The following is a 134450-nucleotide window of genomic DNA, read 5'->3' as shown; positions in this document are numbered from 1 at the left end:
TGCCCTAATGTATCATTATTTGCAATACTGTCCCATAGACAGATGATTATAGTGTATCCACCCTGTCAATTTAAGATGATTGAAAATGTTGGTATAAAACAGGTCTCTGTCTGTGCTAGCAGAGAAATGTAAGACGATAGGCCTCTACAACCGTGATTTGGAGTGATCCGATGTTGCCATTAGAGGGCGACATCTACTAATTTGTTGTGTTGGGAGTGCTTGCCATTGTGGCCATTTCCCCACATCTAATTAGTCGACTCTACCCAATGATGCACCCCGTGATTAGAGGTTGTTGTCGAATCTATAAAATATGGGCTGGACAAGGCCTATTTGTCTTAACGTCAATCTACTAAATTCCAGACATTACGGTGGCATTTTAATTAAATTAAATACATAGGCTACCATTTTATGTTATCAACGCCGCCGAATTCAACCCTGTAGCGCCGTGTTGTCTACCTGGTAATATAACCATAGGGTATAACCAGAGAGGCTTTTTACTTTTCTATTTTCTTTCCATTTTGGTATTTTGGTCATTCAGGCGAGTGGGCCCATTAGTATACACTAGATGTCGCTGTTGTCATATCGAAATAACTTTCAATGCGATGCAACAAGTTGCATTACAATTCCCATTTAGCTTGGTATTTGAAATGTTTCTATTGGCCTACTCTTTAATTTAATTTAAGCCTGTAGGTTACAACTGAAAATGTAAAAGTATTAAGGGGCTATATTAATATTTGAACATAAAACTATAAATGTACAATAAAAAGCCATGTCGACAACTGTTGCTTTCCTGCATGTAGAAACTTTGCGGAGAGTCTATCTGGAGGTCAGTGGTGGAAAAAGAACTCAAATATTTTACTTGAACTTGAGTAAAGTAATATTGTAGAAATACAAGTAAAAGCCGAGGAATTACAAAGTTACAGGTAAAAGTACAAAGGTAAAGGCCTCAAAATGAACTTAAAGTACCAAAAGTAAAAGTAGGCTCCTGTCCCATTTCAAGTTTTCAAATGCAAATCTTTTGAAAATAGTGAAAATCATTATAGTAGGCCTAGATCTACTATTTTAAAATGCCCAAAATGTAGGGTTAAGTGGTTACTGTACGTTTTCATTGGCCTAATCAAAATCTACAAAGTAACCAACTAAAGTTTCAAATAGGCCTATAATTGAAGTAAAATAACATTTAATTGCCTCTGAGATAGTGGAGCTTAGAAGTAAAAGTATGCTACATAAAATTGGAAATAAGCCTACACCAGAAAAGTAAAAAGTACCTCAAAATTGTACTTAAGTACATAATACATTACTGGAGTAAATTTAGCTACTTAGTTACTTTTAATAGACCAATGGATAGGCTACTACGTCACATCAGACATGATGCTGGTATAAAAAGCTCCGTCAATTGCCGCGACCACATTGGAGAGAAGCAGCAGCGTTCAGTGGGCATTGTGCTCTATCTAGCCAAATCCGTAGAAAATATGTCAAAAATGATGTTTGTTCAACTGGGAGTGGTTATTTTCGCCATATGTTTATCGACACAGGTATGTTACTCTATTCACATGTGTATAATTTCTTAGCAATTTAGGGTAATTTCGTATGGTGCTGTTTTTTTGTGTGGTGGTGGGTTCTCTTTAGAACGTTGCTGCAATACAAGTGGATTTAATGAACCATCACAAATCAGTCTACAGTTGATGGCCAAGACCCAGACGCAGCTGCTTTCTTATCGCTGTTTATTGATTTTTTTCCCCCCCGCGAAAATGCCTGGCCCCTTGTCATAATTTTTTAACACGAATTTAGCCTACTGTTAGATTACATGCAAGTGAATAAATGATTTAAAGGTAATGTAATAGTCTACCTGTACAAGGGGATGGCTAAAGTTTCTCTCGCCGGCGTGCCCGAACGAAACCTGAACCGCAGCAGCAGGCTGTTTAGTTTGGGCTTCTCCTCTCCTGCATGGTGGGGCTATCATCATCCACCAACACCGATTGATTACATCATTTAGTGAATTATTGTCAGAATCAACCCGATTTTGCTCTGGGGGTTTTATTTTGCAGTTTATTTTTGTATTGTTTACAGAACAATAGAATGTAAAATAGAATTCACGTGTAGTGGTTCAATTCACAATGTTCATGTAATGTTTAGTTTGCACACATCAAACTCTTATGTTAAAGCTCTACACTGTCTACAGTATATGTTATAGGCCTATATATGCTCTTTTCAGAAAATCTGACATCTTTATTTTAAGGCTAGCCTATTTCATTTATTGTATTTCTTCACAAGCTTGTTTCCTCAAAGCTCAGTTTTTGGCAGAAAAGCAAGTTTTAGTTTTGTTTAAAAGGGAAAGGGAAAAAAAGAACAGTTTTTGACAAGTGTGGAGTTCTAATCCTCTTGCCCCCTCCCTCCGTTCTTGCCCACAGATGGTCTCCCAGGCGCAGAACACCACAGGCACGGCGGGGGGCAACTCCACCAGCAACATGACCACTACCATGGCGACAGACACCTACAGCAGCTCGGCCAACTCCACCTCCCCTACTGGAGCGGGCGTGTCACTGCAAGCCGGAACCTTCTCCCTTCTGCTCCCCACCATCATGGCCACCTCTCTCCTGCAACGCTACTGTTGAAAAATCCACCACCGGACCCGGCCGCTATGCCCCCGCGCCACCCACTCCCCCCACCAAACCACAACCACACCCTGCCCCACCCTAGTACTCCCTGTGCACCACCGTACGTCCGTACCCCCTCGGTCCCCTCTGCGCCGCACTGAAACAGAGACCACAAGACTAACATCCAGTCGCCACGATGGACTCTACAAACCCTCACCCTCTTCCTTCCCCCGTTAAAAAGAAAGATGAAAGTTCATGAGGCTGGCATTTTTTTTTCTCTCTCAAAACAGGGGTGTAATATTCACTGGAGGCCATCCCCCAAAACCCCTCTCCCCTCCCCCAGCCCATCAGATGGGAGTGGAAAAGGAAGGGCACTGCCGGTACGGCCAACTCCCGTTTGGCCAGCATTTCCATGGTCACGTCATCACATTTTGGAGATGCTCAGGGCTGTGGTTGTCATGTCGTCACATGTCTCGCTTAAAGAAAAAAAGATAATGTGGACCACTTGAGTGTACAGAAGTACTTCTTGTAGTTTTAATTTCACTTGGAAATGAATATCAGAATGGTTTTGTATGTGAAGTGAAGGTTGGCACATAGGAGATTAAAAGAAAAAGATAAAGCAACTACTGGGAGTCTGATGACATTTCGGTCGGGTTTGCATAATTTGGCTCATGGTTTTTTATTATTGGACATGTCAAAAAGATGTATGTTACCAATAAGTTGCCACAGGACTTCTGTCAGTTTTGCCTTGTGATTTTTAAAGTTGTGGTCCTTTACAAGGAGGGTATGACTGGCACCTTTCCCCCTTTGATGCATGGGTTAGCCCCAGGAAATGACTGTATGTAAACCTATGGGACGGTTTGATGTTAGATTTATATTGCCCCCTTATAGTTTATATTTTGTATAAATGGAAATGTTATAATGTTTGTTAGTTTGAATAATGGAAGAAATGACAATGTACAATAAATTATAAAACAAAGATTATTGTACTTGTTTTTGTGACTCTTGTTTTGGCCCGTAAATAAAAAGAAAACACTAGAAAAACAGACTTAAGTTGCATAAGTACGTTACCTCATGATTTGTCTATCTAATGGTGCATCACACACCATCCAACTAAAATAAAGACAAATTTGTATTTGTCGTACGATTGTGTCAGTCTGAAAATGAGTGATGTGATTGCCTCATGTTCTAATGTTGAAAATCGTGTTATTTTTCAATCAGCGACACTGCTTTATAAATGTAACTACAACTCTAGTTGTTGTCTGCCCCAAAGCCACGTGGATCTCGGTCCACTAAGTCTTTCTAATACTGTTGGCTTTAGGGGGGCAGTGATGGTGTATTCATTGATACTGAGCTGCCAGAGGGTCTAGACAAGCAGCTGCTGAGCTGGCTGGGGTTGGAGCTGGACTCAGCATTCCATGATGCCCCCTAGATCTCCTCTGGCCTAAAGCCAAAGCAACACACACAAACAGGCAGGGGATAAAATGGCACTAGCCATCATAGCATTCTAGCAAGGGACATAAATTGGCCCCTGATTTTTTTTTAAATGATCGTACAGTAAAGAGGACCCATGTTCAGAAGGAAGCGGTTTCTTTATGTCATTCAATAAACACCATGCAATTGCCCCTGCTCTGACTTAAGAGTTGCATGACTTTTCAGCTTTTTACCAACGTTTTGGAGGAGTGCAATTTGAGTATCCCTGCTGTTGAATAATTTCCCATACGATTAGGAGTGGAAATACATTTGCCTTCTCTCAGTCTTCCCGCAGTCTCCTGGGAACAGCAGCATAGGAAGAGAAGGCACCTCATGTATTTGTATGTGTGTGGTGCACAGTGCAATTTAACTTAAGTTATTCCTCACTATTCTGATTAACCAGCACCCTTCAGGAAAGGAAATGAGTCACTCATTTATAATGATGAATAATATCTCCCCACCTAGTCAAGCTCTTTAAAAAAGAAAACGGAACAAAACAACAACATATTTGCAATTAACCACAGCAAATGCAATAATTCTTCAAATTTGGCTTTGTTTTTTCTTTCTCTTTTTTCTTTTCCATGAAGTCATTAACTAAAACACAAGAGGGAATTAAAAAAGAAAGCTGGCCAGGAAATATCGCTGCTGTGAGGTCTGAGAGAGCACAGTGACGCCAGCGTGAATAGAGTGCCGTTCGGAACTGCCTCAGCACCAGTAAAGCCGGCCTCACGTCTCATTAGACCAGACTATTGTCTCTCTATCCTCTCTGCACTATTAACCTCCCTCTGGCCAGCAGCACCACTCCATTTCCCCACCATTCTCCCTTCCCTTTCGTTTCCTTTTTCCGGCTCTATCTGTGCTCTGCCAATTTAGTCCCTTAGTGCTGTACATATTGTAAATTAGGCTTCTCAGGAACTATCCAAGATGCTAAGTGAAAAATAAAAATCTCAGCCATGATGATAATGGATGTGAGTTAGACTTTAGGGCTGAAGAGGTAACTCAAGAGATGTCTGTCTCACTTGTTAATTGAGAACCACTAATGAGTTTAATTGGCCAATAATATAATGAATGATTCAGGTGCAGGTCATGTTTGTTGTCATCCCAACCCTAACTGCATTTCCTCCAAGGTACAAGTAGACATTTGGTCATTACAAACAATGCTCAAGACAGGACACATTTGTATTACAAGACAAGACACATATCAATACAATGAAAGCAAGAAGGCACGCAAATAATGGCATACAAAGCTAAGAATCATAGATTACATGTCAATGTTAAATGGAAAATGTCTTAGATGGAAGAGAGAGACACCGCTAGACTCTCTGTAGAGCTTTGCAATCTGCGGCATGGCATGTCCCGTAAGGCAGTGGTTCTCAACCTGTGGGTCCGGGCCCCCAGGGGGGTCCCCAAATTATTTTGGGGGTCCCCAGACGATTAACTTAATGTGCAACATTGTTTTCTCGCTCAAACAGTAAACAAACCAACATAAAGTTTAAGTGTATTTCAAACTGAAAATTGCAGGACTTTTTAATACCTCTAAAATGACAAATTAAACATTGGCCAAATTGTCAAGTATTAGAGGCAGACATTGTGAAAATAGCTGATCTACATGCTCACAACGCCTCGCAACATGTAGATCTGCTATTTTCACAATAGAACCGTGTTATACAAAAAGTTATGCCTCAACTCTTTGTGCTTGTAGTTAAAATATGATTATTTTGGGGGTTGCGGCCTGAAAAGGTTGAGAACCACTGTCGTAAGGTGAGAGGATGAGGATGCTTTCAATGGCTTTTCTGTAGAAGGTGATGAGGATGAGTAGCTGGTAATAGAAGTCCAGGAGAGGTTTGTGTGTACACTGTACACCAAGAAATTTGGTGCACTTGATGCTTTCCACTGTGGAGCCATTGATGTTCCATGGGCAGCGGTTATAGATGATAACATACTGTAAATATTGTGTCATGTTTTGTCTAGTTTTTGCTCTACATTTCCCCCAGTGCAACCAATGTTTAAGAAATTAAGTGTGAACCATACACGGTCAAATCCTTAGAGTTAGGTCCCAGTTAAATTAACATTAAGAATCTCATTGTATAACATATCACTGGTTCTACAGTATTTCAATACGGCAAGAAAAGTGTCAAGATAAATTATGTCCTGCCTCTCTTTTCTACTCAAGTATGAAGCTAATGAACTAATGGTTGAAGATAATAACATGAACTTGCATTCATTATCCATTATTCTGAGACTTTTCTCACAGCTGCTCCATTGTGAGAAATTCTCAAACTGAAAAGGTTTCATTAATGTGGACCCAGAAGATCCGGGGTCAAAGCTGCTAATAAAATGACCTACACAATTATTCAACGTTTCAAAGAAAATCTGAGCTGAGATAATTATCCCGGTTGATAGCAAACTTAATTCATCTGTAATATTATTCCACTCACAGACAGTCAATCACACTGTAGATTTGCTTAGCACGAATTATCTTTTTCAGCAACACTGTGCGTCACCCTCAACCAATTACTCACTTTCTCACCATATTAACCCTATACCAGGTTGACTGGAGTCCCCCAGGGGTTTATCCTTTTCCCCCCTCTACATCAAATCTCTTCGCCGGAAAAATACCATATATCAGTGGTCTTCAACAGGGTCTAGGGGGTCCTCAGAGTTACTACTGGGGGGGGCGCCAAATCTTTGTGTGATTGGAACCTTTTTTCTTTATTTTCTTACATTAACCATAGCATCCCTATTCGGAAAACTTTAGCCAAAAATAGCAGATCTACAACCTCACAATGCCTCGCAGAGCTTGTAGATCGGCTATTTTCGGCAAAGAGGTTTGATGTGGAGGGGGGGGGGGGGGCAGAGTAAAGAGTGAAAGGTCAAGTTTACTAAGTACTGACAGTTTACTGTAAGTGGTTAAATGTCACATTACAGTAACATGAATACAATATGATAGTGCTGTCAAACACGTCTATGAAACTATCTATGGAATCTATGTAAAAGTTAATTTAATCGGTAAATATGGTGGTCTCTGCTTCATTCCTCTGTCATTTTCGGGGTCCTTGGCTGAAAAACTTTGAAGACCTCTGCCATACACGGTACAAGCTCACAAGCTTGTAGATCTGCTATTTTTGCTGCAAGTTCAATCACCACAGAATAGGGATGCTAGGGTTAATGTGGTTAAATGGCTGGCAATTGAGCTGTTGCACTGGAGCTGTTGGGGGTCAAGTTCCTTGCTCGAGACAAGCTCTTCAACAGTAGGTGTTGAGGGAGGGGTGAGTTGTCCTCATTCACCGTTTCCCATCCGGACTTCTCCTGCCGGTCCCAGAGATCCAACTAGAAACTTTCCAGCCACATATATTTAGGCCACTGCTGCCCCCAGATATACTGATACTTATCCTGTCATCTGTCATGTGTGCATATTTATTATCATCCTTGAGTTCAAGCAAGGATGTAGATATAGCACCGTCTAGTCTTGTCTTTTTCCAGAACTTTCCTGGGAAACGCAGCATAGAGAAGGCACCTTGAGTATTCGTATGCAGTGCACAATGCAATTTAATTACGTAATTCCACACTCTTCTGATGCAGCACCCTTCAGTGTGTGTGTCTGTGTCCGTCTGTGTCCGTCTGTGTGTGTGTGTGTGTGTGTGTGTGTGTGTGTGTGTGTGTGTGTGTGTGTGTGCGCGCGCGCGTGCGTGCGTGTGTGTGCGTGTGTGTGCATGCGTAAGGAGAGATAGTTATGCATATTCCTTTCATTATAGGCAGAGGCCCCGTGTCAAGTTTCTAAGAGGTTGCTTAGGAGCCACCTCTTGAGGAGACATAATAGTAGTTGGTTGAATATTATGTCCCCAGATTAATTTAACATCACAGCATCTGTGGCAAACTTTGCTGATTCAAGAGAAGAAAAAGAAAAACAGTAAAAATGACTTGGCCGATACATTTCAGCGTTGGACAGTTTTTCTGTGACCAGGTGTGTAGGAGAGAGAGACAGAACATGGCTTCCACTTTATTCAAGGGATTGTGGCCTCATGAATTATCCAGCTCACACTTTAGACCAGGACAGGTGTGTCACACCTGTCTGTCCAGCACATGGGCTTGTTGCCTAGCACCAGGAAGCCCCTCTGTTTTGAGATGGATGAAGTGCACTGATGGCTGAGGCCTTTGACACAGTGTTCCTACAAAACCTGTGCACAGCATTTGATTTCCAATAAGTTTACCTTCCTCCTGCCAAGAGATAAACAAGTGTCTAAATGCCTGACTAGCACCCCTAGATGCGGTGCTGCTTCTTACACTCCACATGACCTATAGGGGTTGGATGGATCAACTTGACCACCATTAGATCCCTGCTATCCTTAGATATTGCTAGCAGGACTAAAACACTTAACATTAGAAAGTGTGCACAATGCGGACCAGACTTCTCCCAAGACCGCATCTTGTCTGTAAAGTGTTGAGGTCTGATGACACCCCAAAAGGCTCCTTTTGGAAACAATCAACCATAGTCCTTGGAGGCATGACTTTTGAAGAAAGGCCCCAGTTGGGTTTTGAACCAGGGCTTTCCTGCTGGGAGGAAACAGTGCCCACGAACCACTGTGCCACCATACTTCTTTCTTGCACCATGACAAATATTTTCTCAAATGTTTTTGTTAATCTGTTTGTGTTTTGCGGTGTTACGTGAATCTGTTTGGAAGACAAACAGAAGTCTTCATTTTGCCGCTGCTGAATTGCCAAAATCAGTAGCTCTGTGTCTTTTGTTCATTCATTCGCTTCAAAAATAACTATTTCTAATGATTCTTCCCTCAGGGCCAGTCATACAGTATGTGGGACAGGTGTTGTAGTGGAGAAAAGACAATAAGTACTACAGTATAATAGAAGCACGTAAATAAATACAAGCCTAAATACAGAATGTTGGGATGTGGAGAATCATTCTGTTAAATTGCACACCAAAATCCTGTTGTGCTAATTAACAATGTAGGCATTTAGGCAGTCCAAATCAGAAGGTGTAAAATGTTAAAGTTAGACTCACTTAAGGATGGAACTGTGTATCTGAATATGGCACATTTACACGGTGGAGTTACAGCATGTCAGAGATGCGTGCTGTTCAAGTATCACAAAAAAACAACAACAAAGTCATTCAAATCCTCCTGCAGGGAAACCAAATTTACAATACTGCAGTCTGAAGCAGCCAGGTGACATCTGTGCTTCTCTCTGCTTATTCAGCACGGAGACTGCAGGTATAGCACGGCATTTGCATGAATTTACAAATCTTCAAAAAAGTTCCATTGTAAATTTGCAAACTTTCCTTCTCTGGGAAATTTACTTATAGTCTTAACCAGCTTAAACCCTATATCGTCACTGTTGGGAAGACATCTTCAAGTTTCAAATTTGTATGTTTTTTTCATAAAGTATGTCCCTGCTTCATCATACAAGATTGTCGCACAAGATAGTGAAAATAGCTGATCTACAAGCACACAACGCCTCGCACTGTGATTTTAAATTATTTTTAAAATGATAAATACAAAATGAACAGTTTTGGACATACAAGGTTTCCACCTGACAACAACGATATACTACATTGACCGGTTTCCCCATGGGTCTATCCACGAGTTTCCAACGCCCCATAGTGCATTGCGCAGACGTCTGTACCGAGCTTCCGGCGCCGATTTACAAGCTCACAACGGGTTGCATCTGCGACGTGACATGAGCTTGTATGTCTGCTGTTAAACCCGGAAGTTTGGTCCCGATAGTCTCCAGTAAACTCCCGCGGAAACTTGTGGATACTAATAAGACCCCTCCTTTTTTCCCTCTTCAACAAATATCACCAATCTACAAGCTTGCAACTGTAGCTAGTACAGCCATGAATCAGCCCACAACAGCCCTGCCATTCGGGCTCATCCCTATTGGCACGACGGGTTGTGTGTTGGTCTGGCAAGTGGGACCCCCAGGTTCAATCCCTGCTTCCGCGCATCACAACAATCTGGCGTAGTCGGAAGGACGAGGAGCGTGATATCCTCGTGTGAGCGACATAAGGGACGAAGACAGATGGCCAAGACATGGCGCAACCTTGCCCTTTAGGGTGATTTTTTTTTTTTCATCAGTTTTTGTTTCATCAGTTGGTGACCATGTTTCACCCTCCTCCCCTATAACGTGTGGATTGCCCAAAGAAAAAATATAGATCCAGTCCTTTTTACTGTGTGGCACTGGCACTGAAGCGGCCTAACTGTCTAGATAGAACAGGCCTTATCTGTATACCGGTATCTGTTTCTATATCTCTGTCCCTAGACTCCCTACAAAGGTAGACCAATCACAGCTCAGCTCACACTGCTTCGTGCACACAGCGACCCACACAGTTTAGCTCCTGTTGGTACACTAACCATACCGCTAACAGTGGACCACAAGGCCAAGCTCCGTAGGCAGCGTTATCATCCTTAGCACACAAAGCTCACATTGTCATGTTACCACATCATTGGTTATGTGTAGGGTAGGCATTGCTCAAGATATGCATTGCACTGTTGGCCCAATGTAAAAGGATGAAGATAAGCAATTCTCCCACTAGAGTAAGACTGAAGAAATATTTTCTATTTACATTTACAAGATATGGGGCCATTATAGGGGGACTCAAGCCAGTTAGATAGTCAGATAACTAGGTCTTGTTTCCTTATACTGTATACAGTATACTGTATATGTTTCGACTTGGCAACCTCCTAGGCATAACATTCTCAACTTAACTCAACTGAACTAAAAAAATCACACCTGTGTGAACTGAGCGGTGGTCGTGGAGGCTGTGCAACAGCACTACTGGGTGGGTGCAGCGGGGTTAGTGTGCTTTACAATGCTGTAGTTTCTTCACACACTCTAATTTATTTGACCCTAAAACATTCAGTTTGTTAATAATAATAATAATACTTGACCACACATGCTGACCCACCCTTCTCCCCTGTGTGTGTGTGTGTGTGTGTGTGTGTGTGTGTGTGTGTGTGTGTGTGTGTGTGTGTGTGTGTGTGTGTGTGAGAACAACAGCGCCCCTCCCTTAACATGTGTGGTCAGAAAAGGTACTGCAGGCTTGAGGCTACATACACGGACGGCCGGACGGACGCATACACACACGGCCACGTATAGGAGACGGTGTGACCACCGCTCAAAAACACAACTTTATTGTCACATCACAGGTTTACAGGTATAAAACAATGTGTGATGTATAAGCTCCAATCATTACAGTTTAAACGCAGGGTGACCAGATCCAAACTGTTCATTTGAGGGACAGAAGTACAGTTTGTGTGGGACAACGTGGGACGGGCAGGTGGGGGGAGGGGGACTTGAGGTCATTGTTTTGTAACCTGCTGTAACCTGGGAGCCTTGGAGCCTTGCAGGAAAAGAGACAATGAGAAAATTGAAAGCCAACTATTAGGAAGATATCCCAATCCCACCCTATAATCTATTCACCTGCTGCTAGAGCTAGTGCTGTACGTGTCCAGTGTCCAGTGTGGTCAAGTCTAGCTTGCTCACCAATCAACACCCACGCATTGATTATTACTGGAGCCTGGCAGTCAAAATGTGGGACAGTGTCTTAATTTGTGGGACGCATGAAATGTCATGGAAATGTGGCACTGTCCCACGCAAAGGGGGACATCTGGTCACCCTATTTAAACGTGGAAACAGGTAGAAAAAACTGACAAACATAATATGGTAGATACGTTTGTGGTTAAAAATAGCAGTGGAATGAGGCAGTTCAATTGCAGAAGATGGAATCCGGTATGTACATAATTTGCATAGTTTAAGGAAGAAAAATATCAATACAATGAGGAAATCATATACACATCCTGTGTGGCGATCTTCTTCCATTGTTATGCAGACAATACGTGAAGCCCAACATCCCTAAAACCATAAATTTAAAAAGGAATGGCAAATCATTTCCTTCAGTTGTCAATCATTATTGGCCCTGAATGGCCCACAGCCACATCACTTACATTCTCAAATTCAGTCATCTCGAAGTCCTTTTGCCAACAATGACACTGACAGGTCTGTTGTCAAACACCTTGGTGTCTGATTGCGACCGTCAGGGAGCAGTTTACTATGAAAACCTCCACCGGCCGTCCGTCTGTCCGTCCGTCCGTCCGTCACACGTCACACCTTTGTTTGTGTACGGTGTGATGTCATATATCTTCAGTATGACATCACACCACATGTGTACACAAACCTTTGTGTACGTTGCTGTGGCAACAGTCTGTTGTTGCTGGTCTGTTAGTGTACGTTAGCAACCACCTTAGCAACCATGGTTTTACCTTAGCAACCAACTGTTTACCCTAGCAACCAACTGTTTGCCATAGCAACCATGTTTTTTTACCCTAGCAACCAACTGGGCATAAAAGGGATTCTGTTAGGGATCTCCATATATGGGCATAAAAGGGATTCTGTTAGGGATCTCCATATATGGGCATAAAAGGGATTCTGTTAGGGATCTCCATATATGGGCATAAAAGGGATTCTGTTAGGGATCTCCATATATGGGCATAAAAGGGATTCTGTTAGCTGTTAGTGATCTCCATATATGGGCATAAAAGGGATGCTGTTAGGGATCTCCATATATGGGCATAAAAGGGATTCTGTTAGGGATCTCCATATATGGGCATGAAAGGGATTCTGTTAGGGATCTCCATATATGGGCATAAAAGGGATTGTATCCCAGATGATGCCCTGTTAGGAGATCCACACTAACAGAATCCATATATGGTCCTACCGACAGCTGCTATAAGCCAACCCTGGCGATAAGGTCTGAGTCGAAGAAATGCTTCTTTCCTGGCAAGAATTGCCCCTTTATACTGTAGGGCTCGTTTGTGTATTGTATGACATCACGCCACATCATCGGCTGAGGACTGTGTGATGTCATCATATCTCCATATATGGAGACATAAGGGTGTTTTTAATGAATCTATCATGGTTAAAATGGAGTTTGAAGTTACAATGAGTGTGTGTGGGGAGAGACAACAAAAAGCAGCAAGAACACAAGGCCCTGCAGAAAATGCATGACACGCTGCTGCGCCACACTCAGCACCCCTAAAAACCAGTACTTGGGATTTGTTGATGTAAATGTTCACATAGAGTGTAATAATTGGTAAAACAAACTTTTGGCCTATTTGTGGAGATAAGCGACCAACGGTCGCTTATCTCCCGATTAGGGAGTCTTACTGGTAATATTCATACTAGCTTTTATTTCTTCACACATTGACTATGCACGATGCGATATCGGATACTTCATAGACAACACAGAACACCTGAAATCTTGTAATTGTTTTGTAAAAGGAGCAGCTGGAACCTATATCCATTGCTTTTGTGAATGTCCCAAAATGACCATAATAGTTGATGTAAAGGGCAGTTTTTTGTAGGGCTGCCATCTAAGGTAGGTGTACAGATGGAGGTTTTATTTTTTTATTATGCAGTTTCTAGCTAAACAAAGAAGTTTATTAAGCAACTTAGATTAGACTCTCAAAGATCTAATTTGCTTAATAAACTTCTGTTTAGCTAGAAACTGCATAATAAAATAAAAATAAATCAATCTGTAACACAGTGGGCTCTTCAGAGTACTTCCTATAAAGACTCGAAGAGAGAAAGAAAACAGCTGTATAAAGATACACATTATGGTGGTTTGATAAATTACCAGCTCATTATGGATTGAAGTTACTTGACAAAGAGACGATTCTTTAAACTGGAAAGCTCCCAAGGCCTTTCCAAAATGTACCCTATTATTTCAAATCCATTTATTTATTTATTTTATTATTATTAATAATAATAATCTTCTGTTTTTAGGTGTGCAACACCGATGCGCAACTAAGAATAAATCAGGCTTTTCAATATCGAAAGACAGCCTTGGTGAATCAATTAGTGTAGACGGCTCAGTCCATTGTGGGCCTGTCTGCATCCTAGCTCTGTTTGCTAATCACTTTAAGCTTGTGAATTAGGACCGCATATGGCTCCCCTGTTCCTCTGTGCAGTTTCCCTGATTCATATCAAGTGGCTGCTGTCACCATGGAAACCAAAGAAAGGAGAGATATTCCGCGGCACTGCTGGGAAAAAAGAACTATCCTGTCGGGCACATGTGTCCTTGTTGGTTTAGACCTCAGATATTTTCAGAATGTGTTGGGGAACCAAAACACATTGTCCTCTCGGACAACTGCATGGGGGCAACTCATTTTCAGCTGCTTGTAAAGATTGGTAAACAACACATATGATGCTTTCGTTCCGCTATAATGAAAAGCCCTTCTTTGTGAGCCACAGTAGTGTAGTGTGACCTGTTTAACATGACAGCAAAGGGGGCCCACTCGACTAACCTGATTTCATAAGCAAATCAGGTTCTATCCCAGATTTTACAGCACTGCTGTCCCTGTGTTGGTGGCACTGGCCAACGTGCTGAGCGTCCTCAGAGACCCGCCTTTGATCTAGCTAACTGCATATCTAGGACGAGCTCCATCCCGCGCTGTCTCCCTTCTAACCTTTTGGAAGGACACCTGATGCCACCCGATGCCACCTGTTCGCTGGGAACAGCTCCCGTCCAGTCTGCCTACAGCGGAGTGTGTCGAAAGAAGAGGCTTTATGCCACAAAGGCCCGGCCAGGAAACTACAGTGTACATGAATTAAGCACGGCTACACAATAACTGCTGAATACATGGATGTGTGAGAGAGAGGTCTGTTTGCCCCTGCACCATCTGTTCTGTGATTATATGTGGGGGCAAAAACAGGAAGGATGCCGGTTCCTCCATGTTCTAATACCTGTCAAAAACACCTGACAGATTTAAAGCCTGCCAACATAAGCCTAGCACACGTAACAGGCTTACAAGACATCTCGGAGCAGATTGCTCTAAATTTAGAAATAACATTCAGTAATATAACAATTGCCGTCAGCACAGAATGTCAGATTCCATCGCCTATCCTGTACATGGTCCGTACTTTAAGCGCCCAACTGTGCGTGACCAAATGATAGATAATGATGATGATGGCTCACCAGGTACCATGACATAAAGTTGTACCATGACGTTTAATATAGACTATAAATGTCAGGGAAAGTATTCAAAAAGATTGTGTGTTCAGCAATAAATACTGATGTTTATTAGGGATGTCCCTAATTGGATCGGGAGATCGGAAATCGGGGAGATCGGGACAATTTCAAAAGATCGGAATCGGGAGAAAAAGATCGGGAAACACCTTGTCTTTATATATTTAAAAAATATATAAGCTGATGAGCTTTATTTTTATACAATGCTACAATGCTGATACAATGCTGCACTAAGTGAAAAAAGAAGCTTGGATAGAATGGATACTGTTATTTAAATTTAAAAACAACCTTAACGGACAACATAAAAGCATTTTTTCTTTTCTTTTTCCTTAATGCATTGCCGAAAGATCGGATCTGTTTATTTTCCTTTTGTACTGTTTATTTGTATTAATGATTTGTGATTCAGCCCACTGATTTGTCAGAGTAAAACTGACAAAACATTAATGTTTGACCTTTTGTATTATCAGAAATGTCAGCGTTAAATGCTTCACTCAAGACTATAGTATATTACTGTAGGACAGGTGCATTCCACTAAAACAAATATCACAACAATGAAGACCCTTTGCTTTTACTATTTCCCCAATTTAGCCAATTCCCATCATGCCACTAATGCTGCTAACCCAGATACCCCTCAACTAATTGCCTTTTCAGTGCAAGAACACTGTGTGCAACATGAGGAACTCAACAGACACATCAGTGTCAAGCTTTCATCAGCGCCCATTTATATCTGGCACACAGGGCTGATAAACACACTAATCCTAGCTAATGAAATCTTAGTGTGAAATTGCACAGACAACGGCTTTTAGAGACGACATGGCCCTATTACCACAACGAGCCAATCAGTCTCCATAGTCTTGCTAAAACAATGCTTGTCAGCAGTTCTAAGAAACACACCATGGGAGCACAACAGAGAAGTCCATTCAAGTGACATACTGTAGCAGACTAGAGTGTTTCTCGATTCCAACTCCCTGCAGTGTTAGAAACAGAGACCAGTTGGCAATATTGCACACTGAAGTACCTCTCTGACTGATACACAGCCAAGGGAATTCTCTCTCGTACTTTGCTCAAGGATTAGGTTGACTACTGCACTTTAAGACTCTCCACGCACTGCTATAGTTTAATCACTACCTCCCACGCCCTCCTCTCAGCCCGTTTTCTTTTCAGACATCAGATCTGCATCATTGTGTGCTCCTTGTGACATTCTGCAGGGCCCTGCTGTGTATGTGGGGGCCACTGTCATCCGTATGCTGTGTATGTGGGGGCCACTGTCATCCGTATGCTGTGTATGTGGGGGCCACTGTCATCCGTAACTGTACTTTAAGCCAGTGTTTCTCAACCTTTTTTCTGCATGGGCACACCAACATAATAGGTTGCGGTAAATATCGTCACTGTCGGGAAGAAACCTTGTATCTCCAAGTTTCAAATTTGAACGTTTCTTCGCAAAGTAAAGCCCTGCTTCATCATACAAGGCTGTCGCACAACAGTAGTGAAAACAGCAGATCTACAAGCACACAACGCCTCGCACCACGAGGCGTTGTGTGCTTGTTGATCGGCTGTTTTCACTAGTTCAAATCATTTTTAAAATGATAAATACAATACTGGCTTTCAAGCAGTTTCAAGGGGCACACTTGACCCTTCTCAGGGGCACACCAAAGGTCCCCAGGCACAGTGGTTGAGAAACACTGCTTTAAGCAATGTTTTGGTCTGGAAGTAAAAGCATGTTGGCTTGCTAGTGGGTTCTTCTGCTTATTCTTTTCTACGAGTGGTCAGAAGACTATGTATAGTCCTAATAAATGAAGTCTGCTTATACCATTCCAAGTCATTATGACAGATCATACAGAATCTGTAGGCGGAAGCAGTGTTGCATTGGTCACGTCACGCAGTACCACTTCTTCTTTTAGAGCAGAAGCACACACACGCAAGTATCGCTTAAAAACAACCCTTAAGTTCACACGTCAACAACGTTTACAAAAGCTGTAGTGTCACACCAGGGTAAATTAACATAGGAACGAGCCTGGATGCATAGTAATATAGTTTAGTAGCCAGAAAGTGAACCCGGACATTTTGAGTACCCTAAAGTTTTATGTTAGAAATGTTGAGTATGGGTCCCCAGCAGTTAAAAACTGCCGGATGCTAACTTGCATATGTTGGGCAATTTTCATAATTAGCATAATTAGCTTTAATTAGCATAATCACCTATAATAATGAAAAATATGTCAAAAACTGATTGGCCGATTTGAACAATATTGGAGTGGTTTTGGGGGTTATTGAGGATGCTGAATCCATTTCTGACATTTTCTAAATTCAAAATGGCCGTTTTAAACCGGAAATGGCCATATACCAACTTAAATTGGGATGATTTTGATACTTTTTTGTTGATTTTCCAAATGAAGTGACTATTTTTGATAGGCTGGCTATATATTGTGGCAGTCATTGTTCTAATAATTTCTGTGGATTGTCTATATTTTGCTTTTGAAATGCAGATAATCTATAAGCATATAAATAACCACATTTATAATTTAATTCATAATCAAAATCAACAAAAAAGTATCAAAATCATCCCAATTTAAGTTGAACCATTTCTGGTTTAAAACGGCCATTTTGAATTTAGAAAATGTCAGAAATGGATTCAGCATCCTCAATAACGCCCAAAACCACTCCAATATTGTTCAAATCGTCCAATCAGTTTTTGACATATTTTCCATTATTATAGGTGATTATGCTAATTTAATCTAATTATGCTAATTATGAAAATTGCCCAACATATACAAGTTAGCATCCGGCAGTTTCTAACTGCTGGGGACCCATACTCAACATTTCTAACATAAAACTTTAGGGTACTCAAAATGTCCGGGTTCACAATGGGGCTCTATGGGCTGGCTACTGGACTAATAGTCCATCGTCTGACCTGCTAACTCCAGTAGTGTAGGTGTTAAGCGACGTGCGTGTGGCGTCATTAAAATAGCGTCTCCCAAAGGGTAAATTCATGAGTGCAACACTGGGGCAGAAGGCTCTGTCATAGTGTCATATGTATGCAGTGGTACAGAATCAGATCACCTACCATCTTCAAAACAGGAAGTGAGTATGTGAGATTTGAATGGTAAATCAGATACCTGATTGGCAGAGGAAACGTTGGAGCATTCTGAAACAGGCTGTGGGGTGTGGAGTATGTGAAACTGGCTCCATTTGAGTGGCTCCGGGTGAAACTCTGCTATCTGCACATGACAATCAGGCTAGCAACTTACTCATCACGATGGTCCACTCATCATGTCCTTGTTTAGGGTTGTCTCTGAAGGTGATTGACCTGATGCACACTGGAGGTCAGAGGAGGCATTCGTCTCGACAGAATCAGCAGTAGGTTGCCTGCTCCGCTGACCACCTTGTGTGTCCTTCCCTCCACCTGTAAGGCAGTGAAGTGACATTTGTGTAATGAAGATGTTTTACTTGCAGACGTGTCCAAAAAAGTGTCATACACTGTGGCCTGTGGCAAAGGTTTTCCGGAGTGTGTGTGCCATGTGCAAGTGGTTGCATAAGATTCTGTAGACAGTCTGGAAGGTGTGGGTAAGGAATAAGGACCCAACATATAATTACTGGTGTGTGTGTGTGTGTGTGTGTGTGTGTGTGTGTGTGTGTGTGTGTGTGTGTGTGTGTGTGTGTGTGTTTCCCAGGCTCTGGGTCGGGACCCATTGGCTACAAAAAATGCTACAAAAGATTTTCCCCTCCCCAAGAAAATCTATATATTTTAAGAAGACTTTTATACATTTTAAATCAAATTCCATAAATTAAAAAATATATAATTAAAATCACAGCGGGAGTATCAATTCACTGTGTGGAGATAAAGGTAACGTCAGGGACGCAGCCAGTTACGTTAACACTTGCTCAAAACTGGATCCATTCCACTTCCACTGCCCTCCTCCATTCCTCATGACCAAATGATATGGACCCTTTGTCCTGCAGCCAAGCAGAGAAGAGTGCACGCATTAAAACTCAGCCTCCCGACTGGCCCACATTGCATATAGTGGCCCAGAAAAAGGTACCAAAGAAAGGTACAGTACATGAGGGAAGAAAACTAGACCTTACACTCACATCATGTCACATGTAGTTTGGGAGGGGGTGCCGTGCACATGTTTTGTGTGGGTTTGTGACCTCAAAGCATGTACAGCATGCTTAATGAGTTTGGGAGCAGGTTATCAAAGCTGGAAGTTCCCTCTGCCTCTGGACCTTTCAAATTGAGAGCCATAACTCAGCCGTCAGCATATACTGTGCTCCATAATCCCCAGGATAAACAGAGACTGGGCTGTGTGTTGTATATCTGATGCTGCCTTTGCAGTATGGAGGAAGCCAGTAGATAAGATGCTATCGGTGGCGTGAATGACAGAATGCACTGCGCTTCCTGTGTCACAGACTCCATCTGTGCGGTGACCGTGACGCGCTCGCATGTGTGTGTGTGTGTGTGTGTGTGTGTGTGTGTGTGTGTGTGTGTGTGTGTGTGTGTGTGTGTGTGTGTGTGTGTGTGTGCAGTTATGACAAGACTGCACCAGGCAGGCAGTATAGCCTATGGTACATTCCACTATGTTTTATTTGGAAATACATTAATAATGTCAAACCCCCCTTAGATGGGTAGAATAAAAGGCTGACAGACATGAGAAAGGTGGATGCCCTAAGCCAAGTAGCCAACTTTCCACCGCGCCGATATCGGCCCAACTCGGCCGCAGAAGAAGTCAGAACCCGTTGATGAAGAACTGAGCATGTTCGGTCGTTTGGAGACCTCCATATCGACCTCCAATATCCGTGTGGTAGCGATGAGGGGGGTTATAAGACACTCTAGGCTGGACCTTTAGTCTCCTACATGGTGTAGCCATGGACCACACAACGCTTGTCATGTTTCAGGGCTGACTGCTGGTGCAGAAGCAAGCCTAACTATGCCAGAGACATTTCCGCGTCGCACTTTTGAACTAGATACCATATTCTCAATTACTATACCAATAGATCAACTCCAAAGCAAAGCTAGTGTAAAAAATGTATGTTTGTTTTTGGTGCGACACTGTTGCAGACCAGCGCTGCAGACTACTTCCAACTAAATGCCACAGACTGCAAGTCTGAAGGAGTCTGAAGAACTTGGTGGAGAGTCACCTTAACCACAGATAACCACAGGGGATCTGGAATCACATCCCTATTTTTCCTGGAGTAATTTATCTGAGCCATGTCAGAGACTTTATAGCAACTAAAAGGTCTCATCGTGTTTGTTACTTGCAGCAGCGACTGAATACACTCTGGCTCGCTGGTAAAGTGTCCTTGAGCATTGACTGAACCCCTACCTTCTCTGAGTGCTGCACTCAGGTGTCTGTTAACTCTGACCTCTCTGGTGCAGTGAAAACATGCATTATGTTGGTGTAGAGAGCAGAGACATTTCTTGAAATGGAGTCTGAGGTGCCCTGAAACGAAACTCTTTGGATGTGGCTGTTTGTCGAGCAACGGAGGGACTCTCCGTAGACGAACAGAGGAAACAATGTGCTTCCTCTGTGTGATCAGCCAGGCACGGCTAGCAAAACAACAGGTCTGTTAACGCAGAGTTCTCTGCCAGAACAAAACGGTGCTGTGTTGGAGTCACAGTGACAATTCATTGGCCTGTGAGTGCTCTATATGCAGAGCTCTCTAACCCTTTGGATATCCTTCCTCCAGTCATCCAGATAAGCTGTTGGTGAGTTAAGTATCCAAGGCACTGGACCATAGTGTCGGTCTGACCTAATCAAGAACAAGTGGGGCAGTTTCCAAGGAGAGCAACCACTCGTTCATTCTAAAAAATATCCGCCCAGAGCCCAACCAGCGAGAGGTAGCGCTGTGCTGCCATCCTTTCCTTTCTGTCTCGGCTCAGAAGAAGCCATTCAGTCACATTGTAAACAAGATTTCGGCTCATTATCCTCCCCTGCTCAGGGAGCAGTGAGAGGCTAGCCATGCCCAACCTTATTGCAGACTCATTATATAGCTGTGGTCTGGCAGGCATCTAGAGACTTGATTGATAATTGGTTTGCCTGATTTCAGAGAGAGAGAGAGAGAGAGAGAGAGAGAGAGAGAGAGAGAGAGAGAGAGCTGTTAAAGGAAGGAGAGGGGTGAACGAAAAAAGGGTGGGGAAGAAAAACAGAAGATAGACAGACATTTATGATACAGTACTATATGCAATGCAGATCATATCAAAGACACTGTAGGATAGAGGGGAAATAATGATAGATGGACTGCCAGAGAGAGAGAGAGAGAGAGCGAGAGCGAGAGAGAGAGAGAGAGAGAGAGAGATAGAGAGAGGGAGGGATGGAGGGAGGGAGAGAGAACTATTGCTTGCACAGGAGAGATGTGGCCAGATGCCCTGAGGGGAGGATTAATCCATACTCCCTAAACGTCAGGTTTAGTGAGTATACAGTAGGAGTCATTACGGCAGCTCCCATATTGGTCAGATGGTGACGGCGCACATTTGCAGTCTTTTCTGCCTGACCGTTAATTTAGTCAAATTAAGAGCCTTGCTTTATTAAGAGCAATTATGGGATCGGGGCCACTGGTCCCAAGATGGCGAGGAGGCCCAGATAAGCAGCTATAGAGAGACTTTCCAGGAAACGGGGGCGATTCTCCACACAAACACACTTTTTAGATAAAGCATCCTGTGTGTCATAGGACAATGTCACTAGCTAGGCTGCAACAAAAAAAAAAAATAGTAAAACTACGGTAAACTAAAGAACGCAAAAAGTCAATATATATAGGCTATTGTTGAAAAAAACGAAAGAACATGCAATGCATTTAATGAGTTGAAAATCTGTTATTTTCGGTGAGCATCACTGTCATATGACTAAAGTGTCAGGTGTGTCTGACCCATTCTTTCTGGTGGGGGGAAAATCTATGCTGGCTGGCTATGGTTGTCAGACTACTTACAGACTGCACCCCAATTCAGAGAAGCAACATCAAACCGAGGGCTTGTTTTGTGGGATTTGCCCGCATACTTCATTAGGCAGGCCCACTGTAATGAGGCTGCAAAGACAAAGCACACAATAAGTGGTGTGTCCTCTGGGTGCTGTGATAATAGTGGAAGTTCTGTCTGTTGCCCAGTGTTATGCTGAATCATGATTATTGGCTAATGCTACAGGGTCCTCAAGCCAAGGAGTCTCTCTCTCTCTCTCGCTCGCTCTTATTCTTTCTTTCAGCAACCAGCCAAATTCATTGCAGTGTCACTACAAAGAGCTTTGACAAGCCAATGTTGCTAATGTCGACTGATATGAGAATATGATCAAGAGAGTGATTATATACAGTACGAATATATTTTCCTCCACATTTAATTATGATGGGTGAACATAATCTACAGATCTTCTTGCACAAGCATTATTAGGGGTTCACGCCCAAAGCGCTGAAACCCTATAGTTTTTGTGCTTTTGTGTTTTTCAGTTTTCCAAATTCCTGTGAGATAGTAAGACGGTAGAGTTGAAACCGAAATCTGCACACCAAATAGCTCCTGTTAAAACTAAAGGATTCTTTTGTGTGTGTGTCAGGCTCTACATACAGAGTCACTATCTTACATTCCCACAGTTCCCATTACAAAACAATACACATTACAATAAGACATCGTTATATAAGACGTGTTAATGTAATGTTAGTATACTTTTTGTACATCAAATAACAAAATCACACCCAGTGTGAAGTGAGCGGTGCCTTTGGTGGCCACTTGTTATAGTTATATAGCCTCGTAAACAATCAGAATCATAGACTGTAAAAAATATGGACGGTGGGAAGTGGGAACCCATTGGTTTCTATGCTGTGAAAAGGACGCTTTTTTGCCCTTGTATGGGTGTCACCATCATTACTACCCAAGGAATGCTATTGGCTTTTTGAGCGGTGGTAAACCGCTCCATAGAGTGGCTGTGTATGTGTCTGTAGCCATTTTGGCAGCTATTTTTGCCATAGCAATGTGTGTGTGTGTCTGTAGCCTGTACATCCTAGACTTATATCCTAGTCTGAAGACGTTATCCAAGCACGACCATCGCTCACTTCACATTGGGTGTGATTCTTTTTTTTATTCATTTTAAATCCGGACAACTGGCCCCCTGATCAGAATGCAGGAGGAGGAATCTGGTTTACAAGGCTAATAGTTATAGTGCTTGCTCAGTGTGAATGGCTCTTTAGGCTGCTCAACAGCGCCACTTGAAGGTAGGTCACCCAGCAGTATTGCAGCTGTTGAGACCATACTTACAGCTGTTGAGACCATACTTAGATAAATAGATAGATAGATAGATAGATAGATAGATAGATAGATAGATAGATAGATAGATCTAGACAGACAAAGGCCCAATTCCAATCCGCTCCCTTACTGACTCACTGACTTAGGTGCGCGACTGCGCGTTCACGTGAAGTCAGTGAGGGCTTGAGGGCTGTTCCAATTGAAATTCAGTGAGGGCTTGGGACCGCCCCTTTACGCACCCTTTCCATAAGTCAGTATCGATGCAGACTTTGGCAAAGGAATTACCCACAGTTCATAGCGTTCCTCTGAATCCTCAAATGTCAATTGTTTAAATATGCAGATGAGTCATAAATCGTGGCTACGTCAACAAACAGCAGTGCTTTCTCACTGTTCTCAAAGGGAGACGGAATGGAAGATATATATTTAGTAAAAAATAAGGGGACACATGATAAGAAATTAGCAAAGTAAATACAGAATATGGAAATACATTTTAAATCGATTAACAGTATAACCCCTAATCTAAACAGAAATTAAAACAAACAGATTAATGTAAATATTACAAGTGTCATGAATGAAACACTCATCTAAAGTGCTGTTAAATTCCTTTTATACAATTTTGGAGCCCTTGCAGCCTGCACCTTCAAGCACTTACCAGCTGACGTCACTCACGTCAATCAGTGAGTGCTTGAGGGCTTAGGGCAAACATTGGAATAGAAGCCATTTTTTAGAGTAGTTGGGTCTCTTCTCGCTTCCATCACAGGTGTTACCACTAATTAAGGCTCTGTTCCATTCTGGTCAAACAGAATCGGGATGCTGATATTGTGCATGTTGGTCTCAAAAGTGTGGTCCAGGCAACCTCATGGTTCCTTGGGGGTTCCAAATGACCCCTTAAAATGTGTGTAACTCTGAGTGTGTACATTCGTACACTCTCAGAGTTATGGGGCCCTTGAAATAAAAGGTTTGAGAACCACTGTGCTATATGAAATGTAAAGCCCCTATCATAGTCCAAGGTGAAGAGCTATCCACCGCAAATTTTAGGTGGAAATTGCTTTCCACCTGAAGTCAGAAAATAAGTGGAGGCCATCATAGTCAGTCACGGTGAAGTCCTATTCACTGTGACTAACTGGTATAGATCAACCAATCAGTGAACGGGGTGAAGAGCCTATCTGTCTGAAAGTAAAAACAGAGAGATGTGTCGGGACTCGCGGTGGAAAGCTCTTCACCGCGAGGAATGACGTAACGTTGTAGTTTTATGACTCAAAAAGACTACACTGCGGTGGATAGCTCTTCACCGCGGTACCGACTCTGATAGGGGCTTTAGCCTTATTTAGTATCATTGGTAACACCTTTGAAGGAAGTGGGAACTGGGAAGAGACCCAACTTCCCTCCAAAATGGCCTCTGTGCATAGGCATATAGCGGCAGCCTATTGGGCCATAGAGATACACACTCGGTCAAACATTGGAGCCCTGAGGCACCGCTCAAAATAGCCCATGTAAGCCTACAAGCTCACAACACACAGTGTTTGGATGCATAATGAGTAGATCTGCTATTTAAAAAAAGTGCCTATAATGGCATAATAGATTATTAATTGGTTATTGTATTGAATATTAATTGTTGCACTCCTAACAATATCTCTTTAAAAACAAACAATTATGAAATACTATTTATTTATTTTGTTGAAGCAAACAAACCTTGGTCCATTGGATGACTGGCTGCACGGCGACGGCGTGCCTCTTCTTTGAAGAGTGCATGTTTTGTTTTGCTGTCCTATTGGGTAAAAGAGTCGAGCCCGAGCACTCCTATTGGCTGCTGCGGTGAGGTCAAAGTGTACACACGGCTAGTATCAGGCTGTATGGATTTATTGACAAGAGTATCATGCTAATTGCTAATTAATGGCACTCGTTTGTTTGTGTGACGGATAGGGAGGAGGCTTTAGCCTAATTTAGCGGCTCTACATACATCATATTTGCGCTTGCCATGCATATCTGTAATGTCCTATCTTGACTTGCATAACATCCAGAGCAGCCAACCTTGACATGCTAACATTAGCTGGATAGCTCGCTAAGCTGGCTAGTGTCCTGTCTGCTTTCCAAATGTCTGTGTGTGTACGTTAGGCATTACAACATCACTTTATCGACCAGACCAAAAGTATAGTGTTTAAATGGGGTCTGTCAGGCTGTTGACATCGATCAGGCTCTTGTGTCCTTCCTACAGGACAGCAGTAAGCTCGACCAAAACATTAGCAGCCCGTGCAACAACAAGATGCAGTGTGCACGGCAGAAGACATTTCTGCAGGTCTTCTCCAAGACAGCAGGACTGCATGCCAGCCTGGGTTATTGACGACTATGGTACCAATGCCGTCTTGAGGTTCACAGACGAAGCCACGATCCCCACTGTCACTGACAGTGATGTGTTGATCAAGGTCCATGCTGCTAGCCTTAATCCCATCGACATATCTATGAGGGGTAAGTGTGTGGCAGATACTGTACCAAGTTATGCATGCATGCTTTAATGTTGAATGTTTAGTATCAACACATATGGTGTTCACTGGTCAGGGTTGGTTCATTTTGTACACTAGGACTATACTAATTGCAAAAAAAAAGTGCAAACGAATTGTATCAATTGTAAAAACTGTAACAATAAGAGGAACTATTAAAAGGAACTATTGAAGTTGTGACAAAGGTCAAATGTTGAACCAGTCAACTGGTGTGTTCTGAGTATGGAGCCAGATCAGTCTCAATAATCATGAATGTGTGTCTCCAGTTTTGTAATTTGTGTGCCCACATTTTGAACTCACATGCCCAGATTTGAAACCCACAATGTCAGATTCGTGTGTGTTTTGTGTTTGTGTTTTGTATTTGTGATTTGTATCTGTGATTTTGTATCTGTGATTTGTATCTGTGATTTGTATCTGGGATTTGTATCTGGGATTTGTATCTGTGATTTGTATCTGTGTTTTGTGTCTGTGTTTTGTGTTTGTGTTTTGTATCTGTGATTTGTATCTGTGTTTTGTATCTGTGTTTTGTATCTGTGTTTTGTATTTGTGTTTTGTATTTGTGATTTGTATCTGTGATTTGTATCTGTGATTTGTATTATTATTTGTTATTTGCATCTCTGATTTTTATCTGTGATTCAAATCCACAAAATACAAACACAAAACACAGATACAAAACACAGATACAAAACACAGATAGAAATCACAGATACAAATACAAAACACAAACACAAAACACAAATCACGGATACAAATCTTTTTGAGACTCTTCTGACTGTGGGCGTAGACAAACGTCATCATTGGCTGAGGAACCCAATTCCTCAGCCAATCACACCTTTTGCCTCCTCCCATTGGCATGGTTGCCATGTTTGCTAAAAGTAAGTTATCTGGACTTTCTTATCTATAAGTTCAGCTATACATGAATATATCCATACCATATCTTGTCTTACACAATCAGTCAATGGTGAATGGACTAATTGCGACCGTCAGGTCGCAGTTACTATCAAAACCTCGACCAGGTGTCCGTCTGTCAGTCTGTCAGTCTGTCAGTCAGTCAGTCACACGTCACACTTTTGCCCTGCTCATATCTCCGCAAACGTTGCACCGATCCATGCCAAATTTTGCACACACTCCTTGCCTGCCAAACCACAACCTCAATTATCACATGGCCCTCTTTTAGCGCCACTATGAGGCCGATTCCTGCAGAACCCATATTTTGGACACTGTGCCTACAATTTTTGCCCTAAAATCACGCAAGTCGGTACACAGTATGTCTACACTCATCTCATCAACATGGATCTGTCCCATTTAGCGCCACCTTCAGGCCGATTTTTTTTAACTTATTTTTGGACACTACTCCTACAGATTTTGCCCTAAAATCACGCAAATCGCTACACAGTATGTCTACACTCATGTCATCAACATGGATCTGTCCCATATAGCGCCACCATCAGGCCGATTTTTTCAAACACATTTTTGGACACTGCTCCTACAAATTTTGCCCTAAAATCACACAAATCGGTACACACTTGCTCTACACTCACGTCATCAACATGGATCTGTCCCATTTAGCGCCACCTTCAGGACGATTTTTTAAAACACATTTTTGGACACTACTCCTACAGATTTTGCCATAAAATCACGCAAATCGCTACACAGTATGTCTACACTCATGTCATCAACATGGATCTGTCCCATATAGCGCCACCATCAGGCCGATTTTTTCAAACACATTTTTGGACACTGCTCCTACAAATTTTGCCCTAAAATCACACAAATCGGTACACACTTGCTCTACACTCACGTCATCAACATGGATCTGTCCCATTTAGCGCCACCTTCAGGACGATTTTTTAAAACACATTTTTGGACACTGCTCCTACAAATTTTGCCCTAAAATCACACAAATCGGTATACACTTGCTCTACACTCATGTCATCAACATGGATCTGTCCCATTTAGCGCCACCTTCAGGACGATTTTTTAAAACACATTTTTGGACACTGCTCCTACACATTTTGCCCTAAAATCACACAAATCACTACACACTTGCTCTAAACTCATGTCATCAACATGGATCTGTCCCATTTAGCGCCACCTTCAGGCCGATTTTTTCAAACACATTTTTGGACACTACTCCTACAGATTTTGCCCTAAAATCATGCAAATCGCTACACAGTATATCTACACTCATATCATCAACATGGATCTGTCCCATATAGCGCCACCATCTGGCCGTTTTTTTCAAACACATTTTTGGACACTGCTCCTACAGATTTTGCCCTAAAATCATGCAAATCGGTACACAGTATGTCTACACTCATCTCATCAACATGGATCTGTCCCATATAGTGCCACTATCAGGCCGTTTTTTTTCAAACACATTTTTGGACACTGAGCTCCTACACATTTTGGCCTAAAATCACGCTGCGACCTGACGGTCGCTTATTTTCCGATTAGGGAGTCTTACTGGTACATTATTTTTATGTACTAAATACATATGCACACAGACGTTGTAGAGGCTCTATGCAGATAACTCTTATGGGCCGCTGCTGCACTCCCGTTTCGGTGGCAGCAATGATAGTGGCTATACAGTATTCATTATTTGATTTGTTTTTCAAGGGGCCCCACCATGTTTTTCAAAATATATATCTTATATAAATATTGGTCCATAATACGGTTTTATACAGGTTTTAGCCTTAAAACAACCACTCGGATATTTAAATGTCATGTTCTGTCTGTCTGTAATTCCATGCCGTTTCAAATGCACTATCAAAATGCCCTTTGTTGGCAACGGGGCACTGTCTTTGGGCTAAAATTGGAACGATACAGAGAAGATTAGCATAATGAAGGCACAATGCTAATCTTCTCTGTATCGTTCCAATTGTATCACCACTTTACCCAAAAAGTGTCCAAAAATGTGTTTGAAAAAAACGGCCAGATGGTGGCGCTATATGGGACAGATCCATGTTGATGACATGAGTGTAGACGTGTAGCGATTTGCGTGATTTTTAGGGCAAAATCTGTAGGAGTAGTGTCCAAAAATGTGTTTTAAAAAATCGGCCTAAAGGTGGCGCTAAATGGGGCAGATCCATGTTGATGACATGAGTTTAGAGCAAGTGTGTACCGATTTGTGCGATTTCAGGGCAAAATTTGTAGGAGCAGTGTCCAAAAATGTGTTTGAAAAAATCGGCCTGATGGTGGCGCTATATGGGACAGATCCATGTTGATGACATTAGTGTAGACATACTGTGTAGCGATTTGCGTGATTTTAGGGCAAAATCTGTAGGAGCAGTGTCCAAAAATGTGTTTGAAAAAATCGGCCTGAAGGTGGCGCTAAATGGGACAGATCCATGTTGATAACATGAGTTTAGAGCAAGTGCGTAGTGATTTGTGTGATTTTAGGGCAAAATGTGTAGGAGCAGTGTCCAAAAATGTGTTTGAAAAAATCGGCCTGATGGTGGCGCTATATGGGACGGATCCATGTTGATGACATGAGTGTAGACATACTGTGTAGCGATTTGCGTGATTTTAGGGCAAAATCTGTAGGAGTAGTGTCCAAAAATGTGTTTGAAAAAATCGGCCAGATGGTGGCGCTATATGGGACAGATCCATGTTGATGATATGAGTGTAGACATACTGTGTAGCGATTTGCGTGATTTTAGGGCAAAATGTGTAGGAGCAGTGTCCAAAAATGTGTTTTAAAAAATCGTCCTGAAGGTGGCGCTAAATGGGACAGATCCATGTTGATGACATGAGTGTAGAGCAAGTGTGTACCAATTTGTGTGATTTTAGGGCAAAGTTTGTAGGAGCAGTGTCCAAAAATGTGTTTGAAAAAATCGGCCTGATGGTGGCGCTATATGGGACAGATCCATGTTGATGATATGAGTGTAGACATACTGTGTAGCGATTTGCGTGATTTTAGGGCAAAATCTGTAGGAGTAGTGTCCAAAAATGTGTTTGAAAAAATCGGCCTGATGGTGGCGCTATATGGGACAGATCCATGTTGATGACATGAGTGTAGACATACTGTGTAGCGATTTGTGTGATTTTAGGGCAAAATCTGTAGGAGTAGTGTCCAAAAATGTGTTTTAAAAAATCGGCCTGAAGGTGGCGCTAAATGGGACAGATCCATGTTGATGAGATGAGTGTAGACATACTGTGTACCGACTTGCGTGATTTTAGGGCAAAAATTGTAGGCGCAGTGTCCAAAATATGGGTTCTGCAGGAATCGGCCTCATAGTGGCGCTAAAAGAGGGCCATGTGATAATTGAGGTTGTGGTTTGGCAGGCAAGGAGTGTGTGCAAAATTTGGCATGGATCGGTGCAACGTTTGCGGAGATATGAGCAGGGCAAAAGTGTGACGTGTGACAGACTGACGGACTGACTGACAGACTGACAGACGGACACCTGGTCGAGGTTTTGATAGTAACTGCGACCTGACGGTCGCAATTAGTCCATTCACCATTGACTGATTGTGTAAGACAAGATATGGTATGGATATATTCATGTATAGCTGAACTTATAGATAAGAAAGTCCAGATAACTTACTTTTAGCAAACATGGCAACCATGCCAATGGGAGGAGGCAAAAGGTGTGATTGGCTGAGGAATTGGGTTCCTCAGCCAATGATGACGTTTGTCTACGCCCACAGTCAGAAGAGTCTCAAAAAGATTTGTATCCGTGATTTGTGTTTTGTGTTTGTGTTTTGTATTTGTGATTTGTATCTGTGATTTGTATCTGTTGTTTTGTATCTGTGTTTTGTAACTGTGTTTTGTGTTTGTATTTTGTGGATTTGAATCACAGATAAAAATCAGAGATGCAAATAACAAATAATAATACAAATCACAGATACAAATCACAGATACAAATCACAAATACAAAACACAAATACAAAACACAGATACAAAACACAGATACAAAACACAGATACAAATCACCAGTGGCGAATTTTCAGGACCTTCAAGGTATTCAGAGAAGCCCCAGGGATCCTCAGAAGAAAGAAACAAATATTTTTAATAATAACTTTTTTAATTACTTTTATTTTTTTTCTGTTAAACTGCACTGTTTCGCTCGCCATACTCATTGTAGTTGTTTCTGCCCCGAGTTCTGTGCATTGGGAGTGTTTTTGTGCTGGGGAAAATAACAGCCAATCAGAGATTGTTTCTACTGAGTCACTGGGCAGAATAGCCTCATACGTAAGTATTCCAGAAGTCCCTCGGCCATTTCAGTCACATACAAGCGTATGCAAGCCTCGGTGTGGAATGTCAGTTTGACCAACCAATCATATTTCAAGCTGTAGTCAATGGGCGTCGTCTTCAGTTGTCAAGGGTATACGGAAGACCCACGACTCAACCACCAATCAAAATGAGTCAAGTGACTACTGGCCAATCATAACACGGCTTTTCCGGGACTTGGAGTGGAACAACAAGCATGCTTCACACTCACTATCCACAACACGTGAAACTTGTAAAGTAAACAGAAGGGACATGGCTGCAGCTGGACTGGAGTGAACGTTGTGGATGTATTATTATCAGTGCCTTTTTCAAGAAGACTGTTTTATGAAAAGATGGACAGAACTTAAAAGGAATGATACGCTTTATGAACCCATCATTGAGAAATTCACCCAAACGGACAGGAGGATGTTTTTCTTTTCTTCAAGTGAACAACTTCATTGGTGAGAGAAACTGAATTAATTTATATTGCTGGATATGCCGCTGTGCATTTAATTTCCATTGATTGATTGAAGAATGTATTAGATGTTTGCAATTGGAAAAGGTACAGTCTCATGACAGTACAAATCACTGGTCAACTAAAAGGAGATCCTAGTAAACTTTACAGCTTATTTACACAGAAACCACGTTATGTATCTCATATAACATTGAAAGACAGACTGATACACTTAGGCCTGTTTTTGTCTATTTAATGTGGGTCTTTCTTGACGTGGTCTTTCTTTGCATTGATAACTGGTGTTGTTACATGATGGTGGACAGTGCGTTTTGCTTTGTAAAGCGCGCTATGTTAAATGGACGTTTCGATTGGTTGCGCTGGTTGTGTCTTGTGTGGCTCTGTCAGCGCACATCTATTTAATCCTTATATTGGCATTGGTTTGGAAGTCTTGGTTTGGAGTATGTGTGTAGTGCTAATTAGGTTTAGCCTACCCAGCGTGCTTGCCTTGTACACAGTCTGCTGTTCATTGTTAACCGGGGGGGGGCGGCGGTGCGTCCCCGAAGGTCCGGTCCCTTGGGGCACGCATCGCCACTGCAAATCACAGATACAAAACACAGACACAAAACACAGACACAAAACACAGACACAAATCCCAGATACAAATCACAGATACAAATCACAGATACAAATCACAGATACAAATCACAGATACAAATCACAGATACAAATCACAGATACAAATCACAAATACAAAACACAGATACAAATCACAGATACAAAACACACAAGAATCTGACCTTGTGAGTTTCAAATCTGGGCATGTGAGTTCAAAATGTGGGCACACAAATTACAAAACTGGAGACACACATTCATGATTATTGAGACTGATCTGGCTCCATATCTGAGTGCCTATGGCAAGGTGACTCGGATATAATAGCCGCAACTTGCAACTCTAGATTTCTTTTCAATATCTTAAATCTAGAGTTGCAACACCAACCATACAGTGCCCATACATCCAAACAAATAAGTGCTATCTTGTGGCTAACCCAGACCACTGTTACATTTTAAACACAATTTGTTGCTTTGATTTTAGGTGGGTATGGGGCTACTCTGCTGAACCTCAGGCGGGATCCAGTGTTGTTGATGCGGAATGACAGTGAGTTTCCTCTGATACTGGGCCGTGATGTCTCTGGCGTGGTGGTGGACTGTGGCTCCGGAGTGACCCATTTCACTCCAGGAGATGAGGTAAGGGCCTGGCCTGTCCTCTTTTTGGATCCGCCCTGCAGTACTTAAAACAAATGTACAGTATTTCACCAAAAAGGAAATGTTGACGTTGCAGCAAAGTGAACAAGTAATTTCTTTCAAATCTAAAATGTTTATCGGACATTATTTATTGCTACCATAGGTCACAAGTATACTATGAAAACAGTCACAGCTTGTCTGTGTGTACATCTCTGTCTGTCACGCCTGACACTGTGGTTCTATGGGTTTGTCGCTCTGACGTCACTGTGATCATGTCAGGGGAACTACTCTTAACAGAATGGGCTTGCCGCTCTGACATCACGCTCTGGCTTGATGTCCCTTTTATGCCCATATATGGAGATCGCTGAGTCACACTTGCAAATTAATTACGTCCTTGTCTGTTTTGTGCCCATATATGGAGATCTCTGTCCCAATGTGATCAATATTAAGCGCATATCTGGGAATGCCCATATTGACATCACATTGTTAACTATCATGCTCTGACATCACTGTGACTCAGACTCATCAGAAGGGATGTGATACACGTCATAGGATATTCAACATAACGAATAACTGAGTAAGCATGTTTGGGGTCTCACAGCAAATCTCCATGGATCTCCTATATGGGTACCAGGGGTCTCCATATATGGGTAACTAGTCCGATATACATCACTGGCCAGATGGCCAAGACATGGCGCAACCTCGCTTGTCGCCCTGAGGCGTCTTACTAGTTTTATTACTTATTTAACACCAAACAACAAAGAGTTAGCATTGTACATTACGGACGTGCTGCCTCCCTATAATCCACCCCGTAACTGGGCCAATGCATACTCCACTTTTAGAAACTTTTCTAGAAGTTTTTATTTTAACCGGTACAGTTCGGGGAGTCACAAAATCTCGGCAGCACCGAACAGCCGAATTAGTGATGGTACCCGCCCCCCCCCCCCCCCGAACCACTGAATGACGCCATATTGTAGTTTGAAAGTGGAGTATCGGCCCTAAGCCTGAGATACTCTGAGGAGGCACTCTTAGAGGTCCCCAAGACACGCCATGGCCTACCCTTGACAATCAGAAAAGCAAATTCTCTTGTCATCTTTTAACCCATTCAGACCGGGAACAGTATGTACACTGTACAGTATTTAGCAACATATTTGTTTTCGTAATCTTTGAATAATATTTGACTTAATTCAGAAAACTTAGGTCAGGCCTAAATGGGTTTAAACACTTCTGAAAATACATCTGTTCAGGAAGATCACCAAGATCTTCCCCAAGATCACCTCATTTGCCATAACTGTGTTGTGTGCGTTTGTATCTGTTGAAGTCTGCTCAGAGACCAAAGTTCTGGTCTCCTTTTAATTTTCTAAAATGTGTTTTGCTGCTTTTCAGAACTGAAATTTCTTGCTAACTATGTTATTTCCGTAGGCTTTTTAAACCTGTATGCTTTATTTTACCATAACAAAATATATATATATATATATATATATATATATATATATATATATATATATATATATATATATATATATGTTCCAACTGCTTTTCAGCACTTTGTAACTCATGTTTTAAAATGTGCTATATAAATACATAATAATATTATTATTATTAGCAGCCAAATAACCTGGTGCACAGCCTGTTGAATGACAAATGTGTGTTTCAGGTGTGGGGTGCTGTGTCTCCATGGAAACAAGGAAGCCTGGCAGAGTTTGTGACTCTTACAGAGTATGAGGTACAATCTGTCTGTCTATCAATCTCTCTCTTTTCTCTCTGTACACACACACACACACACACACACACACACACACACACACACACACACACACACACACACACACACACACACACACACGGTGAATGGTGATGGTGAATTGAATTGGCTACAACAAGACAAGAATAAAAAGTAATGCAATTCCCTTTTTTTTATCCTACTACTGTAATTTTAAATCGTATTATTATTATTTTTTCCTACTGATAAACTGTCCGAAATCCGGCAGGACATTTGTTTATTGTCAGACCTTTCAACCTTGAATGGAATGAAATTCCAAATGTTTTCTCAGTTTTAGAACAAGCAGCAACAAGGGCATGACTGTCAGAACAGTGTGTCAGAATGAACAGTAAAAAGCCTGGTTTGGAGAAGGTATGCCCCGTTTGTTATGTTATCCTGCAGCCGTTTACGGTACATTAATTAATTGGGATTAAGTTATTCTGGTTGCGTGAGCCTCTGAGGCAGCAATTAGGCAGACAGCAGACAAACTGCCCTGTGTTTCCTCTGAACCCCCTGGCTCGTTGGGCGCTTCGTTCACTTTCACTTGGCCAGTTGGAAGCTCCGTTCACTTGGCAGCTTCTAGGAACATGTCGTTCTTGTCACACACAGATCCTCAGAGTTCATTGAACCTGTGAGAGCGTTACCATTTGATTACATTTGGATACTCGCTGAGTTACAAATAATTGTATTCACTTTGACTATGCTTGGATGTTGATGTTGGTCTGGTGTTTGTGTATGCACGTCTGTTTACAGGTCTCCCACAAACCGAAATCGTTGAGTCACGTGGAGGCAGCATCCATTCCCTACGTAGCCTCTACAGCCTTGTCTGCCCTCGTCAATGCAGGTGGCCTTTGCAGAGACAGCTGCTCCAACAAAAGGCAACTATCGCTTCAGCCATGGTTACTTTAGTTTGATGCAGTACCCTCATTTCCAAAGTAATTGGTGTATGGTGTATGTTCCCAAATGTTAACATGCCAAGGGCCCCCAAATAGCCATAGCCTCTGGCTGTGGGAAATAACCATTCTACAATTATAATTTGTTTACAGTAATGACGGGTCCAAAATACCAGGTTTAAAGTGATTAAACTAGAACAATTATCTTATGAATTGAAATTGAGTTGGAAAAACAATAAACATAGCGTTGTACAGTTTATGATGGATATTATTAATAGTCTCCTTTCTATTTGGCAACCTGGCCTATCTGACTGTATTCATCATACTACTGTACTGTAACTGACTCTTTTCCCATTGTTTTTCTTCCAGAGTTTTGATCACTGGAGGATCAGGAGGTGTGGGAACATTTTCTATTCAGGTAAGGTCACTCTCCGCAGTCATTAAGTAGCTGTCCACCACCACGGAGTCGGTTCGAAACCACCGTGGTGCATCCGCCTTTGTCGAGTGTTTATACGAATTGGCCTGTGTTCGGAGGAGGGAAGCAGTTTCCCAAACACTGGGTCGGGACCCATTTGTGAGTCACGGACATATTTTTATGGGTCACAAGTAAATAAATATCCTTTAAATGTTTTAATTATTTATTTATTATTTAAAGATATTTCTTTGGCCTTTTCTGCCTTTATTGATAGTACACAGTGAAGATATAGACAGGAAACGGGGTGTGAGAGAAGGGGATTGACACGCAGCAAAGGTCCGAACCGGCGACGCACTGCCAGGCACCACAGCCCATGTGGCACGTGCCTGGACCACTAGGCCAGCGGGCGCCCCAAATATCCCTTTATTTAATATTCCCTTTTTAAATTATTATTTTTTCAAAACATTTCTTTTTTTATTAGAGGTCCACGACGTGTCAACACTAGGGGTGTCTTCTAAAAATCGACGAATCGACGCGTCGTTTTAAGCCCCGGGAATCGACGCCAATTGTTTGAGTCGAAGCGAAAATATATATTTTTTTATATCACCAGTTATAGCCTACTACTGCCAGTACTGCGGTGCACTGCTGGACTGGTGTGGTGTCATGTACTTCCAATGAGAAGTAGCAATTGGCGAACAGTTATTTATTGTCTCGCACCAGCGTCGGGTTAAAAGTGAGACGGAACGGCCAGAACGGTTCAGAACCGCCGCTTCGTTAAAACATTCAGAGCCGGGACAGTGTTCCGTTAACACATTGACCGCCATTTTAACATACCTCCGTACTCCCACCTGCCATTCGTCTCCATAGACTTCCATGTAATTGGGTGTGCACGGATCATGCACACCCATGCCTAGATAATGCACCACGTGTGTCCACATTGCTCACAGCTTTCAAACAAAAAAATCCGAATGGAAATCCATTCAGGCATTCATGAGATAACAGCCACTATGTTTAACAAAGATGGCTGCCAAAATGGCTGCCATGCTTGAAAGATGGGGTTGCTATGGGGGTTAAACATGCAATTTCGCGATTGCTATCATGCCTACTCCATTTTTTGGGGTCAAAAAATTTTTTTGAAAAATTTTTTTTTTTGATTTTTTTGATATTTTTTTTTTTTTTTTTTATTATTTTTTTTAAAATTCTCGGGACTATCGGGCCTGGCGGGGAAAGACATTGGAATAATCTCGGGACTATCGGGCCTGGCAGGGAATGAGTTAAGAGGAGGAAGCACGCTGTCAAAATCCCATATTAAATAACCTGCCACTGCACAAACGCGCGTCCACGAAGTAGTAAACAATCTTCTAAAGTCAAATTAACATACACAAGTGTAGGCTACAAGTTACATTTTCTAATTAAAGTGCTTCTGAATTGTTCCAGTGTTGTAATCCATGATGAATGATTGTGTTTCGCTGTGTTTGCGTCCATGACATGTCCACACTGCTGGCTCAAGCGGGAGCTGTGCCTCCACCTGTTTATGATCAGTTTCTGAAATGAATCCGTTCTCGACACTGACTCATTACTCTGTCAGTGCTCTGTGTCCCGCGACTGCGGACTGGATCCCATCGTTCATTTAAAAGAGCCGTTCAAGAGAGCGGAATCGTTCGCGAATGTCTCATCTCTACTGCACGCTGCAGACAGTGCAGAGAGACGGGGCAGAGTTGAAACAGCGGAGATGTTTTATTTGTTTTAACGGTGTGTTATAACTCTATGGTTGTACACTGCTATGCAGATAACATTTGTGCTCGCGCACCGATATCACCGAAAACACTGTGTATTCAATTCATCTCTTAATGTATTATTCTATTATGTTGACGTGGTTTAAAGCAACACTTTTTTTTTTCTTTTTTTTTTTACACAAAGTAGACTATAAAACGATTCGTCGACGCGTCGGATTAACCCCCGCGACTCGAATCGACTTCATAAATCCTGTGTCGAAGACAGCCCTAGTCAACACGCCAAACTCTTTGATGTCTCTGTGTGCCCGTTGACGCGTTGTACAGTAAACTATACTGTACTGTAGCTACTGTACCAGACTACCGCAGTGACAAAAAACACTACATTTCCCGAAATGCTGCAGCGCGAGATCACGTGACCGGGAAGTCTGTCTCCCTGATTCACTTCCCTGTAACGCTGCTGCACATACATGCAGTTTTCTCCTAATCCAACTTTTAAATCACCTTCATGTTTAAAACGCAGCCTTCTCTACCGGACGTTATAAAACCACCGTGGCCCGTGATTGTTTAAAAACGGTCCTGACTGAAAGAAAACATTATCGTGAAAATAAACAGGACATACTTGGATTACGTTTACTCTGATTACTTTTTTGCCAGGACCTCAAAGGTAGGTAAAATGGCGTGTTGCCATGGGCACCTGCTGATTACATTTTGAATAATCCTGAGCACCCTATGTGTTAAAAGTTAATATCAAAGAAAATTTGTTGAAATAGCCGATCTACAAGGGTTATCAACGCGTTTGGAGCTTGTTATTTTCACTTCTTTGGGTCCTGGGGAGACGTCAACATTTTCTTTTGGGTCTGGAGCTAAAAAGACAGGGAACCAGTGTGTTACTGTATCAGCAGGGAGTGGGAAGAGTAGGACGGAGGCTCTACGTCCTCCCAGTGGGGGGTCCTCACTCCTCACTGGCAGTAGCGACACAGGAATGTGTGGGGATGAAATAATTGGCACAACAACTACATTGTGGAGAAAAAAGTGTTGAAAATCAAAAACTTGTGCCCACAGATTGACATTGTGTATTTCTTTACCTCTGTGCGCGCTGCCAGCTATTGAAGGCTTGGGGCGCCCACGTCACTGTAACCTGCTCTCACAACGCGGAGGGACTCGTTAGAGGGCTGGGAGCCGACGAGGTGGTGGACTACACTGCAGGGGACCTGGCTGCACAGCTGGAGACAATGGAGAGGTATGTGTGATTATGTCGTGCTTCCTTCAGAGCTTGGGAGAAAGCTGGAGGAACGAGCAGATGGAATAGTGGGAGAAATATGTAACAAAAATAGGCTAATTTGTTCACTTCCGGCAGAAAGCGTGAACATTTGCAACTAGGGTTATTTTTGTGCGCTGAATTCAAAAAATGACGGATCCAAGCACTTTTCCCAAGGGATCTGGTGGCTTTAATTCACTTACTATACAAGGAAAAAAGACCCCCCCCCCCCAAAAAAAAATAGCATGTGAGGGGTCTATCTAGGGGGTTTTCATGATTCTGAATCCATTGCAAGCATTTGTTTTGCACGAAAAACATTCCTTGGGCTAAAAATGGACCCTACAAAACTGTGAAAAGTGATGACTCATCACTAAACCATACTAAACCATAGTTTTGTGGGGTCCATTTCTAGAATGGTATCCTTAGGAAGAGTGAATGAAATGGAGCAGAGAATGTTCTCTTCCAGAAATAGCCCCCCGACTGTTTGTCTTGACCACGGAGTGTGGAGGAAGTTCAAACTAATGAATGAGTAGGGCTGTCACAATTATTACATATCGTCTAATCGCAATCATTTGAGGTAATCACAATTATTTTGCATAATCGTTTCCATATTGAGAAATGTTGATGTAATTTCAAACACTGTCAAAAAGTAGTGGAAATAGCCGATATACAAGCTCACAACGCGTTGCATATTTCCACTATCAATGTTCTTTTTTAAGTATAAAGTTGTCAAATATGTCAGTAATTTATTTGTATATTTAGGTTGTGTCATAACTGCCATGTGCAACTTCAAAACCTACAAGCCAAACAGAAATGTAATTTTCAATGACAAATACACCATTAAATCGTTAATCGCAATTATTTGAGTGACAATTAATCATCTTGTAAAATGTCATAATTGTGACAGCCCTATGAAAGAGTGTCTAATAGCTTTTGGAATAGCTTTTGGAAGCGTGTGTGTGCGTGTGAGTTTTTTCCCCCCCCCTTTTTTCTGCCTTCTCTAAAAAGCAAGGTAAACATCTGATTCATTTCCTGTTGTTACCATGGAGACCTGACTGGATGCTAGGTGCCCCTGTTCTCCACCCTCCCGTCTTTCTCAATTGGGAACTCTCCTCATAGTCCTCAGAATAAAATCATTTAACCATATCCTCCTCTCTGACGCAAACCGAACTAGCACATTAAACAAGAGATTTGTCATACTGAATTCAGTGCACCATCTTGTAACTCCCATCCTCCCGTCAGGGAATGTTCCATTTTATATTCATCCATGCTTAGCGGAGCTGAAACAGATTTTGCCTCCCCGATTCTCGCCCGTTCATAAGGCTTGCCACTTCTGCAGGTTTGATGTGATTCTCGACAACGTGGGCGGTGCAGAGACGGAGCAGTGGGCTCTGGGCCTGCTTAAGTCCTGGGAAGGGGCCAAGTACGTCACCCTGGTATCGCCCTTCCTCCACAACACTGATGCCATGGGCCTGCTGGATGGAACCATCCGCTCGGGGTTCTCCCTACACAACAAGGCCATACAGGTAAACAAGCATTTGAGCGTTACTTAGTCAATTTACTCACACAAAAACACACAGGGCCAGGGGAGCGATGAAGTGAAGTGAGAGGTAGGTAGAGAGTTTTTTTTTCCTTTTTTACTGACTTGTCTAACCACCTGCCAGATGAAATATTAATTAGCACCTTGATTTGGAATGCAATACAGTTCAGTGAAATTTGGGAAAACAACAAGCAAGTTGTAAAATCTCGTATTATCTCGTATTTTAGATACTTTTGATTGTCCTATTGGCATTCATGTAGATTAGAAGATCGGCAGATGTCTTAGAATGTGTAGTACCTATATTTAGGAAATAGAGGTTGGATTGAATAGAATCTTTAAACAATTAATCAGAAATAACTGCCAGTGCCAATGGAAAGGATTTTCTTTTTGGGGTCCACTATTTTGGAATTGGTAATCAACAATCAACACCACACAATGTCGGTGTCAAGAATCACGCAGGAGTACCACACCTCACATCGAAGTTCAATGACCTCAACAACATGAAATGACATCACAGTGAAATGGGTGTCCACCTGTTGCAGCTGGTGGATGTTTTGCTTTGATTAATTCCCAGGCAGGCATTCAGCTCCCACATCAGATGGACTGACGTTCCCTTGCGGGATCAGGCAACAAAGAGGCTTGCAGGAACCTGACTCTGCTTTTGTGATGGATTCTTTATTCAGGAGAGTTTACGCTTGATCGGCTGTAGCATACGCTGCAGGGTGTAATGAACCTGACGTCAATGTGCAGGAAATGGGGATGGGACGATTAGCTGTATTATCGTTTATCGTCGTTAAAAAACACTCACGACAATCGTATCGTGGAGATTTAATTTATCGTGATATCGTCCTCCGTCATGCACTGGGATCAGTTTACCTTTTATTTGCCGTGCTGCATATCCGGTACCATTTAAACCCTCTATTGGTAAAAGGTACTTAAAATATACCTACTTGATACAGTCTTTTTCTCACTCTCAATCAAATGTCTTAGCCAAAAAATAGCAGGTCTACAAGCTCTCAACGCGTTGTGAGCTTGTAGATCTGCTATTCTTTGGCAAATCATGTTCCGCCAAAGGATAATTAATTTTGATTATCGTAAATCGCGATTTCTTTTGTCACAATAATCGTGATATGAAATGTTCATATCGTCCCATCCCTAGCAGGAAACCTCAAGACTAAATCTGTCTTTGTTTGTTTGTTTGTTTGTTTGTAAGCTCCCTGTTTAATTCCCTTTCATTCCAACAGCTCTGTTTGCGGAGCGCGTGTGTAATAGGTGTAGTGAGTCTGGACTGAACTCAGTGCATGAATAGTTTGGAACAGGGTGGGGCTAGCTTTGGGGACTGAGTCAAGTTATCCTTGGGTTGTGCAGGCATGGCTGACGGCAGAGCTGGCGGCATTAGGGGGTGTGTGGATGTGTGTGTGTGTGTGCGTGTCATTTGCTGAAACGGCAGTATTTGGGCAGATTGTGGCTGACACCCTCTCCCCCTGCAAATACCAGTGTTTGTGTGTTTCCCACCAAGCCTCCGGGGCCCATTGTCCCCCCCAGGAGCAGTCGGCTGGTCAGTTTGGCGGAGCTCAGACATATGAGTCAGTCACACCCAGTGCAGTCAACACTGGACAGCAATGCTTTGCAAATGTAGGGGAGTACAGCTTAACTGCACCCTCTGGTGGATCATTTGAGAACATTGTTGAAAGAAGCAGAGAGACAGAGGCTCTTTCTGTTTGGAAAGTGGAAACTGGCCCCTAGTGTTACAAAAGCATAATAGGTGTGGCAAAGTGAGCTCATAATTAGCATGAATTATTAAATAGTATTAACCACTAAAACCCTGTATACTTTGTACATCTAATAAACGGTCGATCTACAAGCTCAAAATGCATCGCAAAATGACGTGTTGTAAGTATGTTGATGGGCTTGAGAGATGTGAGCATGTAGATTGGCTATTTGTGCTGAATGTTCGCCTAGAAGATCTATCACAGAATGCCCGGAACACGTGTACAAACGTATTGTAACGGGCTACATGTGCATGTCTAACTATAGTCACCTGGCTTCTTAATGTCTTTCTAATTCTTTGCACAGCTGTAGCGTCTATGTTAAATGTTTGTTTGTTTTTTCTTTAATTTTCCCCACCCTTTTGCAATTCATTTGTTGTATAGGCCTATCCAATATTGTATCAGTGCTTTGACAAAACATTGTTTTATGTTTGGGTGATATGGGGTCATTACAGTAGATTACTGTAAATGGGAGAGAAAAAAAACCCTCTTATTTAATTCTAATGTTACTACTACAAGTTCTAGCAACATATGGTGTTATTTTCAGTATCCACTACACTGAAACTTGCACCATCACATTAGAATTCAAGGTGCAGTGTGGAAAATCCATACAGAGCAATGCCCAAACGATGGCAGCCATCCAATGATAGCCCTGTTGTTGTGGTGTGTTCAGGGGCGTCACAAGGGGGGGGGGGGGAAGTGGGACTGAGTTACTAGGGCCCAAGGTAGAGGGGCCTGGAATGATTTTATACTTTAGCTATTGAAAAATAGCAGATATACAAGCTCACAGCGTGGCACCGAGTGCCGTGCTGCAAGCTTGTAGCTCTGCTATTTTTGATAAGTTGTGAAAATGTGTGCAAATCTTTGAATATATGTATTTTTTAAGCAAACATTTGCAACTCAAATTTTGCTTCTGGGGGGTCCCTTGAATGGGGGGGGGGGGGGTCCGTGGCTAAATACATGTCATTTTGGGGGTCCTTCACATGAAAAGGTTTGAGCACCTCTGACATAGAAACATAGGTTTTTCAAAAAAAAACCTTAGAAGGATTTGAAATATTCAAAGGCCGCGCTGTGAGCTTGTATACCTGCAATTTTTCAATAGTTAAAGCACAAAATGTTAGTGAATTCTTGTACCCAGGGCCCAGAATTTGGTGCGACACCCCTGGCTGTGTTTCTCAAGTGACGTGACATAATCATTCTTGCATCTTAAGTATGGTCTCCTCCTCTGCTCTCTGATTGCCTCTCAGAACATTATGTCACACGGAGCCTTTTACCGCTGGGGATTCTATGCTCCTGATGGCCCTGCCCTGGACCAGGTCTGCCAGCTGGTGGAAGCAGGAAAGGTACATACTGTATATTATGTATAACTCTTTTTATGTACTGTACATGGGCCTCTCACAATTGTTAGTTTATTACATAATTGCCCAATCATTTCCATGATAAAAATGATCATATCATTTCAATTTTATTCTAAAATAGTGGAAATATCAGATCGGCAGGCTCAACGTGTCGCAATGCGACACGTTTTGAGATTGTAGATCGGCCATTTCCTCTATTATCTTTAAGCATAAGGTAATACATGTATGTTATTATCTTGTATGTCATGTATGTCATATCTGCCCTGTGCAACAAAAACAGAAATTGTATCTGTTTTAGTAGTGTTCCAATGTTCCAAGACACACACGATTAAATTGTTAATCGCAAATTTGAGTGGCAATTTATCGTCAAGTAAAATGTCATAATCATGACAGCCCCATACTGTAGCATGGGTACCTGCCAACATCTTTGCCTCGGACCAACCAACACTGATTGACAGGGGAGAAGAAGTGAAACGTAGTCATTTGCACACCAGTTTCCAGTCAGTCGTGCAAGGCGTGCAAGTATGTAAAATCGATGGCAACGATGGGCGACTGCACAGCAAACTGAATGCGGGAGGGAGCGTGCCGGGCATGCCGTGCATTGCTCCTGTATTCAGATCCTCCCCCCTGCTGCGCTGGTTGGTTGTGGCTGGTCTGCCGGCCCGATGAGTCAGGCGCCGGCAGGCTATGAATGGGTTTTCAAACAGTGCTGAGCAGCCATTCGTTAAGCGCACGGGACCTCAAAACCCTTTGTCCCAGGGCTTACAGCAAGCAGCACGCTCGAACCGGTGTGTGTGTGTGTGTGGTGGCCGGGGTTGGCTTGGGAAGTCATACTGATGACCCTCCCACACACACACACACACACACACACACACACACAAGCACACTAACTCCATATCTCTGGTTCTCATTCAGACGTATGGACGGTCTGCAGTATGATGTTGCTGTGCTCCCCATTCATTGTGCATCACAGGAGATGCTGACAAGAATAACATGTGTGTGTGTGTGTGTGTGTGTGTGTGTGTGTGTGTGTGTGTGTGTGTGTGTGTGTGTGGGGGTGTGTGTGTGTGTGTGTGTGTGTGTGTGTGTGTGTGTGTGGGGTGAAGTTTAGTATTGTCCAGCCTCATCACATTCTAAACCCCTCCCTTCCTTTCTTTTTCTGTTTGGTTGAACACTATGAATGCAACAGTGAATGATTTGCAGGGGGAGGATTTGGCATTGGCAGAAAATGCAGGATTGTGGACATTCTTACCCCCAATATTATAAAGCAGTGGTTCCCAAACGGTGTGCACACTTGTGTGCCATGAGACAAGTCCGGGTGTGCCTATTTGTGACAACCACACAATATTACTGCAATATGCAACTATACTGTACACAAAGTTTACAGTGTACGTCATTAATTTGTGCACAAATCTTTGTTTCCTAATTTTGGGCATGTCATTATAGGAAACACATTTTTAATCTTTAAGATTTATTTTCAAGCTTAGTGTATGAAATATTGTGTTTAAATGTAGGGTAAAAGTGATATATTTATTTGTTAAAATAAGAGTTAAATTGCTTATATTCTTATTGTACTCAGAATATAAGTAATAGGCGTCTCCAGGAAATGTGTTTTCATGTCGGGATACCAATTTTATCCAGTAAGGAACACACCCAAAATATAGATTAAACAAGTTGGAAGTGGTGAGACAAAGAAATTAGCAGACATCAAATCACAGAACTGGCATACTATAACATTTAAACTGGGGTACTTTCTCCTGATTGGCTGATGATTTGCCACCCACCTGAACATTTATTTTCTTTTTTTTTTGTCAAGTTATAGAGGATATTTTGCACGGATATGAATACAGGTGTTCCTTGAGATAATGACTCGGCTAGCAAAGTCAAAAGAGAGGACAAAGTACAGAGCCAACTCGGGTCAGGTTTAGCCTGAGGACCAGACGAATTATCAGTCTGGCCACGCGAGGCTAGGTCAAGTTTACCAAGTATAGAGGGTTCAAGTGGTTAAAGATGGAGCAATGATGATAACGCTTCTCCTGGCCCACCTCAGATTCTGCCGGTGGTGGAGGCCCAGTTTCCATTCGCCCAGGTGCCACAGGCCTTCCAGAAGCTGGAGCAGGGCCACGCCAGGGGGAAGACGGTGGTCAGAGTGGCAGAAGAGGATGAAGGTCTCACGCAGGCCAGAGAGTCGGTCGAGGACCTTCCCAGCGAGGCTGGAGACGCGGAGCATATCATGGAGCGAGCCACACAATAAGTTAAGAGACGGAATGCGGAGCACAGATATTTTTCTTTGCGAGCTCCCAAAGACAACTACTGAATGGGTGTGAACTGTCCAGAGAGACAAAGGCCACGGGGGGATGTGTGGTCAACAGCATGCATGACTTCACCTTACCGTAATGGTACAACTTGTATCCAATGGCTGAGGGTTGTGGACTCTGAGCTGTCATATGTGATGTGACAGCTAGCCGCATACACAGTAAAATCCTCCGTGTTCATTTTACTCGGAGGGTGAATGGAGGATGTTACATTTTTACATGCTCATAGTTTGTAAAATGGATAAATTAGGAAACAACACCTCTCACAACCTTGCTAGCCTCCATCCAAGGTGTTTCAGTGAAGTGAAACTGAACCAAAGTTAAGGATTCAAGCTACACTTGGGGAACAAAATGGTAAAAACATAACTTTGTTGGCTTTACTGTTATGTCTGTTGGGTATAAAAATAAATAAAAATATTGGATTATTATTGGATTTTTGGATTAGGGTTTTTCTTTTACTAAGCGTGGCTGAAATCATCCTTGAAAATGTAAAGTGTTTGAAATATTGGCTGATAATACACATTTTATTTCATTTGAAAACAACAATTTTGCTTGATTTCTTTTTTACAAAGTAAAGAAGCACCTTTTTAACAAATACGTTTTTTTTTTCTTCTTTTTTTTCATCTCTGATGTTATTTACACATAGCAGGAGCAGGAGTAAACAATTACTGTACCAAAAGGAAAAAGAACATCGCATTAATAAGGTTTGACAGAGGCATTTATAACATTACACTTGCAAGCAGCTTAATTCATGGGAAAAGACTATATAGACATCATGGTATATTACTGGATGTGTAAAACAATATACAGTACATGTGCATTTCAAGTTCGAGTCCTTTCTCGTAACAGAGTAATGAATGCCATTTCTTTGTCCTTTTCTTTTGGTGTGTAAAGTGGCAAGTAATACAATCTTATGGATTTTTTCTACAACTCCCCCATGTCGACCTTCTCATTGGAAACGATATGGTCCTCTAGCGGGACATGTCCTGCTGACACCAACATCACATCTCATCCTTGCCCCAGAGCCCGCGGAGCGCTCTCTCAGAGAATATTAGGGCTCCCATAATGCTGCTTCATAGGTCTTCAGAGAATCTCCACTGTCCATCTTTGGGTGAGCTTCTTTGGATCAAATGTGTTAAGAATCACTTGGTTTTTGTCGTAGTTATGACCCCCTGCAGAAGAGAGAGAAGATGGGTCATTGGAGGAGAGTGGGTTTACATGCACATGAATATTGGAGTAGGGTTATTGTTATATTTGTTTGAGTGTAATTTCCTTGAATCAACGTATTAGAAATGTTTATATTACAGACATATGTACATTACAAGTAAGCTATAGCTTGAATGGCTTATTCTTTGTTAATCTTAGTCTTTGGTCTTAGTCTATATATTCTTACTCTTCTATAAAGGAATGATTGAATATTGGGATATGAAGTTTAAACAATATTTACTTAACAAGGAATGATCTAGTGTCTGGAATATAGTGTGAATGTAAACCTACCAATTGGTACTGTAGCTTTTACAATGGCATGGTTTAGTCCACAAGGTGTCACTAATTCACACACAGTGATGCCAATGTAAACTCCTAACAAATACCTAACACCAGTGTACTGTAGCTCCATGTGTAGTCCTGCAACAATGGCTTTGGTTCCTGTGTCCTGATTCTAATTTATCACATAACTGATTTAAGGGTCTAAATTACTTCATCTAAGATTCAGTCTGTAATGTACCACAATTGAATTTTGTGCTGTGTAATTTCATATCAGTGCAAAATACTAATATATTTGGAAATGATTTGTAGATTTTCTTTTAATCAGCATGGAGCATTAGATGAGAGGGATTTGCAACGTTGCAGCATTGCTTATATGTTGATATTAAATGCTGTTTTAAACCTTCAGGCATACATTGTATTATGCTAAGTGACAAACCCGACTTGTCTACTAACCAATAGTACACACACATCGAACATCAGAGAAAGACATGCATCAAAGAAATACATGTGCACATCACACATCAAAGAGAGACATTTGCAAATATATTTAACGACAATAGAGTAGGCGGTCAATATGTCACAATCACTCCAGCCCACCTTTGGCCTCCAGAAGCAGATCAGGGGAGGCAGTGAATCGGATGAGACCGTCGGGCGTGATGCTCCACAGCTGCTGTTTGCTGGGCTCCGGAGAGAGACCCATACGGCTCCCTGCCATGATCACACTCCCACTGGGGCTCAGGCAGCACTCCTCCAGCAGCTACGCACAGTGCAAACACAGGGGTGGAAAGGTTACTGCTAGGGTTTAACCCCCTAAGGCCTATATACTACTCTATGATGAAAAGCGAAAATGGCTTGTAGATCTGCTATCTTCGCTAGCGGTTACATTTCATCAATGAAAAGGCTGAGGCATAGCACATCGTAACATTGTGATAGTGCATAAGTGAAGTGTGGTCTTATCCGGGTTTTAAAGGCTGCACTACAGAAAAGGTGTAATTTTATTTACCTGACTATCTGTTCTATTTATTCTTTTGCCTTGACCCACTTACTTGGATAGTATACAGGTCCTATATAATAACTAAGCCTATCTTCTATGATTTATACATCAATCATTGTGTAAATATTTTGCAAACCCACCAATAGTTACCACCACATCGATATACATATATAAATTATGAAACAAGAATGATGAGAAACAAACAGACAAAATTGTGCACATTTTAAGTCTCTTGACTTAAAACAAAGTTGGTTTTAATGGTGACTTAATCATGTGTTGACTTAAACATTACTCATCTAGAGAGAGCATGTTGTGTTGTTTAGACAGATGCTAGGTTCATTGTTTACCTGGTATCCTAGTTTTTAAGTTTTAAGTTGCTATGGATAAGAGTGTCTGCTGAAAGCCTAAATAGACAGCCAAGAACCCCTGTCACCGTTATTCAGTAGAGGCACCATTGCACCAACCTCTATACTATGGTCTAATGGACCCAGGAACGTTATACTATAAAGTACTGCATGAGCAAACCTCTATATATAAGAAAGACTTTGACTTCTCATTGATTAAAAGGTATATCAATTATGCAAACAGGCCTAGCATTATGTCCTATGACACTTTCCATCACATCAGTGGTTTGAGTTTCTGCCCAAAGAGTTTCAAGATTCAGTCTAAAGCTGAGTCATATATGAAAGAATCTGCGTTGCTCTGTCTGACACTTGACATTGAAGAATGCTGGTAAACAACAATATGAGATAGACTGCAATTTTGTTGAAAGGTCAAGAGCCGAACAACGTCTGTACCGCCTCAGGCACTTTAAGAAATTCAGTATGGGCCCCCACTTCCTCTGGATGTACTGTAGCAGCAACATCAAGAGTGTCCTGACGAGCTGCATACTACCTGGTATGGGAACTGCACAGATATCGACCGTAGATCTCTACAGAGGCTGGGGCAAAAGGCCCAGTACTGTGTCAGAGGTGAGCTTTGCTCCCTACAGCGGTGGTTCTCAAAGTGGCGTCCGGGGACCCCCAGGGGTCCTTGAGAGGGTACTAGGGGGTCCCCAGATAAATGATGGATAGTTGGGAACCAAATGTACACTGAGTGTACAACTCTGAGAATTATGGTGGTCTGTGGTCTAATACAGGGATTCTCAAAGTTTGGGGGTCCCCCAGGGCCCAAAATGCATTTCAAAAGATGACATTCTTTGGAAATCTTGGAATAATTTTGAAATTTTTAACATCACAAATGGGAATATTGGCACAAAATATTTTCAGATGGGGAATATATATCAATTTGGGGGTCCTTGACATGAAAAGGTTTGATACTGTAACTATTGCCATACAGGACATATACATACATCAAGCCAGGCTAAGCAAAAACACTTTATCACCCCAGGCTCAATCTGGCTTGCCATCGTCAAGGAAAAGTTCGGTCGCTCTTTTCACTTTTGCAGCAATGCGGAAGTCTGTAATCGAGAGACTACCCCAGGCTAAACCGTATCAAAGTTATCATGATGGTACTGGTACCTTGCAATGGAGATGTCCTTCACTGTAGAACCAGACCTGCTCAACTCCTCCAGTTTCCTCTGTTTCTTGGATGCGCATGAGTTTCACATCGTCCAACTCCCCGGTCACTGACATCAACATCCCTGTTGCGTTGTTCCTCAAATGGAAGGGCACCTGCTTCTGCTCAGGGGACACGTGCACAATACACACACACGTATCAAGAGGCCTGCCTGAATGAAAATATTACATACACCATTTTCTACACCGTTAATATTTATTGGCGCGTAGACACACATACAGTATTCAAGGTAAATAATGTGCCCATCCAAAGTTACCTGAATGTCAAGTCCCTTGCATTATTGCGACCGTAGGTCGCATTTACTACCAAAACCTCCACAGGCTGTCCGTGGGTGAGTGAGTGAGTGAGTGAGTCAGTCCGTCCGTCACACTTTTGCCCTGCTCATATCTCCACAACCGTTGACCCCATCCATGCCAAATTTTGCACACACACTCCTTGACTGCCAAACTACAACCTCCAAGGACCCCCGGAGCCCCAGGGGACCCCCAGATGTAAAAAATGACCAAATGTGGTCACACGTCACACTTTTTCCCTGCTCATATCTCCGCAACCGTTGACCCGATCCATGCCACATTTTGCACACACACTCCTTGCCTGCCAAACTACAACCCGACCCCCAGCTCCCTGGGGGACCCCCAAGTGTAAAAAATTACCAAATGTGCAAAAATGACCAAATGACCACCCCAACGGGGCTGCTCACGGGGAATTCCCGGGGACCACCCACTCCTCGTGCTCCAGAACGGATGCAAAAGTGGTGACGCCCCCAGTGGAGGACCCCCTCCACTGCAGCTCACATAAAATGCCGATAAGCGACCGCTTATCTCCCGATTAGGGAGTCTTACTGGTGTTAATGCAGTGTTGTGTTGTGTTAAACATCTTAAATTAAATTCAGAGATCATAATTTTAAGCAGGCACACATAAAGGAATGCCTCCATCCTCCATCCCTGTCATAATTTGTAATTACATTACCAGTAAAGCACAGTACAGCTCTCATCTATAGCTTCTCCAGAATCGGTACAATTGCATGAGTGTTCATTTAACTCTGAGCATTAAGAACGTTTTTGAGTATCTGTAGGAAGTGGCGCCTGTCAGCAGGGAGTGTTGGGTGGGAGGAATAAGACGAAGGCTCTAGTCTACAGTATCTCATCCCGGTGAGGGCTCCTCATGACACATTTGTTGTTAAATTATACTGTAGCAGTATAAGTAAATCATCGCTGTCAGGCAGAAACTTATTTCCATATTTAAACTATGTATGGGGGTTTGTTTTTCCATAAATATTCACACAAAAGTTTCAAACTAGCTCACAACATGGCACACGTTGTGAGCTGTTATTTTTGCTATATTGGAAAAGCTTTTGAAGTTAAAGTTAATTTGTGTGTGCCTGTGGATTCTATAAATATTTAACTAACGAGAAGTAGTAACAAGCGCTTGTAAATAAATACTAACTACATTGAATCGATTGGAACACCATTTCCATTTCCTGCAAAGTAACAGTTTTGGACATATGAGGTTTCTTACCGACAGCGACATCATCACATAACATGGATTAGTTATGTTGATTTGAAGATTTAGTTGCCAGAGCAATACTTTCAGTCTTATCTGGTATTTTCTGTTGATTGCTCTTTCATTTGTTTCCATCTGTGGATGTGTGTTGTTTTCCTAAGACTCAGTCTGTACTGATTGTTATTTGGTGTGCTTTAACTGTGCACTCTCCCTCATGCCTCTTGGCACATGTAGAGCTTCATCAAAGTAATTGGATGACCTTTTTGTCTGTCATTGGCGATACTAAATATCCCCTCCAGTTTGATCTGCTGCCATCAGAGTGACACTATAGAGTACCCCAGGTAAACAAAAAGAGCTCTTAGGGATCACAGTTCATCACAACATATTCGGAACTATGAACTACTGTCATCTTGCGACATGTTGTGAGCTTGTATATCTGCTATTTTTGAAGAATGTTGGCTCCATAATAGGGACGCTAAGGTTCATGTGGGTAAATGGCTTGGATCGGGAGCAAAGAAAACTTGACAAGGACAACCTTAGATTATTAATTTGAGGGAATAAGCATAATTTGAAAAAAATGCACAATATACCAGATGTCTGCTTTTTCTGAAATGAGTTTCGGTAGATTCCTTAGCTTAAACAATTCAGATTGGGAGAAAAGAATGACGATTATGCTGCTATTGGCTATCCCACTGCTAGGCCAATTGCGGTAACTTGATCACTCAGTCAGTCAGTAACATGTCCATCTGATGGGCTGGCTCCTTTCATGCTCCAGCCAAAAAACAACCTTGAAGTACACTTGGTGCATGTGACCTCTTACCTGGATAAGAGGGCGCAGGGATCCAATTCGCTGCCAGCTGCAGATCTTGCGCCAATCAGGTACTTCACTGGGCTTCAGCAGAATCTGAGCTCCTCGGTAGTTTATACCCTCGTATAGAACCCACCTGTTAATAAATGAATCATGTCAAAACATAGACATTCAAAGGAGATATTCAGCGGCAGCCCACTTCGCCATATCTAGCATGCCTTCCTTTGCCCTTTGGCACTTGTGCTGACTGAGTAGTCTGACCTGGGTCATAGCATTTGCTAAAAGATGTGTCAATTTGTTTTAACCTACTTAGGTGCTAGATGGGTGGGGTTTTGTCAAATGTGTAATTTAGTGACTGCCAGAAGTAAAGATCAACATTAACTATTGTTTTCAAATTAACATTTCTTTTTTAAATTGACATTTTTGTTTGAATGATGCCATGCAAGTCCTTGCCCACAAAATGTCTCCCACAATGTTTCACACATTTTAGGCAAATGGATATTTCAGTGATGCCTGCATGCACTCAATGGCTCCATTCTCTGGCTGAATCCCCATCTCTCTTGTGGTTGGAATTTGACACTCCACAGTCAGGTCTGGCCCTCTGTGCGTTCTTTATTCCCTCGGGGTGAGCTGACAAGTGCCATCTGAATCTCGCACATCACCCTCATATTTCCACTGGAACTCTCTAAATCTGTCACATTAACAGCATGAGATAATGCTCTCGTGCTGACGTAGCATTCTACACTTTAAAAACTGTCAGGTTCAAGGATATACAGTGGTCCAAAATCTGCTACTGTCATTTCAGAAGAAGCAATTATGTAAATGCATTTCAAACGAAGTTTCTTGGTGGAATTTGTACATAGATAATGCACTTGTCCTCTGTGCCTCTCAGCGCTGATGAATAGCTGAAGGGAGGAGTTCCATGCACTAAAATTCACATAGAAAGGAATTGTAGGCCTGTATCTGTGCCGTAGCACTGACTCCTGAAACCTATTAGCTTTTAATGAAAGAACTTGAGTGACTTGAATTTGTGTTCTCCATTATTCTACTTTGGACTAAACCTCTTCTAATTGCTGATGAATAGCATTCGCTGAGAGCTTCCAAGTCTTTGTTTGAAGGGCATGTGCATGTGCAGGATAATGGATGTTCTGTTTTACACCTAAATGCCAGACAAAAATGGCTTCAACAGCATAGTGAGTTCTGTTCTGGCCACCCCACCCCACACACACATACAAATGTGGCACATTCTTAATAACGTCACGCTGGCATTCTCAAACTAAAGGTCGAGATCGTATCAGCCCGATAGCAAAACATTTATTACATTAGTCAAACAGCCAGGGATGGTACTCACATGCCCCCCTCCACTTGGACAGACTGAACGCGGCCACAGCCCCCAGCCAGCTGGAGGTTGACGGAGCCGGCCGTCAACACCACCCTCTTCCCCCGCAGACCACAGCGCTCAAACAGAGTTATGGACGGAAGTGAGAACTCCTATGAAGAGTGAGAGGGACAGTGAGATAGTGAAAAATCGTAATTTGTAAAAAACGTTGTACATACAAACAGAGTAATTACCTTTAAACACTTAAAAAAACTGTAAGTTGTAGAAACACTGTACATACAAACAGAGCAATTACAGACCTTTAAACAACTGCTAATTGTGGCCAACCTCTCCTATGTTATACAGTATAGGCTGATATGAGTATAAGCAAACTATTCCTGACAGCAAATGCACAATTCTTATGGTTTTGTAAGTTAGATTTGCCTCAGTTGTAGCTCCTTTCGGAACCTCTCCCTCCGCTATACAGCTACGAGATGAGGTTCCTGCTCATTACAAACCCATATGAGTTTTTTTCCACCGACAGTTCGCCACGTTTTTAACATTTATACCTTCACCAAACATCGTATCCAAAAAGTAAAGGTCTCATACCCGTCTCTCAGATGTCTATTTTTTTAGCGGTGGGGGTAATGAAAGCGATGTGTTGAAACAATACTTTTAAAATTGCTCGTTTCGTCAGCCAGTTACGGGAGCAGTAATGTGCACACGTGACTGGCGATTAATCTGCGTGTTTTGCCACCAAGTGGTAGGGGCGAGAAAAATGGCCAGGCTGACAAAAACATGGAACTGGCTGACAAAATGAGCGATTTTAAAAGTATTGTTTCAACACATTGCTTAAATTACCCCCGCCGCTAAAAATCTAAAATCTAAGAGACGGGTAATGAGCAGGAACCTCATCTCGGAGCTGTATAGCAGAGGGAGAGGTTCCAAAAGGAGCTACCTCAGTTGCAATGTACGTAACAGCTCTGAGAACACATCATTTCTATTCCCTTCAATTGTACATACATTATTTTGTTTTGATTGTATTGTTCCATTTTTGCTTTGGCAATTGAAACCCTTTGAATCGAATTGAATTGAGTGAATTTTTGGGAGGAAGATTGGCTGCACCCCATGATGCTGCTGTCATGGCCGGACCTCTCTAGATACAGATTTCTTTTTTTTTTTTCACACCATGTGGTTAGATGGAAGTAAAACTTACAAAGCCAGTCGTCTGCAGGGAGAGGATGGAGGAGGTGGGATGCACACAGCCCACTGATCTCAGATCAGGGTAGTTCCCCACTTCTAAAACGTACATCTTGTCAGTGAAGTCCAGGCCCTCATATGCCAACCAGCTGAAAGTCAGTAGCACGCATACAAGCACAGACGCACAAACAGACAAACATGAGATTACAAAATGTGACATACGTTTTAAAGCAATACAACTTATTGATCTAAATGTTAAATGAAAGTCATCACACATCTGATTAGTTGGCCAGAATGCCACAGGAGAATGTAAGCGATGTATGGATTGGATGCATCAGTTATGCCCCCAATGGACTGTTAATGAAATGACATTTGGAATTGGGATTTGCAATTCATATTTGGCAAATCATATGTAATTAGTGAGTACAGAAATGTCTAGTGCCTCTTATTCTTAATGATCTAGAATATTTGGCTTACGGTTATGTCATTTAGAAGGTTTTAATACAGCACATTTCTCTCATTGACACAGCTTTGCTTCTGCAGAATCTGCTTGTAGATTTCTTTTGACAGTTTTTGTTAAGCACTTATAAGACAACACTTATTATGCCAATGCCATTGAAGTGAGTGACTGTTCCATTCTGTTGAAATGGTGGAGCCGTACTCACTTGCCAGCTAGCACTCTGCAGGATGCCACGGAGAAGCTGTGCTCCAGGGAGGATGCGCTGTCCTCCAGGGTGAAGCCGGAGCCCTGGAAGTTGGGCTCAGAGAACAGCTGAACCTGAGATACACACAGCGACCCACCGCACAACAATTAGCCTTAGTCATCCAGTCTGACTCATCCCAGATCAATAACTCCCCAGATTTAGATCGATTTCCCCCCACGATTTCAGACATATCTGAACAAGATTAAAAGTGAAGCTCTGTGCTTATTTTGTATTACTCACCTTAAACTTGGCAGCATTCTCATAGTCATCCTGAAATAAACCCCAACAAAAACTTAAGTGAATACAAATCCAACCTTTGAATGTGAGCTTTTAGATTAGAATGAAGAATGTTTTGGCACATATTTTTAGAGCCATGGATGATTTTATGTTACTCCAGAGGGGTGATAAAGGGCCTCTCATTGGCAATTTAAAAGTAGGGCAATGTTTCCTTTTTTGTGCTTTATGTATTGTGCTCTATTTGATATCACTTACAGTCAAATGCCTACAACGAATCCTTGATCATACTTTTACTAGTATTAGTCTATTTTTCTCTCACATGAACTCTAGAGGTAGCTGCAAAAACTCGTGTTTTGGTCGCTGTTCATACATACGGTGTACATATATGTTGTGTACAGTGCCTCTGGTTTCCAGCTGGCAGTATGTATTGTTTAATTGGTTGTTATTATTGAATTGGTCACCATTCTGAAGAGTGTGCCGGGGGCTTATTTGTGGTGTATGAGGATAATTGTTCAATGCAATGTCGATTTCTTGCAAGCTGGTTGTGTGGAACAGCATGATATTATAGCCTACACAGTATGACTCGGTTGAAGCATCTGTGTTCAGAGCACTTTATCAGCCAGATATTGCACACAGCTGTGGCACTTTCTAAATGTAAGGCCACCACAGAGGTTCAGTGTCACAAGGATATAACAGGACACACTGATACAACAGAAACCTCAACTGTGACCTTCTGTTTAAGGGCCTCTATTTAATTATCCAAGCCACCTTGCTACCTCAGAAAATTGGTTGTGTGTCGGCTGTCGGGTTACGTGTGAACAGAGGTGGAAAAAGTACTCACATTTTGTACTTAAGTAAAAGTATCAATACTGCACTGTAGATGTACTCCGTTACAAGTAAATGTCCAGAATTCAAAATGTACTTGAGTAAAAGTATGAAAAAGGTATGTAAAAGTATGAAAGTAAAATGTACTTAAAGCACCAAAAGTAAAAGTACTAAATGTTTGAAAATAGCAGATCATCAAATAGCAAGCTCACAACGCGTCGCGATGCGACACGTTGTGAGCTTTATTTCAAATAGCGTAGGTATAAAATAGGGCTAAAGTGGTGTATGTATGTTTTATAATATTATAATTTATATCTGCAAAGTAACTAGTAACTGAAGTTTTAAAAACATATAGTGGAGTAAAAGTACAATATTTGGATCCGAGAAGTAGTGGAGTGGAAGTAAAAATATTTGAAATTGGAAATACTCAAGTAAAATACAAATAACTCAAAACTGTACTTAAGTACATTACTTAAGTAAATGTACTTAGTTACTTTACAACACTGCGTGTGAATCATCGCTCTTACCAACATGACAGGCATCAGAGAGGCAATTCTGGGACGCAGCGCCCCCCAGTCCTCCGGGCTTCCATACAGGCCTTTCTCCAAGACGTAGGGCTCTCCAGAGAAACCTGGCTCTTCAAACACCACCCATCTAGGGAGAGAGAACACAGGAATGAAGATGAATACCGAGATATGAATGACAGCAATTAAAAGCCAAAGACTGTGTTCTCACACTGATCTGCGGTCAGATAGATGGATCAGAAAACAAAGTGTTTACTAGAATACTGCTGTTGGTGTGGACCCACAGTAGTGTCTTTCATGTCTGCACTCTGCATGTGCCCAGACTCGCTTATACAATCAAACGGGCGAAGGAAATTCGTGATGAGGGGCCGAATTTGTAATTTACTTGTTCTCGTGCAATGTTTGGGGCGTGCCCGCTGTTCAGAACGCGCACGTGCCCGTCCGGAGCAGGCCGGTTCTAGAAAACGGCTTCTGATCCAAAGACATAAATACAGAGAGACAGATACTGCAGGAATTTATAGATGGATGCCAGTGGTTTAACAATTCTCTTGAACAGAATCTAGAGTGAGGTTACTCTCCCACATGACAGTGGCTGAATAGCTGTGCACACAGTACAGTACTCTCATGAGAAATGTTATTGCTGTCGGGCGGAAACCTTGTATGTTGAAAAAGTTTAAAAACCTTTTTAAAACAGTGAAAATAGCAGAATCTACAAGTTCACAACATGTCGCATCACTTGTAGGTCTGCTATTTTTAACCCTTTTGTGTGACACTGACATGAGGAAGTAGGGCATTCATCTCATCTGTGAAAGAACATAAAAAGTTGAAATATAGAGATAGAAGGTTTCTGCTCGACAACACAGCAAGGATGTGCAATTTCTTTGGCACTGGAATGTTTGTTTGTGTGTGTTTCCTTCCCATTTCCACTAGAAAGAGAAAAACAGGCAAAGCAAGCACATTTTCGTAAGTGTATGGGTGTGTGTGCAGTGTGCACGTCAGTATGAGGAAAGAAAAAACTGTGAGACAGACTGACAAAGATAATATGTTTGCATTTATTTATACAGTAAGTCTGTGGTGGTTGTGTGTGTGTGTGTGTGTGTGTGTGTGTGTGTGTGTGTGTGTGTGTGTGTGTGTGTGCGCGCATTTGTGCGCAACAAACAAGTCTCTATCTGCAAGGCTGAGTCAACAGACTGAGCCACACAGATTAGTCAAGAGCTCATTGGGGCCATGGCATGAAAGGGCGAGGTTGTATAATGTAATTACAGGCCAACGGCACAGCACAAAATACTTCAAGACTGCTAGAGCCATGCCTCCTAAAGCAGGGACAATGTTACACTCCATGTTATCCACCATTATGAGGGTGTGTGTACAGTATATATACTGTATAAATAATGTCAAAAAATCCCCCCAGGGGAAAATAACTCGTAAGGAAAGCAGAGCCCACTGGTGGTGCTGGGAGCAAACAAGCACATACAACCTTCCTGGCAGAAAAAGGAGGAGCAATTAATGAAGTGCGCTTAAATAGAAGAATTGGACAGCTGCTTGACATTTCAGTTTCTAAAATCATTTAATTTTACTTTTGAACTATTATTCCGCTTCATAAAAAATAGATAGTTTTTTTTTAATTCATTAGTTTTTCTAGATAAATGTATATTAGTGTTGCCAGGGTTTGATGTGTATAATGTATTGTTTTATTGGCAAAACATATAATTTATATTGATTAAACTGTAATTCACTGTATATTAATGCAATTTCATATTGTGTATTGTGTAATGTATACTATGTCAGGTGTCGCACCAGGAAGACTAGCTGACTACCATGGCATTAGCTACTGGTGAACTAGACAAATAAACAAATGCGACTATCGGAGGACTTGAGTTCCTCCATAGATTGATCAGCCCTTGTGGCAGACACATTATGCCAATTTCGATTTGTCTCATTTAGTCCATGTCACTGCAGTGCATCACACACGTGATGTCGCCAGCCACTTCTGTTCGCCTGACAGTGAGGAGTTTCACTGGGACGGTATAACGCATGAGGAGGAAAACGCTATCCTTCCAGTAACGCTCCCTGCTGAACAGGCACCTTGAACATTCTTTAGGAGTCGCTAGTAGTGCAGCAACAGAGATCACCCTCTTTGTGTTAATTGGAGCCGGATACACCGTAGAGAATTTGAACCTCTGTCTCACCAGTGACTTTTAGGTTCTTTATTACATTGCTGTTGTGTGCAAGTGTGCTTTTATTGGCTTTTCTATTTCAAGAGCACATTGTATAGCCTGGAGGGTATACAATGTGTGTCAAAGTCAATACCGTGAGTCAATAAAGTGAACCTATATATTATTGAGCACTTTGGTGTTCCTGTCCTTAAATCATCTTCTATTAGTGCAATAACACTTTGGTAGAGGTTTAGGTTGTGTAGTTACCTTGCCACAGTGTAAGTCAACGACAATCATATTTTGAATTAACAATTTCTAATCAATTATTTTTGTTAGTCTGAAGTCTGATTTTAGTCAATGAAGATATATTAAACATGGGGCTGCATTTAATTTTGTAATTAATTTTGTAACTATCAAGACATTTGCCATATTATCGGATTCTTCCACCATTCTTAGTACAGTACAATACATGATAATACCAAATGCCAGATAAGCTGAGATGTAACCTGCATTTTTTATTGGAGGCTTTACCCAGCTAATACTGGCTTTATCACTGATCTGTGAACGTCTGTTACTCTTGCGCTGATTTTACATACACGCATGGCTGCATGCACGGGGCGTGGTACAGTCACATGGCCAAATGATAGTGGAAGAAGTTGACAGACCAAACAAGGGAGTGGCAAACCGGCAGGTCATTAGCAAACTACACACCTGAGCTGAAAAACAGTTAACACTTGAATGAACTGGTACTATAACTGAATGAAAGGGTCTGGTAGAAAAAAATCAGGAAATATACCACATTTGTGTCTTTTGTCAATATATGTTTTCAGTAGCTACTAGCTGTTGAGCATGAAGAGAAGAAAAGCAGGTCCATACACCGTCTTAATGCTCCCAAAATAATTTATTAACAGAGCGATGACAAAAAGTCAGGTATACCTGAGAAGGCAGTAGAGACTTAAACATTGTATTTTTTGTTACTGCTCTGTTAATAATTATATTGGGAGACAGTGTGCGGACCTGCTTTTCTTCTCTTCAGTATCTCTAATTTGATACAGGCACCCGTGGAAATGTTTGGATGTCCGTGTGTCTTTCGACCACTGGAGAGTTGAACATGCCTTGGCACAAGCAGACAGAACACAAGCAAGCCTCAAGTATGTAGAGGGGGGAAGAGAGCAGGTGCGCCAAACACACAAGCAGAACTGGCGGATAATATGTAAATAACCTCAAACCACAGAAATAATAACAGGTTTTGAAGACGACAGGGGCTTTCAGTTCCAGAGGAACAACCCGGAGGCAAATGCCTGTGTTATCTAATTCCATGGTAGCACACATGAACCCATAAGAGAGAGGTGAGACTTACACGCTCCCCATGACATCGACAGACTGCGTCTTCAGCCCGTAGCCTGTGTCGTCCATGTTGGGAACAGGAACCGCCAGGTCAATGTTGACGCCCAACGCGCTGAAGTCTTTGTCACTGAACAATTTAATACGTGGCACCATGAAATCCTGGAATAGAGTCAAACAAACCAAATAAGCATTATATTATACTGTTAAACTATGTTGCATACTGTACAAATGTGCAATTTACCAGGGTAAAACTATAAATTATTTACTTAAAGATTATTCTATCAATTACTTTTTTGATAATAATCAAATATTAAGCAATTAAGCTTAATAATCAGAAGTTAGCCGCACAACGGTGTCGTGCAAAAATAGTGAAAATTGCAGATCTTCAAGTTCACAACAAGTCACAATGAGATATCCGTTGTGAACTTGTGGACTGGCTATTTTCACTATTTTTGAGCGGTGGTCACACCGTCTCCATAGCGTGGCCGTGTGTGTAGGTATGTGGGTGGGTATGTGGGTGGGTATGTGGGTATGTGGGTGGGTCTGTGGGTCTGTATGTAGCCTCATGTGGTGTAGTACCTTTTATGACCTCACATGTTAAGGGAGGGGCGCTGTTTTCAGGCCAGGCCAGGCACACACACACACACACACGCACACACACACACACACAGGGGGGAAGGGGGGGAGGGGGGAGGGGGGGGGGGGGGGGGTTGGTGGGTAAACCACCGCTCAGTTCACACGGGTGTGATTTTTTACATTCATTTTTGTTAGGCTTTTTCGCTTATTATGACCAAAACAGTGATATATTATGAATCGTGCATTTAATTAACTTATCAATTATCAATATAACTTTATTATAGATCACATTGATTAGTTGATTAACTGCCGCACCCCCAAACCTTAGCAAGAGATGTATTGTGAGTTAGCCCAGAGCGATACCTACAGCCATTACTAGTAAATGGGTGTATTGTGAGTTAGCCCTGTGTGATACCTACCGCCATAACAGGTCGTAGTGACAGCAGAGGCTGCTCTGAGTCCCCTCCCCAGTCCCGCCAGTCGACATATTCTCCTTCCTCCAGGACATGCTGTTGGCCTTCAAAGCCTGGCTGGCTGTAGCCCACCCATCTGAAACAGGGGATTACATCACATGTTTGAGAAATGTAATTACTTTGATTTATCCATGTTTTCGTAGTTGACATTTTGCTTTTGATTACTTAGGGCAGAAACCTTGTATCTCCATAACTCATCAGTCATCTTTCTATGTTGTTTTTTTTCATTAATGAATGCCCTGTTTAATACTTTATCGTAACACGGTATCATGGAAAAGTAGCGGAAATAGCTGATCTACAAGCTCACGATGTGTCACATTACAATGTGAAAGACAACGTTTTGAACATTTTTGAAAGAGTTCTCCTATAATGACATGCCCAAAATAGGGACGCACGGTTAAAGTATGGTACTTAATTCCAATGAAAAGCATTAACAAGAGCAAATAACTACATTGGATCCATTACTGAAGTAATGGTTTTGTACATACAAGGTTTCCTCTCGACAGTGATGATATTCTTTACTGTGTCGTGAAACTTCTGTCAGTGTTTGAATGCACACACGTCCACTGTGTTTGTGCGGTATACTATACGTATGTATATATCTAAAATATGGGCAATTTGTTATGGCATAATTAATCCAAATCGGGAATGGCAATAACTAGAGACATTGTGAGATGTTACAACCATTTCTATGTTGTGGTATTTTCAACTCACGACATTGTGCATTGTGTAACCTCAAAATATCCTGCTAGCATCAAACCCTCTCCTAAATAAACACTATAAGTTCTCCAGCTCTGTGGTTGGCAAAATCTATCCAATACAAGTAATTAGAGGAGAGCGTAGCACGAAGAAACTGTAACAACTCACAGTCCTCCAATGATCTTTAAAGAGCCCACAGATTTCAGTTTGTTTGAGTCGAGGCTTGGTCCATCTGTAACATTGTCCCTTTGATCATCACCAATGCTGAAAACATCACAGTCAGTCTCCAGACAGATGCCCTCAAAGCCAGGCTTCTCATATAGCACAGCCTGGACAGAAAGACAAAACAAGTATTGGAAAACGTCTGTTCTCCCCTGCCAACACTGATAGATATAACCAACATGTTAACAAATGATGGTACTACAATAGTAACAATAACTTAAATGTTTTGTTCACAAATGGACAGCATAGATCAGTATTTAGAATTTTTTTCATATCCTTTTTGTAAAGCATTTTGTAAAGTAAGTGTTCAGAAATAATAACATTATTATCCGGAACAATAGCAGTGATTTAGTTAGCTGCTCTCAGCCCAACTCACTATTTTAATACATTGTAATAAATAGAGTTGATCTGTGGTGTACTTCATCAAAATAGTAGAGCTTATTCATTATTCAGAAATGTACACTGACTGAACATACCTTGACTTCATCAGGATTCTCCACTTTCAAACCACCCTGGAAGGCACAGACTTTATTATTAATTAAGAGCCAACATCCTAATTTAAATTCATATGGTATGAGAATAAGAGACTCATATCTGTGCAGAAGAGCACAATAAGGTAAAGAAGGTTGCTTGATTGTATGAAGTCGGAATAAAATATGAGGCATTATCTTTCTGCTGACCTTAACGTCTGTCCCTGTGTAACATTCATTCTGAATAGCCTTGATGCAGTGTCACATAATTAGTGTGCAATGATACGGTTCTTTTGACATGTAAATGGCTCCACACAATACAAGCGTGTGTGTGTGTGTGTGTGTGTGTGTGTGTGTGTGTGTGTGTGTGTGTGTGTGTGTGTGTGTGTGCGCGCGTGTGCGCGTGTGCGTGTGTGCGTGTGTGTGTGTGTGTGTGTGTGTGTGTGTGTGTGTGTGTGTGTACAGAAAGATACATTGTATGAGTAATATTGAGCATCTAATAGGGATGCATAATTATGTCTAAAATAATAATCCCAATTTTCCCAAACTTCATTTGTCTTGTGCTCATTGTGCTTATCGGTATAATGGTGTGTGTGTGTCTCTGAGCCTGATGGAAGGGAAGATGGGCTGCACAATATTCTGCTTATAATAACCATTGTATAAAAGTGAGGACATGAGGGCAAGGTGCAAACCAAATATAATGTATGAATTACCCATAATTGCAAAACATAAAATCATAAAAACTCTAGATTACTTAATTAACAACTACCCTCGGTATAATGGCCCCAGAAAACGATAGTTTAGTGATGGAAAGTGATGAGCCATCACTTTTCACAGTTTTGTGGGCATTTTCTGGGGCCATTTCTAGCCCAAGGAATGTTTTAATCTAATCAGCAGATTGACACGATCTAGCTGCAATAGTCTGTCAGAATCATAATGCTCTCTCCCATGCAGAACACCTACAATATACACACTATACGCTGTTATACACCTCTGTGTTATTTTAGTTTTGTAATCTTTAAATAAAAGGTTTTTCAAGTTTTCTTTTTTTCCAAAGGATTTAGGTCAGGATTTAGACAGCGTTTTTTTTAATCAGCCTCAGGTCTAAATGGGTTAATGGAGGCTTATCTTATGTTATTAATAATGCTACCCACCATTTTGAGGGGTCTAAGAGATCCAATGAAGGGCGAGGTGAAACCCCAGGATTCGGGAAAGGGGTACTCGCCCTCCTCTAGCACCGCCAGCAGGCCCTGATACCCTGGATCACTGAACACCAGCCACCTGTACGTCGGAGAAAAGCGCAGGCATCACACATACTCTACTGTATGTCCTTTCATGTTTCCAAAGCCCTTTTACCCTTTACAGTTGTATCGTTCATTTTTAGCAAGGGTAGGCCCTGGTGGGGATTGAATCCCTAAAGCTAGTAGTGTAAAGACCAAGCTATAGTCTTTTGAGTTACACAGGATGATGCACAAAGGTTCATCACATACTGTAGGAATGTACCAGTCACCAACAACAGAAGAGAAAATCTACCAGCTCCAAGAGCCGATATAAAATGGACTGCACACATTATAGCACACTGGTTTGAAACTTATGATGACGAACGTGTCATAAACAATGAGGCAATAAAATGCCACAGCGTGGGTAGCTGTCCAGGTACTCAAAACTACATCTGTTGAGAAGACATCACACAGATAGCTCAGTGTAAGCGTTCTAGAGGAGACGTGGCTGATGCTGATTTATTCCTGGACGTACTGATGAATTCAGCTTGGGCATCTGGGAGTAGTTGACTTTCATTTGAGCTTAGAAGCCAAAGATGTGTTCGGCGATGGAGTAGGCTATTAAACAATTCGTGAAATGTGGCTTTTTTTGGCAGAGGTGCCAAGGTAAACCAACCAAAGGCGTGACTGGGTTGTGAGAAGAGGTCTACTGTCATTATAGTTCTGTCAGGGGCAGGGCACAAAATGTCCTGAATACCTCCTGCTCACATGGAAAAACATGCTCTCCTTTGCCAAAACCACCTTTGTCTGAGAGAGCAAGCGAGAGTGGGTGAGAGAGGTGGAGACTGTGGCTCTACCACAGTCTCCACCTCTCAGCCACTCTCTCTTTCTCCCTCTATATCAATGCCTCTCTCTCTCTCTCTCTCTCTCTCTCTCTCTCTCTCTCTCTCTCTCTCTCTTTCGGTCTCTCTCCCTCCCTGGTCTAACATGTAGGAGCAGGAGGAACATTCCTCGGAAGGCAAATGAGTGAGAGTGAACTGAGGCCACAGAAAAGGATCAGCCCTACAAAGGGCAGTAACAGTTATCTGCTTCCTCCGCCTCTCAGTAGCTGCCAGGTGAAGGGAGAAAATAGAAAAAAAGATGTGATCCAGTCAAAACAAAACAAAACAGCATCGATCTGATGTTTTTCGTGTCTCGTTCACTGGATTGGGTCACTGTGCCTTTCCCGCCAGTAGCGTAAAAAAAAGTCACGGCAGAGAGTTGAGATTGTTTCATTTCTTGCCACAGTGAGATTCTGTAACCTGATATACATAACAACACCCACATAAAATCTTTGGGCTAGCTGAAAGGCGAGACCAGTTGTGGGCTCGCTTAAAGACCAGTATATTCTCTCAAATCTTTATAGACCAAGTTTATTCTCCTCAAAATGACCGACAGTAGACAGCCAATGAGGGAGGGAGATATAAATAACAGGTCGCACTTGTTGGTGGTGATGTCACCAAAAACGCTGCTCCCTTCTAGTAAAATGTTGCTGTTTTTAAGAACATGTTAAAGCAGTGGTTCTCAAAGTGGGGTCTGGGAACCCCCAGGTGTCCTTGGGGGGATCCAGGGGGTCCCCACAAACATGCTCACAGCGAAATTATCTCACAGCGCTGTTAGCTATTAGATTCTCTATATTTTCTTCTGGGGGTCCAGGCACAAAATATTTAGAAATTAGGTAATGTGGCCCAATAATAACAATCTGGGGGTCATTGACATGAAAACATTTGAGAACCATTTGTTTAGAGATTGGATACACTTACACTCCTGAGTGGACTTTGATAGAGGCAGTGTTCTGTAGGATGCCGAATGAGCCAGTCTCTTCTGTGTCATCGTGGTATGGTGTTACTCTGCCGTGGCCCTCTGGCTCAGTAAACATGTCAATATGGGGAATGCTATAATCCTGCAAAAGTAGGGGAAAACACCAGGAAAACAATTAACCGTGGTCAAAAAAATTATCCAATTACCCAGTTAACCAATATTCATTCCTTTATCACATGAACCCTAGCGTCCCTATTCTGGAGTAAACATTTGGCAAAAATAGCAGATGTGGGGGCACAGTTGATGGCGCTGTGGCCTCACAGCTAGAAGGTCCTGGGTTCAATTCACGCCGGGGGACGCTATGGGTGCTGGATGCGTGTTTCCTCCTCCGCGTCATCAGCACCCACATCCTAGGTGGGGTTGGCTAAAGGGCCTTTCTGTGTGGCGTTTGCATGTTCTCCCCGTGTCTCATAGGGTAGGTACCCTCACAAAAACATGCAGTAATCCTGGTTGCTATACTGCCTCCGCCTGGCCAGCCGGGGCTCCCCAGGCGTGGCAGAGGGAGAGAAGAAACCAGGATTACAGTTTAGGAAATTGGCACTGGGTGAAAAAATTGGTTACAAAAATGTGGAATAAAAATTATAGAAAGAAAATAGCAGATCTACAAGTGGGAACATGTAGTATGCTTGTATATCGGCTATTTTTGGACAATATATTTAGGCTAGAAGGAAAACAGAAGGGGGATTGTGGAGCCCTGTCAGACTCCGGTCAACTGAGTATATAGGGTTTAACTAAAGGCAGGGCAACAGATGATTTTAAATGCGGGATATTGAAATAATGTGAAAAACACAACACAACACAACAACAACAACTGAATTTATGTTATAATTTAGTTTATAATTTATAAACTAAAGATTTTGGAAATCTTTGTTGAACAGCTAAATCTGCCCCACCCCAACATTCATTAATTATGCAATTGAGCAGCTTTGTGATGTCAGGAGTGGAAGACTCTGGTCACACTGGGCGAGACCTGCTAGACCAGAGTGTCTAACTGGAAGTACAGGAAGTTGAGGTTGGTCCAAAACAGACTGTTCTTCTGACATAGTTTTTACAGACTTTTTCCCTTGTGAGATGTGAAAAGCCTGGGAACAAGGTTAACGATGGTAAACTTGTTCTAAACTCTGTATTGAATGCTAGATGTTTATAATGTACATTTATAGGCCAATGTTGTACCTAAGTACACCAAATACAGTATGCACAACTACCGACTTCCTCCAATTCCATTCTGCTACATGTACAGTCATCTTTTCAGAACTTCTCAGTTGCCCTGAGACTAGAAGATTAGGTTTCAATCCCGGCTGAGTCATACCAATGACAATATAGACATATACAAAATGGTACCCATTAATGCCTCTCTACTTGGCACTCAGCATCAATGGGGTGAGTGAGTCCCTGACGCGTTATTGGAAATCACACCACAGCTCCAGGCAAACCCCGTCCATGGAAGCTTTTGATTGGCTGAACCGGAGCTAGGGAGCGCTTCTTTTGCACCATGCGGAGGTGCCGGGTGGACCGACCACCTAAACCTAACCTTAACCTCAGTAAAACTATGCCTAAACCTAACCCTATCTGTCGACGCTGGTGAAACGAAACGAGCGGCTCCGCCTGGAGCTGTGGTGTGATTTACAATTCCGCGTGCCTGACAGAGACATACGTACTAGCATCATGTCCAGGTGGTATACTTGTTTCATCAAGCTGCCCCATGCAACGGAAACGGGAGATATTAACTCCTGACCTACCGGCCACAAGGCTTGGGAACTTGGTTCCCACGGCTAATTACTATACTAAAAAAGAAACTGATATTGTTGTCTAGATATGGACTAGTAGGTAAATATCATAAGTTGTCCCTTATCTGTTACCCTACCTTTAATAAGTGGTTAAATTCACAACATGGTATTGTATTTACAGCTATCTTTAAAAACAAGTGGATGGTGTTGGTGATATTATAGACAAAGGAGGTGAGAGTATTTGACCAGAACACTAACCCAAACAGCCAGTCGAATGGATCCAATCACCATGGGTGGGTGTGGCTCTCTGCCTGACCCTGGCTCTGCCCACACGTTTGTCAGTTCTATACAACCCTCCTCCAGGGCAATGGAGCGCCCCTGGAAGCCAGGTTTCTCATATAACACCCAGCTGCAATGGAGAGACAGACAGGCCAAATCACATCATGTAAAACATCAAATGAGGAACTGAAGCTGAAAACATGTAGAACACAAAGATGACGCACTGAACAAATATGAAAAGGATGATTGGCATAGAAGCCCCATAAAGTACAGGATTCTGTATGCAAGATGTTTTTGTTTATTCTTTGATGTTACCTTTTGAAGTCAAATGTGGTTTGTCTTATAGGGTAGGCATTATAAGCTGTAGCTTCAGTCTACACAAGTTTCAAACGGGTATTGCGTTGTTTTCAATTGTGGTATTTGATTATCTATCTTGTTTTTATGTATACACCACAGCCTTTTATGTGCTGTATATGAATTTGTATATTTATACACATGACCTCACTTAGATTTCATACATTTTCTTTCACAAGACAAAAAAGAGAACTCATGAAATGTATAAAACAATGAAAGGGATAAAATCAAAAACCATAAAGATGATTTTTTTTAAATTATAGGGCTTTTATCATAAAGGTGACTGTAACAAGGGGTGGACCATGTCACTTACCATCCTCTGACGACCTTCACAGAGACAAGGGGGGAGAAGTGGAGAGAGGTTGCATCTTCCAGGTCCCTGAAGACCTCATAGGCCTGGCCTTCAAACGGAGCTTTCTCAAACAACACCATCTGCATGGAGATATGGAGGCAATAATAAACTTAATAGAGCAGATACTAGCTGCTCTGTCACAACAAGACAAAGAACTTTCACTGAGTGCTGTGACGAATTCGAAGGAGGATATGCTTGTTCTCTTAATTGGCTACCTTGGGGACCACCAGCCAGTGGCCCCCAGAGCAGCCAATTAACTGTTTTGTTTTCATTTCATAGACTTTTTCAGAATTAAGTAGTATTATCTAATCCAGTGCCATGGATCTAACAGTTATTCCTTCCCCCCTGTTTGTAATTATTACCAGTGAAAACAAAAAACAAACTAAACAAAAAACAAAACCCTGCATGTCAGTATCAATGGATCTGTGCATGCTGAAGAGTGCATACTTTAAGTTCTACCAGTGCGAAATATGATTTGAGCACTCTCCACAAATACCTAGGTCTGTCATAATTACATAATCACCTAATCTCAATTACCGGTATTTGAGATAATCGCAATTGTTTGTATGACAATCAATCAAGTAAAGTTTCATGATTGTGACAGTCCTACAAACAACACAGCAATGTATCACAAGGGCTGCTTTCGACTGCCATGTTAATCGTGAACAGCTGATGATCAGTACAGTTCTTTTTCCTGTTATACTCTGTTTACCCCCTAGAAGAGAATATTTAAAACAGATGTTTTAGCAGAACAATACGTTCTCCATTCAGATTCCTCTTTCATTGCTTTCTTTATTCTCTGTGAGGGCAGAGATGTGACTGTATACCTTTCCAGGGCGCCTGTGAAGTCCTTTGACAGCTCTTATCTGAAATGCAAAAACACACAGATATAGTTATTATACCAGTACCACTGAATAATGCTAAGCATGATAAGCATTCTTGAAGTGCTAGAGTAGCTGATGGTGTTTACTACTTTGTGTTTGACGTTTACATTTGCTCATGGTGTTAATATTCTAGTGACAAAATAAATCCTGCTAAATAAAGTCTGCCAAAACACTGTTTCTCTTTCCTACAAATACAGATTTAAACGTACGCACACAAGCACGCACGCACGCACGCCGCACACACACACACACGCACACGCACACACACACACACGCACACACACACACACACACACACACACACACACACACACACACACACACACACACACACAACAATCGAATATACTACAGCTTTACTGTACATGTCTGGCACACATACATATTTTCTATGCATCCGCTGTGGGTCCACCGAATGCTGTTTGAGTCCAGGTAGTGTTGTAGGCTGGGTGGGTAGAGGAACCACAGGCATTCTCGGAAGTTCTCCATCAGACACTAGAAGACCTGTTGTCACCTTTTTGTCTGCTCCAATACCAAGTAAGCTTGGAGTTGCTCCGTCAGACACTAGACGACCTGGCTTCACTTTCTGGTCTGCTCCAATGCCAAGTAAGCTTGGAGGTGCTCCGTCAGACACTAGACGACCTGGCTTCACTTTCTGGTCTGCTCCAATACCAAGTAAGCTTGGAGTTGCTCCATCAGACACTAGACGACCTGGCTTCACTTTCTGGTCTGCTCCAATGCCAAGTAAGCTTGGAGGTGCTCCGTCAGGCAATAGAAGACCTGGCTTAACATTCAGGTCTGCTCTGCCACCAGTGACTGACAACGCCGCCATCCCTCCAACAATCTAAACAGGAAACAATCAAATAAGGAACGAAGCAATTACTTCCTCTCTACTCCCAACATGTTGATTTACTGTGTTGTACAGTAGTAAGCTTTTACGACAGAGAAACGTGTCTCTATGAGGAATGTCTCGTGTGAGGAATTCCTCTGTTGCTACAGACAATGTACAGTATGTACAGTACATTCTTGTATGTTAGCATGATGAGACCCTTGCTAATTGTGCTAACATGTTGCACTAGTATATTTTATCGCAGTTATCTTATAAATGGATGGAAATTCCAAAGTGTTATGTAGCTAGTTATTATAAAAATAATTACATGCACGAACAATACGTGGCTAAACTGACCTCTGTGTTGAGCTGTTCCTGCTTTTCTGTACTCCGCTCTGATTTCACTGGCTCTCGGGGGAGGTATTTCTCTAAATAGTCCGGCAGCTTGATGTCGTTAAAGGAAGGAAGTGGAGGGCCTGAGTCACGGACCACAGGCCTGGCTGCCTCGCCATCAACCAGGGCAGGGTTCTGGTTGGACAGCATCTCGTGGAATGGGGCTACATGAGTAGGACTAGGCAGCAGCGGGTGGGACACTGCTGGAGGTCTGGGCTGCGGAGCTTCGGTAGGTGACACGTCTTCAGTGTCTGCCTGGGCATGAACCTCATTCCTCTTCCCCCTGGAGGTGGCAGTCCGGAGGCTGCTGAAGATGCAGCTCCCCTCCAAGCGAGACTTCACCCTGAGTGGCTCGTCTTTCGTCTCCTCCGCCGACTCTTCCTTCTTCTTCTCCTCTTCCTTCTTCTCCTCTTCCTCCTCCTCCCCCTCTTCTGTGGTCATCTCCCGCAGCCTAGAGCGAAGGTCCAGGCTGTTCAGCAGCATGCTCCTGTCCGCTACGCTGACTCTGGCTGGCTTCAGGCTGGCTTTAGTGCTTTTGCTATGGAGCTCACTCAAGAAGTTGGACGCCGCGTCCAAGCTGTATTCCTTCCTCTTCCTCAAGCCAAACTTGAACTCGTCAGGGTCAAAAGTCTTTTCAAAGCGATCCTCCTTTATGGCCGGCAGGGCAAAGGAGGGCTGGGGGGGCCGTAGGTGGCTATGTTTACGAGGCGGCAGGGAGAAGGGAGAACACAGTTTCTTGATTTTCTCGATGAAGTCGTCATCGTCGAGGTCACCTGACGCGTCCAGAAGGTCACTCTCACTGACAGAAGAACTCAGTTTGGGCTCAGCAAACTTGAGCTTCTGTTTTGGGAAGTCCACATCTAGCCAGCTGGAGGGGGCATCTCGTTGAGATGAGGAATCACCTCCACTTAGCCTTCGTGATGAAAGTAGCTTATCCCGGGAAGAACGCTGGCCTGAGTCTGAGCTCAGTTTTGTGGTCTGTGTTGAAGTGGGTGCTTTGGCAGTTGCAGATGAGCACAGGAGTGACTCATTAACTTTGTGGCCTTGTGGGAAGGAGTGGATGTCACCATTTACAATGGGTGAAGGTTCATTTGCCAGAAGAGCAGGTTTCTTATCATTTCTCCCGTTCTCCACAGTAATTGTGGTGGCGGTGGTAGCTGCAGAGGCTGAGTACTGTGCCCTCTCCGTCATGTCCTCATTGTCTGTGTTCATTTTCTGTGCCCCTTTTGATGCCTCATGCTGTTTGTGCATAGCAGTAGCTTCCATTAAATCCCCTGAACATTTGACTTCTGGGGACAAGGTATTTATAATTGAACGTTTAGTCTCAACGTGTACATCTTCTCCCTCACTGCTTGTAGATGAGGGAATGGGGGAAGGAAGAAATCCTTGCTTTTCTGCTGCAACCGGTGCTTTTTTCCGCTCCATTTGGTTAATTTTGACTTCATTGGCAGAGTTCAGTGCCAGATCTTTATTCGCTGTTTTTACACTGCCTCCTCCAACCGCCATAGAAGGTTCAACAGGCCTAGAGTGGGAGAATTCCTGCATAGCATCACAAGTTCCATGCGTATGTGAGTCATCATTAGATTGCTTTGTTTTTGCCACAGACACAGGCTTAGGCTGTGGTTCCCCCGTGACCGCTACTGGCAGGGATTCAGTTCCAGGGCCTGTTGTAGCTTTTATAGCTGCCCCTTCATTAGGAGGTTGTTTGACAAGCCCTTTATCACCGTCTATCACGCTAACAGTGTGATTTGTCTGGGAGCCATTAGCAATCGAGTTATCGAGTTGTGCTGTAGCTACCTGACTGCTGGGCTTTGTCTGAGAAGTGAAGTCCAACGATCCGATTGTTTTCCCCAAACTTTGTACAACTGACTCTGGTTGTTTGGGCGCAGGCTTATCTTTAATAAGCTTTGTTGCTTCTTTTCCCTTCATATCAGCCTTGCTACTCTCACTCTCCAGGGTGTCCTGTCTACTGTCTGAGGCTGTGTCACAAATCATATTTTTATCCAAACTCACAGAATGTTGGCCATGTTCACAGGCCTTTTCCGTGTCTTTCTTCTCAGCCTCCAGTGTTTTTGTGTCATTCTTTATCGGTTTCAATGTTTTCTGTACCACTTTGCCTTCAGGCTGATTTGCGTTTGCTTTGTCACTCATCACTGATTGTGATGCTTTCTGAGTGTCTTTATTTGCTTTCTTATTTCTTATTGTTGTGCCTTTGCTTTCTGGTTGTGCCGCTTGCTTTATGTCTGTTTTCTCTGTCTGATTTACCTCCACGTTTGTTTTACATTCAGGTTGCCTTGGCTGCTGGTTATTTAATTCAGCAGGTGCACCTGACTCCTCGGGAGCTGGCTTTTCAATAAGAGGCTGTACCAGAGGCAAGGGGGAGGGGGCCGATGTTCCACTTTTCTCCTCGGAAACATTTTCCCTCTCTTCAACAACAGAGACACTCTGCTCCACAGCTCTCTCCCCTTTTTGGGGTAAAATATTCAGATTCCTATCAATAGGCTCCTTTGTTCCACTGTTGCAAACAGCAGTATCCTCTCTGGCATCTTTGTTAACTGGGGGCTTTTTAAGTACCCCCTTCTCCTTTGTTGGTTTGTCAATGTTGTCTTTTTTACACAGCATATTTCTCTGTTTGTCTGACGCATCCAGAGCTTTAATACATGCTTGCTGGCTGGTTTCAGTGGGTAACTGTTTCTCCACATTTGATTTACTGTCTAAGGATTTATCTGAGGGTAATGCTACTGTCTCTACAGGCTGTTTTGCGAGTGATGCTGGTTCCTCAGTGCCACCAGGTTTCTCCTGCTTACTGACTGAGCTATCTGGTTTGATGTCATTATTTTGACTGATGGGGCTGGTTGGCTCTTTATTACTTTTCCTTCTCTTAGAGCGGGGGCCAGTCTTATTTGGAGCCTTGGATTGTGCACTAATCTCTGGCTGTTTGCATGGACTATCTGTTTCAACAGTGTTATGTTTCATAGGTAACTCTGTTTTTGAGGCCTCTTTTACTTTTGTTTTAGAAACAGCCTGGCGTTGTTTAGCAATAGGAATGTTATCCACTGTCGTGGTATCTGGTCCTGCTGGTTTAGAGCATGTCTTTAGCATATCTGTAGTTTGTGTTTTCTCTTTACTAGCAGGTTTACCCTGAACATCCTGTTTTGATAACTCTGACCCAACTGTTATGACGGAGGATTTTGGGGGCATTCTTTTTGTTACTGGCTTTTGATGTCCTGTTTTGTCCTCTAATGTGCATGCCTCAGAAAAGTCCCTTGCGCGCTCTTTTACTGACTTCAGTCTCTCTGTAGGTGGAGCAGAGCTGGACCTGGCATTGCCATCACGTTCAGCTGATTTTGACCTGTGATCCGGCAACCCCATGTCTCTGGTGACATCTGCCTTCAGCCTGTTGGTGACCTTACGGGCTGGGGACACATCTACACTCCTGGGGCTTTGGGCGGCCCTCCTGGCACCCCCCAAGGCCTGATGCTCAAAAAGACTTATCTTATCAGCAATCCTTCCAATGACTGGCTTAGACTCTTCATCCATTTTCTTCAGGTCCTGTGGTCTGAATATGTGAGGAGATAAAATGTTTTAATTCAACAATACATGTTTATAACCAACAAAAACACCTTATTATATGAAAGTAAACTTTTAAGCTTAAGTCTGTGAATGTATGTGAGATAATGTGACACATTCTTTGAATGTCAAAGAATGTGTCATGAGCAGCACTATCAATTACAGTATATGAGCTTTGTTTTATTACATTCATATAAACAAAAGGGTTGCTATGTTTACAATATGACTCACTCACTCCTTCCTCAGTACGTGAAACCACATTGTTTCCCCCAAACCTTAGTTTTTTTTAATAGTTTTTGATAGGCTACACAAAATAAATCTTAATCCTAATCTTTAAATTGTGAAATGGTGCATTTGTTTATCAAAACAGCTGACTTTTGACATTGATATAAAATGGATTTCATTGTTTCAGACATAAACAAAAGACAGTCAGGCAATTCTCTTTCTCTTCCTGAATCAAAGCAGGCACCTTCAGGAGTAAAACAAACACCTACCGTGTTTTTATGTCAGGTTTGGTCTTCTCAGTGACTTCTTTAGTATTCTCTCGGCTTGACTGTAAATGCTGATTTGGGTCCTCATGTACGTCTGTTAGTGGACCTGTGGATTCAGTATTCACCAGAAAGTTCTTTGAAAAAATCTTCACCTCACTCCGAGACACCTTCACACTCCTGCGTTTGGACTCCTGGGTCTCTGTCTTCCTCTCCACCTTGTAGGGGCTGTCAGCATAATCCATGTCCTCCTGACCATCAACCACACAAGCCACAGTGGCTACAAAGGTTGAGTCCTGGAAGTCTTCCAGTGGCATGCCCGTAGGTGTGTCTTTACTACCGGCGGCGGCGGGGGAGGCAGACTTGTTTTTCCCTCCTTCAGGTGACGCCTGAGAGTTGCATTCCTGTTTAGAGGAGGAGTTTGCGCTAGTCTCTGCCTTTGCAGCCTGGGGACCAGCCAATAGGTTATCTGCTGTAGGTGAGACTGCCGGGGCCGTTTGGGCCTTAGAAGGCGTGCTCTCCTGGGAACTGCTCCCACCGTTTCCCTGGATGTTCTTCCTGGATTTCCTCCGGCTCGCTGCATTTTTGCGCCCCATGCTGCCAGCGTCTGTCTCCTCGGCTTTAGGTTCGGGTCCTGACCCCGTGTCTACGCGCGGTTTCAGTGACACTCCCGCAAGGGCACTGTAATGGGTTTGTGCCCCGAAGGCAGGCCACAGAACTGTCCTTTTCTGCTCTGACCCCTCGGAAAGGAAGACCTTTGGTGAATCAACACCTGTTGATTTGGAGATAACTTGGAAGTTCTTGACCGTTGAGTTGACGACTTCCTGTACGGAGCATGTGTCATCCCCGCCGTGAGTCACGCTGGTCTCCTCCAGATACACCTGGATCCTCCTGCCTGTCGGGGAGTGAACCTGACCGTGAGCCTGGAGTTGGGTGTGGGCCTGGTCAGAGTGCCATGCCTCTCTCCGCTCTAAAGAGGAAGACAGATGAGTCAGATGACTTGCATTCTTCCCAGAGGCGGCACTCCAGCTCGCGGAAGGACCGTTGCTCTCCTCTACAGCCTCCACAAACTCCTCCTCTGAGAGACTTCCTTCTGTTGGCTCGCTGCTGGCCACGGGTGGGCCGCCTCTGTGGGCAGACTGCGCGGCGTCCTGCCCTTCGCAGGGGAAATTATCCCCGGAGAGACCGAGGAGCTGTTGGGGCTTGGAACTTTGTCCCTCCCCCTCCTCCTGTTGTTCCCCTGCCTGGGGGCCTCTCACGCGCTCCTGGTTCTCCTCGTTTTCTCCCTCCGACCTGGAATTCTGCTCGCTGGTTGGGGAGTCATCCTCGCAGCCGGCAGGGCTCTGGGGACCCCTTCCTCGCCACGGGGAGAACCAGCTCCCGATACGTCCCAAGACCCCAGGACTCGGTGGCTCCTCTGGGCTCTGGGACTGGAGAAAGAACAGTGAATTAACTCAATATAAATAACTCAAATATTGGCGTATGGCTGTGTTTCAAAGCGTCACATATAGATGTTGAGAATCAGTCATACAACACGGTCATACAAAATGAACTATAAACCAGCCCTTATCAAGCATGCAGAGGTTTCGATTGTTTCAAAGCACACTTTAACCGAGCTGATCAAAGCACATGGGTTAAAGGTAGTTTACGTATACGGTACATACCGTATAAGTCATACATACTAATTTGACATATGGTGCACAATAATGATCCATGGATTATAGATAACTGAAAATAGAAAATACAGCATATGTTGTAGCATAGCCGTGCATCTCTCAGCATTAACAAAAGCGTGCAGGAATAACCTGTATGCTTACCGTAGGAAAAACCATATCATTCAGACTCTTTATGTAGGTTGTGAACATGTTTTTGGTTTAAGACAAAAACACCTACAGACATTAAAACAAAAACATAGTCATTCCTCTTGCGCAAAAAAAGAAAAGAAAAAATAGCACAAAAAAAGACGCAATTCTACAAAAAGTTGTTCTGCCTTATTGGCAGCAACAAAGACCCGAAAATATTCATCTGTAAGTAAAAGAACAAACTCACCCTCAATTAGACTATGGAAGAAAAGTTTTTTTTGTCTTCTCCAGCATAGGCTATAAACGGCTATCAGTATTCCTTCCCTGACAAAAGTGCACTGTGGTCAACACAGTGCAGATGCATGCGTGCCTACTGTAACGGACAAACTTCACATAATGTGCCAAGTCAGATCCAAGTGCAGACCAGTTATACAGAAGAATAGAGCGAAGGTATGAGGGCTGTCTGGTTAGGTTAAGTTTTAGAGCGGTGCGCACACGCAGCCTGGTGGCAGCACAAGCACAGCTCCGTCCCATCCAAGCAAAAGTTTTCCAAGGGAAATGACGCATCGGCTTTGTAGGCTTCATACTGCATGCAGTGGCACTGGTTAGTGGTTACCAAACGTTTTTAGTCAATTCAAGAGCAAGACCCAAAGGAGAAATCAGAAATTAGACGTTTGCCCGGCCGGGACCCAAGCTTGTGAAAACAGCAGATCTACAAGCTCGCGGCATGTCACTTCGCGCTGCGTTGTGAGCTTGTAGATCGGCTATTTTCACTACTTCTTAAACATTACGTTTTCTAATTTATGGAATTTCGGAGATTTTTCTTTGAATTCTTCATGAAATTACTGGGTCTGGGGGGGGGGACGTTTTTAATATTCTCAAAATAAATACATAAATAATGCTTTTGGGGAATGTTTATTGAAAATATTTTTGAATAATAATTTAAAAACAAAATGTAGGAAACAAAAAACAAAGGGAGTTAAGGGACCCATAAAAATCTGTCTGCGACCCACAAATGGGTCTCGACCCACTGTTTGGGAAGCAGTGGTATAAACTGCTATGTCTGGCCCGCTTGCTTTCAACGTTCTTTCATTTGGCGGGCCGCTCAACTCACATTTTCCATGCTGCGTCGAGCAAGCAACCCGTTAACCCTTTAATCAAGTGCACCCGCTATTGTAAGACTTTCCTCTCTTTCTCGACAGATAAAAAACAGTTTGAGCTCACAGACACGATGGCACAGAAAAATAGGCTAAATGCTAGGAAACTTTAGCCTACTTTTTGTGTTTATGCTTTCACAACAAAGTCCATTTGGAGCGCTACCGTTTTAAAGTAAACCGTTGTGTTTTAATTAGTTTATTATCGCTGTGAGTGAGCACGAGCAGCTGGTGTCAAATTGTCTTAATTCAGTTACTGTAGTGTTGTTGACCTTATTTAGCCATTCATTGGACCGGTTTAAGTCATTGGAATTAGCAAAATGCCGAGGAAAAAGTAGGAAAACTACAAGAACAGTGCCTACCATAATAATTAACCCTAAGCCTGCCCGAGTCTATTAACTGTAATGATCTTCTAGCTGTCAGCGACTACAAGGCTATGCAAAACAACAGGTTAGGCTAACACAAGAAGGACATACTTACCATGATTATGCTAATGTTATCCTTTCTCTTATAGAACCTTGTCCAGCAAGTTGCAACACGTAAAAAGCTAAAGTTGAAAGCCCTCCAGGCAGTGCCTCCCAGTCCCTTCGCCTCTCTGAGGTAAGTAGAGCAGACCTGTGTCGGACAGACAGAGGTGGCGGTGGTGTTTAATGAATATTTATTTGTAATAGAGTAGGCCTAGTAGACTCACTTCAGTGAGAAAGAATTAAGTCTTTGACGAAGCGTGAGACCCGCATCTTTGAAGTAAAGTAGGCTAATGATCGCACTATTGGGGCTGGCGTAAGCTACAGGTGGAAGGAATCTGACCGGACCAGGTAGCACACCCAGCCAGCCTGCTGGTGCTGGCTATGGTAGCTGGTGACTCAGCGGGCGGTTATTGTGCAACATGCTGTTTACACAAAACTAACGGGAGAGACAAAACTACATGGGATTCAGTGCCCTCACCCTGCTCCCCCCCCCAGCCCCCCACAGTTGTTTGAATACTCTCAATAACGCTATATTTATGTTATGACAATCTCAAATGTATTGATGTGTCATTCTATTTCGTGTGCCCCCCTCCCCCCGCATGACCTGTCTATTTGAATTATTAATCTGCTACAGAAGCTGAAACCTGCAGTCTTCTCCACCCCATGAAAAATTCACACATAGTGGGTTGTTTGTGTTTTCTTTCTCACAACAAAGTGCCTTGGAGTTGGAACTAGGCCTTAACTGTGGGCTTATTCACAAATATAACATAACATAATAGTCTACTGACACATTTGGTCTTGTTATCAAGGCCAGTGACCCATTTGTGTCACTGACCAATTTTTATGAGGTACTAGAGTAAAAATCATTTTGTTCTACATAAAAAAGTAATAATACTCAATAATAACTCAATAATACTCAATAATATTCAAATGTGTTTTTGTTCTGAAAAAAAAAATCAATTAAAATTTACATTAAAAAAAGTATGAAATTCCGTAAATAAAAAATTATAATAGCCGTGAAAATAGCCGATCTACAATCTCACAACAAGCTGAGTGCCCTCCACACACACACACACACACACACACACACACACACACACACACACACACACACACACACACACACACATCGCCTGCCATCACAGACACTGCCAGTCTGCCACCACTTAAACTTTATATAGGCCTTGAAGATGGCATCACTCACAGCAATATCTCTTCTCTTATTTCGTGTATCATTGTTCTTGATGATTGGTTGGCGACATTTTATTTCACAACATTTCTTGTTACTTAGGGGAGGCCATGAGGTGGGTGTCGTCTTCTCCCCCTTGCTGACGTCGGCCTATAAAGATCTTACTGTAAGATGACTGACATCATATATGTCTGACGTCATAGACCCCATGAGACTGAAACAATATGTCCAGATATGGTCTCGCTTCATATTGATGACATCAGGGATCTTTACCATATATGGAGCGTGACAAGAGGTGTGACGGACGCACGACAGACATGATCTGCAGGTTTCCATACTAAATGCGACCTATGGTCACAAAAAGTTGTACATCATTATACTCTTAAAGAAAGGAGTAGTTCAAACTATTCCTTTAAGAAGTAGAATTATGTTATACAACCTACTCAAGTACAGAAACTCCTGGAGGCTACAGAGTTGTTGTAGCTAAACTCCAATTGTACTGACTTAACTGCCTGCTCAAGTGCAATGAATCACATAATTCCTCTTTATTGAGCTTTTTGACACACCTATTGTAGTAGGCTATAGGTAGTTAGTAGACTTCTAATGGCTCAGGAGGTAGAGTAGCTGTCTGGGAGCCAGAAGGTTTACAATTCGATCCTGGATCGTCCTGTATCAAACCCTTAACTGATGAGCAGGTTAATGCTTTGCATGATTGCCTTTGCTGACTGTGTGTCTGAATGGGTGAATGTTGGATAAAGGTGCTAGTATGATAACACCCACATGATTCCAGATCATTAGACCTCATCAGAAGTCAGGTTTAGGGTCTCTCTCTCTCTCTCTCTCTCTCTCTCTCTCTCTCTCTCTCTCTCTCTCTCTCTCTCTCTCTCTCTCTTTCTCTCTCTCTCTTTCTCTCTCTCTCTCTCTCATACTCTTATTACAGAGATAGACAAAGAGAACCAAAGGGAGTAGTAGTGTGATGAATGATTCAGGTCTACTATAGGCTGACATTGTATAATCCAGTAACAATGTTACTTGACCTCACAAATTGCAACAGCTGTTTTATTTGTATCGTATCCCTGTGACATACAATAATGATTAATGAATAATGCCATGGAAAAATTATGCAAATTCAAAATGGCCACAATTATTTCATACATTTGAAATGGTTACACTGATTTATAATACCACATTAGGGGTTTTGGGGATGAGATGTGCAATTTCTTTGTTTAATTTGAAATGAATCTACACATATGAACAGTGTGTCTGTCATTTGCAAGTAGTTTGTAGACAAGAGGGCAGTCAGTAACCTCTTGGATGAATAGATATATGGACGGACGGATAGACAGACAGACAGACAGACAGACACATGGCTAAAAGCGTATTTGGTAGGATCACAATTAGTTGTTTTCTAAAACCTTCATACAATCCATTGAATACATTGAGTTTGATAAAACACCTGGACTATTGAATGGGCTAAATTGGTGGAAAAATAGAATCTCTCTGTTTGCTCCTGCACTCTGAACCTCTCAGGGAGTTTAATCTTTAGTCTAATCTGCACAGCATCACTCCAGCAACAGGTGGTACATCTTAACATCCTTGTTGTTATAGCTGGATCATTTCCAGTACCACTGTGTAGGACTGAAGTTGGACTGGAGCAGCCTCATTCTATGTGTCAATTCGTCATAAGGTCCCTGGCTATAGAACCTTGTGCACTTGCATTGTTGAGGTATTCGGTACTTGTTCTGACCCAGAAGTAACATGACACCATCTGTATCACTCTCATTACTGGCTACCTAAGTAAGGATGTTACATGACCCTTCCGTGTTTTATGACCTAGACAAAAAACTACAGGCCCAGTATACACACGTATATTACTGATGAATATACAGTATATTGAATCATATCGGCACGTTGGCTGAAAAAACAACAACAAAAACATTTAGGCTTGTGGCTTTCTTCAAGGGTACATGTGATAGCTAAGGAAATTAAACCTTTAAATTACAAACATTATTTAAAAAGGAAAAGACGCAAGGCCAGATATCAGGAGGGTAAAAAGTGTTCCTTCCATGGTTTATTCAATGAAGTTATGTCTCCCCACCGCTAGCATTAGTATTACATAGCAGTAGGCTATAAGTCCCTCCCCAAGGGAGAAACCCACCTCGGGACAAAAGAGATTCACATCAACATAACAGGTCCTGTCAGACCTATCTATCTAAACACCCCCACATCGTAAATACCTTAACTCAGTTGCTACTTAATTAAGGTCTTTGGACTTAATGTTAGGTGTCAACATATAAATGTCAACATATAAATCATCAACTTGATCAACATGCAAATGATTAAAAGGGAAACACACTATAAAAATCCTTTTATCAACATGAAATTATAATGTTTTACAAATTCGTTATCCGGATGGACATTTGTTTGTTTGTAAAGGGGAGAGAACAACCATCAATCAATCAAATACGTTGCAAATATTTATCATAGTATGCAAATGGACATGGATAAGCAGAGCATGCAAGAATAAATACAATTTTGGTAGTATACAGTCAGAGAACAGTAATAATAACTGTAACAGTAATAAGTATACAAACCAAAGATAATTTAAAAAGAAAAGGGCTAAAAGGGCTAACTTTTCATGTCAAACAAAAGGAGCAACTGTCACTTCAGCCCTTGGGTAATCGGGTCCATAACATGTATCGCTATAGGTGAGATAATGCTCTTGTTTTCTGTAATACCAGACTTTAATTGTCTCTTAGATTCAGCAATATAGGCCTGATCATAATCAATCATATAATCAATCATATATATGTATGTTGTTACTGATGCAGTGCAATTGATGTGAAGATCTCGCCTCATATTGATTTACCGGAATGGGGATGTCTGAAGTGGTCAGTGCTGGAAATGTGTCACAACATCTCCAGGATGTGTAATTAAACCAGGGAGAAGATGATGATTGCAGCTTTTTTCCCCCATATATATATATATATTTTTTTTTACCCCCTCATACATTTGAGCAATTCATCACCAAGTAATGAAATCATCAGAGGTCATTTCATGTTGGTCAGGCTTTTTTGATGATGACAAATGTTGGCAACACTTCTGTTGATTAGCTATCCTTGCAGTTTTGTTCTTTTCCTGATGACTGAACCTAACAGTGATGCAAAGTGGTGTAATTCTAAAACAAGATGTACAACATACTTTCAAAGTATGTTGTATATCTTGTTTTAAAATGACATCAACAAGATTCCAGATCATTGATTGATCACCCATCTCTCTCTCTCTCTCTCTCTCTCTCTCTCTCTCTCTCTCTCTCTCTCTCTCTCTCTCTCTCTCTCTCTCTCTCTCTCTGGAACTCTCTGGAACTCTTTCTCTGGAACTCTCCCTCCTCTTTCCCTGTTCCCTTTGACCTTTTCTCTGACAGCTTTTGGTTGTTCCTGTGCTTGTGGTTACTATTAACCTCAATAATTAGATGTGGCTTTTAACAACGTAAACTCTATAGTTGACTGGAGTCCCTCAGGGCCTCATAATCTTTTCCCTCCAGTCAAATATCTTCACAGAAAATGGGACCATCTATTTTAGCTAAATGTTCGACCCCAGGTTCAAGTGGTTACTGTAACAACAGTGATTAGATTAGGCATTATAGTGGAGTGAGATGACTGGAACACAAAATGTGTCCCTACATCGCTCCACCCAGTGGTTGTTGGTACTTATTACACCCATTGAAGGCCAGTCCTCTCATTGGAAAAATGTGGTCAAAGCCCAGTTTGGAAACAGTACTAAGACCAGAGCTGAGTCACTGAGGCATGCACCCCTTCCATACGGAGACATGTATGTCATTGTTTTTACAATATTATGTCAAGTGAAAAGAGGGTTAGGAGGAGGGTCGCAAGCCTTAAAGGAGAGCAAATCCCTAGCCTCCCTTAAATTTGGTATAAAAGTCACCTTCAGGCGGCTGCTACCCGTGACTTGTAAATAGACTAAGCCCTCATGCTCCCACCCCCCCTTTTTTCTGCCTTTGTATTCGATGTTATGCTTTTTCTGCTTTTGAAATTGATGTTAACCCTAGATAAAGTACTATGTTCTATCCGTCTGTCTTTCAATGTTATATGAGATACTTAAAGTGTGGTTCCTGTGGAAATAAGCCATAGTGCTTTCTAGGATCTCCTTTTAGTTGACCTTGTACCAGTGATACCAGTGAGTCATGAAACTGTACCTTTTCTAATAAATTCATCAATCAATCAATCAATCAATCAATGAGAGTAATAAGCAGCAACATAGACAAATAGCAACAAATAGAGTGTGAGGCACGTATGCGCCTGTGTAACGCACAGGATTTGAACCGGGGTCTCCCACGAGGAAAGCCAACATCTTAACCACTAGCATAAAGGGAAATTCTGCCTTGGCTAGGCTGAGTTATTAGGCTTTTGGTCATCAGACAGAGGCTCTAAGCCACCACTACTGCTACACGTGCGTGTGTGTGTGTGCGCGTGTGTGCGCGTGTGTGTGCGTGTACTGTGCGTATGTGCGTGTGTGTGCGCGCGTGTGCGTGTGTGTGTGTGTGCGTGTGTGTGTGTGTGTGTGTGTGTGTGTGTGTGTGTGTGTGTGTGTGCTACTGTAATTGGAGGATTTAGTCTGAAATATGGAACTTCACAGAACCCAACCTAATTTAGTATGTCATTATAGCTGGGACATGGTTAGGTTGAACACTCTCCTGGGAATGCACTTACAGTACAGTACAGTACAGTACAGTACAGTACAGTACACAGTACAGTACAGTACAGTACTTACAGTACAGTACAGTACAGTACAGTAGCACCACAGAAACATTCTGTTTTGTCTTTCTCTCAGGCTGTTGTGGGTTAAAATCAGAAGGCTTTTGTATTCCCGACTTTTAGATCTTTATTGAAAATAATAAAATAAACACAATAAAGCTAATAGCTTATTTCCATTGCGGTCCTTAATGATGTTTGTGTAAACACTATAATGATGAATGAATTATTGAATGTGTGTGAGTGATAATGTGCAAGTGAGTGAGCAGGGGTGCACATTGGACGTCTGTGTGGGTTTACCTGAATGTATGACAGATATCCAGGAGAAGAACAGGTATCTCCATCACATTATCATTTTCACTTCTATTTAATCCTAAAAGAAACAAATAATACATACTTTACCAGGTTATCTTACATTATGTACTGTAGATGACTCGATGGCCCTTCAGGCTTGCACCGAAACATTGTTATTTAACAAAAAAAAAAAAAAAAAAAGAATCAAAACTATGTTTTAATTGTAAGAGAAGAATGTCATGTGGGAGATCATTGTTTTTTGTAGTGGGTGAAATTTTTTAGAACGTTAGTTTGTGTATCTGCTGGAGAAACTATGCTATGCTTCATATACAGTACATGCCCGATACCTCACATCCTTTTATATTTGATCTATCATTTGGGGAATGTTATGCATGTGTGACAGGCATTTTTTATAATGGTAAATGATAAAGGGTGCATTAAAATGATATAGCGCTTTATTCCAAAGCACTTTACATAGTTTGTAGTTCTCCATCCGGCCGCTCCGGTCACTCTACCCCTGAGCCACTGTCATACATTGGCAAGTGAAAGCGATGGATTCTAGTTAATTATTTCTTGTTAACAAATGTATTATGGCATACAGAATGTGCAGAGTATCTGTACTCAAACAGTTTCATGTCAAGGAACCCTTGACATGAAACTGTTCCACCACTGAGAATTTTATTGAGAAATCATATTAGATGAAAGCAACGTTTGCACAATGAGGACACTCAATTGAATGCATTGATAAAGCATATGCACTGGCTCTAAAGAAGCCTCATTCTGATCTGTTGACCAAAACGATGGAAAAGGAGAAAATATTTCACATGCGTCACCACGTATTCTCCTCATTCTCAGTTAAAATCTTTTTTTAAAAACATTGGCATATTTTAACCTCTGACCCTGAATTGACTTCACTGTTTAAGTATCCACCTCTATTTTCCTGTTACCACTCATCCAAAGGGTAATCCACCCTTGGCCAATGCCGATATTCAGCTGCTGGTCTTTGGACATGAAGAATAATTTAATAAATTGTAATAGCCTTCCCATGTAGACATTTCTATGGAAACGACCCGTGGTTTGACTAAATGACTGAGCTTTAAAGAACATTAGTTTTAACATGAGAACATACAATTATTGTTTGACAAATTGTCTGTCTTGGCCCAAAAATTACACAAATTGGCTATAGTTATCACCATCGAAGTGACTGATTTGGACTTGTCAGTGTTTTTTTTTTAACACTGATAGACTCGCTGGTATTCTCAACACATCCCTTTTGTTAGTCACAATCTCACAAAATACAGCTCGATCATTTGCTGACGTGTCAAAATTAAGTTGAGCAAGTTAAGCAAGTTAGCAATGTTCCGTTGCATAATTATACCGGCATCACTTGAAATAGCCTAATATGTTTACACTGTAAGAGATTATTCACGAATACATAAGCAGATGGAAGATGCTTCATGGCATACCTTAAGTTAGTAAACACAGATCCAGCAATACTGGTTTATTGTATGGCTGACCACCTCCCGGAATTCTGAGGGACCTGTTTTAATTACCGTATAGCAACAACTTTAACTACCGTTTATTAACCGCTTTAACCCTGGCATCCCAATTTTGGGCATGTCATTATATGAATACATTTTAAAACAGAAAAAGAAATCAAATCTGTGAATGTCTCGCAAGTTTTTCAAAGTCATTTAGAAAAGGGATGGAAAATTGAAAAGCAAAGATTTATTCACAGAGATCTGACCCGCCTGTCATTAAGTAATTCAAATCGTTTTAAAAGCATTATACACAGTGTTTATACGGTATGTACAGTACTGGCATTCTTAACACATCCTTTTGTCCACAAAATACAGTTCGATCATTTGCTGATAGGTCAAAATGCAAGTTAGCGATGTTCCCTTGCATAATTATCTTGGCATTGATTGATTGATTGATTGAAGAATGTATTAGAAGTTTTCATAGGAAAAGGTACAGTTTCTGTCACAGTACAGTTCACTGGTACTGGTTTTTAACATTGAATGACAGACAGATAGAACACAGTACTATGCAGAAGATATCAGAAAAACAGTTGTAAAAAACACAATGCAAAATAGATAGGTATTTACAATAGAAAGATCAGGGGAGGTAAGGATAGGCTTTGAACATCAAATTGGTGTTACTCACAAAATACAGAATACTTATATATACTTGGAATATTTATTCTGTTATAGACCCTAGTGGAATTGTTTTCCTGTATAGGGAACAGCTTGGATCCAAGTTTATTTCCTGTCAGTACTAATATTCATAAATACTGCAACAGTAAATAAACTTATGACCTATGTAGATATGTTGTCAACGTGATGTCTATTAAGAAATACAGCACTCAAATAAATCATGCAATAATTGTTATAATTCTATTTTCAAATGTATTTGATAGTCTATATTGTACCTTTTGGATTTTTATCTGGCAGTTTACCCCTCTTCAAAAGAACCTCCAATTTTGTTTTGACTGTACTTTGGAGGAGTATTAGCAAGGTTCATTCACAATGCAAAATCATCACGCAATATTTCTAAATACTATACTGTATCTGTGCCACACAGATATATGTTAACAAGCCATAGTGCTTTTGGGGTTTATCGTTTTAGCATCCTTTTGTATGAAACTGTTCCACTGTGCTTTTTTTTTTTACAAACTGTTTATAAAGTATTCAATCATTCAATCAAGCCATACATCAATGTAATTTTTGTGCAATCACTCACTTTGTGCAAAAAACATGTTTGAACTTTCTACAAGTGAAACATTTCTCATTTTGGAACAAGGATCCTGTACCTGTGGTTTATGTACAAAGTGTGGTACTGGTATCTTGGTAAAAGAGACACATAGGATATAAATCTCCTAAGATCAGTTGATGGCTCCGTGGCCATCCTGAGCATGGGATTGGCTGTTGTTGGCCAGCGTGACAGCCGGCTCACAAAGCAGTAGGTCATCGTCTTCCAGTGTAGAACTGTGGTCTGAGGTCACAAAGTTAGGGATGTTAAATTGGGACGCGAAGACCCTTTCTTTGTTTAATTTGGTCTCCTCTGTAAGTCCTTGGAGAGGTTGAAGGGCCCCTGCTTCCTCTCCTTCCTCAACCATATCCTCTCTGCCATATGAACCCATACCTTTAAGCCGTCTGTGGCCCTTTGGGGCTTGGGCCCCAGACTCACATTGCCCCCGGGCCTGTTCCTCCTCACTGACATAAAAATGTAAAAGAGCGTGTGACTCGGCCAGCAGGGGGCGGGAGAAGGCCTTGTCGGTTTCCTCCTGGGGGCTGTTGATGTCCACCACACAGTTACCTAGACGATGGCGCTTCTCGGCAGGCTCCGGGTTTCTGTCAGGATAGGATAGAAGATAGTCGAAAAAGAGACTGAGGGTGGTCTTCAGACCGATTGCATGAAAATGGTAGGCCTATGCATGAGTGTAACACCATTTAAGAGTATGCTTTTTATTCCAGTTTGCATCTTGTTTAATAATTCCCAACATTGGCCGTTCATAAAAAACATGTTTTGATAGCTTTTATGTATTTCTTTTCAGGACACCCAAAGTACTTCGGAGTGGAGTTGAGAACAAGGGTGTCGATCTCCTTTTCAATGTGCTAGACTCCAGGGAGATGTATTGCTGCCTGAAGTGGAGCGCAACATTCATTGCCATAGACATCAGTCGACTAATGTTCTCTCACATGTCTGGGACAGGCTATTATAGCCTGTCCCAACAAACAGAGTTTCAAGGTAGCGCTGTTGTCTAATGTTAGTTGAACTCACAAGTTCATGCTCATCAGATGACTGCGTTCATGTGATGTGGTCAAACATTATGAATTAATAGAACAATATTGGAGTTGGCAACTTGGCATGAAAGCCCAATAGGCAAAACTGTAGCTACATGGCTAACACACTGAGGGATCTAATAATTAATCTCTAAATGTGTCAGATGAAAAGAAATAAACATTGGTTGAATCAAGAATGCAAGAATTTTCATTCCCTAGGCCAGTGTTTCTCAACCTTTTTGACTTGAGTACCCCTTTCACTGATTTCTGAATCCAAGTAGGCTACCCCCTTTACATTTCTTGGTAATCTAATCAATTACCTGCTGACCTCAAATTGATCCCCCAGGTCCCACTGTGCCCTCTCTGAATCAACCAATCTCTATTTCCCTGTCTGATGTATAATTTAGCTTCTAAACCCTTAAAAGCTAAATACAGGATTTAGGCAAGTTGACCTTCAACTGCCGGCCCGCGGGCCAAATCCGGCCTCAGCAGCGCTTTCTTGTGGCCCCTGGAACACTTTTAATTTCTAGTGTTAAATTCAATGTAAAGATGTTTTATTAGATGGTTGGCAGTCCGGGATGACCATTTTGGAATGTTTTTCATTGTTAACCGAAGCTTAATGGTTAATCAACCATTAGTCTCGCGTAGCCAGACAACTATTCCACAATCTCTGAATGCTATATAGAGTCTGGAACAGCATCTCCCTAACAGCGAGTAATGGAAACGGGCATTACCGTTCAAGTAAATATATTTTAAAATGTCATTTCTGCTAAGCAGCAAGCTAAACATGCTTATATGATTTTTATTTATATAATGATAAATGTGTGCGATGTGAGACGGAAACGGAAGTGACGTGGAGGCTTCACTTCCGCTTCATCTCGCACTCATCATTTCTATTCTGGTTTGCCAGACTGTATGCCGGGAGCATTTGACCAAATCGCGGAGGCAACAGTCTGGCCATGCGAGACTAATCAACCATTAACAGATAAGAATAAAATGTTCTAAATATTCACTATTTTGAATTGAGAATGTTAGTGACTCACTCGGAATGTTAGTGACTCACTCAGGGTCCCAAACCTACCTACCAGTACTGCACTGGTGAGTAATCATCCGTAATAGAAATCACTTGCATCAAATGTTGAAGTAGCTCATCTCTTCATATGTACTTTAGCATCTGGTGTTAAAATGTATTAAGTATCAAAAGTAAAAGTACATTGCATTACATTGCACTGATTGCACTGGTTGCATGGTTACACAGACACTTTTTGTTTGTGAGGATGCTGTAATTTAGTATTTCTTTCTTTTTTTCATCATGTAACTGCATGGGTAGCTTAATTGGCACACGCTACATTGTTACATTTCAGTGACACATCAACATAAACAGAGGAATTTTTAGTGCAGTTCATCCATTACAAACCATCCATTTGTAACTAGGCCGATTTCTGAGTTGAGCAGATGTTGTTAATTACACTAAAGAAATGATTCTCCTTATGCATCCATTAGCTGCCTTGTATGTGTTGTGGTGGGTGGATTCCAATTTCATCCACTTCAAACACGTCATAAGAGCTTGTGCTCTTTTCCCCCGGATGCTCAAAACAAACAAAATGTTAAAACATTCGAACATGTAAACACTTCCCCTTGTCAGCCTGCCTCCAATACTCTTCTCAAAAAGACGCTTCCATGCCAGGGATGGTAACAGGTCAGGTGGCATCTTGGCGCTATAGGGACATGTGAGCACTAGGACAACTGGGCACTAGGGACATGTGGGCACTTGGAGAGGTGGGCACCAAAACCATCTGGTCACTAGGGACATGTGGGTACCCGGACAAGTGGGCACTTAGGGGTGGGGAGTCTACATCTGGAACATGTGGGCATCCCTTTAACACACAAAACACTACAGAGATAGTATTTACCTGTCCAGAGAGAGAGAAGAGAGCTTGATAATACGGAGGGATTATCATCAAAAGGAAATAAAGGTGTTTGCTTTGGATTTCATCAAGCTGAACCCACCCCACCACCACCACCACCACCACAGAACCTCCCCCAGAGGTTATACATAATACATTAATGAATGGTTAAACTCACTCTTGATGTGGGGCTCCTGTTTTTGTCAGCAGTGTGAGAACAAAGAACATGAAGATGACAAACACAGCAAGTCCGACCCAAAACCCGATGACGATCGAGTCTGCAATGGTAGAGAAAAACATGATATAACATCTGTTAATTTGATGATTTTGATATACAAATCACATACAAATAAAGACTGCCAGGAGGGAAGGAAGGGATATATGCCTTTTAAATTTAATGTAGGCAACTGTAGGTTACCTAAGTAGTCCTATAGCCTAATTTAATGTATGTGAAATAGTTAAACATACCAAATAGAGCCTATATGTTAGATATGTGTGTGTGTGTGTGTGTGTGTGTGTGTGTGTGTGTGTGTGTGTGTGTGTGTGTGTGTGTGTGGAGGGAGAAAAGAAAAAAAGTGAAAATCTCTTTATATTTGCATTTAATTGCAAAAGTATCTGGAGTGTATGTTTACACACTGTATATGTGGGACTGGCGTTTCTCCAGAAATAATATAGGCCTATAAACTCTCAGAGAGAAAGAGAGTTTTTTTTTCTTCTTTTTGTCTGTGTGTGTGTGCCAGAATCAAAGTAAAAAGTTAAAACAATCAATCGCAAACTACAAGAAATGGAGGAAAAGGAGACATGCGGTCAAAATAAAATGGTCAAATAAAATGAGTCTCCTGAAGAATATGCTGGAGAGTTGGCAGCGCACACACACACACGCGCGTGCGCACCCACACGCGCGCACGCGCGCGCGCGCACACACACACACACACACACACACACACACACACACACACACAGAGGGGGAGAGAGAGAGAGAGAGAAGAGAGAGAACACCATTAGAACAACTAACAAACAATATTGTAGTCAGTCAACATGCTTACATCTATGAGCTTTGAGACCCTCAAAAGACACTGGGTCCTCATCGTCATAATATTCATATTGCCACACATAGTCACTGCGGCGAGAGTTGGCTCGGCTTTGGTTGTAGAATTCGGACATCTCAGGAGGAGTTTGTTGGTTCACGAATCACGAACCTACCTTTTTAAATAAAAAAACATATATATATATGCTACCAGACCAGGGGAAACCGACATTACAAAACATGTAAAAAATCACACCCAATGTGAAGTGAGCGGTGGTCGTGCTCGCATAACGTCTTCAATTGGTAATTGGTGATGTAATATGGCTACACACACGCACATTGCTATGGCAAAACGCTGAGGAAAACACATTGCTATGGCAAAGCGCTGAGGAAAAGTGGCTACAGATAGGTCTAGGATGTAATTGGTGATGTAATATGGCTACACACACACACACACACACACACACACACACACACACTTGCTATGGCAAAACGCTGAGGAAAACACATTGCTATGGCAAAACGCTGAGGAAAAGTGGCGACAGATAGTGGCTACAGATAATTGGTGATGTAATATGGCTACACACACACACACACACACACACACACACACACACATATTGCTATGGCAAAACGCTGAGGAAAACACATTGCTATGGCAAAACACTGAGGAAAAGTGATAGCGGCTACAGATAATTGGTGATGTAATATGATGTAATATGGCTACACACACACATATTGCTATGGCAAAACGCTGAGGAAAACACATTGCTATGGCAAAACGCTGAGGAAAAGTGGCTACAGACACATGCACAGCCACTCTTAGGAGCGGTTTACCAACGCTCAAAAAGTTAATTACCAAGCACCATAATCAATGAATCCTGATTATTAATCATGGAGTCAAATGTCGATAGATTAGTTAATTAATATAGGCCTACACACGGAAATGTGTGCCTTTAACTGAAACAACAAAATCGCTTTACCTTTACCGTGAAACTTCTCTGATCCATGATTCCACTCTCCTCCTAATCCTCCTAAGTGGTTTGCCTCGGGTGCAGGGGGAAACTGATGCGCGGCTCTACACTGCAGCAACTGGCTGAGAGCATCTCTCTGACTCTCTGACTCTACCCCCCCCCCCCCCCCCCCCTCTCTCTCTCTCTCTCTTTCTCTCTCTCTCTCTCTCTCTCTCTCTCTTTCTCTCTCTTATAGAAGCCCATTTTGCCAATGTGATGTAAGAACTTTAAAATTAGCTACTTTCTCATAATATCTCATAATTATGACTTTAGTTATCATTACTAAGAGCATCTCATAATTAGAGCATAGGCATAGGCATAGCATTTCATAAGTGGGCTATAAGGTAGCATCTCATAATTATGACTTAGCATCTCATAATTATTAAGACTTGCAATGATGGCATCTCTGGACAAGAGTGTCTGCTATAGGCTACATAAATTATGAATAGAGGGCTATCTGGGCCCGCCCCTTTCCCCCCTCCCCCTGAGCGGCAGCCATGATGGAGTTACTGCTGCAGCAGTGTGTGTCTATGTCTATGTCTATGGAGATGGGACTTTTAATGAAATTAGTCATTACCAGTCCCATCTCCATGATATTTAGATCTAATTCCTTCGCCAGTTCCATCCGCATGATTTGTAGATCTATTTCTATGAGTCCCATCCCCATGATTTGTAGGTCTAATATCATCGCCAGTCCCATCCTTATGATTCGTAGATCTAATTCTATCTGTTCCATCTCAATTATGTTTAGGTCTAATTCCATCGCCAGTTCCATCCAAATGATTTGTAAATCTAATTCTATGAGTCCCATCTCCATGATTTGTAGGTCTAATTCCATCGCCAGTCCCATCCTTATGACTTGTAGATCTAATTCTATCTGTTCCATCTCAATTATGTTTAGGTCTAATTCCATCGCCAGTTCTATCCGCATGATTTGTTGATCTAATTTTATCAGATCCATCCCAATGATTTTTAGATCTAATTTCACCACCAGTTCTATCCTTATGATTTGTAGATCTAATTCCATCAGTCCCATCTCAATTATGTGTAGGTCTAATTCCATCGCCAGTTCCATCCCCATGATTTGTAGGTCTAATTCGATACAGTCCCATTCACATAATTCATCTGCTTACAATAAATGTGACAAATCTCTGTGAGTATGTATGTATGTATGTATGTATGTATGTAATCCACTTATCTCGAGAAACGTTCGTCCCACCGGCTTCAGATTCAGCACATGAATTAGATCTACAAATCATGTGGATGGAACTAGCAATAGAATTAGACATACAAATCATAAGGATGGGACTGGCGATGGAATTAGACCAACAAATCATGGGGATGGGATTCATAGAATTAGATCTACAAATCATGCAGATGGAACTGGTGATGGAATTAGACCTACACATGATGGGGATGGGACAGATAGAATTAGATCTACAAATCATGCAGATGGAACTGGTGATGGAATTAGACCTACACATTATGGGGATGGAACTGGTGATGGAATTAGATCTACAAATCATGGGGATGTGACTGTATGGAATTAGATCTATAAATCATGCGGATGGAACTTGTTATGGAGTTAGACCTACACATAATTGAGATGGGACTAATAGAATTAGATCTACAAATCATAAGGATAGAGCTGGCAGTGGAATTAGATCTACAAATCATTGGGAAGGATCTGATATAATTAGATCTACAAATCATGCGGATGAAACTGGCGAAACTGGCGATGGAATTGTACCTACACATTATGGGGATGGAACTGGTGATGGAATTAGATCTACAAATCATGGGAATTAGATCTGAAGAATATAGAGATGGGACTGTATCGAATTAGACTTACAAATCATGGGGATGGAACTGGCTATAGAATTTGACCTTCACATAATTGAGATGGGACTGATAGAATTAGATCTACAAATCATAAGGATGGGACTGGCGATGGATTTAGATCTACAAATCATGAGGATGGAACTGTATAGAATTAGATCTACACATCATGTGGATGGAACTGGCGATGGAATTATACCTACACATAATTGAGATGGGACTGATGGAATTAGATCTACAAATCATACAGATGGAACTGGCGAAACTGCCGATGGAATTGGACCTACACATTATGGGGATGGGACTGGTGATGGAATTAGATCTACAAATCATGGGGATGTGACTATCGAATTAGATCTAAAGAACATGGAGTTGGGAATGTATCGAATTAGACCTACACATCATGGGGATGGAACTGGCGATGGAATTAGACCTAAACATAATTGAGATGGGACTGATAGAATTAGATCAACAAATCATAAGGATGGGACTGGCGATGGAATTAGATCTACAAATCATGAGGATGGAACTATATAGAATTAGATCAACAAATCATGTGGATGGAACTGGCGATGGAATTAGACCTACACATAATTGAGATGGGACTGATGGAATTAGATCTACAAATCATAAGGATAGAACTGGTGGTGAAATTAGATCTAAAAATCATTGGGATGGATCTGATAAAATTAGATCAACAAATCATGCGGATAGAACTGGCGATGGAATTAGACCTAAACATAATTGAGATGGAACAGATAGAATTAGATCTACAAGTCATAAGGATGGGACTGGCGATGGAATTAGACCTACAAATCATGGAGATGGGACTCATAGAATTAGATTTACAAATCATTTGGATGGAACTGGCGATGGAATTAGACCTAAACATAATTGAGATGGAACAGATAGAATTAGATCTACGAATCATAAGGATGGGACTGGCAATGGTATTAGACCTACAAATCATGGGGATGGGACTCATAGAAATAGATCTACAAATCATGCGGATGGAACTGGCGAAGGAATTAGATCTAAATATCATGGAGATGGGACTGGTAATGACTAATTTCATTAAAAGTCCCATCTCCATAGACATAGACATAGAGACACACACTGCTGCAGCAGTAACTCCATCATGGCTGCCGCTCAGGGGGAGGGGGGAAAGGGGCGGGCCCAGATAGCCCTCTATTGTAATTTTTGAGCGGTGCTAACCGCTCCTATAGACCGCTTTTTTACCAAAACCATGATGTCACAAATGATGATGACACAAGTCCGTTAGACCAATGAAACACTTCGATTCTGTTGATCTGTCCATGATGTCATAGTCACATAGGCACCCGATTGGTTAACTCTGATTTATAACGCGTTTAGGCCGCCTAATTACGTCATAAAAAATTATTGAGCGGTGCTAACCTTGAATTTCAAAATTGTATATATTCACTTATAAGCGATAAAATAACCACACTTTTAGACAGACTGTGGAAAATGTTACAGGTTATAAATGATAGCCAAATAATACAAGTTTAAAATACAAATAAACACAAAATCCACTGGGTATCCACTGATTGCCCAGTTCTTCGGGCTCTTCGGGCCTAGCTCTTCTTGAAAGATTCAGTCAAGTCAGTGGTCTTGAACATAGCTGACAGCTGTTGTACAGGTGGGTCTCTCCTTGGGTCTTTAGTTAGTTCTTACTATAATAACCTTGCATGGCTGCCAGTTCCCACCTGATGCTGTGTGGGAGTTCTGACACTTCCAGATTGTACTGAATAACTGTTAGCTTGCAAAGCGTCTTAAGACTAGGATTCAAGTCTAAGATGTGCAGGTAATCGTTGTGTGTCTTGTCTTCGGGATATCCGCTAAAGATGATGAGACGACTTCTCACCATCATAAGTGTCTTCTTCTGGAAGATGCTTTGGAGAAGGAAGGTTCTGCCAGCAGTTTCTCTCTGTATCAAACATTCTGATGTAGTTTTGAAAGCACTCGTTGGCCGTGCCCCCAAATACAAACATCTTTGTTCCAATGATGGTGGCAGAGTGACATACCGAAGCAGGAGGCAGAGTGCCTCCGATGTTAATTAAGGACCAGACCATCGTGGTGGTGTCCAGCTTGTACATGTCATTACTGTCTGTCTGCATGCATCTCTGTCCATCCTCCGTGTATATACATGACCTTTCTCAAGACACAGGCCGAGTGTGAATGCCTCCTCTCTGGAACGGTCCCAGAAACCCTAGTCACGATCCATCTGTGTGTGTCAACATCTCCTTGGGTCCTTGTATAAAGGTAGGCTCTGTTGATGCACTAAGTTTTATAATGCATCTATTCAATATTCTTCTATGAGTCTCGGTATCTGAATCTATCTCTAGATGTCTCTGTAAATCTGTATACTACTATATTCTTCTGTATATAGCTAATTTATAACTAAATATGACGTCATGCCGTGACGTGACGTATCATGCTCGTTTCCTCGACAACACTGCCCCCGTGAATCCGATAACATGAGGATTCACAACGTATGTTAGAGGTAACGAATGTTTCTTCTTCACGTCTCCTAGTCCTGTTGCGTGGATCTGATTTGAATTATTCCGTTTGGGACCTTCTAAGTCTATGCTACTTCGCTCTTCCTTGAAGCAGATTATAAGGTTGTGGTGGAGTGGAGCTATGATGGGTCTACTCTATTCTGATGAGATTACATATATTCAAGACGCTAGAAATATAGTGGTAATGTAGAATTCATCTTTGAGGTCTTGAATGTCATGTTGAACTATGAAGGTTGATAAGTACATCACATTTCCGTATGCTACGTGAACACATCACATTGTGACTGTAAGTAAGCTATGTAGGTACATTGCGAAGAAAAGGCTTGAAAATCAAAGTTCACAGTATATCATACTCCCTAAATATTTTTGCACCGCTCACTTCGCACGGGTGCGATTTTAAATAAAATGTCACTTTGCTATCTTAATGAGAGGAACAAGTGAATGAGGAAGAATTCAGATTTTAGGTGCCATTTTATCAATGGTAATGCTCAGTACAGTATCATTTGACAGGCAGAAATGATTGACAGTCTCACAATAACTGCACATCGAAAAGAAAGTCAGCGGAAAACAATGTGTGGTATTATGCCTTCTTTTATTTTCCTGATCCGATTATTTTAGAAAGGTTGCAAACGTTCAGAAATAGTGTTTGGGCATATTCATAAGCTGGTCCAGCGTGCTCCGAATGAATAAAGAATAGCATCCCAGACTGAATGTCATGATGCTCTAACTCTCACTTGATATCTGATTAAATATAGTGTCCTTATCAGCCAGGTGCTCACATATAAACAAAAACATTGTATTCATGGAAACACCATGTCAGGCTGACATGGTGGAACATTTTGTGACCATGTCAGCTTGCCTTCACTACATCCTCACAAAGCCAACAGGGACCCATGCACAGAACACACACTGGAATAACAACGTCCTATATTTTCTCAAATTCTAAATCAAAACATGTGCACATAAAGGACTGGGCGACTGGCACAGAAATGATCCTTTCTATCAAACATCAAAATAAGGGCGCCCGCTGGCCTACTGGTCTAGGTGCATACCACATAGGCATTGTTGCCTGACTGTGTCGCCGGGTCGATTCCCAATCCGGATGACCTTTGCCGCATGTCACTCCCCATCTCTCCCACAATTTCCTTTCAGTCCACTGTCCTATCGAATAAAGGCATAGAAGCCCCAAAACAAACCTTAAAAAAAAAACATCACAATGCATAAATGCTGTATGAAGCAAGCTTTACTAAGTCCCCAATTCCCATAAGTAGATGTTCTGTCATTCTCTTGGCCCTGACCAGAGGGTCTGGGACTCCAGAGGGTGTCAGTGAATTTAGGAATCCCATAGGCTCAGACTCCTTGTGGTGCTGAAAAGTACACTCTCTCTTTTCCAGGAAACTCAGTCAAGCACCTGTTGTTGATTTCTCGGATATCGTTCAACAGAGTGTATTACAGTGCCTTTGAGAAGATTGTGTTTGTCGATACTTCCATTCTGCAGGTCAGGGAAGGTGTATGAAATTAGTGTGTTCAGATGATCCATAACCAAGTGTTTTGGTGGAATGTTGTTCTGAACTTCAATCTGTTCAGCATGTGTGAGTTTGCCTTCCCCTAATCCAAGGGCAAGCTCATTTGGGCCCTGCTTGCTCTCTTGATAACAGCGAGTGTTTGCCTCCCTAGGGTCTACTCCCAATAGGATAGTTTTTCCATCCCAAAGCTGATCTGACTCACTGACTGCATTACTGTATGTCCCAGTGTTCTATTATATATTATATACACCAGTAAGACTCCCTAATTGGGAGATAAGCGACCGTCAGGTCGCAGCGTGATTTTAGGGCAAAATGCCTGGCCATCTAGTGTCTAAATTGAATGATAACGGTAAAAGTGCAGCCAGTTTTATGTGTGGATACTGGATAGAAATGTACTATATACAGGCATGTTTTGCGCCTGTATGCAGCCTGATGGCCTGGCTGTGGAAAGTGTTAAAATAAGTGTTCAAATGTGTTATATCTGGCAGTAATCATCGCTGACCCATGCCAGCTTCTTTCAGTTTTCAGAGTGTGTGAGTGTGTTTGTGCTTTCTTCACCACCCACTCTGTCTGCAGTGCCAAGATCTTAAGTGATGTGCACCCCCAGGAAATTCTCTGAAGCTCACCCCTGCAGCGCCCCTGGATCGGAGAGTTCCTAACAACACACTATGCACACACGCACATGCACACGCACACACACGCACGCACACACACACACACACACACACACACACACACACACTCCTGTTGAATCTTGATTCACTCTCTGCAAATTAAGACTTAACGCAATACTGTGTAACGGCTAAATTAGTACTCGTGTATAATGTATGGCAGAATTACATTTCTTATGAGAAGAAAACATTTGCTCTGATTAATATTTGTTCTGATTGCTCTTGTATTTTCTTTCTCTCTGTGTGAAGAATAGGCAAATGGTAATGGATGATCAGAGAAGGAGCAGATGTGCATTAGCAGCAACATCCTCAAACAGCTGGTCATTACCACTGAAAGCCTTCTGTTTAAACCCACTGTATTGTCGTTTACTGGGAGTTCAAAATCAGATTGCTATTAGCATTTTTCATGTTTGTGAGTGCATGTTTGTACTGTACAGTAGGACCTACAGACAGTACAGTACAGTACATGAATGCAACTATCGACTATCTCAGCCATTAATTGATTAATTGTAAAGCTTTTTAGTTGTTTTCAATTTTATTGTTTTAAAGTAAATTATACAACAACAAATTAATTAAACACATTAAATGTTATTTTAAACTTTTTTATGATTGGATTTTATGATCACTATACTGGTGCAGATGTATCAGTAGTACTGAAATCTATAAACAAATGTCTTAATACCGAAGCCAAAAAGTGAAATATCCGGGATCTGTTCTTCCTTCAAGTTGAGTGGCACCTTAAATATATTTCAGTATTCTTCATATAGAGGGAAAGCTGATTCCTCCTGCAGGAAAAGCTTTTCAAGGCTATTCTGTTCTCTGTTGTAAAGGCCTTTCAACAAGCAGTACTTTTTTTGAGAGAAGCACTTTTTTCAATTGAAAATATAAAAACATGTTTTGAGCTTCGAAAGGGTGGGCACAATGAAGTATAGATGGGGTCAGCACAATGAAGTATAGGTCAAGTCCCCAGCATGGGCTCCAACAGACAGATGTTTGTATGGAGGCAATAGATGGAAAGTGAATGCTGATAGAAGAGGGGGGAGAGCACAAACAGTTCCAAGCTGCTTGAGCACTGAACTCTACCTGTAAGAATTAATCTAAGCTCAGCATGGCCCAGCATCGCTCTGCAACAGCACACAAACCACACACACACACACACACACACACACACACACACACACACACACACACACACACACACACACACACACACACACACACACACACACACACACACACACACCTTGACTTCAACAAATGGCTGTATCTACTAATTATTCAAACACTATAAAAGGGGTCAAGGAATTCAGATTCTCAAGGCTGAAACAAGGGTTTTAATATATTTAAAGGATGACTTAAAAAAAGACTAGTGAATGCCATTTCTACTCACTCCATCTCCATGTCTCAGAGGTAGGCTGTCTAGGTTTTATCGATGGAAAATTCAAGCTATTTTAATCTTAGTATTGATGTTTTGGTCTGCAAACTAAAGGCTGTAGTGCATTAGCATGAAATCCACCCTTACATCAAGATACTTTCCACTTTTGGAACAGTGAAATAATGCAATCACTCAGGAATGTCCTCACTGGGTTTAGGGGAGAAATCAGTCCAAATATTGTTGACAGTTGCTATGTTTTCTGGAGGGAAGTGTAAAGTGACATCTCAGATGTGCAAATGACTGTCTGACCAAACAGAGGAAACTTGAAACGATGATGAACATAGAAGACACAGAGTGAAAGAAGAGATTGAGACGAAAGTATCTTGGCAAACAAGCGATGCATAAAGCAGTGAGTCACAGTGTGTGTGTGTGTGTGTGTGTGTGTGTGCGTGTGCGTGTGCGTGCGCGTGCGTGCGTGCGTGCGTGCGTGTGTGTGTGTGTGTGTGCCAAGTAAGAATCCCCATTGCTTCATACAGCACAAAATGCAATCACTTCATTGATTGCAGAATGGAGGAATCACCCGTCAAGGGCCCTCTGACTCCACCTGCTGGCTGTGTATTAGTGTTCTTGTTGTTCACTGTTCAAGACTAGTCTGGGATCACTTCACTTTTCGGACTTGTAACCGGTCTGGAGCGGAAACCTCAAAACGTCATGTTGTAGTACTCAAAGGACTACAATTTGGCCGGAACTATCCACCGGAAACAGTTTTAACCCAAAATAATTCCCTGCACTCAAGGACATACTTTTAAGGCCTACCTAATAAACTCCTTGATGCGGAGTAGTTTTGCTTTTGAAAAAATTGTTTGGTATATGCATCTTTTTTTAGTTCAACTCGTAGCGACTGGAAAGACTACACTAGGCTACTCGAGCATTTTAAAAAGGATTGGGGAAACAAACGGAGGGAACCAAATCAGAGCGACGCCGCTTCTTCTAGTGGTTTCCGCGTTGGGCGGAAACCAAACGGGCTGTTGTGAACAAACACCAGAAAGCCTGGTGGGCGAGGTTAGTTCAAGACTAGGCCATTTTAAGAACATAATCAAAATACAATTTACAGGTGAAAAACATTTTCGTACAAGTAACATCAATTATTGTAGTTCCAGGAAAGATAAAGAGTAGAGGTAGAAAGAAAAACCAAGGACAAAAGGGTCAGATATTTAAATATTCCTGGTATAAATGATTATTATTATTATTGCGACTGTAGGTCACAGTTTAGTATGTGAACGGTCACAGCTTGACCCTATGTCTTTCTGTCTGTCTGTCTGTCTGTCTGTCTGTCTGTCTGTCTATAACGCCTGACACTGGTTCCCCTGACACATCACTGTGACATCACATGTGACATCACAGCCATTCCTCCAGGCGCCATTGCGTTCTCATGGGCTTCTGCTCTCTGTGTGGCCTTGTGGAGCTGACTACCATCACCATATATGTAAAAGTACATAAATGGGTATTCCCCTGAATTCCTTTTATGACCATATATGGAGATCCCTGATACCATCGATATACATCACTGGCCAGATGGCCAAGACATGGCCCATATCTGTGTGGCTGGTTCGGATAGGGATCTCCATGTATGGGCATAAAAGGGATTGTATGTTGTGATGTCATGGGAACCACTCTAACAGAATTACTTTATGCCCATATATGGAGATCCCTGATGTCATCAATATTAAGCAGGACTTCATATGGGAATGCCCATACAGGAAGACAGCCCATATCTGTGTGGCTGGTTCAGACATGGGATCTCCATGTATGGGCATAAGGGATGTACTATATACAGTACCTCCATATATGGGTAACTGGTCCGATATACATCACTGGCCACATGGCCAAGAATTGTCGCCCTGAGGCGTCTTACTAGTATTGAAGATGGATGTCTGTCATATCATTTGGGGTCCCAGGGGATGGCAATTGCTTGCCACCCCCTAGCGTTCACATTTAACCTCAAATTCTCTTTTATGCATATTTTCTCAACCATCTCAATCTATACACATGCTCATATAGGCTTCATGTTATAAACACATGTTCTTGTCTGCATGCATACCTCCATTAGTCACTTTCAACCTGCAGTCCCTATTTAGGGCATGCCATTATAGGCAAACAAGCATTTTCAAACATGTTTTTCTTTTACCCTATTAAGACCTCACAATGTCAACGTGGCAACCTTTTTTTCTGAAATGACGCCCTATATGTCAATTAGGCCCACTGATGGGTTGGATGGATGTTCCAAGATGGAGCGAGGATGGGAAAAAGAATGGATGTCTACAGTCAATTCAATTTCAATTCAATTCAAAGGAGCTTTATTGGCATGAGAAAACATAAGTTTACATTGCCAAAGCAAGTGTCATAGTCAGTGCCTCATTAAATTCTGAAGAATGTGTACAGAAAATAATATTATATTTATTCACAATACCCCTCATCACAACAATAATGAACATTGCCTGGCAAATAGTCTGCAGCTTCAAGCAAACACTTGCCTGAATGAGAGTGCATGCATGCGTGCATGCTTGCGCGTGCGCGTGTGTGTGCACGCGCGTGACTGTGTGTGAATATGTGTGAAAATAAATCTCACAAGCAGGATATTTCATAGAAATTTTAAATTGTGTTGATGATTCATGAATGATATCATTTAAAACATTGAAGTGGTAATATAAAGTGTTTGGAAATACTCATCTTGTATGGAATGTTTTCCACTGCAACAAAATAAATGCAGGAGAATGTCCTTGGGAACCACTCATGTTGTGGCTGAACACCATTCACCCCTAGAGGTGTGTATTTCTCACATTGCACCCGAATTAGCACCAACAAAAACCTATCACCTCTGCCTGGGAAAGGACAACCAAGGACTGGATGGAGGGCATGAGAAATTGAACTGGAACAAAGTTCATCAAAGTTCAAGATGTGAGGTCAGAGAGGACAACATTTAAAGATGGATTATAATCTGAATTATTTGTACAATAAGATTGTTAATAAAATATATTAAAAAGTCCACGTATTGCTAAACTCAAATAAATAAAGACATAAATAAATAAATAAATAAGTAACATGTTTTACTGTAGCCTATTAATTAATGATTAATTAAAATGGTGCCTGTAGCCTTGGTTTTACTGTCTGCTTGGGGGAGTCAGGGCCGGGGCCGGGGACCAAAGCCCCTCATCCAGCATCATATTATGCTAATGTAACACCAATATAACACACTAACATAGCAAGCCAAGTAGGCTATTCAAATCCAATATAACCTATAACTTTGGAGGAATAATTCCTAGGGCATGAGATCTGAGCACGACGTTGTTAGGTCAATACATCAACTAGTCTAGGCCTACAGTCAAAGGCTGCTGTATAAACAAGACTGGCGCGTGTTCGCTATCATCCATCAGCCCCCAATGGACTCTTCACCTCATAGTAGGCTAGCCTGTTGCGGCACGTGCTTCTTCACACCTCCATAAACAAATGGCTGGAGGCAGCATGCGCCTTGGTGTAAAATAGATTTTAAATTTTAAATTGTTTTCAAAGGCTCATTGCATATTCTGACACGTGTCCTCGAATTACAAATAATATGTTACCGACCTAATAATCCACACATCAAAACAAATTTGGTTGAATAGACATAAATAGCTGTTTAACTGTCTCCAGGGCTCTAATTGGCACGTGTTGGCTACTAGCCTACACGTGCCTTATTTAGACTCTAAGTTTTAGAGCATAAATTATTGCTGCTATGACTGTAGCCTAGCAGTGGACTGGTTCTCAAAGTGGGGTATTTAGGCTATCCAGAAAAAAACTTTAACTTGATTTAGATAAGGAAAGTTACCATATGGCTATATGCTGAGGTTTGCTGAAGTGTGACTTCGCACCTCCACATCGTGGCACATGGACACTTTTGGAGACGTGTCAATGCGCAGTTTGGCACGAGTTGTGCGTCGCCAATAAATAGAGGCGCCCATGGCTGACTCCTCCATACCATTACCATTCAGACATTCTAACGGGACTCACCAAGGAATAAGCATCACAAGCAAGCACAACACAAGGAGTCATGGAGATCTTTACCGCAAACAGTGGATTAACTTCTGCAGGCCTATTTACTGGAGAAAACGCACTTAACCAGCAAGCAAATGCTTTGTGGAGACCATGGACAAAAAAAGAGGCCACAGCCGTGGCGCATAATATGGTAAGTCCCCCATGAGTGTTCAAAATCAAGCATTATTTAGTGGAAAGTAACGCATATGATGATGATATAATAAAGATGATGATAATTTGTTAACATGAAACATGTTTGTCCTCTCCACAGCCTAATACGCACGGAGTCTACCCCGATGCCAAACACCCCAAGAGCCTTCAGTTCACTCACCCTGTGAAGTAAGTTATTCTCTAAATATTCGGGACTCGGGTTGTTTTCTTTAATAATCAACAGCCTTCTATTAAAGGCCTATATGTATAGAATTTGTATTCACTTTCTTCTCTCTTTCCTATAGGTTGTTCTGGCCGAAAAAGAAATGCTTCGATTATCTTTACCAGGACGCAGAAATGCTCCTGCGTAATTACCCAGTCCAAGCGACCATCTGTATCTATGAAGACTCCAGTAGTGATGAAGACACGAGTGACGATGAAGAAGATGAAGATGACATGGAGCTCAATTAAACGACTCTTCTGAAAACTTTTGAATGAAGGATGTACAGTGAAATAATATATTTTGTTTAATTTATTTTTGTATTTAATTTATTGTGTAAATAACTGTAAATATGGCTTCTTGACAAGCTTATAATTGTACATTTAAGTTATTATTGCTGACATGTCTACCTGCTTTTGTACTTTTATATTCGAATAAATTATATTGAATTTAAAAAATAATGTTTACCCCTGACTTATTTGTGGTATAGCTATCAACAGGTGAACACAAGTAAACAAAGGCTAAAATATTCAGTTTCTGACAACTTGTCAGTTTATCAAGGGCAATTCATTTTATAATGCACAGACATGATTGATAAACAACACAGACAGAAGTCCCATGGGCAAGGAAGTTATATGTCAATGGATTGGCAACAGATCAGCTCACACATGGTCATCACAAGAAAACGAGCAAGACAAAAAAAAATATAGACTGTATTCATATAGATATATTCAATATATTCGCTCACATTATAACAGCTTTCAGATAGAATCTGCTATGTTTTTCCATGTGGGCAGAGTTGGGAATAAAAAGACAGGATAGAAAGAGAGAGACATAACCCACTGTCTCAAAGACTGGCACGGGAGTGGAAGTGACACCAGGCCAGTTGAGCTGGTCAGGTGTCACACTGTCACTTCCATTCTGTGCCAATATTTAACACAAGGTTCAGGGTGCAGCCTGTCCCTCTGACCAACTGGAGTAGCTTGTAGCCTATTTTCTTTTTACATTGTTGTCTGGTTGGACATTATTTTTGCATTATGCAGTTTGAGATTTGTAGGGCCTAATATACTTTATGTCATGATGTGCTGGTTAATCTGATATGCTCCAAAAGCCATAGAAATATTATTTGTTTAAATAATGTCACTGATCACGATCAGTTGCCAGTGCTAGTGTTTTTAGAAATAAAGTTACCATATAGGGAGCATTTAAATCTCCCAAAACCAAAAGTCCCTGAACTGTGATTTCTAGACCAACACACTTACTGACATTGGTGCAGGATTTTCAGGGTGCGAAATAGCAATGAGTGCTACTGCACAGTAGGAGCAGCTGGCATTTCTGGTCGAGATGAAGTCCAGAGTTGACTTGAGGCTATATGAAAGTTGGTGACTGAATTAATAATGCATGCATGCTCTTGCATGAGTGTGTAAATTAATATTAGGCCTATTTGTGCAGGGCAAGCTATAGGCAGGCCTATCGGTATTCTGGTCACATCAGAAGTCTGAAATGAGCCTGAGATTTGAATTATGGATAATAATGTCTGCCACATCTTTCTTTCTTTCTTTCTTTCTTTCTTTCTTTCTTTCTTTCTTTCTTTCTTTCTTTCTTAAAATATACCGTATTATGTTTATATAATATGTAAGTATATGCATGCTGCTAACCCTTTCATGGGAACCTACATGTGTTTTACACACCTTGCACATGCATGGCAACCCTCAGTGGGTAACTTGGGACCCATGTTTGGGTTCCAGGACTATTATTTCAAAAGATTTAAAAAAGTTTAAACAAAACAAAATCACAACTTTTCATCAATTAAAAACAATTCCAACACTATACCAGTAAGACGCCCTAAGGGCGAGAAGCGAGCTCGCCCTTTAGGGCACGTGCAAATGGGCGTGTGCACGCATCCGCCTGGGTGACAGCAGACTGCTGGGTGAGCACTGCATGGCGCTTTGGCATGGGATCAACTTTCCCTCTGCGTCCTAAAATAAATATTGGCACTTAGGCTGTGTGTGCGGCTGCTTCTTTGTCTTTAAATTAAAGACTCATCTTTGACCAAAAGCATATAGGCCTACAGACCTGGTTGGTTGTTTAAGTTGGGACAAAATGTGGCCATATTTTCCCAAATATGGAGATGACTGATGTCTGACATCATAGACATATGAGGTTTGATGTCATAGACCACATGAGACTGTGTGCGTGCGTGCGTGCGTGCGTGTGCATGTGTGAAAATAAATCTCACAAACAGGAGAGGGTCCCTGGAAACATTGCAAGTGAAGATTTCAAAGAAATAACTCAAACAGGAGAGGGTCCTCCTTGGGAACCACTCATGTTGTGGCTGAACACCATTCACCCCTAGAGGTGTGTATTTCTCACATTGCACCCAAATTAGCACCAACAAAAATCACCTCTGCCTGGGAAAGGACAACCAAGGACTGGATGGAGGGCATGAGAAGTTGAACTGGAACAAAGTTCACCAGAGTTCAAGATGTGAGGTCAGAGAGGACAACATTAAAGATGAATTAATCTGAATTCTTTGTAGGACTACAATCATAATAATAATAATCTTTTTTTCCCCGTGAATTTGTAGTCCACTTATTGCAAAACTAAAGTGAATAAATAAATAAATAAACAAATGCATAAATAACATGTTTGACACTTAGACCTACTACTAATAATACAAAGGAAATGCTTATTAGGCTATTGGTTATTATTATAAAATAATGTGCAGGCCCCGCTGTAACACCAATATAACACTATTAGCAAATAGGCTATTGAACAATAGCCTATGTCGTGTATAGCCTAATAGTCTATACTTTTGGAGGAATTCATTCCCAGGGCAACTTATGATATAATTAGATCAATTAATACATCAACCACAGTCAAAGCTGCAGTATTTAAACAAGTCTGGCGCGTGTTCCTATCCCTCCACCCCCAACAACAACAAGAACCAGTGGACTCTTGTTGCGTTGCGGCACGTGCGTCTTCACACCTCCCCAAACAAACAGCTGGAGGCAGCATGCGCCTCGGTGGAAAATCATCTATTCCTTCGAGGCTGTATTTAACAGTTAAATACATTTTAAAACGTCTCACCATATATTCTGACACGTGTCCTCTTGAATTACAAAATAATCTATATTTGCAACCTAATCTGATCCAACCGATCGACAACCAATGATGTGGTTGAATTAGACATAAATAGCTGTTTAACCACCCAGGCTCCAGTCCTCTAGTCTATGGCACGTGTTTGGCTCTTGGCTACTAGCCTACACGTGCCTTATTTAGAGAATATATTTATAGAATGTAGCCAATATAATATATGGTTCTCAAAGTGGGGTCCGGGGACCCCCAGGGGGGCTTAATGGGGCTCCAGGGTTTCACCAACTAGTTGTTGACAGCATCAAAATCATTAACCATGTTTAACCCTACATCAAAATAAAATGCATCACATTTCCATGCTGTGAGCTTTTAGATCTGCTTTTTCTATTGCAAAATGTTACATTTCAACAAAACATGGGGGTCCCTGGCACAAAATATTTTGGGGGCTGATCTATAGGCTATATGATTAATGCTTTTATCCTCAAATGGCATTTTCAGCCATTATGTTTATTAGGCAATCCCAAGAAAAACTTAAATTTAATTTAGATAAGTTACCATATGGCTAGGCTGAGGTTTGCTGAAGTGTGACTTCGCACCTCCACATCGTGGCACATGGACACTTTTGGAGACGTGTCAATGCGCAGTTTGGCACGAGTTGTGCGTCGCCGATAAATAGAGGCGCCCATGGCTGACTCCTCCATACCATTACCATTCAGACATTCTAACGGGACTCACCAAGGAATAAGCATCACAAGCAAGCACAACACAAGGAGTCATGGAGACCTTTACCGCAAACAGTGGATTAACTTCTGCAGGCCTATTTACTGGAGAAAACGCACTTAACCAGCAAGCAAATGCTTTGTGGAGACCATGGACAAAAAAAGAGGCCACAGCCGTGGCGCATAATATGGTAAGTCCCCCATGAGTGTTCAAAATCAAGCATTATTTAGTGGAAAGTAACGCATATGATGATGATATAATAAAGATGATGATAATTTGTTAACATGAAACATGTTTGTCCTCTCCACAGCCTAATACGCACGGAGTCTACCCCGATGCCAAACACCCCAAGAGCCTTCAGTTCACTCACCCTGTGAAGTAAGTTATTCTCTAAATATTCGGGACTCGGGTTGTTTTCTTTAATAATCAACAGCCTTCTATTAAAGGCCTAGGCCTATATGTATAGAATTTGTATTCACTTTCTTCTCTCTTTCCTATAGGTTGTTCTGGCCGAAAAAGAAATGCTTCGATTATCTTTACCAGGACGCAGAAATGCTCCTGCGTAATTACCCAGTCCAAGCGACCATCTGTATCTATGAAGACTCCAGTAGTGATGAAGACACGAGTGACGATGAAGAAGATGAAGATGACATGGAGCTCAATTAAACGACTCTTCTGAAAACTTTTGAATGAAGGATGTACAGTGAAATAATATATTTTGTTTAATTTATTTTTGTATTTAATTTATTGTGTAAATAACTGTAAATATGGCTTCTTGACAAGCTTATAATTGTAAATTTAAGTTATTATTGCTGACATGTCTACCTGCTTTTGTACTTTTATATTCGAATAAATTATATTGAATTAAAAAAAAAATATGTCTACCCCTGACTTATTTGTGGTATAGCTATCAACAGGTGAACACAAGTAAACAAAGGCTAGAATATTCAGGTTCTGACAACTTGTCAGTTTATCAAGGGCAATTCATTTTATAATGCACAGACATGATATACAACACAGACAGAAGTCCCATGGGCAAGGAAGTTATTATGTCAATGGATTGGCAACAGATCAGCACACATATGGTCATCACAAGAAAACGAGCAAGACAAAATATATATATATAGACTGTATTCATATAGATATATTCAATATATTCGCACACAGATCTCAGAGAATCTGCTATGTTTTTCCATGTGGGCAGAGTTGGGAATAAAAAGACAGGATAGAAAGAGTGAGACCTAACCAACAGTCTTAAAGACTGGCACGGGAGTGGAAGTGACACCAGGCAGTTGAACTGGTCAGGTGTCACACTGTCACTTCCATCCGTGTGCCAATATTTAACACAAGGTTCAGGGTGTCCCTCTGACCAACTGGAGTAGATTGTAGCCTTTCCTTTTTACATTGTTGTTTGGTTGGACATTATTTTTGCATTATGCAGTTTGAGATTTGTAGGGCCTATATATACTTTATGATGTGCTATAGGAGTTAATCTGATATGCTCCAAAAGCCATACAAATCTTATTTGTTTAAATAGTGTCACTGATCAGTTGCCAGTGCTAGTGCTTTTAGAAATAAAGTTACCATATAGGGAAATGCAATCTCCCAAAACCAAAAGTCCCTGAACTGTGAATTTTAGACCAACACTGTGTAGAGTGAGAAATAGCACTGAGTGCTACTGCACAGAAGGAGCACCTGGCATTTCTGGTCGAGATGAAGTCCAGAGTTGACTTGAGGCTATGAAAGTTGGTGACTGAATTAATAATGCATGCATGCTCTTGCATGAGTGTGTAAATTAATATTAGGCCTATTTGTGCAGGGCAGGCTATAGGCAAGCCTATTCTGGTCACAAAAGCCTGAAATGAGCCTGAGATTTGAATTATGGATAATAATGTCTGCCACATCTTTCTTTCTTTCTTTCTTTCTTTCTTTCTTTCTTAAAATATACCGTATTATGTTTATATAATATGTAAGTATATCCATGCTGCTAACCCTTTCATGGGAACCTATATGTGTTTTACACACCTTGCACATGGCAACCCTCAGTGGGTAACTTGGGACCCATGTTTGGGGATTTAAAAGTTTAAACAAAACAAAATCACAACTTTTCATCAATTAAAAACAATTCCAACACTATACCAGTAAGACGCCCTAAGGGCGAGAAGCGAGCTCGCCCTTTAGGGCACGTGCAAATGGGCGTGTGCACGCATCCGCCTGGGTGACAGCAGACTGCTGGGTGAGCACTGGCTTTTTGGCATGGGATCAACTGTCCCTCTGCGTCCTAAAATAAATATTGGCACTTAGGCTGTGTGTGCGGCTGCTTCTTTGTCTTTAAATTAAAGACTCATCTTTGACCAAAAGCATATACAGACCTGGTTGGTTGTTTAAGCTGGGACAAAATGTGGCCATATTTTCCCAAATATGGAGATGACTGATGTCTGACATCATAGACATATGAGGTTTGATGTCATAGACCACATGAGACTGTGTGCATGCGTGCGTGCGTGCGTGCGTGCGTGCGTGCGTGCGTGTGCATGTGTGAAAATAAATCTCACAAACAGGAGAGGGTCCCTGGAAACATTGCAGATTTCAAAGAAATAACTCAAACAGGAGAGGGTCCTCCTTGGGAACCACTCATGTTGTGGCTGAACACCATTCACCCCTAGAGGTGTGTATTTCTCACATAGCACCCAAATTAGCACCAACAAAAATCACCTCTGCCTGGGAAAGGACAACCAAGGACTGGATGGTAAGGAGGGCATGAGAAGTTGAACTGGAACAAAGTTCACCAAAGTTCAAGATGTGAGGTCAGAGAGGACAACATGAATTACAGAAATAATCTGAATTATTTGTAAGCCTACAATAATAATAATAATAATATTTTTTTCCTGAATTTGTAGTCCACTTATTGCAAAACTAAAATATATAAATAAATAAACAAATAAATAAATAACATGTTTGACACTTACTACTACTAATAAAAAGGATAGGCCTATATAGTAGTGGGATATTGGTTATTATTATAAAATAATGTGCAGGCCCTGCTGCAACACCAATCTAACAATAGCAAGTAGGCTATTGAAATCCAATAGGCCTATAGGTGTGTAGCCTGCCTAATATCCTATACTTTTGGAGGAATTCATTCCTAGGGCAACATATGATATAATTAGATCAATTAATACATCAACCACAGTCAAAGCTGCAGTATTTAAACAAGACTGGCGCGTGTTCCTATCCCTCCACCCCCAACAACAACAACAACAACCATCAACCCCCAGTGGACTCTTGTTGCGTTGCGCCACGTGCTTCTTCACACCTCCTCAGAACAAACAGCTGGAGGCAGCATGCGCCTCGGAGGAAAGGAGGAAAATCATCTATTTTCCTTCGAGGCTGTATTTAACAATTAAATACATTTTAAAACGTCTCACCAAATATTCTGACACGTGTCCTCTTGAATTACAAAATAATCTGTATTTGCAACCTAATCTCGTAATCTGATACAACCGATCGACAACCAATGATATGGTTGAATTTAGACATAAATAGCTGTTTGCCAGGCTCCAGTCCTCAAGTCTATGGCACGTGTTGGCACTTGGCTACTAGCCTATACACGTGCCTTATTTAGAGCATATATTTATAGCTGCTTTGAAGGTAGCCAATAATCTATGGTTCTCAAAGTGGGGTCCGGGGACCCCCAGGGGACAGGGGCGCTTGATGGGGTTCCAGGGTTTCACCAACTAAAAGTTGTTGACAGCATCAAAATCATTAACCATGTTTAACCCATTGGATATTAGAAAATAAAATGCATCACATTTCCATGCTGTGATCTTTTATATCTGCTTTTTCTATTGCAAAATGTTACATTTCAACAAAACATGGGGGTCCCTCCCTGGCACAAAATATTTTCTTATGGGGGCTGATCTATAGGTTATAGGATTAATACTTTTATCCTCAAATGGCATTTTCAGCCATTGTGTTTGTTAGGCAATCTCCCAAGAAAAACTTTAATTTAATTTAGATTAAGTAAAGAAAGTTACCATATGGCTAGGCTGAGGTTTGCTGAAGTGTGACTTCGCACCTCCACATCGTGGCACATGGACACTTTTGGAGACGTGTCAATGCGCAGTTTGGCACGAGTTGTGCGTCGCCAATAAATAGAGGCGCCCATGGCTGACTCCTCCATACCATTCAGACATTCTAACGGGACTCACCAAGGAATAAGCATCACAACACAAGGAGTCATGGAGACCTTTACCGCAAACAGTGGATTAACTTCTGCTGGCCTATTTACTGGAGAAAACGCACTTAACCAGCAGGCAAATGCTTTGTGGAGACCATGGACAAGCAACGAGGCCACAGCCGTGGCGCATAATATGGTGAGTCCCCCATCAGAGCTGCCAACCCTCACGCAATGAGCGTGAGACTCACGCAAATGACCCTCTTCTCACGCTCTCACGCCACACATCGTATTTCTCACGCCGTCATATCACCAGCCGTCATAAAGTGGAAAACTGCGTCAACTCAAGTGTCACTGAGACATCCACTTCGGCCGCGATTGAGCAATTAAAGGGCTTAAAATACTGTATCTGATTCTGAAGTAATGATGCGTCGCTGTGTGTGCGTGAGCGTCTAGTGTGAGGAACGCTGCGTGCACGTTCCTGCGCACATCATTCTCTACAGTAAGATCGACAGGCGACATGAGGATGATGAGGATCTACTTATAATTCTAATTCAACACGTCCAAAATGCCCATTGCTTACTAGCAGGCAGTTTAAATGCGGAGGGACTTTTGGATGGATGCGTGTGCAAAAAGAACAGATCTTCAAGCAAAAGACGTGTTACTTGCAGCTTAATGTAAACATATTTATCCATCATTTTCTCATCCTAGTAAAGCCAGATAAAAGTATCAAACTCCCTAAATGCAACAGAATACAGGAAATAACATCTACTCTTTTAATTTGTTTCTGGGGGAGGACCCAGACCCCCCAACAAAATGATCCACGGTATAGGCTATTAACTACGTTTCTGCCTCAAAATTACATAGGCTATTCATTATTGAGGGTTAGATTTGGAGAATTAAATAACACCCACCCAAAGCAACATAGTGTACCTGGTTGGTGTAATAGTGACTCCAAGGGACGATGAAAGTATAATAATAACCTAGATTATTGTAATATTTGTTTAACATATAGGCCTATATAAGCCCCCCCCCTCGCAAAAAAAGAAAAATCTCATTCTTAGGTTTTCCTGAAAGTTGGCAGCCCTGTCCCCCATGACCATGAGCAATCAAGCATTATTTAATGGAAAACGCATGTATGATGATAATAATAAAGATGATGATAATTGATTAACATGAAACATGTTTGTCCTCTCCAGGAGTCTCCACAGCCTAATACGCACGGAGTCTACCCCGATGCCAAACACCCCAAGAGCCTTCAGTTCATTCACCCTGTGAAGTAAGTTATTCTCTAAATATATCCGGGTTTTTCTTTCTTTGATAATCACCATCACCAGCCCTCTATAGGTATATTATATGTTTTAGAATTTGTATTCACTTTCTTCTCTCTTTCCTAGGTTGTTCTGGCCAAAAAAGAAATGCTTCGATTATCTTTACCAGGACGCAGAAATGCTCCTGCGTAATTACCCAGTCCAAGCGACCATCTGTATCTATGAAGACTCCAGTAGTGATGAAGACACGAGTGACGATGAAGAAGATGAAGATGACATGGAGCTCAATTAAACGACTCCACTGAAAACTTTTAAACTAATCGATATTCGATATACAGTGAAATAATATATTTTGTTTAATTTATTTTTGTATTTAATTTATTTGTGTAAATAACTGTAAATATGGCTTCTTTTATATCAGTTGACAAGCTTATAATTGTAAATTTAAGTTATTACTCCTGACATGTCTACCTGCTTTTGTACTTTTATATTCGAATAAAATATATTGAATTGGAAAAAAAGAATAATGTCTAGCCCTGGCTTATTTGTGGTACCGGCATATAGCCTAGCTATATCAACAGGTGAACACAATATATATATATATATATATATATATATATATATATATATATATATATATATATATATAATATATATATATATATATATATATATATATATATTCACACACATTATAAGGGCATTCAGAAAAAATCTGCTATGTTTTTCCATGTGGGCAGAGTTGGAAATTGGAATAGTGTTAAAAAGACAGATAGAAAGAGAGACAACCCATTGCCACCAACAGTCTCACAGACTGGCACGGGAGTGGAAGTGACATCACGCCAGTTGAACTGGTCAGGTGTCACACTGTCACTTCCATGTGCCAATATTTAACACAAGGTTCAGGGTGTCCCTCTGACCAACTGGAGTAGATTGTAGCCTATTTCCTTTTTACATTGCTGTCTGGTTGGACATTATTTTTGCATTATGCAGTTTGAGATTTTTAGGGCCTAATATACTTTATGATGTGCTGCTAGGAGTTAATCTGATATGCACCAAAAGCCATACAAATCTTATTTGTTTAAATAGTGTCACTGATCAGTTGCCAGTGCTAGTGTTTTAAGCAAGTCCATTAAAAAAATGAATTTATAAATAAAGTTGCCATAAAATCAAAAGTCCCTGACCTGTGAATTCTAGACCAACACACTTACTGACATTGGCACAGGAATTGCAGGGTGAGAAATAGCACTGAGTGCTACCGCACAGTAGGAGCAGCTGGCATTTCTAGTCTTGAGATGAAGTCCAGAGTTTACTTGAGGCTATGAAAGTTGGTGGCTGAATTAATAATGACTCTTGCGTTAGTGTGTAAATGAATGTTATTAGGCCTATTTGTGCAGGGCAGGCTACAGATATAGGCCTGTTATAGGCAGGCATAGTATAGGTATCCTGGTCACTTTTGTAAAAGTCTGAAATGAGCCTGAGATTTGAATTATACTGTCTGCCATATATTTCTTCTTTCTTTCTTTCTTTCTTTCTTTCTTTCTTTCTTTCTTTCTTTCTTTAAAATATTTACTGTATGACCTCTTCAACTTGCCCTGGTGTCAGACATCTTTTCGTGGGAACCTCTACAGTATGTTTTTGGAGGGTGCAAGGTTTACACACCTTTGCACGTGGAGTATGAGCTTTTACATTCAACAAGCATTCAGTTGAACAATTACCCACCTGTCTGTTCACAGTACCCTCAATTAAATAGTTCTTAGTGCTGCTCCAAAAGTCCCCATAAGATCTCTAAAGCAATGTGTTATAACAAACACAGCAAAGCTGGTGGTGGGTATCAGCAACAACCTAATAGTTCTGCTTCTCTCTGTGTGTGTGTGTGTGTGTGTGTGTGTGTGTGTGTGTGTGTGTGTGCGTGCGTGCGTGCGTGCGTGCGTGCGTGCGTGCGTGCGTGCGTGGGTGCGACCCGTGCGTGCGCGTGCGTGTGTTTCTGTACAGTATATCCTTTTAATGAATCATTGGTGTCAAAACACGTCTTTTATTTGTTTTTTTTACTTGAGTTTTGCCATAAGTGGACTTTTGTGTCCACTTCTCGGCTCAGAAAATATTATTTCTATAATTCATCATTAAATGTTGTCCTCTCTGACCTCACATCTTGAACTTTCATGAACCTTTCGTACCATTTCACCTTCTCATGCCCTCCTCCGCTGTTCTTTCCCAGGCAGAGGTGATAGCTGTGTGGTTTTTAGTTGGTGCTAATTTGGCTGTGAGAAAAACACACTTCAAGGGGTCAACAGTGTTCAGCCAAACTTATGAGGTTTCCAAGGAGCCTCTCCTGAGTAATGTATTTCGTTACAGTGGTTTATACAATCATTCCATACAAAATTAGAATTTCATAGCTTATATAACTTCCCTGTGATATGTTTTATTCATGAATCATCAACAATAACAGTATTTCCATGTTGTACCCTACATCCCTAATTGTGGGCTCGCCTATAAGGCGAGCACACTTTAGATATTGTCATTATTGTGGGCTCGCCTATAAGGCGAGCACACTCTAGATATTGTCATTGTGGGCTCGCTGAAGGCGAGTCCAGCTTGTTATACCCCAGTTTATATTTATTTCTAACTTCCAAGGTTCCGTACCCTTTCTTCGTCCGCTTTCAACTCCCTCACACTTTGTGCTACAAACTTCGTTCCAACTTCAACATGTTCAGCTTTCTACAGTGATGTGTGCTTATATTTTTCTTTTCAAAATATTTCATATTTTTGGAAATATTTAACTTTTAAACTTTAATTTTTCCTCCTTATAATGGGAGTCTATGCAAAAAAGTGCCCACTTTTCTGGTGCAAATTCTTTGTGCTCTTATAACTCTTTCATACTTTCACATAAAAACTTTGTTCCAACTTTGAAATGTTCAGCGAGGTTTGAAGTTTCATTGTTGTTTTCGAAATTATTTAAAAGTTTATACTGTTTGAAATATTTAACTTTATTCATAAATCTTTCATCGCATAGAGAATGAATGGGATCTGACTTTCAAATTTTCACTTTTTCACAAAACTTTATAGCCTCATTACTCTGGCATACTTTTACGTAGGAACGCGATTCAAACTTGAAAAACGCTCACACGCCTTTGGACTTCTTCATGGTTCAAACGGTATTCGAAAACGTCATACCGTTCTTCCACAATCGCAGTCCAAAGGTAGAGTGGTTTGGGGTATTTGGGGGGTATTTTTGGCGGGAAAACCATTCCTAGAGTGTGGCTAGAGTGGAGGAGATTTTTTCTTAAAGTAATGAAGTTCTCTGAACGAATCGTCCTCACGGCCAGAATATTTAAAATGTATGCATGTTTTTTGGCACGTTTGTAGCCACGCTCGTCGTGTTTCGTAAAGTGCAACTAAAATAAAACAGAGACTTACAGAATTTCATCTATGGCCCTCTGAGTGCCGGGTCGCGCCTCAGACGCCCCATTCACCTCAAGTAATTTTTTTTCTGGTTTTCGGAATTTTTTTATTTTCCCCCAAACATTTCTAGCTTGCTCTCATGCGCACATTATTGATCCTTTTAACATCAGAATCGCAATGTTCGTAGAGCCACTCACCGAGCCACTCCCCGAGCAAAGACTATGTGTTTTCAACTTTTCGTGTTTCCGGGAGAGCGATCAGTTCGTACACTTGCGCTCCCTATTCAAACCAATGGATATGGCCCATATCTTGAACAAACAGTTCTACAGCTCAGAAGCAAAGGTGCTCCTTATTAACTTTAATTACAGTGCTGAGTGCTGTGTCTCACATGATTTACAAGCTCACAATAAGTTGCACTGTGTAACTTTGTGAGCTTGTAGATCGGGTATTTATCTGGTTCTCAAAGTGTGGTCCAGGGAACACATGGACGCACGGTCGCACGCACGCATGTATGCACACATACACATGCATACTCACACGCACACACACACACACACACACACACACACACACACACACACACACACACACACACACACACACAGTCACTTCCACATGATTGGTAGATCTAATTCTAAAACCAGTCCCATCCCAATGATTTTTAGATCTAATTCCATCGGCAGTTCCAAACCATAATTTGTAGCTCTAAATCCATCACCTGTCACATCCACATGATTTGTAGATCTAATTCTAAAACCAGTCCCATCCCCATGATTTGTAGATCTATTTCAATCGGCAGTTCCATACCATAATTTGTAGCTCTAAATCCATCACCTGTCTCATCCACATGATTTGTAGATCTAATTCTAAAACCAGTCACATCCACATGATTTGTAGATCTAATTCTAAAACCAGTCCCATACCCATGATTTGTAGATCTAATTCCATCGGCAGTTCCATACCATAATTTTTAGCTCTAAATCCATCACCTGTCACATCCACATGATTTGTAGATCTAATTCTAAAACCAGTCCCATCCCCATGATTTGTAGATCTAATTTGTAGATCTAATTCCATCGGCAGTTCCATACCATAATTTGTAGCTCATCCATATGATTTGTAGATCTAATTCTAAAACCAGTCACATCCACATGATTTGTAGATCTAATTCTAAAACCAGTCCCATCCCCATGATTTGTAGATCTAATTCAATCGGCAGTTCCATACCATAATTTGTAGCTCTAAATCCATCACCTGTCTCATCCACATGATTTGTAGATCTAATTCTAAAACCAGTCACATCCTCATGATTTGTAGATCTAATTCTAGAACCAGTCCCATCCCCATGATTTGTAGATCTAATTCCATCGGCAGTTCCATACCATAATTTTTAGCTCTAAATCCATCACCTGTCACATCCACATGATTTGTAGATCTAATTCTAAAACCAGTCCCATCCCCATGATTTGTAGATCTAATTTGTAGATCTAATTCCATCGGCAGTTCCATACCATAATTTGTAGCTCATCCACATGATTTGTAGATCTAATTCTAAAACCAGTCCCATCCCCATGATTTGTAGATCTAATTCAATCGGCAGTTCCATACCATAATTTGTAGCTCTAAATCCATCACCTGTCTCATCCACATGATTTGTAGATCTAATTCTAAAACCAGTCACATCCTCATGATTTGTAGATCTAATTCTAGAACCAGTCCCATCCCCATGATTTGTAGATCTAATTCCATCGGCAGTTCCATACCAATTTTCAATTTTCAAAAAACTTTTTTTTTTCAAAAAACTTTTTTTCAAAAAACTTTTTTTTTCAAAAAACTTTTTTTTCAAATTTTTTTTTCAAACATTTTTTTTTTCAAATTTCTTTTTTTTTCAGAAATCTTTTTCTTTTAAAAAAAAAAAATTAAAAAAAAAATATATATTTAAAAAATTTTTTTTACACCCTTGCGCTTAAATGCATTTTCTACTATTACTTCATAACAGTTTCGAGCGAGCCCACGCAGTTTCTGCAGGAACTGCTTTTCTAGTTGTGGGCTCGCCAGTACCTGGCGAGCACACTTTAGATATTGTCATTATTTATTTATTTATTTATTTGTTTATCTAGTAAGTAGACGGGATTTTCGGTTCCTTTCTACTCCTACATACTTAGTGAGAAAATGAAAATAAAAACATCAATGTGTTCAGTTTACAGTGGCGAAGTGTGCTATTATTTTTTATAGCAATCAGCCAAATGGTGGCGCTGTAGGAAGCCTTCGAAAGTGCGAACTTTGAACAGGTATAGCTCATGCTGTGTTATACATACAGCCATGAAACCGGTATACACTTATGCGTCTCCTCATGCCGAACAACTTTTACCCTCTAACTTTTGACCTCTGACCTTTAGGTCTCCCACAATTCGGAATTATATGAAAAACAGTAAAAATCTATCTCCTCCTGGGATTTTCGCGTCAAGTGCACAAAACTTTTTTCACATGAACTTTGAACCTATATCTACACAGGCTATGTGGTGAGAAGTTTGTACGTTAAATAAAGATTTTTTAATAATTTAATATATATTGCGGTTTTATGCAAATTATTCTTCGGCCTCTAAATCATACATGCAAAGTTACACGTTCATGGCATTTGGCAAAGATGTGGAGGGTTAGTCAAAGTATCACTGAAACCAATTTTATTCCAATTGGCCAAAGGGGGGCGCTATACGAAGCGTCTGAAAATTCAAACTTCAAACGGGCATAAGTCATGACTCGTTTTGTTTGAAGACATGCAACTTGTTACACGCGTGCTTTGACTCAAGCGGAAGACATCTGTGTCGTTGTTAAGTAAGCTCCGCCCTTCGATTTTCCGCCATTTTGAGCAGTTTGTAAAACGCGTAAACCCGCTTTTATTCTGGAATTTTCGCGTCACGTGCACAAAACTTTTTTTACGTGAACTTTGGACCGATATCTAAAGATCTGTCAGATCGGATTTCTTTAACATTGAAACATGCTTTTTTAAATAATTCAAACAATATTGCATTTTTATGCAAATTATTCTTCTGCCTCTAAAACATACAAGCAAAGTCACATTTTCATGACAAAATAGTGTAGAGGGTTAGTTCAAATATCACTGAAACCAATATTACCCCAAATGGCCAAAGGGGGGCGCTATATAATTTTGAGCAGTTTGTAAAACGCTTAAACCCGTTTTTATTCTAGGATTTTTTTTTGCAATTTGCATGAAACATTCTACACGCAATCTAAGGACCTTTATCTAACATGCCTATGAAGTGCACACAAAAAAATTATAAAATAATAATAATAAATATAGCTGCAAGCAGCGATAAAGTGGCCAAGGCATAAATAGCAGGAAAGCAAAAAGGCATCAAGGGAAAGCAAAGAAGAAATCAAAGAAAAACTGGAAGCAGTGTTCTTCCGAACAGGTCTCCGGCAGGTCAGGTGTTTTTTTTTTTGGCCTAGTGGTGACTATAATAGGCCAAAGTCAAAAGGGTACCACGTGTTCTTTGGCCTTTCACGGCAATCGGACGCTGCATGCGGGATTTGAGGCATTTTGTTCCAAAAATGGGTTTTGCAAAAATTGACCCGCTGGTGGCGCTATAACAGGCCAATGTGAGAAGGGTGGCATCTGTTCCTTGGCCTAGTGGGAATGTGCATGCAAAATCTCACACAAATAGCAGGCTGCGTTTGAGACATTTTGTTCAAAAAGGAGCAATCCTGCAAACCTTGGAATTCAATGTTAGCCAATTAGATAGAATATGATATTGGACAAATCCGTCATGATTACATCACTGTAGAGATACTGTGTGCACATTTGTGTGATTATCGGATAAAATCTGAAGGAGTAATATCGAAGAATGCATTTTCGGCCTTCTGGTGGCGCTATAAATGACAGAGACTCTGCCGATTTTACACTAATCGGCATAGTTATTGGTGAAAGCACAAATTGACCTCTACACAACATGTATGCAAAAGACTATATGCAACAGACATAAAATAGTTCCAAAGAACTCCTCAAGGTTTTAACTCAATCTTTATTTTCCAACTTTTTCATTAGTTGTCTTTGTTGAAGAGTTGGTCATCAGGTTGTAAACCTTCAAAACAGAGGGTTAACAACCTAGCCATTTTCAGGCATGTCTTTTAAATCACAATGTTTTCAAATAATTCAAGTAGTAAACGTCTTCAAATAAAGTTTTTAAACATTAAGTATTGTGAAGTCTGAACCCAAACCAGCACACGGAAACAGTTCTCAAGGTGAAAACGCAATAAGCGTTGTTTTATTCAATGGGGCGTTCCCCTAAAACATGAAATAAAGTTCTTCACAAAACCGGGGCTTTTAACACGTCTTCAAATAAAGTTTTTAAACATTAAGTATTGTTAAGTCTGAACCCAAACCAGCACACGGAAACAGTTCTCAAGGTGAAAACGCAATAAGCGTTGTTTTATTCAATGGGGTGTTCCCCTAAAACATGAAATAAAGTTCTTCCCAAAACCGGGGCTTTTAACTCAAAATATGCTTCTTTCCAGAACTTAACAAACAGGGGTTACATTCGAAACATATGTTTCACAGTATGCTGTTGCTTCCATTAACACATGCCATTTCTCTTCCAAGACTCAGATGCAGCTCCTAATTTGCCTACAATGGGAACAGATAGAACCACCATTAGCAATGTGGCAAAATACAGAGCAAATGTGCGACAGAGGAGAACATAGTGGAGTTTTGCTTACTGCTCGATGGAAGAGTCCCTTCGAGAGCCAGCTACACAGTGAAGCAGAGCTCGGTGGTTAAGAGCAAAAACATTTGGATTGCCTGACTCGGAGAAGCTGTGTTGCGGCCAGGTGCTGACAAATCAAACTGATTGCAACAAGCAGCCATCTTAGCTGCTGCATTCTGGGAAATGTAGTTTTTTCTGAAAACCAAGCAAAGCCATCAGTTAGATTCAGTTCACATGCAAAAAACAGGGCCTGGATAAAAAAAATAAGAAAAGTCAACTAATCAGCCGATCTACAAGGTTAAAACAAAATAAAGTCAACAGATCTGCTGATTTGGAGGTTGTGATTTGCCATCCAATTTGCGTGATTTTAGGCCAAAATCTGTAGGAGCAGTGTTGTAAAATGTGTTTTGCAAAAATCTGTCTGATGGTGGCGCTAGAGAGGGGCATGTGTGAAATCAGGGACGGAGGTTGTGATTTGACAATCAATTTGTGTGATTTTAGGCCAAAATCTGTAGGAGCAGTGTTCGCAAATGTTTTGCAAGAATCGGCCTCATGGTGGCGCTGGAGGGCCATGTGAGAAATCAGGCAGCCAAGGAGTGTGTGCAAAGTTTGGCATGGATAGGGGCAATGGTAACGGAGATATGAATAGGGCAAAAGTATGATGTCACACGGACAGAGTGACAGCCGGTGGAGGTTTCGATAGTAACTGCGACCTAACAGTCGCAATAATACTCACATCTCTTTAGTTAAATGCTTACATTGAAGAAAGAGATGAGGCCACACCCCAAACAATAGTGGACACAGGCAATAATCCACAACTGCACACTCCTGACAATATAAAACACATTCTCACTGTAAACGATAGAACCAAAATAACACAGTAAAACGGTAAAAGAGACCATACAAAATACAAGCAAACTGTCTTACCGGTTAACAGAGCAGCACACACTCAACTCAGCAGTGTTTTGTTCAAACTGTTCAGATGGATTCAATCGGCCGACGCCCAACAAGCAACCATCTTAGCTGCTGCATTCTGGGAAATGTAGTTTTTCTGAAAACCAAACAATTAAGATTCAGTTCACAGGCAAAAAAACTAAAAAAATCAACTAATCAGCCGATCTACAAGCTTAAAACTAAATAAAGTCGACAAATCTGCTTATCTACAAGCAATAATTACATTACCGAAATGAATCTTTTTACATTCCAATCCCAAAACCAGAAACAAACATTTCCGAGCCACATGTTCACTTACCAATTATCTTAGTCACGCAGCCTCAGTGTCAATATCAGAGTTGGTCAGGTGGATCTAAAAGCAATATAGTGTGGGTTAAATATAAATGGAGTAATGCTGTTAGAAATTGGAATAGTCTTGAAATGAAATGTGTACAAACCTGCAGCAGCTCCAATGAGGTTACTGAACAAACTGAAAAAAGACTGGCTTTATACAGGGTGTGGTGATTACGAATGCTCTGCAGCTGTGACTCAGGGACCGTGGTCAAAACATTGCATGCGAAAAATAAGAATATATTCCATTTGAAAAATAAAATAAAATGACTGTAATTCCCGCTGAACCGTGGGTTACAAGTGCACAAGTGCACAGTGCACTAACCTACATTATTGCAAAGTGTGATTTAAATGTGACTTTGAATGTATGTTTTAGAGGCAGAAGAATAACGCACGCGCGCGCGCGCACGCACGCACGCACGCACGCACGCACGCACGCACGCACGCACGCACGCACGCACACACACACACACACACACACACACACACACACACACACACACACACACACACACACACACACACACACACACACACACACACACACACACACACACACACACACCTGTGCCTAACCATTCTGCATTAGAGGTGGGATTTATGGCTATTTGAAGTGAGACAGTACCATCGATCATAAAATGTGTGTGTAAATTAAGCTACCTTGACTTTTGTTATTCATAAAACACCTAAAAAAAACAAGCAGGCAACAATGAACTCGCTCCTCCACTTGTTCTCTCTCTCTCACTCACTCACTGTACTCAGTCAGTACTCAGTGGAGTAGCAAGGAGATGTTGAATTGGGGGGAGGGGGTCTCCCCCCCAAATGAACGGCTCTCTACTGCGCGAACCGGATCCCAACGTTCACTTCAAAGAGCCGTTCAAAAGATTTGATTCGTTCGCGAACGTCCCAGCTCTATTCTGCATCTAGCCTAAGGACCAGATCATGGGAAAACCCTACTCACGTCAGGGTGGGGGGTCCCCAGTTCAAATATGATTCTTTTTGGTTTCAGTGATATTTGGACTTACCCTCTACGGTAGTTCATCATGAAAATGTTACTTTGCATGTATGTTTTAGAGGCAGAAGAATAATTTGCATACAACTTGCAATGTTGATTGAACTATTAAAAAAGCATGTTTCAATGTTTAAAAAATCCGATCTGACAGATCTTTAGATATTGGTCCAAAGTTCATGTAAAAAAAGTTCCGTGCACATGACGCGAAAGTTCCGGAATAAAAGCGGGTTTAAGTGTTTTACGAACTGCTCCAAAAGGCGGAAAATCGAAGGGCGGAGCTTACTTAACAAAGACACAGATGTCTTCAGCTTGAGTCAAGGCACGCGTGTAAGCAAGTTGCATGTCTTCAAACGAAACGAGGCATGACTTATGCCCCTTTAAAGTTTGAGTTTTCAAACGCTTCGTATAGCGCCCCCCTTTGGCCAATTGGAGTAAGATTGCTTTCAGTGATATTTGGACTAATCCTCTACATATTTGCCAAATGCCATGAATGTGTCACTTTGCATGTATGATTTAGAGGCAGAAGAATAATTTGCATATAACTGCAACATTGAGTGAATTATTAAAAAATAATGTTTCGCTTTAAAGAAAATCCGCCTAAGTTTTCAGACCGTATTGGTCCAAAGTTCATGTAAAAAAAGTTTCGCGCACATTACGCGAAAATCCCAGGAGGAGATAAATTTTTACTGTTTTTCATATAATTCAAAATTGTGGGAGAAGTAAAGGTCAGAGGTCAAAAGTCAGAGCGTAAAAGTTGTTCGGCATGAGGAGACGCATAAGTGTATACAGGTTCCATTGCTGTACCTGAAACAGGGCATGAGCTACACCAGTTCAAAGTTTGCACTTTCGAAGGCTTCCTACAGCGCCACCCTTTGGCCGATTGTTGCGAGCTTCGCGTTTTAGCCGTTTGGCATGGTCCTCTGCCATACTGCCATGAACGTGTCACTTTGCAGTATGATTTAGAGGCAGAAGAATAATTTGCATGAAACTGCATTATACGGTTAATTATTAAAAAATAATGTTTCGCTTTAAAGAAAATCCGGCTAACTTTTCAGACCGTATTGGTCCAAAGTTCATGTAAAAAAAGTTTCGCGCACGTTACGCGAAAATCCCAGGAGGAGATACATTTTTACTGTTTTTCATAGAATTCAAAATTGTGGGAGAGGTAAAGGTCAGAGGTCAAAAGTCAGAGCGTAAAAGTTGTTCGGCATGAGGAGACGCATAAGTGTATACAGGTTTCATTGCTGTACCTGAAACAGGGCATGAGCTACACCAGTTCAAAGTTTGCACTTTCGAAGGCTTCCTACAGCGCCACCCTTTGGCCGATTGTTGCGAGCTTCGCGTTTTAGCCGTTTGGCATAGTCCTCTGCCATACTGCAGAGTTTCGTAAAAAGCGACTGCACGGTCTAGCCGCTAGAGCAAAAGTGGCGGAAGAATAATAATAATAAATATAGCTGCAAGCAGCGATAAAGTGGCCAAGGCAAAAGCATCAAGGGAAAGCAAAGAAGACATCAAAGAGAAACTAGAAGCAGTGTTCTTCCGAACAGGTCAGGTGTTTTTTTTGGCCCACTGGTGACTCTATAACAGGCCAATGTGAGAAGGGTGGCATCTGTTCCTTGGCCTAGTGGGAATGTGTGTGCAAAATCTCACACACATAGCAGGCTGCGTTTGAGACAATTTGTTCAAAAAGGAGCAATCCTGCAAACCTTGGAATTCAATTTTAGCCAATTAGATAGAATATGATATCGGACAAATCCGTCATGATCACATCACTGTAGAGATACTGTGTACTGATTTGTGTGATTTTCTGTCTATAGCTGCAGAGCGAGATGAACAAATCTCAGTGAGAGTTGCAAGGGCCCCATAGCCTAGTGCAGTGTTTGTTATTTTTGCCTTTTTCTTGAGTTTTGCCTTTTGTTCCCGTTCCCGAGTTCTTCATTTTTAGATTTTTGGCAAAGTTTATTTTTGCCATTTTTGAATTTTGGGTTTCACTGTACAACTGCATGGTGGGGGCTGGATAAATAAAAATCTTAACGAGACACAAATTGCTTATTATAAGCAGACATGGCAACCCAGAACCCAACTACTGACACTTTAATGCAAGGACAACAGGAAATCAAATGATGTTTTTCAGGACAGCTTTTTCAGCCCCCGCCTTTTTCAGGATATGAACAGGATAACAGGGGCGGTGCCAGGAATAACATGAATATATAGAGATAAATAGTAATACTGAATAAAAGTACGAAGGTATTGGCATCAACTTGAATTTTTTTGAAAATAGCAGATCTACAAGCTCACAATGCAATGCAACGCATGAGCATTTACTGGAGTAGCCTAGAAGTAAGACTATACAAGTGAAGTATAAAATACCTCAAAATTATACTAAGGATAGTATTTGAGTAAATGTACTCAGTTACTTTTACACCCCTGGCATTGTAGACCCAGATGCTTGTGAAACATGACAAAGAAATAGTCATGCAATAGTATGAATTTCAGTTTATTTACACAAAGGATTTGCAATTGCAAAATATTTGGCAGCATTATTTTCTGTAAGTGGCTAGCAGAGTCAGACTTAACTAAACTTAGATTGTTTTTATTGAAAAACGTTGAGGGGAAGGCGGCTGGGGGTCAAAACTTGGAACTTTAGACGCTCACATGGGGCTGCCGTCCTGTGGGCAGAGCAGACTATGGATTCCAATTGGGGGGTGTTGGAACCCAGCCAGCCTAGGTGGGGGAGGGAGAGAGAAATGAGGTGAGCTTCAGAATAATTACAGTTGAGCCACAAGTTAGAGAAGAGGTGTTCAATCTGCCCGTTCCACACAATTCAGAATAATGAACCCACTTACACTGCCGTTCTTTGGCTTCAATGAAGCAATCTGGGAGCTGGTACTGATTGTCAGCTGATTGTCAGATGGGCTTCAGGTGTGAGGCTGAGCTTCCCCTGCATGGTTTGAAACAATAAACGAATAAATGAATGCACTCAAACATCATTACTTTATAAAGAAACTCAAAGTCATTACTTCAAAATCAAATCAAACTAGGAATGAGTGTCACTGCGGCTGCTTTTTCCTACCCATAACCATAGGTCAGACAGGATTGTGTCAGTCTTTCTGCAGGCTCGCCATCTTTCAGATTCAGTTCTAGGCAATAAACCTGGCCTGGATCAAAGAAAAAGGCCAAATGAATAGAAAAACAACAAATTCAAATAATCTGCTGCACTACAGGCTTGAAACAAAATAATTCCATTAATCTCCCCAACTAGGCATTGGCATTAAACTCAAAATACATCAATTCAATAATCAACGTTGCAGCTAACATACAAGCATTACATTCCAAAAGAAATCGTTTAACATTTAGATACCAAAACCAAAAACAACATAACATTTCAGAGCACATGGTCAGCTTACCAAGTGACACATTGTTCCTCCATCATACACAGCCAGTGTATCGAGTGGATCAGGTAGGTATGTTCAGGTGAGGTAAATCTAAAAGACAAATTATAGTATGGGTAAGTATAATGAATGAAACTGTTAGAAATTGGAATAGTTGTTGGAATAATGAACAGTGTACAGACCTGCAGCTGCTGCATAATGTAGCAGTGAGTAGCAGCAACCACCAGCACCATGCGGCTTCAAACAATCTGAGAGGGGGGGAGTGGCCTCAACTCAACCACTATTTATACCCTTGCTTAAGAAGGTTGCCATGTTTGGTCGGGTTGCCATGTTCAGTTGCAGTACCAGGGTTTTCACGGCAAAATGTTGTAAAATGTATTTTAAATGCATGAGGTAAGGCTTGAACAGGGGACTTCTGGAATGATAGACAAAGGCCTTACCAGGTGAGCTATGCACAGCTCTGCACAGTGAGATAATATTACTTTAAATGTTTGTTTTAGAGACAGAAGAATAATTTGCATACAACTTGCAATATTGATTGAATTATTAAAAACTATTAAAAATGCATGTTTCAATTTTTAAAAAATCCGATCTGACAGATCTTTAGATATTGGTCCAAAGTTCATGTAAAAAAAGTTCCGTGCACGTGACGCGAAAGTTCCGGAATAAAAGCGGGTTTAAGTGTTTTACGAACTGCTCCAAAAGGCGGAAAATCGAAGGGCGGAGCTTACTTAACAAAGACACAGATGTTTTCAGCTTGAGTCAAGGCACGCGTGTAAGCAAGTTGCATGTCTTCAAACGAAACGAGGCATGACTTATGCCCCTTTAAAGTTTGAGTTTTCAAACGCTTCGTATAGCGCCCCCCTTTGGCCAATTGGAGTAAGATTGCTTTCAGTGATATTTGGACTAATCCTCTACATATTTGCCAAATGCCATGAACGTGTCACTTTGCATGTATGATTTAGAGGCAGAAGAATAATTTGCATATAACTGCAACATTGAGTGAATTATTAAAAAATAATTTTTCGCTTTAAAGAAAATCCGCCTGAGTTTTCAGACCGTATTGGTCCAAAGTTCATGTAAAAAAAGTTTCGCGCACATTACGCGAAAATCCCAGGAGGAGATACATTTTTACTGTTTTTCATATAATTCAAAATTGTGGGAGAAGTAAAGGTCAGAGGTCAAAAGTCAGAGCGTAAAAGTTGTTCGGCATGAGGAGACGCATAAGTGTATACAGGTTCCATTGCTGTACCTGAAACAGGGCATGAGCTACACCAGTTCAAAGTTTGCACTTTCGAAGGCTTCCTACAGCGCCACCCTTTGGCCGATTGTTGCGAGCTTCGCGTTTTAGCCGTTTGGCATGGTCCTCTGCCATACTGCCATGAACGTGTCACTTTGCAGTATGATTTAGAGGCAGAAGAATAATTTGCATGAAACTGCATTATACGGTTAATTATTAAAAAATAATGTTTCGCTTTAAAGAAAATCCGGCTAACTTTTCAGACCGTATTGGTCCAAAGTTCATGTAAAAAAAGTTTCGCGCACGTTACGCGAAAATCCCAGGAGGAGATACATTTTTACTGTTTTTCATATAATTCAAAATTGTGGGAGAGGTAAAGGTCAGAGGTCAAAAGTCAGAGCGTAAAAGTTGTTCGGCATGAGGAGACGCATAAGTGTATACAGGTTTCATTGCTGTACCTGAAACAGGGCATGAGCTACACCAGTTCAAAGTTTGCACTTTCGAAGGCTTCCTACAGCGCCACCCTTTGGCCGATTGTTGCGAGCTTCGCGTTTTAGCCGTTTGGCATAGGCCTCTGCCATACTGCCGAGTTTCGTAAAAAGCGACTGCACGGTCTAGCCGCTAGAGCAAAAGTGGCGGAATAATAATAATAATAATAATAATAGTGATGAAGTCCAATAACAATGAGTGGCCAAGGCATTGCCACTTCGTGGCCTTGGCCACTAAATATAGCTGCAAGCAGCGATAAAGTGGCCAAGGCATAAATAGCAGGAAAGCAAAAAGGCATCAAGGGAAAGCAAAGAAGAAATCAAAGAAAAACTGGAAGCAGTGTTCTTCCGAACAGGTCTCCGGCAGGTCAGGTGTTTTTTTTTTTGGCCTAGTGGTGACTATAATAGGCCAAAGTCAAAAGGGTACCACGTGTTCTTTGGCCTTTCACGGCAATCGGACGCTGCATGCGGGATTTGAGGCATTTTGTTCCAAAAATGGGTTTTGCAAAAATTGACCCGCTGGTGGCGCTATAACAGGCCAATGTGAGAAGGGTGGCATCTGTTCCTTGGCCTAGTGGGAATGTGCATGCAAAATCTCACACAAATAGCAGGCTGCGTTTGAGACATTTTGTTCAAAAAGGAGCAATCCTGCAAACCTTGGAATTCAATGTTAGCCAGAATATGATATTGGACAAATCCGTCATGATTACATCACTGTAGAGATACTGTGTGCACATTTGTGTGATTATCGGATAAAATCTGAAGGAGTAATATCGAAGAATGCATTTTCGGCCTTCTGGTGGCGCTATAAATGACAGAGACTCTGCCGATTTTACACTAATCGGCATAGTTATTGGTGAAAGCACAAATTGACCTCTACACAACATGTATGCAAAAGACTATATGCAACAGACATAAAATAGTTCCAAAGAACTCCTCAAGGTTTTAACTCAATCTTTATTTTCCAACTTTTTCATTAGTTGTCTTTGTTGAAGAGTTGGTCATCAGGTTGTAAACCTTCAAAACAGAGGGTTAACAACCTAGCCATTTTCAGGCATGTCTTTTAAATCACAATGTTTTCAAATAATTCAAGTAGTAAACGTCTTCAAATAAAGTTTTTAAACATTAAGTATTGTGAAGTCTGAACCCAAACCAGCACACGGAAACAGTTCTCAAGGTGAAAACGCAATAAGCGTTGTTTTATTCAATGGGGCGTTCCCCTAAAACATGAAATAAAGTTCTTCACAAAACCGGGGCTTTTAACACGTCTTCAAATAAAGTTTTTAAACATTAAGTATTGTTAATTCTGAACCCAAACCAGCACACGGAAACAGTTCTCAAGGTGAAAACGCAATAAGCGTTGTTTTATTCAATGGGGTGTTCCCCTAAAACATGAAATAAAGTTCTTCCCAAAACCGGGGCTTTTAACTCAAAATATGCTTCTTTCCAGAACTTAACAAACAGGGGTTACATTCGAAACATATGTTTCACAGTATGCTGTATCTTCCATTAACACATGCCATTTCTCTTCCAAGACTCAGATGCAGCTCCTAATTTGCCTACAATGGGAACAGATAGAACCACCATTAGCAATGTGGCAAAATACAGAGCAAATGTGCGACAGAGGAGAACATAGTGGAGTTTTGCTTACTGCTCGATGGAAGAGTCCCTTCGAGAGCCAGCTACACAGTGAAGCAGAGCTCGGTGGTTAAGAGCAAAAACATTTGGATTGCCTGACTCGGAGAAGCTGTGTTGCGGCCAGGTGCTGACAAATCAAACTGATTGCAACAAGCAGCCATCTTAGCTGCTGCATTCTGGGAAATGTAGTTTTTTCTGAAAACCAAGCAAAGCCATCAGTTAGATTCAGTTCACATGCAAAAAACAGGGCCTGGATAAAAAAAATAAGAAAAATCAACTAATCAGCCGATCTACAAGGTTAAAACAAAATAAAGTCAACAGATCTGCTGATTTGGAGGTTGTGATTTGCCATCCAATTTGCGTGATTTTAGGCCAAAATCTGTAGGAGCAGTGTTGTAAAATGTGTTTTGCAAAAATCTGTCTGATGGTGGCGCTAGAGAGGGGCATGTGTGAAATCAGGGACGGAGGTTGTGATTTGACAATCAATTTGTGTGATTTTAGGCCAAAATCTGTAGGAGCAGTGTTCGCAAATGTTTTGCAAGAATCGGCCTCATGGTGGCGCTGGAGGGCCATGTGAGAAATCAGGCAGCCAAGGAGTGTGTGCAAAGTTTGGCATGGATAGGGGCAATGGTAACAGAGATATGAATAGGGCAAAAGTATGATGTCACACGGACAGAGTGACAGCCGGTGGAGGTTTCGATAGTAACTGCGACCTAACAGTCGCAATAATACTCACATCTCTTTAGTTAAATGCTTACATTGAAGAAAGAGATGAGGCCACACCCCAAACAATAGTGGACACAGGCAATAATCCACAACTGCACACTCCTGACAATATAAAACACATTCTCACTGTAAACGATAGAACCAAAATAACACAGTAAAACGGTAAAAGAGACCATACAAAATACAAGCAAACAGTCTTACCGGTTAACAGAGCAGCACACACTCAACTCAGCAGTGTTTTGTTCAAACTGTTCAGATGGATTCAATCGGCCGACGCCCAACAAGCAACCATCTTAGCTGCTGCATTCTGGGAAATGTAGTTTTTCTGAAAACCAAACAATTAAGATTCAGTTCACAGGCAAAAAAACTAAAAAAAAATCAACTAATCAGCCGATCTACAAGCTTAAAACTAAATAAAGTCGACAAATCTGCTTATCTACAAGCAATAATTACATTACCGAAATGAATCTTTTTACATTCCAATCCCAAAACCAGAAACAAACATTTCCGAGCCACATGTTCACTTACCAATTATCTTAGTCACGCAGCCTCAGTGTCAATATCAGAGTTGGTCAGGTGGATCTAAAAGCAATATAGTGTGGGTTAAATATAAATGGAGTAATGCTGTTAGAAATTGGAATAGTCTTGAAATGAAATGTGTACAAACCTGCAGCAGCTCCAATGAGGTTACTGAACAAACTGAAAAAAAGACTGGCTTTATACAGGGTGTGGTGATTACGAATGCTCGTCAGCTGTGACTCAGGGACCGTGGTCAAAACATTGCATGCGAAAAATAAGAATATATTCCATTTGAAAAATAAAATAAAATGACTGTAATTCCCGCTGAACCGTGGGTTACAAGTGCACAAGTGCACAGTGCACTAACCTACATTATTGCAAAGTGTGATTTAAATGTGACTTTGAATGTATGTTTTAGAGGCAGAAGAATAACGCACGCACGCACGCACGCACGCACACACACACACACACACACACACACACACACACACACACACACACACACACACACACACACACACACCTGTGCCTAACCATTCTGCATTAGAGGTGGGATTTATGGCTATTTGAAGTGAGACAGTACCATCGATCATAAAATGTGTGTGTAAATTAAGCTACCTTGACTTTTGTTATTCATAAAACACCTAAAAAAAACAAGCAGGCAACAATGAACTCGCTCCTCCACTTGTTCTCTCTCTCTCACTCACTCACTGTACTCAGTCAGTACTCAGTGGAGTAGCAAGGAGATGTTGAATTGGGGGGAGGGGGTCTCCCCCCCAAATGAACGGCTCTCTACTGCGCGAACCGGATCCCAATGTTCACTTCAAAGAGCCGTTCAAAAGATTTGATTCGTTCGCGAACGTCCCAGCTCTATTCTGCATCTAGCCTAAGGACCAGATCATGGTGGGAAAACCCTACTCACGTCAGGGTGGGGGGTCCCCAGTTCAAATATGATTCTTTTTGGTTTCAGTGATATTTGGACTTACCCTCTACGGTAGTTCATCATGAAAATGTTACTTTGCATGTATGTTTTAGAGGCAGAAGAATAATTTGCATAAAACTTGCAATGTTGATTGAACTATTAAAAAAGCATGTTTCAATGTTTAAAAAATCCGATCTGACAGATCTTTAGATATTGGTCCAAAGTTCATGTAAAAAAAGTTCCGTGCACATGACGCGAAAGTTCCGGAATAAAAGCGGGTTTAAGTGTTTTACGAACTGCTCCAAAAGGCGGAAAATCGAAGGGCGGAGCTTACTTAACAAAGACACAGATGTCTTCAGCTTGAGTCAAGGCACGCGTGTAAGCAAGGGGCATGTCTTCAAACAAAACGAGGCATGACTTATGCCCCTTTAAAGTTTGAGTTTTCAAACGCTTCGTATAGCGCCCTCCTTTGGCCAATTGGAGTAAGATTGCTTTCAGTGATATTTGGACTAATCCTCTACATATTTGCCAAATGCCATGAATGTGTCACTTTGCATGTATGATTTAGAGGCAGAAGAATAATTTGCATATAACTGCAACATTGAGTGAATTATTAAAAAATAATGTTTCGCTTTAAAGAAAATCCGCCTAAGTTTTCAGACCGTATTGGTCCAAAGTTCATGTAAAAAAAGTTTCGCGCACATTACGCGAAAATCCCAGGAGGAGATACATTTTTACTGTTTTTCATATAATTCAAAATTGTGGGAGAAGTAAAGGTCAGAGGTCAAAAGTCAGAGCGTAAAAGTTGTTCGGCATGAGGAGACGCATAAGTGTATACAGGTTCCATTGCTGTACCTGAAACAGGGCATGAGCTACACCAGTTCAAAGTTTGCACTTTCGAAGGCTTCCTACAGCGCCACCCTTTGGCCGATTGTTGCGAGCTTCGCGTTTTAGCCGTTTGGCATGGTCCTCTGCCATACTGCCATGAACGTGTCACTTTGCAGTATGATTTAGAGGCAGAAGAATAATTTGCATGAAACTGCATTATACGGTTAATTATTAAAAAATAATGTTTCGCTTTAAAGAAAATCCGGCTAACTTTTGAGACCGTATTGGTCCAAAGTTCATGTAAAAAAAGTTTCGCGCACGTTACGCGAAAATCCCAGGAGGAGATACATTTTTAC

General features: G+C 41.4%; 4 protein-coding genes across 4 annotated transcripts; 1 reads left to right on the top strand and 3 right to left on the bottom strand.

Annotated features, from left to right (window-relative positions):
• The first annotated feature begins 25162 nt into the window (after window positions 1–25162).
• Window positions 25163–46192, top strand: LOC308301315 (reticulon-4-interacting protein 1 homolog, mitochondrial-like). Its single transcript, XM_080745257.1, has 9 exons — window positions 25163–25789; window positions 32581–32732; window positions 34387–34455; window positions 35245–35369; window positions 35754–35802; window positions 38639–38775; window positions 40133–40319; window positions 43350–43445; window positions 45511–46192. Exons 1-9 carry the CDS (start codon window positions 25486–25488, stop codon window positions 45712–45714), a joined length of 1323 nt encoding a protein of 440 aa, XP_080601383.1. The 5' UTR covers window positions 25163–25485; the 3' UTR covers window positions 45715–46192.
• Window positions 46193–46341: 149 nt separating this feature from the next.
• crybg1a (crystallin beta-gamma domain containing 1a) lies at window positions 46342–75122 on the bottom strand. Its single transcript, XM_080745255.1, has 21 exons — window positions 74860–75122; window positions 70760–74354; window positions 69956–70417; window positions 69517–69555; window positions 68651–68769; window positions 67963–68113; window positions 65920–66059; window positions 64052–64178; window positions 62904–62939; window positions 62374–62534; window positions 61453–61582; window positions 60471–60616; window positions 56958–57084; window positions 55609–55638; window positions 55330–55442; window positions 54681–54813; window positions 53498–53637; window positions 52159–52282; window positions 49778–49936; window positions 47861–48020; window positions 46342–46947 (listed from the first exon to the last, which is right to left on the bottom strand). The coding sequence occupies exons 1-21, from the start codon at window positions 75096–75098 to the stop codon at window positions 46859–46861; spliced, it is 6420 nt and encodes a 2139-aa protein (XP_080601381.1). The 5' UTR covers window positions 75099–75122; the 3' UTR covers window positions 46342–46858.
• On the bottom strand, window positions 75112–78464 carry LOC308301080 (uncharacterized protein; the record flags this gene model as incomplete). The annotated part of the gene is made up of 3 exons (XM_080744978.1): window positions 78290–78464; window positions 75194–76283; window positions 75112–75149 (listed from the first exon to the last, which is right to left on the bottom strand). The coding sequence occupies exons 1-3, from the start codon at window positions 78290–78292 to the stop codon at window positions 75112–75114; spliced, it is 1131 nt and encodes a 376-aa protein (XP_080601104.1). The 5' UTR covers window positions 78293–78464.
• Window positions 78465–87415: 8951 nt separating this feature from the next.
• On the bottom strand, window positions 87416–91387 carry LOC308301079 (melanocortin-2 receptor accessory protein 2A-like; the record flags this gene model as incomplete). The annotated part of the gene is made up of 3 exons (XM_080744977.1): window positions 87416–87884; window positions 90402–90501; window positions 91270–91387. 3 exons carry the CDS (start codon window positions 91385–91387, stop codon window positions 87416–87418), a joined length of 687 nt encoding a protein of 228 aa, XP_080601103.1.
• Between the last annotated feature and the right edge of the window lie 43063 nt (window positions 91388–134450).

Source organism: Nannobrachium achirus, assembly GCF_963921795.1.
Source record: "Nannobrachium achirus genome assembly, chromosome: 16".
Classification (NCBI taxonomy): domain Eukaryota; kingdom Metazoa; phylum Chordata; class Actinopteri; order Myctophiformes; family Myctophidae; genus Nannobrachium; species Nannobrachium achirus.
Note: the sequence above shows the minus strand (reverse complement) of the source record. Positions and strands in the feature narration are given on the sequence as shown.

What these genes read in the sequence shown, in the direction of transcription:
- LOC308301315 (XM_080745257.1), top strand. Translation starts at nt 25,486, where the DNA reads ATGGGGTCTGTCAGGCTGTTGACATCGATCAGGCTCTTGTGTCCTTCC. An exon ending in TGGGAACATTTTCTATTCAG is followed by an intron (nt 35,803 to 38,638) that starts GTAAGGTCACTC and finishes GCGCGCTGCCAG; the next exon opens with CTATTGAAGGCTTGGGGCGC. An exon ending in AGCTGGTGGAAGCAGGAAAG is followed by an intron (nt 43,446 to 45,510) that starts GTACATACTGTA and finishes GGCCCACCTCAG; the next exon opens with ATTCTGCCGGTGGTGGAGGC.
- crybg1a (XM_080745255.1), bottom strand. Translation starts at nt 75,098, where the DNA reads ATGGATTATGCTGACAGCCCCTACAAGGTGGAGAGGAAGACAGAGACC. An exon ending in ATCAAAGTCCACTCAGGAGT is followed by an intron (nt 64,179 to 65,919) that starts GTAAGTGTATCC and finishes TCCGACGTACAG; the next exon opens with GTGGCTGGTGTTCAGTGATC. An exon ending in GTCGATGTCATGGGGAGCGT is followed by an intron (nt 57,085 to 60,470) that starts GTAAGTCTCACC and finishes CTCTCTCCCTAG; the next exon opens with ATGGGTGGTGTTTGAAGAGC.